This window comes from Xiphophorus hellerii, chromosome 12 (assembly GCF_003331165.1).
Source record: "Xiphophorus hellerii strain 12219 chromosome 12, Xiphophorus_hellerii-4.1, whole genome shotgun sequence".
Lineage (NCBI taxonomy): Eukaryota > Metazoa > Chordata > Actinopteri > Cyprinodontiformes > Poeciliidae > Xiphophorus > Xiphophorus hellerii.
Window position 1 is genome coordinate 24523926 of NC_045683.1, and position 125303 is coordinate 24649228.

Here is a 125303-nt window from a genome sequence, read left to right on the forward strand (position 1 = left end):
AAACGAACCACAAAATGGGAATTGCTTTTCCACTGCATGAGATAATGCGCTGTGTGCCGCTTCGGCTGCCAAGCTCGTCACGGCTCGCTTTGAAACGCAGATAAGAGAGCGTCGTCTCAACGAGAAGATTACGGATGTAGAACAATTATACTAATTTGCTATAGTTTATTGTATTAAGCAGCTTTCAATGATGTAATGAGGTTCCAGCCTTCTTGGTTAATGAGTAGACACGTCAGGAAGGATTTTTTATTTTTTATTTTTATGGGGACCGTATACCATGAGCTTCCCCTGTGTGGAGAAATGTGGCTACAAAATGTTTACTGCCGCAACCTAAACATGGCTTAGGAAGCGCGGTGAGGCATTTCTTGGACCACATCAGAAAACAAGAGGAGCTTAATAAGCCTACACTTCGGCACAAACACATGTGTGCACTTAGTGTCCTCTCTGCAGAGGCTGCTGCTTTCCGACAGTGCTGAGATCTGAGATCATAATTTGGCCCGGCTTCTGCAGCCGTTTTGTACTATACGCTGCCTGGGACCACATAACGACCAGGGTTGCACTCTTATATTTGAACATCAACAAAGGCATGTTTGAGTTTGGAAAATTGATCTCGGAAACACAAAGGCATGCGATTCGAAGCCTCCGGTTTCTATGTTTCAGCAAAAAAAGAGAAGGTTTTTTTTTTTTTGGTTTTTGAAAGAACTGACCCTGAGATTTTATGTCGGAGCACTTGAACCAAACCGGCTCGTACCGCAAAGGTACAAAAGAATATTCAGGTTCCCCTCGAATAAAGGCTTCTGTCAAACGTTTTGGACGGCAGCTCTTTAAAATGCGCTTCCACCGGATCCAAGCGAGGCTAGGGTATTTTCGATGCTCATTGCTGAAATGTCAAAGTCGTTGTCTGCAACCTCCCTCCTGGAATTTACTGCGAACCGTGCACGTGTTTTAATGTCATAATTAATCCTTTCCTCCCCCCCTTTTTTTTTTTACATAGGACAGATACCACATATCACCAAGGACTCGAAGTTGGGGGAATATCATTCTTGCCGAAGTTTGTCCAGCGAATGCACCCAAATCAAACATTCTCTTAACCCTTAGTGAGGACATGACATGCCTGTCATGTCCTCATGAAATAAGCTGTCTCATGAGGAGATGCTTAGTTAACATTAGCTGTTCCTCCGAAGTCAATCAGTAGATTTCTAATCCCAGATTTTCTTGCTGTTGCACCCTTGCCTGGATGATGCTAAGGAGAGCAGTTTGCTGCATGCCATCCCAGAAACTGCTTCGGGTTTGGAGCTACGCTCCAACCAGACTCGTAATCAGACCCGAGCTCTTGCTCGGACAGCTGTTTTCGCTCCATAATTTGTGGAAAAGGGGACTACAGTAAGTTGGTTACCGGCAGGATGAGTTGCGGGCCAAACAACAGTTTATTACTTGTTACCTAACAGACAAATTTAAACTCTTCACGTTGTGTTTATCGTACAGTCCGTGTGTCACCACTCGGTCGGCAGTGAGAGAGTCGAACAGTTACCTAATGTTTTAGTCAGAACTTCCATGGACTTATTTAGTCTCAACAGGTTTGCCAGCATTTGGTCAGTTATTTCCACTGGCCTGGCAGAGCGCGCCATCCGAAGGTCAAAACCCCAGACAGACACCATTAGAGCAGTCTGTCGCGGACGGTTTAAACGCTGCCAGGCCTTGTGATAGAGATTATTGCAGTTGGGATTTATTAGCAGGGTGATTAGACTTGAGGCTGTTTATTCTTCTAATAACCAACTCGAGATGAACTTCAAAGTACGGCTTTTGTCTTGTCTGCAAATACCAAACCGGTGACCAAAGTTCTTTTCTGTAAATGAATTATAGCTGATGTATAAATCCGCCATCTATGTTTTTACATTCTCTTACATTTACTAAATATAGCTTGTTTTTTGCCATACGTCTGCAGCTGTCTGATTTATTGCATGATCCAAAGCCGAGTTTCTATCCTCCTCCTGTAGGTATGTAGGTACTCAGAGCTTGTTTTTCCAATCCTGGCACAACAGGTCAGCAATGCCCATCTTGCGATAATGTTTCGTTACTTTATTCTCCTACCAAATCTTTTCTTTACACTTTTTCGTTTTTCTTCCTGCCTGCCGGAAAACGGAGAACTCCTCCCTCCACAGCAGGTATTCAGATAAAATTGAAATCTGGAATCCTTGCTTCCCTCGTGGCTGAAGAAAGTACTTCATGCTGCTCTTTTGTGGTCATCGTCGTGCTGCAGAAACACTTCTGGACCAATCACACGCCTCGCTGACAGCATTGCTTGAACAAAAAGGCCTCCATCTTAATATACCAAAGATTTTGCACAGCTGTGTTACTTATTTTGTGTTTTGGGAATAAGCAGCACTATTTCATAAGTTAACTTGTATTGTATTTTCATTTTATTTTTGTGCATATTATTGATAGAGAACTGCACTTAATGGTAAATGTGATTTAGCTTCAGTTATGGCGCTGGCTTCTGGTGCCTTTGCAGCAGCCGCAGTGCAAAGACAGACCTTGGCTCTAAATACCTTCTTGCTTTAGTTTATGCGTTTTTTGGTTTATTCTGCCATAAAGATAACATACTGGTATGCTTATGCTAAAAATATCAGACAGTGCATTGTAAGTCCTGATAACCATCAATCTTTTAAAATGTTCTCAGGTTATAACCCTGGACTTCAATCAATCATTTGACAATGGACACAGAACTGCAGGTCTGCCAATACAAGCAAGCAATGCCAAGCAATGACGGTATCGATCAGAGAAGCAGCTACGAGGTCTGTGGCAACTCTGACGGAGCTGCAGACATCCACAGCTCACGTTGGAAATCCACATGACAGGGCAGCTGTTAGTCACACAAACCACAAAGCTGGCTTTTAAGGAAGATTAAAGATAAAAGCTATTGTGGAAAGAAAGCCATAAGAGGTTCTGGCAGTTTGTTGCAGTTTTTCGGCAACCCACATAAGGGACACAGGAAACGTGTGAATAAAGGTGCTCTGATCATGTGGGGAAATTTGTCCCACATGCAAACAGTTGTGTGATTAAAAACCACTACTGGCGGTGGCACCATCATGCTGTGGGGGTTCCTTTTTTTCAGCTGGGAAAGGGAAGCTGGTTTGTGTTGGTGGTAAGATGGATGGAGGGGGATTATGGATGATCAGATTGACAATCCTAAACCTACAGCAACATCCGCAATGGCTACTAAACAAGTCATCAAACATATTTGTTTGTGTTAGAAAGGTCCAGTCAAAGTCCAGATCTAAATCTAATTAGAAATCTCTGGCAGAGATGGTTTTCCACAGACACTCTCCATCTGAGCCTGAGCTTTTCTCATGCACTAAGTGCTGGCACCAGATTTGTTGTTTTTTTTTAACCACTTTCAAGTTATGCTCTACTTCAAGTTGGACGATATGTAAAAAAATTAAAAAGAAATTATTGAAGGGGTGTATCAAGGTTAGTGTGGTTTACTGAAATGAACAAAATAACAAAAACTGAAATCGAGAAAACATTTTTGTTAGCTGAAATAAATAAAAATGGTAATTCATAGAACAAATCTATAACAAGCCTGAACTATATTGTGCGTTTTTAAAACTAAAACGCCCTGAAACCGTTGACATAATATATCCTTCGTTCTTTGTGTTTATGAATCTGTTCATTAGCTTTCTGAACTGATGTGAAGTAGATTTGTTTTCTCCCCAAAATGAGCAGTTTACATCAGCTGTAGGCTCCATAATCGTCCTGGCGGCTATGCTAGCCCACAAAATGGCGATGGTAAAAGTTGGGAGAAAACGCCGGAGTCAGTAGATTGTTCAACAATAAATGAATACATTTTTTATCTTGTGTATTCACTACCCAATATATGTACACATAATCACAACACAATACTTTGACTTTTTTTAAAACTCTGCACCTAAAAGAGTATGAAAAAACTAAAACTACTACTATAACTAATTAAAACTAAATGATATTTAACCGATAAAAACTAGCCAACACACTCTAAAAACTGATTAAAACAAACTGATTTGGACAAACAAAAAGGGACAATGAAGCAAAACTGAACTATAACGAAGAGCCCAAACTTTTAGAACCCTGCTTCTTCAAGGCATTGTACGTGCATGGCGCAGCTCCATCCTGCAGTTTGGTACATAATGAAACACATCATGTGGATGACACTCATGTTGACGTTCAGACATGTTGCTTCTCTCTCACACATGTTGATTAGACTCCATAACGTCGCCTGTAAACAGGCTGAGATGGACATTAAGGCCTCCCCCACCCCATTCTTCTTCTCCAGCTTACAAACAGAGCAGACGAGGAAGAGGAGCAGATGTGTAAAAGGGACACAGTTTAGATTATGAGTGTTTTTTTTGTGTGTGTGTGTTTCCATTCTGACTTTTCCTTCACCAGACAATTTTATTTCCCGATGTGACCCTGGACAGAGTGATTCCATGATGAAACATGTGGGAGTAAATCCCAGAGCAGAATAAATTGCTACAATTTGCGTCTGCTGTGTAGTTAGCTGTTACTTCGTGTCCCACACTGCAGGTTTGACCTTTCCCCCCCACCCACCTCCTGAACAACAGAGCTGACGGAAAACCCATCTCTGCTGAGATAGATTTTACTGCTATCCAGGCTTGCTGGTCCGGCATGATGTCATTTTGACGGAATATCCAAGAAAGTGAACTAAGAGTTAAGTAAGAGTTCCTTCCTTTTTTGTGTGTGTTTTACCCCTGAAAGCTGGCGTGTCTTTAAGCAGGAAGGAAAGCGGGCTCTTTCTTTTCTTTTTTTTTTTTTCTTGTGTCAGCTATATCTGAGCATTAACTACCATGAAGCTTGTTAAAGAACAGGGCTTGTTTCAGCACACATGGTCACAGCTGCAGTGATGCCTGCACTGTGAAAGTGAAAACCAATTAGGGTGGTTAAACTGAGTCACCGACTTTCAGGCCGTGGTTCCGCCGGGTTTTTGGCCAAACCGTTTCTGTATCAGATTTTACGCACCGGCCTGAGTCTGCCGAGTTTTTATGACACTTATAGATGAACCTCGGGAATGACGCTGCTGCGCTGGAGCTCCAGAACAGATAATGGGTCCGTTTATGGAACAGAAACGGATTAATAGTGGGAACAGGATGTCACTCAGATTTTAATGACGGCGTTAAAAAAAATTCATTTGTTCTTCGAAAGTGTGGGTTTAGACTGAGAGTTGTAAATTCCATGTGCTTCTAATTTTTAACGCTGATAAACAGGATGCAAGATAAACAATAAAAATAAAAAATGTTGAAGACAGAAAGACATCTGGGCACAGTAACAATAAGGATGATTCAGTTGTGGCACTGAAATTAAACAGTCAAGTTAAGTTTAACAGACTTAAGGAGTTTGGAGTCAATGGATCCAATCTGGGTAAATACTACTGTTTTTTAACATCTCCGTTTAGTTACTGTAATGAGGCCTTCACTCCCCCACTTACCTTTGGGCACGCTTGACAAATACATTGTGTCTTTCACAGAGCTCTGCTTAATGACAACTTCTGCTTTCATGGATTGCTTTTTATAATTTGGCTCCCACGAAAGGAAGAGTTTCTTTCAGAGCTTTTTGTTTTGTTTTTTTTTTATTACGGAGCAAGAAATATCCGTGAATTTTGAGCATTATATAATTCCCCTCAATAAATGAAACACAAGAAACCGGTCCAGGATGAATAAAAATGTGGAATAAACACGTGCTCTCTTAAGTGCTTTTTTTTTTGCAATTCAAGAATAATATACTTTTTATTTGCCTTTTATAGACTAAGTAACTAACCCCTATTAGTTTATAAATTATCAACTAATTTTTTATTATATAATATTATATTTGGTTTTCTTGTTTTGTTTGTATTTCCTTCTAATTTATGTAAAGCCTTGTTGCTGAAAGTGTGCTGTATGAATAAAATGACCTAATCTTACCTAACACAAGTATAGCAAGCTGACAGTAGCTGGTTTCTTAGTGGGGCTGTCTGCTGAGGTAGCTGCTTAGCGGATGTCGATCACACCTCGACTAGCTTTAAAACGGTGTTACTTTAGAAGGGTGGAGTTAGTTCATTTAGTTTCCATTCCATTTCTGGAATCATTCACATAAAAAAAATAAAAAATAAAATAGTTGGAGAACAGACTGGGCTTCATAGAGTTTGAATGACTACAGCATTTAATTTCCCTTTGGGATTAATAAGAAAAGTGTAGGAGCCTTCTCTCGGTCAGTTTACAGGCCGTGTGCTGAAGCATTGGGGGATGGAGCGGAACAGATTTAACCTAATGCTTCGAACAGCCAGAGAGAAGCACCGATCGCACCGGCACTTTCTTCGGATCCAAACTCAGTCAAAGGGGCTTTAACCCACAAACTGAACGACAGAAAACGTCAGCACTCTTTAAACTCGAGCTTTTCTTTTGTTTGTGAGTTTGTTTGAACCAGGAAGATAGAGCACATAACACCAGTTTTAAAGTCCCTCCACTGGCTCCCTGTAGCTCAAAGAATAGACTTTAAAATACTGTTGTTAGTTTATAAATCACTGAACGGCTTAGCACCACAATACATTAAAGATCTGCTTTTATTGTATCAACCTTCCAGACCTCTCAGGTCTTCCGGCTCTGGTCTGCTCTGCATCCCCAGAACCAGAACCAAACGAGGAGAAGCAGCTTTCAGCATCTATGCACCACAAATTTGGAACAAACTTCCAGAAAACTGTAAAACAGCTGAAACACTGACTTCTTTTAAATCTCAACTGAAAACCCACCTGTTTAGAATTGTATTTGAAATGTAATCAATTACAAATTTATTGATGTAACTTGACTTAATGATTGATTCTATATTGCATTGTGATTCTGTGTTTGTAATGATGTAAAGCACTTTGAAATGCCTTGCTGCTGAAATGTGCTATACAAATAAAATTTGATTTGATTTGATTTGAGCTCAGCCCGTGACTGCTCCATTCTGAAAACGCTGCGATTTAGAGCCTGACAATCGGTCCACTATTGCAAACGATTATAAGCCATCATTATGTCCAGGGAAAAGACAAATTGTCTCCCAGCGTTTAGTATTCGCTTAACTCCGATTAGCTGACTCCTGCGTTCAACATGTGCAGTTAAGTCTGTCGGTCTTTTGTTCCAGCTGTCCCTGGAAACGTTTTTTTTTTTTTTTTTTTGGGAGGGGGGAGTTTCATTCTTTGATGCCTCTAAGTGTTTCAATTCTGAAGTCAAATTGCCCAACAGTTTTTTCCATGTGAAGAATAGAACATAAAAATAAAAGACCATTTATTGTGCGCATTCTTTGTAATATTCTTAGCCACCCCTTGTGAGCGGCGTTTTCTGGATTGCTGGATTAAAGCGCATTACTGAGCGGAGGGAAAGAAACGAACTCCTGAGATCACGTCTAATCACTGTCAGATATTAGATTCAAGTGACGTTTCACACAAGAGCCTGAGTCGTCCTGACAGCGGGATGCTCACCTTGAAGACAGATGCAGATGGAAACCTGTCTGTCTGATGTGCAAGTTGTGTATCTTTTGCTTTATCTCTCCTTTTTTGAGACACACGCAGATGAAATCAGTTCTTTTTAACATATAACAGTTGTAGAAAAAAAAAGCAACTACTTTTTGTTTTTCTTCCTGGTACACTTAATCTAGCTTCTAGAAAGGGTTGTAAAACTTGGATTAAAGAGTTGTGATTCATGGGAACAAACAAATAATTAATGTTATTAATCTTGCTCTTATGCTGCAGACAGCTGCAGCTCAAGGTTGCAAGGCCACATTCGTGTCCACTCAGTTTTCGCCCTAACCTGAGATTCAAACATTAACGTATAGAAATGGTGTTTGAACTGTTTCTATGACGCAGATTTAAAGGAAATTAGTTTGGCTTCTTTCCCCTTAAGCAGTGATTTTGAACGCATGTACACATGGAGACAAAATATGTATTTCAGTATCCGAATATTTTCACTGGTGATGTGGGATAATTGTTTACTTATGTAACAAGCACAAACAAACATATATCCTAACAATCACTAAGCTTGATAGCTGTCTACATGACTTACATGAGCGTATTAATAATGCATCTGTTTACATACTAGTGGTATACCTTCCTCACTAGGATATATTCTCTTTGACAGCGGTATATTTCATATTTAATGCCGCTGTTTGTGGCTCGCATTAAGCAGCATGGGACAGATGAATGGGTAAGGATTCAACTTTGAACTTTTTTTCCCACATTTTTGGTACATTGAGGCATGCGTTAAAAGACTTGCAGCTGTATTTGGTTCTGCAAAGTGTTGCCACAGAGGGGCTGGATGCAAATACAAAACGCACGTCAGATTTTAATAGTAAAAATAAATGCTGAGATGCAAAGTATTATTTTCCTTCCACTTCAGCATTATGCACGACTTTGTGTTGGTCTATCACAAACCCCACTGCATAAATCAAAGGTTTGTGGTTGTTATTAAAGGTTTTAAAAAAGTTCCAGGGATATAGATACTTAGGAATGCACTGTCTGTAGTCCATATGTGCTGCGACCCCTGCAGGACACCTGTGGTTAGTTTGGGTATTTACTTTTTATTTGCAACACTGATTACTGATTTGGGACAACTGGGGATCTGGTAAGGTTCTCTGTTTTCCTCCAAAGGAATGCTGCCACTCTTGCTTTAGATATCTTGATTGCACGTTCGTGGGCCTAAATCCCCCTCAATCTTGGAAAACTCTAGAATTGTCCCCCCGCCCAAAAAAAAAATTGAAGAAACATTTGCATTTAAATAACATCAACATAAAATATTCATATTTCACTCTTTAACTTTTAGTTAATTGGAAGAATTTGAAACTGGAGGGAGGGGCTGAGCAAGTGGACCCAGCTTGAGAGTGTGGGAGCCCAGAACAGAAGAGAGAACAGATAGAAATTTACGAAACGTTATGCGTTGATTTCTCACTGTCTTCAACGTAGAGCCTTTAAACCCACAAAATAAAATCTGAATATTTTTCTATATAAGGCCCAGTGCTTTAAGTATTACGTTTAAGTTATGATACTCCGCAGATGATCATTTCTATCTACATGTTGGTTCTCAGCCATCTAGGACATGTCAAAACTAAAAAAAGGCTTAAAAATAAAGCAACTTAACAAGTTGTAATTTAAATAGCCCTTAACTTGTATTGGGAGCCATTTCAATAAATCAATGTTTATGAGGAATTTTATTAAGAGGAGTTATTCATTAAAGCCTTTTTTATTTAGAACCTTAAATTTTGTAAAGGTGTAGCAGAGATTAGATCAGTAGGACTGAACAAAACTCATATCAAAGCAACATTTGAATTTTAGTTTCACTTCTTGACAGGTTACTTACTTAGAAAAACATGTTTGATGTGCATTACTAGTCATTTTTGGTCTTGCAGCTTGAATGTGGTTTAAAAACCTTTTAAACTACATTTTACGTTACATTTCACTGTAACTTTGCCGACCCCCCCCCAAAAAATTGCTCTTAATAAATGTTCCTGTTTATGATCCCCCCCAATGATGAGATGGGATTTAAGCCCTTGTGCACATTATAACACTTTTACATACAGTACAGACCAAAAGTTTGGACACACAGTTGTGTCCAAACTTTTGGTCTGTACTGTACATCCTTCGCTCGGGCACACCATGCAGATTTCACTGACTTTGAACCTCAACTTTTATTTCAATTATGCAGAAATGGTGTGTCTCCCAATTTGTTGTGGACTTTGAGCCAGCATAATAACAGCTGCTTAGTTTTCAACAATCAATGCTACTTTTTTGGGGGGGGGATCATCTCGAATAGCCATGAAAACAATTAAATAAGCCTAATAAGTGATAATAACATCGTTTAGGATCAACAGAGAAATAGTTCACCGTTTCAGCGCTGGTCCACTTCCATGCGTCCTTAAGGGACAACGCAGTGTTTCCTTTTGGTTCCTACATAAGCTATGCCCAATAGAGGGCGCTCTCCTGTGAAGTTATTTCTTTAACCATGCATGTGGGCGTGGGTGGGTGTGTGTGTGCATGTGCAAACGGCTAAAATAGAGAGGAGAAACACAATCATTTATCAATAACAACTGAATTTAGCACCACTTCTGATCAGCAAAGTGTTTTCTGTGTCACCTCATCATAATGAAAGAACCTCATCTTTAGCTCCTGTCTCAATAATTGTCACCAGTGATAAAAAAAAAAAAAGGTGATAACACTTAAATCTATTTTCTAAGTAAGTAAAGTTTACTTTTGAAGTGCCTTTGCCAGACAGACTGAGGTAGTACATTACAACTCAAAAGAAAAGTCAAGACCTAAATTTCTGATTTAAAAAACGGTAAATAATATGTCAGCATTTTTTCAATTCATATTTGACTGTTTTTTTTTTTTTTCCAGATTAGAAACTATGGACTTCCTGTTTCCTTTGTGTACAAATATGATGAGATAAAGAGTCCCGTTTGTTTTAGCCACTCTTCATCAGAGGGCAGGCAAGCGTTCACGTCACTCAGTACAGACAATCGTGGGTTAATATTCACAGGTCAGGAAATTGTCACAATTATAAATCCAATTTACACTCACATGTAGAGCAACAATTAATAAATAGAAAACTGGAGCTGTGACAAATTGGATCAAACAAGAATACATGTTTGTCTTGCCTAAATATTCTTCAAGCAGGATGGTAATGATGGGGAGAAATGTTGATGAAAAGTTTTTTAACCTGCGATTGCCAACCTAATCAAATATTTTAAGGGCTTTTACACATTCCTAGCAGAAATGTCAACAGCTTGGTGATTGGGGGGAAGTTGCTGTACATCTTCATGAACTGGTTTATTTCAGATAATCTTCCACTGTTTCGATGACTACATGTTCTTCGCTAATGTTGCTCTTTGCTGGTAGAGATTTGTGCTTTACAGTAGCTGCCAGTAACGTGATGGATTGTGGTAGTTCTAACTCAGCAAAATACCTCATGGACGCCATAAAACTTGCCGACGCACATTGCTTAACAGAAGGCCTTTATTCCAGCTGACTCTTGATTGCCGTGCTGGGGAGTTGACTTTAAATTTGATGAAAGGTTTTAGGTAACGTGTTGTTCACAATAAAACAATCCAGCATCATTACTCGACTGTGCAGCATGATTATTCGGAGCCGACCTCTACTTCAGGTACTCATCATCCTAATCACTTGAGGCTGCAGTGCTTGCTTTTTTTTTTTTGTTTTTGCAACAAAGACACGGCAAGGTAGATTCATTTTGTTGCCATGAGTAATGGCTTCATACAACAGCAGCTAAATGTCATGTCTCGTAAGTCTTGCGTGTTTGTTGGCCCAGTCGGAGCTGTATAATACAGAGTGGACAAGCTAAATATAAGCAGGTATTGGATTTCAGGAAGCATGAAATGGCTCAGTGTTGAGAGGAAAAGCCTGAGAGCAGGTTGCATCTGTTCCCCCCAGCATGTTCCCTGGGCTCCAGGTTTGATGAATGACTGTCAAGGCCCGTAGTACCCCCCCCCCCCCCCACCCCCCCACCCCCCCCCCCTCCCACTTCCTGGGGTCGCTCTGCAAGAGGTCAAACCTTTGTGGAAGTGACTCACTAAGTCCTAGCCCGGCTCCAGGAGGAAAATCTCAGCTTAGTCCATCCTGAACTGCAAAACGGAGCCAAAGCACCAAATGTGATTACAGCACAGGAGATAGCTAAACGCAGAGGCCGCCAAGGCAAACAGAGTTTGCCGCGTGGGATGCCGTCTTTTGGTTGCTTCAGTCTTTTTGAAAAAATACACAGTGTTGACTGAGCGTTAGAAGTGGTAGGATGCGGCTTCACTCAACCCATGTTCGAGTCCATTCTTTTCTCCTGAGGTAATTCAGTGTTTGCAGCTACAGAGGGAGTGGATCCGCTGACATCACCCCCCTTGCCCCCCAATTTCAGGCTCTGTTTGCAGATTTCGTGATGATCTATGGAGTGTCTGACAGGAAATAAGTTTTTGGCAGTGAATGTTAGTGCCTAAGTCAAACATCCAGGACTTCTTTGTCAGAAGCGTCAGCTTTGAGCGTGATTACTCCTGCAATTGTCAAAATGAGACTTTTAGGATCTTGGCGTATATGCTCAGAGACAATATCATATTTATGCCAAAGTCATTATGTGGGCTGTTTTCATCCTTGCATCTGTGCTTTGAAGCTATTATAGCTCCATCAAATCCCACGCCTCCGAGTCAGGAGGGACAAGAGCCGCAGTCTGCAAGTGGCAACTTGATGCTGTTGATCACGTCGGAGATATTAGCATGTAGAAGCTTATCTCAAATCTGAGAAGGTTTGATGTCTGGAGATTGGAGAGCAACTGTGGAAATGTATCTTCTAATGAACAACTTGAGCTTTAAAAAGTCATTTTACAACTGTGTGATTACAGACGTGGACTGGTGGACATCTGGGTGGAAACAGGGGAGCGCAGTTCAAAGCCTCTGATTCAACCTCGGTCACTAGCAGCATCATTTCCACGCTGTCCATAAAGAACTCCTGTACAATGACTTTAAACTAATAGCATATTTTAAATTTGAAAGAGCAAAATAATGTAATGCAAATGCAAACTCTGTGTTTGTTTGTCTTGTTAACCTGGAGACAAAGAAAGGTTGCTAACTTTTGCAAATACTTTGATTTTTCCTTGTGATGAAGCGTCTAATGTGCAATTACAATGTTGTTGCTTTTTTTAAGGTGCTACCTCTCAGCCTCTAGCAGTGGCGTGGAAACTATTTTTTGTAGTTTCCACGCCAGAATATATTTGGGCTTTGTATTCACAGTTATAACTGAAGCAAGACAGACAATTACCTGTTCTGTCTGGGCCGTAAATCTCCGCCAGGTTATTAGCGAAGCAACTGTGCACCTGGCAAACGACGGCTTGGGCCTCACTGACAGAGCAGACGCCGAATACCCCGGGAATCCGAGGGAGCGGCAAACCTGAACTGTCTGCCAAATGTTTAGCTCAGCAGTGGAGGGGAGGGGGAAGACGTAGCACAGGTGCTCAGACAAAAGTCTTATTATCAGCAGCTCGTTGATTCACTGGGACATCTACAGAGCGCCGTTACCTTTTATTTGCTGCTGTGTTTTCTTCTGCTTTTGCTTTCTGCCAACGGTAACCACGGCCCTGAAACAAAACCCTTCCAGACTGTGTGTCACGTTACAAAAACGTCTTTGTGTTATATTTGGATCTACTTTTGAAGTGAAGGGGGGGATTCTTCATTTTTTTTATTCTTTAACAAATAAAAATGAGAAAAGTGTGGCGTGCATTTATGCTCTGAACTTTCACACAACCCCATTTAGGTCGGTGAACATTAATGTTAATGTTTCTCGATTTAAGTCAAGTCGATGCCATTCCAGTCTGATAAGTTCATATCCAATAAAGTAGATTATTGAAAATTTCATTAATTTCAGTTAACGAAATGAAACACGGTATGTAGATTAATTACACATTAACTGACCATTTCCTACCTACAGCTAAATAAACAGGACAGTTTAGATTAAAATATTACATAAGAACAATAAAAAAATATTTTAATAAGTAATGTGAGCTTGATGAAAGATATGCTTAACACCTGCCTAATGGTTATTACTTTAAAAAAAAATAATACACTCAATCAAACAAACAAGCCTGACCTGCAGAGTTTAGTGTGCTAAGGACAGAATTTAGCTGAAACACTTTCACCTTGCTCTCATTAAAACCAAAGATCCATGGTTACCAGTACTGGTTATCAGTACTGGTTACCAGTACTGGTTATCAGTACTGGGTTCCTGTTTGTTCACTACGTTTACCCAGCAAACCTCAGTGGCTTTAGCAGAGCTGCTGGATTTATGCTGAGATTAAATTAAATGCATTTAGACTCTTTACCGAAAGGACAACTTCTGAAAGTTACTGAGTGCACTGGATTTTGTTTTGGTGGAGTTTTAGGAGCATGAAATGCCCAGACTATAAATGCATTGCCACGCTTTTAAGAGAAAACAGTTTTGAAAACCGTCCACGCTTTTTCTTCCACTTCGGAAATATTCCTTCTTAACGCTGATCTATCCAATAAAATCTCATTTCAACACATTAATGCTGGAGGTTGTAATGTTTTTCAAAATGTGGGGGAAAAAAAAGGTTAAACTTTTACCTCTCTCTAGCTGAGAAATCCTCCTTTGGTTTGTTGAGCCTCTTAGCATTCTAACAGTGGAAGTAAAAATCCTATCGGTGCTTAAAAACACCGGAGAGCTTCATCTAGGGGTGAGCTGCGCCATACAAGCTGTGAAAATTAAAATACGAAAGGTAAAGTTAGTAAATCATGTTGCCACAACCTCTTGTACGTACTCGTCACTCTAGTTGAGTCTGGAAAGTCGTTTTCAGTGAAACACAATATGAGCGTAGAGCTCTGGAACAACCCAAAGAAATCTGACATCTGTGGTTCTGCTGTTTTCTGGGCCGATGTGGAAGAAATGAAATGTAAAACCAAACCCAGAACAGTAGCTTTGAGACTTCAGCTCCGAGGGCCGTGCATGTGGTTGCCATTCTACCTCTTTCCATTTGCAACAACCAAATGTTTGATTTGATACCATCCCCCCCCCCCTTTTCCATATGCTTGTCTCTGGGAGTAATGGTAGGAAACGGGACTTGGCTGGCAGACCGACTGGGAAGCAGGATGGATGGAACTACTGTGGTGAGCGTTGTGGGGATGAAGTCAGTTTCTGTCTCACGTAAAAACCCGAGCAGGCACAAAAGCTTCAGTCCGAGCAGCCCCGTTTATTTTACAGAGTTATTTTGACGCAGACAATCAGATGCTTTTCCTGTCGTCGTTTTGCCGCTGTTTGGAAAAGTGTGTGTGGCTCTGACAGAATATTATCCCAGTGACGATATCACTGACTGTAAACTCTCCAGACAGCCATGAGGAGTCTCACATGGGCCCTGTAAAAAGGTAAACGCTCGTTCAAAAACCTACTGATGTTCTTGGCGCGCCGGGCCCCTTGCGTGTGCAGGCAATATTGTGGAGTTGGCTAGAAACAAGTGATGTAAAGGAAATCTGCCACACAGCATGTTGGGGTGGGTTTTATTGCCACTCTGTGCAGGGAGACTTTCATGTCGGCGAGGGCCCTTTGTGAGCTCATGCACATTTCTGTTCCAAACATGAATCTACGTTCATGTTCAGCTCTTTAATTTTTCTAAGATTAAGCTCAATGTCACACATACATTATGTCGTTTACCATTTAAATTACTTGCAAATGAACTTTTCTGCATACTCTCTCTCTTTTTTGTGTGCGCATTTTGTACATCCCTGCTTCTATGGTAACAAGTAAATATTGACATCTTTTTCATTTGTCCACAGCTATTTGGCAGAAATTCAACACGCTTTGGGGTAAGAATATACTGGCCATGCGGATTGATTCTTAGCATCATTATGTGATCAAGAAACATCTGAGGCCAGAAATTCGATATATCATCCGGAAAATACGTCTGGGGTTGTAAAGTTGTCTTCAGACTTGAAAAAGTGCATGGCAGTAAAATCTATTAAAGGTTTTCAAACGTGTCGCCAACATCTTCATATTGAGTCGCCACGAAGGAGGCGTAGTGTTTCCCTCATATGCAGTCCATGGGATTACTGAGAGGATCGTGCTCAGAGATTATCTTTTACAGTTCACAGTTTTACTGATTCTGGCCAAAAATCTGCTGGAAACTTAAACGATTCAGATTATTGTGACATAGATGTAGACTCTGAAATGATCCAGCTTCATTTCTGATCTTGATTTCTTTTTTTTTTTCCCTGTCAGAAGCTACAGTGCCTTGCAAATGTAGATTTCATACTAAAACCTTTCTACAGATTTTGAACTAATGGGCTCTGTACTAAGCCTTTCCACTGGAAGTTCTGGTTGTTGTTCCTGTTGGGCGGTGAAGCTCTTAAAATTTTTTCTGCTTTTCTTCCATGTTTATCCTGTTTTTAACGCCATTCATCTTCCCAAGAACTCAGCAGTTTTCACAGTCCTTACTGAAAGAAAGCGTCCCACAAGATGTTGCCACAACCATGTTTCACCATGGCGGTGATGTTCAGACCGATCTGCTGTGTTAGTTTTTTCTCCATACATAACATTTGTATATAATTGAGCTCATCTGGGCAAAGCAGCTTCTTTCATTGTGTTTCTCTCCAAGATTTTCTTCTTTTTTTTTTACCAATGGCTTACTTCACTCACTAATTCCATCTCAGATTTAGGGAGTGGACATAATAGTTGTATAATATTGTTATAATATTGCTAGTTGTAGAATGATTGCTGTGGATCTGGGGAACCTCCTGGTCTTCACACAACAGCTGTATTTATTCTGACATTACACCCAAAATAGTAAGTTTTAGAAAATTCATTTTTAGGAGTATTAGAGTAAAGGGAGCCTCGCCCACGCAATTCTGCTTGATTCTCATCTCCTTCCACTGCTCCATCGAGGCTTCCTCCCACTGACGTGGATTCCTTCTGTAGATTTTCAATCTGGCCAGTCAGCGTACAGAGGGGGAAGTTGTCAACAGTAACAATTTTCAGCATTGTTTTAGAATTGTACTCTGTAGTTTTTAGCAATGCCAATGGAGAAAATGAACAAAGCCATTCAGTCCATGTTGGCCACGCATCCAAATATTGAATTAACATTAACAGCCGCCGCGTTTGGCACAGCACTTCTCTCTCTTCTTCTCTTCTCAGGAAATTCCCAGTAAGCTTCATACTGTTACTTACATCACGGACAAGTGTTAGCGACTGGGTAAAATTTAGACTTCAACAGAGTCACGTCTCCAGGAATCAATCGTTTTTCGATTACCAAACATCCAGACCTTCTGTACCAAGCAAAGCGTAGAACAAGTGGTTAACACAACAGGCTACGGTAAAGGCGAGTGAGTACAAATGTATGCCACACTTTTCAAATGTTTAATATGGGCGTGCCGTGGTGGCGTAGGGGTTAGCGCGACACATGTTTGGAGGTCTTGAGTCCTCGACGCGGCCGTCGCGGGTTCGACTCCCGGACCCAGTGATGTTTGCCGCATGTCTTCTCTCCTTCCCCCTTTCCTGTCAGCCCACTTTCATATAAGGGACACTAGAGCCCACAAAAGACCCCCTGGAGGGGTAAAAAAAAATAAAAATTAACATAAAAAAATTGAAAGCCATATATTCATTTCTTTATAAATTTATGTTGTTCCGTCACGTAAAACCAAATTAAAACACGTTTATGTCAGTGGTTGTAATGTCACAAAATGCAGAAAGGGTTCATCTGTAATCAGATGCCTTACGTTGCTGCCTCTGCTCAACGTCCTTCACCACACGTTTACCGTTAGCTCTGAGTCGCCACATCACAGTTTTACTCAGCTTCCCCCTTCATGGTTGGAGACACACAAGCTTAGACTGTCTGAAACCGAGGCATTACTCATGCTCCTTACTGGTTTGGATTCCAGTTTTAGAAAAGCACTTCTTGTCTTAGTTTAGTCACACTTTTGGGGGGGGGGGGTCAAGACTCAATTTTACTTTTTTTTAATTTATTATTTATTTTTACTGGAGCGTAATGTTCTAAAATGTAAATTTAGCTTTGAATCATTTTGTACTAGCTTGCAGAATGCAGAGCTGTATTCCAAACACCAATCACACATCAGTTTAAAAGACCGAAGTTTTACTCTTTGCAAATTCTATTTTGTTTATGGCCGCCTGCTAAACGTATTCCCTCCCTCTCTCTGTCTCTCTTTCTCAAACTGATGTACCTCTCACTTTCTCCAGAGGCACATATCTGTATTTTTAGCTGCTTGGATTATTTAAAACCTGTCAGATTGTTGAGATCGATTGATTCTTTTCCCTCCCGCCCCGTCTGAAAACAGCTGCCTGTATCTGGGAGCGATATCGAACGATGTGAAAACCTAGTGAAACAGCAGAGTGAAACACAAAGACAAATCATCAATCTATAGCCATTACTGTAACCTAAACTTTTCCAGTTGTTTGGCATAATTATTTGTATGAAAATAATGATGTATGGAGGTGGAGATTGTTTAGGCTTTGCGGTGTGAAATCAGGTCTTGATGTCTGTCCACGTGAGCCAGAATATTGGACAAAACCGAATGTTTACGTGACTTTGATATACAAAATTTGCAAGCAGATCTAGTTTGTTAATGATGCTCTTGAGCTCCGTTGCTTATATCTTCCAACAGGCAACAGCGTTGTGCTCATTGCTGAGCTAGTACTGGAGATGAGTGTGTAAAGCAGCAGGGGAGATGGCACGTGTGGCCATTCCTCGACTTTAGGCGTTCATTTTCACTAATAGTTGGTTTTATAGTAGAGGGGAAAGAGCACCCCGTCTGCCTTACAGTAGTTTACAGATGTTCAAGGGAATTTGTGAAGCTTCGTGAAAATTTAATGAATGAATCGCCTCCAGGTCTGAGTGTAGCCCTGCTGTTTTTCTAAGTTTATTTCTTTTTCCCTCTTACACAAACTGTGTTGCTCAACATATCGGCAGCCGCCGCGTTTTCCATTTCCATCAATCTTTTGAGTCCAGGTCTACTCTGCGCTACGGCGGTTAGCTGCGTTGGTCCGCAGCGACGGCGTTCTTGTGGCGCTCACATGTTCAACCTAAACGTGCATTTTCCTTGTCAAATATGCCTCTCTGGGTATCTGCGAGCAGGTGTGCTCCCTGTATGTGATGGTAGCCACTGTGATGAAGTGGCTGCCAGTCCGGGGGTGTGTATGTGAGTAAGCTTCTGCCAAACCTCTCTCTGGAAATCTGACTTTTTTTTCCACTGAATTGTCAAAGTTTATTTAAACTGGTTGGTTTCCTGGCTTTAATTATGGCCAGCAAATTTAAAGCATGGTTGAGGTTGGGCCCCATTACAGACAAGTTCATTATCCTACCGGAACACCCAACTCGTCCTAAATTTAACCGTCTAGCCGTTGCCCTCAAGTTGAGTTGAAGAATGAGAAGCAGCTGTTCCTTCTTCATCAGTTCTTTTTTTGCTATCTAAAACTACCACCAACAGCGAAAAACGTCTTTTAGCATGATGCTGCCGACACCATGCTTGAGAGTTGGGTAATTTTTGTATGCTTGAAGGTCTCCTATTGAGCATTCTTTGCAAATTCTATTTACTTCATGGCCACCCGATAAATGTCTTTTCATTGAACGAGGGCAGATTTCAGTTGCTGGTTCTGGAGGAGGTACTTCTTTCTCAGACAATACCCTCATAAAAAGTAAAGGTTGATACTTGAACCAATAGCAGTAATGATCCCATTCACATATCAAAACTGGTTTTGAAAGACATAAAGCAGGCTAGCATGAAGTATAGCCCTGAACTCAACCCAATGGAGAGTCGGTGCATTATCCCTGAATCCCATCTGAATGCCAAAGAAACCAACTAGTTTATTTAAACTCTACAAAAAACTGGTCAATACCCAGCCAAATTTCTGCTGGAAATGTGTTGATGGATGTGGTTTCTTTACATTTTGTTTAGGAACATTTATTTAAAGTGGTCAAGGATTTTGTATATATCTGAGCATGTGTAGGGGACCAGTTGCTGGGGACTTTAGATCAAGGACCCCCCTTCCATTAAAATGATTCTACTCTTGTTCATTCTTGTTCCTATGAATATTTTGCTTTGTTTTGTTATTTAAAAAGCACTGTGATTGATTGTCCATGTGAAGCTGTACATTCATATATTTGTTGATAACTATTCTGGCTGAGAGTGAAAGGAGTTTAGAAAAGCATCACTTTTGAGCAGGCGCGTAGGGCAGCCTTGGGTCCTAAGTGCATGCTGTGTTGAAGAAGCCGAGTAGGAGATAGCAGCCTGAGTGTGACGCACGTTGGACTATTCCACCCTGATAAACAGGTTGTCATATCTTGGTAAATATCTTGGTTGTCATATCTTGGTAATGAACGATGTTCCTGCTCATTATGAGTAAATGTAAACTTTTCATCACAGCTGTTTTCAGCTTTAGTCAGATTTGTGTTGAATTAAATTCAGAGCAGTTGTGACATGAAGCCGATTTTGCAGCTCTTAAGTTACGATAAGGCTTAAATACATCAGGCCTTATCTTAATTTAGACACACACACACACACACACACACACGCCGATATGTCAGCACTCTCCCAGTACAGACCTTTCTTTGACCTCCTCCCATTCTCATTTGGGAAATGAGCATGAGATGAGGTAAAACCATTCCTCTGTATAAAATATGCCAAGTTGCAGAAGCTCTCCCTCTTCAACAAGTACTTCTAAAAATACAAAGACACAGGCATGGGTTTCTTTTGATGTGGCTTGTTTTCTTTTTGTTGTTCTTCTGCAGTCAGTTATTACAGCCAGAAGTTTTAGGACTGGCAATGGATATGAAATTAGCGGCAGCTGAGATACCAGCAACACCCTGTCATGTAAGGCAAATGCTTCAGCATCTTGAGGATAAAAAAACAAACAAAAAAAAACTGAGTCCTGCTCCACCTACTGAGCAGCTGAGGTATTACCCAAGCCAATGATCTCACTGGAGACTTCCTGTCCGCAGAGTTCCCAAAAGGCAAAGAATGATCTAATTCCTGGGGCTTGAATTTCAATCAAAAAGATTCTTTGTTTGTAATTCTACGTAACGACGATTAAGTAACTTGTATCTGTTAGAGGGACTGGTCATTGTTGGGATGTGTATTATTACTTATTCAGAAGGAATATTAGATTGTTTCTGGGATATGAGACAATGAGTAATGTCTAATTTGCATAATTCTCCCAAGTATTTTCTAAATAGATCCCTCTTGTAAACATCTGTGTTACGAAAAAAAACCAAAAAACCCCAGAAAAAGTCAATGACATGAAGAAATAAATGCACAAAAGCTTTAAATATGACTTCTGTTTATTTAAAGAATTTCCAACGTTTTCATATTGTCGTAATTTATTTAAGTCCATCAGATTAAAAAAAGTCTGGGTCTTGCATCTTTAAATGAAATACGTACACGTTTCTCTTCATTATAACCTTTTTTAAATTAAAGTCTGGCAACTGTTTTGGATGTGAAAAAGTTGCAACTTATTATTGGTTCTGTTGCACCTCAGTTCTGTGAAAGGGCCCACAGAAATGTCACCAAAGAAGTTCTCTGTTTCCATTTAGTTGCTGCTCAACTCTTTCTACAAGCCGTTGATCAGACAACCTTTAGTGTATTTGTGTGCAAGTATCTCTACATGTTTACGGAAACCAAACCAAATCGTGGAAGGACTTCTACAGTAAGCAAGACCTGGGATTCTGTCTGACTAAGCAAGTCACTGAATCGTTAGCCACCAAAGCCTGCACAGATTCGGTCATTTTTCCAGCCTTGGAATTGGACTGCAAAGTTGACAGCACCTCGTTAAATCTGCTGAATAGCTAGACTGGACGCTTTCCATGAGTTTCCAGCCATTAGGTCATGTGGAATATGGCACATGTCTTCACCATGTAACCCAGAAGTGTTAAGAAAGCACCAGAACTACATAATGAGTTCTTCAGTTTTGGTAATTTACAGCAATTGAACGAAACATTACGACATAAGTGTAGCACTTTGCTGTTTTGCTGGGGCTGAAAAATCTCCAAAGCCCCAAAGATCTCTGGCTGCAATGTTGTGATTCTGTTTTGTATCGGATTTAATGCAGAGCTTCTCTCATGTTTCTCTAGGATTGACAAAAATCCACATCTGTTGTAATAAAACGGTGGTAAAAAAAAAAATAGGACAACCATTTGTTTTTAGCTTATCTTATTGTTTCAGCAGCTGCTCTGCCTTCTCTACTTCTGTTTTACACAGTCCACTGTTTTCAATGCTGAGGCAAAAATGGTTAACAGTGTAAAATATAGAGGCACAATCACCTACACTGTTTGTACTCAATTTTAAATATCTTTTTTTTCCGTTACACATCTGTTTTTCTGCACTGATATATTTTATTGTACTGTAAATAACCTTAATTTTCAATGCACATTTTGTGCATTTTTGAAAAAGTGATCCGACTCAGTTGCTCATCTTTTGGATTGTGAGTCTGACATTTTCTTCTAACTACACAGTTTTTCTTAATGTCCTGTACAGTATATTACAATCACTGTTATTATTACTGTTGTTAATTGTTTTTCTATATATTGTTTTTAGCACTTCAAGAACGTTTTTGTGTGCGAACCTGAATTTCCCCTACGGGAGGCCATGAAGTCTGTTTCTGTTTCTATTTTCCTACTCCATTACTGCACTATGTTGTCTCCATGTGTTTCAGCTCTTATCTTGCATTTTTGTTTATTTTTTTGTCTTCCCATTCAGTTCACTCCTCTTGTGTTGTTCATTATTGTAGTTTTGGTCTTGCCATTTTCATTTCTTTCCATTGTGTTTAGTTTCATAGTTTTCTTCCTCTGTGCCTTTTGGTTTATCTTCTTACATTAGTCTTAGTGTTTTCCTCTATTGATGTGTGTATTTTTGTGTTTTTAGATCCTTCTTGTTATGTGTTTATTTTTCTTTCTTCGGTCTCTCTGGCTGGACCACTCTCCTTCAGCTGTTCTGATTTTCTCACCTGGTTTCATTGCCACCCTCCACCCCTTATTAAGCTGTTAAGCTTCTTACTTTCCATCGTTCAGCTGTTCGTTGTAAAAATTTTTCATTCTGTCGTTGCGTCTGGCGCGCCTGCATTTTGGTCCAACCACAACGCCAACCATGGCGGATTCATGTCTCAGGTTTGATGCATCTTTGCACAAGAACAACGTTGTGGTCCTCACGAGGTTGTAAAATTTCAATGAGAACGTTCAATGACGCTTGCAGACGTTCGTGAATGATTCAGTTTGGGCTTTGACTGGGCCATTGGTTTTTATTTATTTCTGTTTGCTTCAGGCATTCTGCTGTAGATTTCCTGCTGCATTTAGACAAGTCTCATATTGGATGTACGTAGAATACCTCTGTTATGCGAAGGCGTTCATGGTCGACTCAGTGACTGGAAGACGCACGGTTTCTGTGGTTGACGCCACCGCATCATCATTACCGTGCTTGCCTGTTGGTTAGCCGTTGTTATTCTGCCGAAATGCTGTTTTTGGTCTTTCCCAAACATGACGCAATACATGTTGACTAAATGTGATCAAAATCTATTGTTCCAGAAATCTTGTGGTTCACCCAGATGCAACTTTAGGAGCCCAATATTCTTTCTACACAGAAGAGATGCTCTCCTGGGAACCCTTTCGAACAACATATTGCATCATTGCTTTTTCCTCCTTGTCAAGAACTGCAATATGAAACATGCCAACTGACCTCTGTAGGGGATAACATGCAGTTTTTGTTTGAATTTGCTGCAGCATCTGCCTAGCTGCTACTTTCCAACTTCAGTTTTAGGGAGGCAAGCGCGGATTCAGTTTCTCCCATCAGATTTTCCACTGCTGCTTCATTTCTTGCTAACTAGATGTAAAAGTATGTGTTTTTGTACACTTAAGGTTAGATTTATATGAGCGTTAAACCTGGTGAAGACTAGATAATTGCTCTTGCACCTTTGACTGGAGGAGAGTAAACTGACTTGGTCCCATGACTGCACTGAAGGTGAAAAACATTAATTTTTTTTGGAACAAAATTGAAAACACACTGTAGTTGTTAACGTTGCAGACTTTTCCAATATGCTTGTAAGTAAGAGTCAAGACGGAGATCCCCCATCCCTACAGTAAACCTCTGTGATTTGCAGCATCAATGTATCAGTGGAGCACTAAAGCTGTTCTGGGAGTGCACACTGGCTCTGCCTCGTACTAAAAACACCGTAAGACTATGTTTTTGTACTTTTTGAAAGGAAAGTATTAATGGGATGGAGGACAAGATGAAGGCTTCTTTTAGGAGAGATGCTCTGTCCCACATAGGGACTGTTTCACGGCACGATGTGGCAGAAATTCTGCGAACCGCAGGTTTTAGCCTCAAGCGAAGAGAGCAGATTGTGAAGCTTTGGGTTAGTCACTGGCCACTTTATTAGGTACGCCCATTAAATTGCTGCTTAGTGCAGACAGTGAGTTAGTAAATCACAAGGTGAAGTTCAGCGCATTTAGGCATCCAGACTTGGAGAAAGCAAGCTTTAGAATGGAGAGGAAAGGAGGCTTTAGCAACTTTGAAAAGTGTGTCGTCAATAGTCAGCCTGGTGTGAGTTTTTCAGAAACAGCTACTGAGATTTTTGTGCACATCTGGTTATCTGGTGTACGGAGCATGTTCTGAAAATGAGAAAATCTCCAGTGAGAAGCCGTTTGTGTGACTGAAAATACCTCATTGATGTCAGAAGACAACGGATCGGCTGGTTCAAGGCGACACTGGAATCTCAATGTGTTTCTTTCCTGTAAAGCAAAACAGTAGACAAAATAAAATTTCTAAAACTGTTGATGTGCTTTTAATCAAGTATTATTTACCTTGGTTTTAGTTGATGCCACTAATTGGCAGAACTTGCAGTGTAGAGAAAGCCCCTGGTTTGCGCAGTTAAGTTTCTGTTTCTGGTAATTACTCAGGGAATCGGCAGCGGTGATGCGATCATTTCAATTTGAACCCTGAATTCTGCAGGACTGTTTCTGACACTTTGGTGAATGTGTGCCGCAAAGGAATAATGCAGTCCTGAAGGAAAAAAAGTGTTTCAACGCCATACAACCAACATGAACCTAGTAAAAAGGGCAGTGGGTGACAATATCTGCAGCAGAAATGGTGAACAATAGAAATCAAGATCAACAGGGATAAACACGGTACAACACAGGAGAAGCAAAAGCATTTTATTCATACAAATATTTGACACAATTACAGCAAAGAGAGTTTTTTTGTTTCAATTCAAATATTAAACCATCTACAAATATTGTTGATAGTTCATTGCTTTTGGGTGACTTCTCTTTTTGTTTGTTTATGGTCCTGGTTTTCTTCCACATCAACTAGTGTGGATTAGGAAAGTATTAGTTTGCTGTATTCTAATGCAAATATAATAGTTTGCAAATTGCTTATTATCCTTTTTAATATTTTTTGTTGTTGTGAAATATCACTGGCCTTTTTATTATTAGCACTGGCACCAATCACACAAATACCACATTCAAAATAGCACCTTCTGACATGACAAATCTAACAAAAGAGGTACAAAAAAAATAATAATAATCACAGGACCTTTAACGATGCGCCAGTACACCAGTAGCTCAATTACAACGCAAACCTGATATTGGTAAGGTGTGCTTAAAGCAGTTTTTGTTTAAAATGACTTCAATAAATAATATAGGGCTTCCTGGGGACACTAAACAAATTCATAGCTGTGAAAAGATTTGCCATTTACTTCCAAGTGCAAGCTATAAAAATATCTCTGTACCAAACTGGAATATTCAACATGAGAATCAAACACTAAAACAATGGACTGCTGAACATTCTGGAAAAAGAAAAAAACATTTAGATTGAGACTAAATTATGTTACGTTCCCATTCTCCTCTTTAGCATTTTCCATCGGATTCGCTTGTGTGTATGAAAGTCTCACAACTTTCCCGTTAAGGGAAGCTACACTTCAGGACGATACGCTTTTTTTTTTCTTCTTACAGGGCTTTTACAAAAACTGAAATATCAGAGTTTCTTCATCTTCACATGGTCTGACTTTGAGTCATTAGCAGAGCAACGTGTGGGCTCAGTAGGGGTACACTGAGATGGAGATGTAGATGATGAAGATGCTCTGGTAAGTTATGCGACCGTGTTCTGAGATGGTGGTGGCCTGCACCTTGAGCCTCATGAGTCCAGGTCTATCCAGAACCCGCCGAGTGAAGATGATGCCCCTGCCGGCCTCGTCTCTGATGTCAAACACTCGGCCCGTCACACCGGTGACCGATTCCTGCTCGAGTATCGTGAAGGAGGTGCGCTCCTGCAGGACGCCCGACTCCGAGAACGCCGACAGCCGCACCACGTTGTGATTGGGCGGTATGCCGGAGGGAAGCGTGAGCAGCTTGTACTGCAGGAGCAGCGGCGAGCCGCCTGCGGCGCAGTCCAGAGAGCAGGGCCTGAAGCAGGTCCTGGAGAAGCCAGTGGGAAAGAGGAGATGTATTTATTACAAGAAAAACTAAACGTTTGTGTAGAGACGTGGCCAAAACGGATTACAGCCGAAGAAAATGATTTACACAAATTTTACTGCTTCAGTGTTAGATGCCTTTATCAGATGTTTCCAGGATATTTTTTTAAACACGTCAGAAAGGCTTTAATAGAGGAATGGATCAAATTTATGTAAACTGTCAATTTCTTCCCAATGGGATTAACATCCAAGGAGTTCCCCGGCTACGGTTCCAAATTTGAAAGTTTTCACCACTAAGCCACTTAAATCATCACTTTTGCTTTGTGACACAGAGCTCTCTACTGAGAAAAAGACAATGTTCATCAACAAATAACTGCAGTGTTGTGGAACAAAGCTGCTCATTGAGGACGTCTACATCCCATTCTTTCATAACAATGTTTTTAGACAAAACTGTGAATAATCCCATTCCTTCGGACTGAAGGCAACCCCATAAGAATGGTTTCACTGTTGCCAGGATACGGACGTCATGGTAGAGTTCATTCAAAATGCTCCACCTCATGTGTGTAGAAACATTGCTTTCTGCTATTAAAAGAGCAAACTCTGCATCAGTGGAACCCTAATTTCTCAGTTGGATTATTTTTCAGGAATTGGCTAAATCTTAAAGGACTTTTGCTGAACTGAAATTGTTGATAGTTTGATAATGCAGTATTCTACATGTCAGCTTTCTATGTCAGACTTATTTCCACCACAAAACGTTTTTTTAAAAAAAAAAAAAAACAAATCAAGATCTCTGTCTGTCTTCAAACCTTTGAGCTACTATCCATCTGGGAACTGATTTGCTTTGTAACAGGACAAAACGTTGACATCTTATTTACCCAGGACGTCCTCCACTTTGGTAGGAAGTAGGGCAGGGTGTATCCAGACACTGGTATCCCCCTCTGGTATTAAAGCACATCTGACTGAGTCCACACTGAATTCCTTGTTCCACGCACTCGTCAATATCTGTTAAAAGGAGGGAATCCGGACGTTTCTGTTATTTGCAGGATTGGTTTGAAGGTTGTGTTCAGTGTAGAGCGATTCAGGAAGTTCATACCTTTACAGCTTCTGCCATTGGGCAGAAGTTTGTATCCTGCAGGGCACAGACAATGAAAGCTGCCGACTGTGTTTCTGCATTCATGTTGGCATGGCTTCTTCAACAAACACTCATCCACGTCTGTGGAAAAACAATAAAACAAATAATAAACGGTTAAAAACACTAAGGCCACATTAAAAAGAAGCTGTTTTGACCTTATGTAATCCTGAAGTATTAATTCAAACCTACCCACACATGCACCATCTCTGCTGGTGTAGCCCACAGGACAGCTTTGCCTCGTAATGCGAGATGCTCCGTTAGAGCGGGAGATGATTGGCCGGCCGAGGGTCGACACCAGCTGTGGGCGGAGTCTCGCCCTCACTCTGGTGCCGTTGGTGAAGATCTGGCCTCGCTCCAGCCCCGCACAGGAGCGCCCGTCCCCCAGCAGCAGAGTCCCAGGAGGGCACAGGCACCTGAAGCTGCCGGGTACGTTACGGCACTGGTGCGCACAAGGATTTGGCGTTTGCGAGCATTCATCGATGTCTGGAAGGCGTAATAAAATTCATGTTGGAGTCAATGTGGGACCCTTTTAAAGAGGGGTTTCATCAATCGGACAATAGAAAAGTTCTACCCAGACATGGAAGGCCGACTCCCTGAGATCTGTAACCTCTGGGACAAGCACATCCGTACCCTCCGACTGTGTTCTGGCAGATCTGACTGTAGCGGCACATGTGACTTCCATCCTGGCACTCGTCAATATCTAGGAAAAAAACCGAGAGGCAGCTTGGTTCAAACATGTTATTCTTAAAACCAACTAAAAAAAAAAGAAGTAATAACTGTAAAACTGAAATCAAACAGACAAAATAAATGCACTTTTTTCACCCTAATTACTTTTCCACATTTCTGCTGTTGAAACTGTGAATTCCCTTTAGTAGATATTTTGGTATATTTGAGGAACAACTCTGCACAAATCATTCCAGCTCTCATCCTGAGGAACAGACTGAGTCCACAAAATTACCCTCAGACATTCCCATGAAATTCTGCTTATCGTCAAGTGTCTTGAAATGCTCTTAATTCCAAGTAATTTCAGCTCTGTCAGTAAGATTGTTGTGTGTAAAATAAAATGTAATATCCCTTCTGATCATTAACATGAGCCACAGCTGTTTATCTATATGCAGCACATAGATGCTCTAATGCTAAAGTTAGCACAGTTAAATTAATTAAAGTAAAGAAATATAAAGATTTCCCAACCAATCCCAGGGGCTGGATTCTAGACAAGGTTTATTTTTAAACATCGGTCTGTGAGAACAAAACTTAGCTTCTGATAGTTATTTTGTAAGCGGTACAGCCAGGTGTTGCAAAGCAAATTATTAATAATCATGACCTATTCTTGAGAGCAAGGCTTGCGGAATTCAAAATTTATGACATTATTTTGTTCTAACAAATCTACGATCTACTTTTTTTTTTTTTTTTTTGCATTTTACTCTGATATCACAGTGGAAGAGAGACTGGATTATCTGCTGCAACTCCCTGTCTGCCAGCGTCTTATCACTGCTCTCTGTTCAAATATTCCCAGAAAAGTCTCAGTGCAGAAGACAGAGAAATACAGAGAGGATCTGAAACACTCAGTGAATGTCATGACTTTCAAAGCAAAATCAAGAAATCTCTCGATTTACTTTTTCTGTAAATTTGGTTCACACACTCTCAGCGAATCATCAAACAGAGTAAACACAGTAAGAACTTAAGCTGACTATTCTGGATGAAAAAAATATATTCAACAGGAGCAAGATTTGAGTTCATCGAGGGTGTAAAAGTATATCTTGACTTAAATATATCTTTAAAATAAATGTTAAAACTATGCAGATTCTTGTTGCCTTGTTGTCAAAACGTACTATTTATTTTGTAGAACTTCCTTCGTGAAAAAAACGTACAAGTGTCAACACAAACAGATACTGTAGTGTCATTGTTAAGTTCGTACGTGTGATACAAGCAGTGTAATTTTACTGCATTTTAAAGGTATCGTGTTTCAAAGCGTGCATGTGCCATTGACTTTCTTCAAATCGATATCAAGGAGAAAATCCTGATGGGCACATGATCATCCCTTGAAACAACTAATGTGTGACAGTCACTCACCTACACAGGCTCCGTTTTCTGCTGTGGTCATTCCAGCCGGACAACTGTCAAAACACTGATATCCTCCATCAGTGTTGCGGCACTGCTGGTGCGCCGGGCACACCTTCCTCATGCACTCGTTGATGTCTGGAAAAGTCCAAACATTCACCACTCAACTGTGGAAATAATGTCATTACAGTATACCCGACATAGACACACCACAGATTTGATGAGGGTTGGATTTCACACTAACAGACTGACTTCAGCAGACTCATAGAGGAAACAAGGTAACCAAAACCCTGGCCAAATAAATAAATGGCCCCAGCTTAAGCTGTCCAGATCCCCATCTGATCTGAAGATGGGGAAAGAAAATGTGCTCATCTGGGTCTTAACCACTTTACAAAATGTCTGCCCCCAAAACACTATGAGTTGTTTTAATCACAAGAAGCAACTGACTGACCAATGCAGCGATGTCCTGACGACTGGTATCCAGGATGACAGATACAACGGTAGGAACCCAAAGTGTTGAGACACTTATGGTGGCACGGGGAGACAGCAGACTCCTGGCACTCATCCACATCTGAAACACAAATTAGCCATGAAAGAGTTCATCAGTACTTATAGAGTGCCTTCAAAAAGTGTTTAGACAGCTTAAAGCTGCAGTACGTAACTTTTATAAAAAATATTTTTCTACATATTTGTTGAAGCTGTCACTATTTCGTGAAAGTATGGTTATCAGAGGGATAATCTGTGAAAATTGTTTGTACTCTTCTGCCTTCTACCAGTGCTAACCAAAAATAACCAATCAGAGCCAGGAGGAGGGCCTTAGCGCTGTCAATCATGCCTACGTGAGATTACTTCATATTATACTGACACGACTTGGTGGCAGTTTCGACAAACGTGTAAACATATTTTTAATAAAACTTACATACAGCAGATTTCACATTTTTTCTTGGTAAAACTAAAAACATTGATGTATTTTACTTAGATTTTATGTGACAGACCAAAACAACGCAGTGCAAAACTGTGAAGTGGAAGGTAGACGATAAATGGTTTCCAATGTTTTCTACAATAATAATTTGGAAAGGTTGGCGTGCGCCAAATCGCTCAAACACACTTAAAACTGCAATTGAGATTTTTTAAATATTTTTTTGTGGAAGCACACACATTTGCTGGAGACTGTTTATATTTTAGTGTTTGTTGAACTTTTTATTTGTTGTTTAATACTCAAATTCGTAAAACACATAGTGGAAAGGCCCGTAAGCACTGTTAAGCTGGGAGGAAAGCCAGTCTCTCTTTGCTTGCCCAGCCCATTAATAATATTTAAATAAATATATTTTCTGGACATAGGATACTGCCTTACTGTTCTAAGTTTGAGTAAATAAATTGTCGCTGCACTTAGATGCACTCTGGAGAAAACAAAAGCTTTGCTAACAGCTGGAAGGAGTTTGTGTGCGTCATGAAAAGTGACATTTTTTCCGTAGGCTCTGTCTTTTGGCTTCTATCAAGCATTGTTGTTGCCATAATTAAGAGAGAAACTCATAAACCAAATTAAATAAATAAATAAAACAAATGCTCTTTAAAAATAATCAATAAAACGGTGAATGGCTTAGCCTATCATCAATGGTAAATAAATTCGTCCAGTCACCCGACCTTATTATGTTCGTCACCAAACCTCTGAGGCCTTTAGAGTACGGCAGTATTTTTACTGACATTAAATTATACACATACAATCCTAATGTAAGACATTGACATTTGTAGTTGCAAAATTGGAAAAAATGAGAAACATCGGTTTTAAAGCAATACCAAATGTTGTACAGCGTGCTTCAATTGGCGATAAATGGCCGTAGGACAGCATATGTCAGACTGACCTTCACAGCTGGTTCCTGTGACGCTGGGTTTGAATCCTGGTCCACACTTGGCCTGGCAGCGGTATGTACCCACTGTGTTGACACACTGCTGGTTGTAGTGGCACATGTGGGAACCTTGGGAGCACTCGTCAATGTCTGAGTGGGATGCATACAATTAAACACAGTGTTGACATAACAATATCTAAGTAAACGCCTTTAACAGATACCATTTATTATTATTATTTACATATTGGCATTCAGCAGGTTATATCTAGTGTCTCACCATGGCATGTGTTGGTCTCTGTAGAGATAGTGAAGCCAGAAGGACAGGCACAGGTGAACCCTCCCAGGATGTTGTTGCATGAATGGGAGCAGGGAGACTGCAGGGCACACTCGTCTTCATCTAGCAACAAGACATTTTGTTACATTCACAAAACCGAAGAACTGAGAGAAAAATGCCAACAAATGTTGCCAGCAACCAGATGAGGCAAATAAGAAAAAACGTCACACCAGCACAGTAAGAGGCCGTGTCGAGACTGAAGCCTTTTGGGCATGCGTCTTCAAAACCATCTGCAAAAAAAAAAAAGCATTATTTCAGGTTCAACAATTCATGTGTAGGAGGAATGTCAAAGGATAACTTATTCTATGTATCCCCAGACCTGGTACGAGGAGGCTGGTAGTGATGTGGAAGTCCAAAGTTAGGGTGAACATGTTGTAGACGCTGTTTATTCCAGAAACCTTGAGCAGCTGAAGTACAGGGCCTTGGCGTTCGTCCTGCCCCTCGTAAACGATGGTGTGATTACATCGCAGCACCATGGGACTGCCTGCTCTCTGGTGGGTCTGCGATGACCATGAGTACAGCTGTCCTTGGCCCGTCTGCACGTATGACTCATCAAAGTCCTGTGGGAGGAAGGTCAAATCAGGTCACACAAATCGAAGGGATCCATTTCTGCAGATTGACGTAAAAGAAACTCCAGATACAATTGAGGCCCCTTGGACACACATAATCACTTCCACAAACACACCTGAAGGCCCAGATGAGATGATGATAATGACGGCGGAACGAAGCCGTTGATTACGATGTCAATCAGCAGAACTCCCTCCGAGTCCAATCCCCTGGCCACGTGGGTCAGACGGAGGATTTCTCCTGTGAGAATTCAATAAAACATTGTTTCTTGGACAAACTCGAGCTTGCTCAAGGTAGCGCGTGCTGCCATCTGCTGGCAAACGAGTGCTCAGTTCTGACATAATAAGAAATACTGTCCTCTAATTTTTTTTTTGTAATTTTTGTTTATTTTTCAATTTAGATGTAATTTTTACCTGTTGTCATTTTTTTACGTTTTAACGTACTTGCTGCACTACATTACAGATTAGCAAAGCCGAGGACCAGTAAGGTCCTGTATCCATCACATGTGAAATATGTTAAACTAACCTGGTATTATGTTCTGATTTCATTCTACCGGATGAATAAATCAATAAGGGAAAAAAAAGTTAAGCATGTGAAAATTTGATGAGCTCACCGGTCTCAAACTCCAGCTGAGACTCCTGTCTGAACTGGCCCTGTGTGAAGGAGAACCCGTTTCTGGTGGCTCCGTTTTGAAGCACAGTGGTCCAATAGATGGGGGTGAAAACAGACACCAGAACCTGCAGCAAGGGACCTGCGACAAAGCATTAGTTCTTTACCTGCTACAGGTATTTCAAGATATTTTAAAAATTTTCCATTTCTGAATTATCACTTATTCATGCAAGTGTCTAATAAAAAGTTAATGAATAAAAACAAACTTATAAAACAAAACAGCTCATTTATTTAACCCACTTTATATCCAGAGCATTTTTTTATTACAAAGGGTTTTAAGCCTCTTTACAGACACATAAAAAGGTGAGTGAACTTGCTGAAACAACTGCTTTGATGCTGCAGTACAGTATGCACAGTAACTCACCGACTGCAGGAGGGATGTTGTCCAGACGTGCCTCCAGAGTGCTGCTGCCTTGTTCCTTGTCGTCTGTGATGTTGGCCTCCAGGAAGGACACACCAAACTCTCTGTCATTCACCATCCCTATGAGACTGCCTCTAGTCTTACGTGGAACCTCACCTGTCAGCAGAAACCCAGACAGACTGATATATAGGAGTTTTGCAGGTGGTCTGTGTATGCTAGCTTGTTGTCGAAAGTAAAAACTTGGACAAATGAAAAAGTCTGGCAACGCTACCTGGACACAAACCAGTCTGACATTTCCTTGAGTCAGTGCTCAGGCCGCTGCACGTGCGACCGCCGTTTGCTGGGGCTGGATTGTTGCACAATCTGTTTCGTTCCTGAAAACCTTGGCCACATGTACTGCTGCACGGACCCCATTCTCCCCAGCTGGAGTAACCTCCATGAACTATGTTAGAGCCGTCAGAGAGAAAGTCAGCATGGATGAGTTGGTTTTTACTGCCAAGCATGTGGAAATCAGCTCTTACATCACACAAAAGCAAAGCGAGTTATTAAAGCTGCAGTATGCAAGTTTAATTTAAAAAAATCTATGTTTTTTACATATGTATTAAATTTGAGAGATAATCTGTGAAAAAAGTCAAGGTCCTCCAACCCCTCCCAGTGCTACTATGGCAATCTGTAAAAATGCACCACTATTGGTCAAAAACAACCAATAAGAGTCAGGAGGAAGGTCTTAATTATGTCAATCATTCTTGTGAACGCGTTGCTCAATGTACTAATAACGGGGAAAAGGAAAACTGTTTATCCACTGACATTGGTGAGTAAGGGTGAGTCTGTGTGAGGATGACTAACAGCGCTAACATCCAAGTGTGACATCCCCTCTGCTCCTAATACAAACAATTAATGACTGCACATGGTAGTATTTCAGAAAGAAAAATACTTAAAGTCAGATCTGCTTTGGTTAAAATCCATATTGGCAGAATCTGAAGATCGGAAATTTGGATCAGTGCATCTCTAGTTACTGGTTTTGTTATTCAATGCATAATCTGTGAAATTATGTTAGCCAAACTCACTCTGAACCTTGAGGGTTATGGTCCTCTCGGCTGATCCGGCCTCACTCTCAGCCACACACTGATACTCTCCTTCATCTGCAGCCTGTGGATCCAATAGGTAGATAAGGCAACTCTAAGTTGGTTAGTGTCCTACCATCTGATTGTGACATCACAATCCTTCAAAATAAAATCACTTACTTTTACAAGGACAGAAAACCAAGATTTAAAAAAAATAAAGTTGACATGTTCAGTGGAACACCTGATCATATTCTACCAGGTGTCACGACAACGACGAACAGTTGTCACGACAACTATTAAGTTGTCATGACAGACAGGATTTGTTCAGAGAGGGAGAAATTTAACATTAGAGTCCTCGGTGGGAAGGACACTCATCCGTCTGTTAGAGTCTCAGCTGCAGGCGTTTCGATTACGGCTGCAGTTACAAACCATAACAAGGTTACAGACGAACGAAGGAGGGGCGAGTCTTGGAACATGCAGCGCCCTCTCCGTCACTTTGCCCCGTGGCTAATGCTGTTAGCTGCTGTGGCTGAACTGAATCTGATTTGGATGGAAGCGGGGACACTGTAGGACAGTCGCACACGCTCCCTACACTTAAGGAGACTGCAAATCAAAGCTTAATTTGGATAAATGATGTACAACTTTTTTTTTCTTTTTTTTCTTTTGAGATTCTTTAGGAAGGCCTAATTATTCAAACTTAAGCTGCAATGGTTAAGAAAATGGATTTAGTGAGACGTAAAAGGCAGAATAACAAAAATAAAACACAATTACAGTTATGCTGTAAATGACCAGAGATCCATTGTGGAGTGTTTGCATTCGGAGGAGGCGGTGTAAGGGCTTCCCATTTCGTAGCCAGCGGAGGACGGGGCTGGGGTCTCCGTGAACTGGACAGTCAAGCATTGCGGTGCCACCCTGGACAACCGTCTGAGACGTGTGGGCTTCACCCTTTAACACCGGAGGCTCTGAAGGTGCACAGAATAAATATTTAACACAGGAGGCGAATAAATTATGACTTACTCACATGTAAAGCTTAAAGTAGAGATAATCCTTCAATACAATCTCACCTCTGATACGGACGAATGATAGCGCTCGGATGGAGCCCACACTGTTCTCTGCCAAGCATACGTAGGTCCCAGCATCATTCAGAGTCACATTCTCAGAGAGGACTGAGCTCCTGCCTGCCTCGTCTGTAGTGGCTCCTAAAACAGGTTGGTCGTGGTTAGAACCCAAAATACTCTCCTGAACCAAGACAACTACCACATGGCTGCACCTGAACGGAGTACCTCTGTAGGGCTTGTTGTTGATAGTCCAGGAGATGGAGGGAGGAGGTGTCCCCTGAGCATGACAGGACAAGGCCAGACTCTGCCCCTTGTTCAGGGTTACATCACCTGGCAGCTCTTTGAAAACCGGCCTGGTGTTGATTGACAAGTGGACGTCTCGTCTCGCTGAGCCCGCGGGGTTGGTGGCCACACACGTGAATATCCCGGCGTCTCCCAGCTGTGTGGGGGAAAAAAAGCTGTCAAAATGAATTCCTCTGAGAACAGCTGGAGGCAGATGTTATTAAGCAGTTAACAGTAGAGATGCACCGATACCCATTTAAAGCACTTGGGAAAGCTTTCACCCTGAGATGCCTGCTTTAGCCAATTCTGAAACATTTAGAACTTTATAGACTCCATCACAAGTTGATGCTGCCTTGCACTAGAAACCTCACCCTGAGTTGCCTGACCATCTGTATAGAGGTATATGCATGTTATGAGTACAGAAGGGTCTTGTTGTGTGAAGGTGCTCTAGGGTAGTTGACATAATATACAGCAGTTTCTGTTCCTTAGACACCTTTCTGTTACCGAAAAAGCTAACTTTTGTACTTCACTCAGTTACAGCATCCACACTGATGTGTCTTCAAGCACAGTTTTGATAGGAAAGATCCGATTGATCAGGTTTGAGCTGAAAATGGGTAAATCCCACTCATCAGCTGATGTTTCGGTGCATGTCTCGTGCACTTACATATAAACTACATATAAAGTCTGACCTCCACTCTCTCGATAATCAGCTCTCCAGATCGCAGGATGGTGAATTTGCCAAGAAGGTTTGGGACAACAACGCCATCCTTCTCCCACAACACTCTGGGCTCTGGTAAACCCTGAGCCGCACACGGCAGCAGAGCCTGGAACCCCTGAATCACCGACAGCTCTGTCTGTGCTGGTGGAATCATGGGTGGAACTGAAATGCAACAGTTTGAGTTGTGTCAATGTGTTATGCTTCTTACACAACGTGAGGAGGAGTTAAGCAAAGTCTCTTTCTCACCCTGAACAACTAGCCTCATATCATGGCTAGCTCTGCCGGCCAGGTTTTTAGCTGTACATGTGTAGATCCCTGCATCGCTCCGCTGCGTGGAAGCAATTGCCAGAGTTCCATTGGCAAAGATACGCATATGAGCACCGTCAACCACAGGCCTCCTCTCTTTATGCCAAGTAACTTCAGGTTGTGGCTGACCATCAGCCGCACACTCCAGACTGACTGGCTGCCCTAAGACAGCAGTGTAGTCAATTCGAGGCACACTCAGCACCGGCGGAACTGGAAAAAAACAAAGGAAAGTAAATGCATTCATAAATGTCTCATAAATAAATGCTTAATATAGCCTTTTAAGAATAAGAAGTAACATTTGCCATGCAAAGAAGTAAGTAGAAGTCCTTTTTATATACATTGTGACAACAATGTATATAAAAAGCAAAAACTGAAGTCTATTTTACCTTGAAGGACCAATTTGGTTCTCGCTACAGCTACACCAGCCTCATTCTTTGCTAGGCACTGATAGGTCCCAGCATCTCCAAGAGTCACACGAGAGAACTTCAGTGCTCCATTTGAGAGTACAGCCAGCCTGTGACCTGTGGCAGTCATATCGGCACAATTATTCAAATCTGATGAGATTATAATCCTGTGAGCATTGTGTGTGGAAATGCTATTGTCCCAGCGGTAAATATGGCAAATTAATTTGTAAAGACTCTGAAAGACAACACAGAGTGCATGACAGCTGACTTTCTTTTAAAAACAAGATCACGTGTTCTTGTTACCAGCTGCTATAGAAACTCCTTCTCTCTGCCAGATGATTGTTGGTCTGGGGAATCCTTGAACTTCACAGGGAAGAACAGTTCCATGATTTAACAATACTTGCACCTCCTCTGCCATCGGCCTGATCTCTGGTGGGTCTAGGAACGTGGAACAGGACAGAGTTAGCCATTTCACAGTTGACATATAACATCATTCACATTTTTTTCCCCCAGTGACTGGCCTAAGGTGCTTTAGGACCTACCTTGTACGGTCAGGGAGATGTGCTTGTGAGCCACTCCGGCTGGGTTTCGGGCTGAGCATGTGTATCTGCCAGCGTGACTCGGCAAAGTTGCAAGTATCTCCAACACCCCTGCATGAACATGACATTTAAAACCATTTATCATATATTTTTGCTAATGTTTATATTAGAATCTAAATAATAAGTTAGTTACAGGTCACATTATTACACACAGCAAAAAAATGAACTCACAAGTAACTTTTCAGCAAGATATAGGAGATTGTTTAAGGCAATAATTCCTTAAGATTGAGGAAAAAGTTCCAGTTCCACTGGAAGATTATTTCACTTATAGCACGGGAAAAATGTCTAGCTATGAATGGAATATTCTGCCAGTGGAACTAGCACTTATTTCAAGCATACTAAGACATTTCCACTAAAAACAAGACAAAAATACTTGGTAAGTCTTTGTGTTTTCAATAATAATATCAATAATAATATCATCCATAACATTTAGTCATAGATAGCATTACAGTTATATCAACATTATTATAACCATATTAGGAAATATTAAGACTGATGTATCAGCAGAGTGAATACTTTGTTTCCTTGCGCTAAATAAAAGCAATTATATCATTTTATCCAGTTTTCTAAGATTAACCAAGAGTAGTTCTTGGTTTGAGAAGAACTACTTAAACCAGTTGTCTTACCAGTGGGAAGAACGCGGTAACTTCCTCCCCTGGTCCCCAGTTTGGCTCCTCCCTTCGTCCAGGTCACAGTGGGCGGAGGCTGTCCTTGAACATGACAAGGCAACGCCACAGGAGACATTTTCACAGCCTTCACTGCTGTGACGTCATCCTCAATAGAAGGTGGGACTACAGAAGAATAAACATGTCAAGCATTCAGTGGAAATTCATAATAACCTTCAGAATGTGGCACAAAACTCCAAATCCCTGCCTTGGAGGATGACCTCAATGACCCTGCGCTCCTCTCCAACCTCGTTGACCGCCGTGCACTCGAAGTAACCTTCATCCTCATCAGATGGAGACAAAAGAACGAGAGACCCAGAAGACAGTAACCTGGATGGAGAGGGTGCAGAGGCAGAGCAACCTTCTGTATTTTCAGTTCTGTGAGTTAGGTTGTGTTATTATAGCATTTTAAAAAGTGGGTGCCGAGGTTATCATTAGCGAAGACTAATGACTAACAGTAACTAGAAGTAAAAAAGACACATTTTGGTTAATTGGAATAAAAATAAATACTTTGCAAAACAAGAAAAACTCATTCAAACTGTAATGGCCGCCGCTCACAGAACTAACTAAAATTAACTTAATTTAAAAAGAAAATGTAATTAGCTTCCATTTGAGTCTCATTAGTATGAAGTCTAGTTTACGTTTGTTGTTTTTTTTCCCTTGCTGTACTACGTCATGTTTGTTGATGTTGGTCCGTCCTAACCTAGCGTCATTTTAGCAGAAGTTGAAATAAAGCGCCAGACTGCAGTTCGGGTTTACATTGAATATAACTGCATTTTAGAAAAACAACAAGTGTCTTGGAGGGGAACAAGATAAAAAAACATGTGGTTATTAAAGAGGAAAAATCCCACTAACCTTAACATTTACTTGAAAAGCTTGGACAAGATCTGGCTTGCAGGCGCTGTTGTTGCGCTTGCTATTATTCTGTCATATATCTTTTGTACTGTACTTGGCTGGTATGCACGATCATTCATTTTTAGTAATTTACCACATTTTTGGGATTTTGTTTCACAAAAACTATTTCTAAAAATTATTTTCTGTCTCTCCTAGTAAGCAACTCGTATTACAAAAAAGACTTAACACTTTGACTGAAACTAACAAAACCTAAACTTAAAATAAGCATTTTAAAAAAATAGAAACTAAACTAACCTCGAAAACAATTAGATAAAACTAATGAAAACTAAAATCGAAGTGAAAATCTGAAGTCGATAAAAACTAATCAATAACTGAAAAGCAAATAAAACTTTGGTGAGTACATCCACAACTTTGTGCTCACCTGTATGCACCAGGCTGCTGGTTAATATCAAGTGGTGTACCATTCCTCTTCCAGGATATTTTAGGTGGTGGTATACCTGTGGTCTCACAGTTAAGCACACCTCTAGTTCCAGTGGTCACTGTTACGTTGAATGGACCTGGACTGATAGAAGGACCCACTAAGGACAAACAGAAAAGCTTAGATAAGGGAGGCTCTTCCATTTCTTTTAATTGATGGACTATAAATTACAGAAGGAACACTGACAGATTGATAAAGAAACAACATGAGGTATTATTTACCAAACACACGTAGATCCATTGCGCGGTGATCTGAGCCAGCCGGGTTGGACACTGTGCAGTAGTAGCGACCAGCGTCATTTAGCTGAGCCCCACGTATACGCAAGGAGCCTTCAGATAACAGTGTGAACCTGAAACAAACACACAAGTGAACAGTCACTATGCTGTACTCATTTAGATTGTCTATTTGACAGCAAGTGTGAAGAGACAGATGCCTTGCCCAGTAATCTTAGGACATACTTATTATTATCCTGAGGCACAGGGAAGCCATCTTTCCTCCAGATGACCGCAGGTAAGGAGTCACCTTCAACTTCACAGGGTAAAACCACATCCTGGCCGAGATGAACCGTTACCAAGGAGCTGCTTTCCTTTATCACTGGTGGTACTGCAAATAGATGAGCAAGTGCAGCTGAATATATTTAGATTACCATTATTGCACAAAGCATTATTTTTTAAAAATTCATTAGAGGGTGATTGTTTGTATACAGAGTTTCGTAATGTGGAAGAAATGAAAATTCAGATTTTGGCAGATTGAAAAGACTCTCATAAATCACTTTACAAAACAAAGTAGTTTAGAATAACAAATAAAGAGCTATTCATTTTAAACGAGTTTGAAAGCTTGAAACATAATTTGTCACAATTTCCCTAAGAGCTGCCCTGATTTAATAAACATTAGTCCAGCTAGACGGAAAACACAAAAAAGTCAAGACCATTAACAGGATAATAGTCACATTTTTATGAATAATCAAAACAAAATATAATATTGGGTTTTGGATTGCATATAAGCCTTTACAACAAATATTCACACATTTTGTCTCTTTACAACAACACACTTAAGGATTTTAAATGGATCTTGTTTGAGGAGCCCTATGGTGCATAAGACCAGTGAAGCACAAGACCAAAGGAGCACAGCAGACAGGCAGGGATAAAGTAGTATAGAAGTCTGAAGCAGAATCTGACAAGGGATAACTCATTAAGACAACCACACTAAGGCATGGCCGCCCACAGACTGACAGACGAGGCTTGGAGAGCATTAATCAGAGAAGAAACCAAGGGGATCATGATAACAGAAGAATTATAAAAGCTGAATGACAACTACACAAATCTGGCCTTCGTGGAAAAGTGATAAGAAGAAAGCGACTAAAGAACAAAATGTCATGCAAAACATAATTGTGGCATTATCATATTATGAAGATGCTAAGAAATGGTTTAAGCTGGCCAAGCTCCAAGAATGGAGAGAAGAATAACAACCCTACACATACAGCCAGATCTATACTGAAGTATTGATGTGAAAAAGTAGGCCCCTTAAAGTCTAGGCTTAAGTCAAATTGAATGTAGCAAGACTTATAATCCAACTGAACTATGTTATTTTGCAAAAATCAATTGTCAAAAACGTTAACATTTTAACATTTTTCTAGTTATACTTACACATAATCTCCACAGTGAAGAAGAGACTGGTGCTTCCAGCCATGTTTGTGACAACACAACTGTACTGGCCACCGTCCTCAGGCTTGACCTGCTGAATCTCCAGGTACTGACCTCCCGCCAGCCGCTGGATGCGACCACCAAGCTGACGGAACAGGAAGAGACAAGGAAAAGGTGAAATGAGAGTCAGAGGAGTTCAGTGTTATCTATTTAATTTTTCAACTCTGTACCTGCAGCTTGGCATCATCCTTGTACCACTCTATATCTGGAGGGGGGTCGCTGTCCGCCAGGCACTCTAAGGTCAGGTGTCCGTTAAATGGCACGGTCACCGACTTTACATCACTAGACCCGAGGAGCGTAGGCGGGACTGAAAAACAAATGGGTTTTACTGAAATAAATCACTCAAAGCATAAATCCCTTGGTGATTGATGAGCTCATTTTTAAGCCCTAGAGGTTTTGATCCAAGAGTGGAAGAAAAGAACAAACATGTCAGGACATATTTACAACTCAAGTGTTCAGACTATAACAATATGTGCCTGAATGTTCATTCAATACAAAAAAATGATGAATGATAAAAAACGTCACCATGCATGCAGTTCAGTCACAGATGAAGGTTGACGATTCATCCTTTGGAAGTTTTACTTACAGATTAATCTTCATTTTGCAGGCCCCAACAGCCCTGTTACATTTCCATTCACCGAACCCCAATTTGTTACAGCATAAATGAAGTATGCTTAGAGTTTTACAAAACAATCCTGGGTCATCAATCCAAAAAAAAAGGTCAAATCCCCCACGTTTTGTGCAAAGTGTAGCAGGAGTTAATGTTCAGCAAGTCTGTTTTAGCAGGTTATTTTCTTCTGAGTTTTATTCATCACTTCCTGAGCGTAGTTAGGAAAGGAAGCGGGGATGCAATGTATTTCTCTAATGTCAATAACTTTGAGAGAGCAGCTTGTGTCACCTTGCACTCGGACCCAGTGGCTTTTTCCATCCTCTCCGGCTAGGCTGCTGGCCAAGCAGGCGTAGAGACCTGCATCCTCGACCTTTAAAACAGAGCGCATTCATCAACCTGAGTGCTTCTGGCAGAGCGGTCTGGTTTTCACCTACACTGATGCTGTCTAAATTATGGCCTCCATTTGTCAATACTATTGTCTGTATTTAGGGGAGCACACTGGCTCTTTTTATTTTAAAATTGTTCTAGGTGTGACAATGGGAAAAATATTTTTTTTTTATATAGAACAATTGCATGCTTTCTATCAGAAATCTATAATAAATAAGATTTACTAAAATTCCTTCTAAACTCGCTCATTTCTTCTGTCACAGCAACAACGCAAAATTCTATTGAGTTTGTTGGACAACATATTTAAAATTTGTAATGACAAGGACACACAGGTTTCAAAAATGTTTACAAATAAAAATCTAAAAAGTGTGACATGTGTTTATATTCAGCTGCCTTTACCCTGATACCCTCAAATAAATCCAATAAAGAATCCAGTGTAACCAAATGTAATCTAAGAAGTCATATTCTGGGAGGTCCACAGAGGTTTGTTAGAGAAAATTGAGAAAACAGCAAAGAGGTCAGGGAAAAAAATGTGAACAGCTCAGGTGGAAGAATCTGCTGACTGGACATAACAACTACTAGTTATGACGTTCAGAAATCTGGTCTATGTGAGAGTGGGAAGAAGAAAACTATTGTTGGAAAAGAGTCGCAAGAAGTCCAGCTTGAAGTTTTCAGCGAGCCACAAAGGGCACACCATAAACATGTGGTCAGACGCGACCAAAATGAAACGTTCTGGCCTGCCAGAACAAACACGACACACCATCCCACATCCCAGCACCCAACTGTGGTGTTGGGATGTGTTCCTTCAGTAGGGACAGGGAAGCTGTTAACAGTTCATGGGACAGTAGGAACGTTTGAGACAGGGCGGAGGCTCAACTTCCCAGCAAAATACAACAACCCAAAACATATAGCTAAAGCTACTATACTGAAAAAAGAAAACAGAGCTCCTACTTAAAAATAAATTGTTTATTTGTTACATGTAATCAAGTTAAGTTTGTCAAACTTACTTTATTTATATTTGTTTAAAACGACAACTTAATAAACTTAATATATGGCCTTGGATAAACTTAATTTCATTACTTGTAACAAATTAACTACATTTTTAAGTTGGTCACCTGTCAATAGATTTAAAGTATTGCTATTCGAAGGAACAAACTGTTCAATCTGAACATTAGTCACTAATTTGGCAAAGGAAATAAACAAAACAAAAAAAACTGTCTGTAAATGCACTCTAAAAGATTCACAGTTTTAAATGAATTAAGGGCCGTCAGAATATTTTAGACCTCGGTTGTAAAACATTTGAAAAAAACATGTATCTTTTACCTTCCATTTCACTATCATACACTACTTTATCCATATGTTTTAAAATCACAATAAAATTTGTGGGTGTGACAAAATGAGAAAATGTAAAAACATTCAACAGGTACCAGAAACTTCTCCAGCTACCGCACACCTGAACTTTGCTGATCCGGACAGCGTGTCCGTCCTGCTGAACGATGCCGGCTCCCTCCAGGGGGCGGCCGTCCTTCAGCCAGCTGATGGTGGGAGGTGGGACGCCCGAAGCGGAGCACTCCAGTTCAAGTGGACTGTTTACTGGTATGGTCAGCTCTTCTGGAGAGCTGGAGCGGGAAATCTTTGGAGGCTCTGGACGAGAAAAGGAGAATAGTTTGCCTCATTGTTTATTGGACTTTACAACATGAGAAGATAAGTGCAGTGATTGTTCTACCGAGCACGGTGAGGTTAAAGCTTTTGGTGCTGCTTCCCGCCTGGTTACTGGCCACACAGCTGTACAGGCCTTCATCTGAATGAGCCACATCAGGCAGCTGGAGCCGCGTCTCCTGTCCGTCCAGCAGCAGGTTCCTGTGTAAAGATAGCGGCTGTCCATCCTTCATCCAGGTCAGTGTGGGAAGCGGAAACCCGCGTGCCTCGCAGGTTAAGGTCACCAAGGATCCCTGGACTACTGTTACTGGCTCCACTGGTTCCACGCGATCAACACCAGGGGGCACTGCATACCAGGAACACGTACCAAATAAACCCTTTCAGATCCGCATTTGCTTTGTATTGTCTCTAGAGAAAAGCTGCAGATGAAATGTTTGGATTTTTACCTTGGACTTGCACATCGTAGCTCAGCTCAGCGAGGCCGGCTTGACTCCGCGCCACACATGTGTAAACCCCGGAGTCCGATTGTTGCACAGGAGCAATCCTTCATTTCAAAAACGGGTGAACATTAGGAGTGATCTCACCGCCAATAATCTAATTATTTACAAGATATCAACTATGATCTAAACAGACCTCAGTAAGGAGTCACCAAAGAGGAGGCGCGTGCGGGGAGAGAGGAGCAGCGGACGGCCGTTCTTCAGCCAGCTGATCTGAGGCGGAGGGTTTCCGGCTGCGTGACACTCCAGAGTCACAACGCTGTCCTGAGTCACCTGCACCTCTCTGGGGACTGTCGTCTCACCAGAAATAGATGGTGGGACTATGATAAACCAAAGCAAGTTTGAATTAGTATTGCAACTAGATGTGGACAAACACAGTTGAAACCAGAGGTTTGCATACAGCGAATAAAATGACACACACATTTTTTTTCACCTTGTCTGTAGCTGAATCAAACTAAATTTCTCTCATTTTAGCAATTTTACAAAATTATTTCCATTTGCTAAATGCCTCAATAATGAAAAATTATATCACAGATTTATTTAGGAATATCTTCACTGTGATTTTTTTAAAACCAGTGAATAAATGCACATAAATTATCGGTTGGACTTTTTAAACTTTTCAACTTGAAATTAACAGCTTAAAAAAAATGCCCATATCAGCACTTTTAATCTTTAACAAAGACAAATAATTAATCAAAACCAACCTAAAACAACGAGCGTGTAGATTTTACTTTCCTGGCCGGCAGCGCTGACAGCCAAGCACGTGTACGTCCCAGAATCCTCAGGGCTCAGCCTCCTTACAGTTAATGTGCTGCCATCAGGGGTCAAACTGCAGGGTTTTACACACACACACACGTTTTCACATGCATTTCCCTGTACAAACTACTCCACCTCCGACTCTCAGCGTTATTTTCTCATCATCATTAACAGCATCTTCCCATGGCTTTCACAAGAACACAGATTTGCTCGCTCTGGCTGATGCAGTAGCGATGATCAAGAGGAGAGCAGCTGTGACACAGCTGCTCGTAGTACGCGTCATGGTGGAATTAAAACCATTTGTCTGTGCTTCCCTTGGTCATGCTTGTTATAGTGTATTATGATTCATACGGCAATACTCGGAAATCTTCACGGAGCAGTTTTAATGACTCCTGACATTTTAAGTGCTAATCTCTTAATCACACACAGTTAGAGCAGTGAGAGTCTTACGCGATGTGATGCGTGTCTGATCCCTCCAAAGGCTCTCCGTCTTTCAGCCAGCTGAGGCGGGGCGTGGGGATCCCATTTGCTCTGCAGTCCAGGGTCAGCTCCTCTCCAGTGGGTGCACTCACATCGGATGCTTGGTCGGAGTTCAGGATGGTGGGTGAGACTGGGAGCCACACAGATTACATGTAAGGGCTGCTCATAAATCCTCGCTTTCGCACAAAGTCAAAATAGAGTAAAAGGATGTAAGGAGAAACTTGCTTACCAAGCACTGTGAGTGTGTAGTCTTTCTTTGTTTGTCCTTCGCTGTTCTTTACCAGACACGTGTAGGTCCCAGCATGAGACAGAGTGAGAGGGCCCAGCTCTAGCCTGTTACCTCGAATGGACCACTGCCACTGCAGACTGCTCTCTGGATAGCAAAAGCACCCACTTAATTTAGCCGTCACATATGAGAAGTTTGTACTTTTCCCATTTCTCCCGTCACTGCCTTGCTCTGACCTATAGGAGTTCCATCTTTCAGCCAAGTGATGCTGGGGACAGGCACTCCTGTGGCCTCACACAGCAGGGCCACATGGGAGTCCAGGGTATAACTGACAGACTCCCGCTGAGGCCCATCAAGCACCGGTGGAACTAAGGGAATAAACAAGTGTAGCATTTAATCATACATCACCCGCAAACTTTAATAGGTAGATGTTTAAAGTGTTAATGTGCAGCTCAGGGACATTCTTACCATGGACTGTCAGACGAAATGTCCTGTCCACCTGTCCAGCAACATTGGACACTTTGCATGTATATATTCCACCATCTGTAGTCTGTGGCAGAAATGCATGTGTTTTTAACAGGGTTCCATCCATCCATCGCACAATCTATGATTCATCTGTTTTCCCATGATCCCTCTATCCTTCCCTCCATCCATCCATCCACCTCTCATTCAACCATCCATGATTCATCTGTTCTTCCATGATCTGTTTATCCATCAATTTCTAATTCCATCTATCCATCCGTCCAAACACCCATCTATATACATGTTTTATTTATCTGTATTTTTGTAGACTGAAACCTGTTATAGCTGTATCAATGTGTATATTGTCATGACGTTTTGTATTTTTTAGGGATGACTGTAGGCAAACAGATGATCCAATCATTTGCTGGCTCATATCTGCGCTCATCAGATAACAAACATCAACAATCCGGCGAACAAGTAATGCTGACAGCCACTTAATGTCCTTATAAGGATTTTGTTTTGCTTCCAGCCTGACACACCTATGACGTAACGCATTTCTCCCAACCTGAACGCCTATGACCTCCAGCTGGTGGCCGTTTATCTTCAGCCCGTTCCCTTCGGCCAGTTGCCGCCCATTCTTGTACCATGTGACCTCTGGCTCGGGAACACCGTGAGCGTCACACCGCAGGACGACCGAAGAGCCCACTTGGGGGGTCACGCTGTCCGTCTCAGCGTCAAGCCGAGGTTTCAGCGAGGGCGCGACTGTTTATTTGGAGACATTGTGGAAAGTTTGATCTATTTAGGCTCTGCATGATTCACGGCTGACATGTCGTCAGTCACAGCTGGTTAAAGATAAACATGTTTTATTGCATGGACAAAGCGTTAAGATTTGATCATCTGTATATGAATCTGAAATGTGCAGATGGATCATTGTGTGTTTGCTCACCATAAACGCTGAGGAGAAAGCTCTTCTGGTCCTGCCCTGCCGAGTTGCTAGCGGTGCACACATATTGACCTCCGTCTTCCAGTCTCGCCCGAGGCAACTGTAACATCTGGCCACCTTTAATGCATGTTCAGATTTATATATAAAAACGTTATCTCAGTGTGAGAATTGGATGAGAGGATCAGAAGGGCAGCTGATGTAGAAACGATTTGAGCAGCTGACCCCTGACTAACCTGGCAGAATGTGAACCGTGGTGCTAAAATGGAGGACTTGCCCATCCCTGGTCCAGGTGATCTCTGGGGGAGGGTACGCTTGGACATCACACAGCAGTGACACCATGAGCCCCTCGATCACACTCACCTCCTCTTCTTTGGGACCAGTTATTCTAGGAGGCACTGAGAATGACATTTGTTATCTGCATTCAGAAATAAGTTGAAGTATTTATACCCGAGAACCTTGTTTACATTTTGTCACAGTATCACCACAAACATTCTAGTATTTTCTAATGATTTCAAATGAAGAATGCGGAACGAAACCAAGATGTTTTAGTGAGTTCCTCCAAATGAAAATCTGGAAAATACTGCCTGTTTGTAGTTTGACTCCATTCTTGGAGTCATCTTTCATACAAATTGCAGGTCCAACTTTTTTGGGGGTATGTCTCTGCTTTTCATATCTACTGACTGAAAACCTCTCATGTGGTTGTAACATGAGAAAATGTAAAAACGTGTATTGGGTATGAATACTTTTTAATGTCCTACCTTGGACTGCCAGATTGAAATGCTTCTCAACTGTTCCGACCTTATTCTCAGCCATACACAGATAGTCAGCCATGTCTGAAACCTGCACACTGAGAAGCTAAAGGGTTAAAAAAAAACAAAAAACACAGTGTTACGTCTCCGAACAAAATCCCCCGCCGGATCGGTCTACGGACTGGTAAAAGTGAAACACGTCTCACCTGAAGCTGTGTTCCGTCCTTGCTGATGTGGTGCTGCAAGTCTGTGCTCACCGGCTGCCCGTCTCTCAGCCAGGAGACCACCGGAGTGGGACGTCCCGTTGCGTCACAGTGTAGAACCACGGTGCTATTCACCACTGCTCCTATTTCCTCCATAAACTCCTCTGATGCTCCCATAATAATAGGTGGAACTACGAATAAATAGAAAAATAAATCCTCATGTTTGAATTTTATTGCAAATATCAAAGCAAATAATAATAATAATAATGTGTGTTTGTTTGCTTACTGAGGACCTCCAGTTCAAAATGCATGTGATCCTCTCCTGCTTCATTTACAGCTTGGCATGTGTACTTTCCACCATCCTCCTGTTGCACTCGAGGGATCTGTAGCACCTGTCCTCCTGGCCGGAAAAAGAAAGAATTCACAGATACGATGTCTTGGTCATACAGAAAAGGTTAGAGGTCACAGTTAAAAGGAGCTTCCACTGACCTGGATGAAGCATCACTCCGTCGGCAGAGGTGAGTTTTCTCCCATCCTTGTACCAGCTGAGTTTTGGAGGAGGGATGGCATTGCTCTCACAGGACAGGCTGACTGAGTTACCCAAGACAACATCCCGCTTTTGCACCCTGTCCTCGTTGTCCCCTTCATGTCCCAAACCCCAGGCTGCTTCCGTGTTGGTCACCCGCTGGAAGATCGGTGGAACTGGCAGGAAGACAGAAACCGATCCTGATCACTTTCTACTAATGCTTAAAAAAGATTTTCAATCTCAACAGAGAGATGTTGTCTTGACATAAGGTTTAACCCAAAGCAACTGTATGCACACCTTGAACAGTGAGGTGAAAGTCTCTCTTATCCTCTCCAGCAGAGTTGGACACCACACAAGTGTACTGTCCTTCATGGGAAAACACGGCATTCTCTATGTGGAGGAGGTGACCACTCTCCTGAATGCCAGCCTGGTGGCTCCCAGTCAGCAACTAGACACAAATATATATATATACACATCAAATTTGAAAATCTTAATGTATAATTCTGTGAGTCAATGGGTATGAAGAAGAATGATGAGATTAAAAGCAATTAATTAATTATTAAACATATATTACTGATAATGGAACTGACTTTTTGCTAGTATTACTTATTTGCAAGGTAAAAACTAATGTATTCACTGTTATGTAGTGGATAATATGGCTGTTTATTGTCCACAATTGAAAGAAGGGTTTGATAGCTGTAATGCTTAGAAACATAAATTTTTAACTGAGAAAGACATAAATAATTAAATGTTATTTTTAGGTAAAATGTAAACAGAAGCAAATAAATAATTTCTTATTTATTGACATTGCTCTAAGATTGTTTTATTTTGTTAGGAAGTACTCAACGTATTAATCCTATCAGCAACAGAGTTTTTTGCTTTATTGAATAATTTTACATTTAAATCCAGCATTAGTATAAATAATTTTAGGTTTAGGCTTTTAATGTCTAAACTTAATTAGAAAATGACATCAATGATTGTGAACCTAAATTGTATTCCGGTTCAAATGTCAAAAGCTAGTGGGATTTGCTAATTCGTTTGCTTGTCAGCCAGGCTAACTGCAAAAGCAATACCAGATTACAATGCATTTAGTGACTTCAAACACTGTAGGACCATGTCCACTAAAGGATGTCTGTGTGTATGTATGATTTAAAGAGGTACAAATAGGAAGAAGCACAAAAATTAGTACAAATAATGAACTTTTTACTGCGCCTGTTACTACATTTTATATTAAGACAGCCATGTTGGATTTTGAGATTTGATTCCACTCTTAGGAATATTCTTCTTTGTTAATTTCCTTAAACTTCAAAATTTCTACTTTTAATTGAAAATGAAACACATTATTAAACCGCAGCCTTCAAGCAACTGTCGAGGTAGATGGCTATAAGTGAAGTATGAATGCTTTGCTGCGTGCCAGTTCAAGGTGATCGGAGTGTGAAAGAAATCAGCTGTGACCCAGCGCCTTTCATATTTGCAGCCAGCTGGGTCAAACTTGGCAGGAAGAGCATTCAGCTGATCAGACACTGGCAGGATTATCTGAACACACTTACACTTAAAGAACAAAAGAGTATGAAGAATACATTGATCGGAAGAATCTCTGAACAACCACAACTGGTAATGTAATGGGTCAAAAGGGTATCTATTCAGGACAGGAACCAGTGATGTCATCTAATGGACTAATCAACCAGTGTGTTCCTGTTGAGATGTCATTGTATTGTAAAATCATCATCATGTTCCCACTTTTCTTTACTGAACAGAACCTTTGAGCGACCTTTCTTCATTAATCTTCATTGTTTTAATAAATTGCGTTCGGAGGTCAGCTGGCTCGCATCCTCTTTATTTAGACAAATAAGAAAAGTTTTTCTAACTTAGCACAAGCATGCCAGTATCTGCACTTTTTGTTTCTTTTCTTTTTCTTTTCTTTTATGACATTAAACACACAACTGAAAAACTCGTAGCTCCGTTATGCCAGCGTTATAAAATGTCTGTAAAGATAATTCTTGGAAAAACATGTTCCGCAGCCACCTTGTTCAGGTGAGAAAAACATCTCCATCAGACTCAGAAGAATTACATTTCTGCTAAAGAATCTCTACAAACTGTATAATGTTGAGTATCACATTTACAGAAGCAATTTAAAATTGCCGATTCGAAGAGAAATAAAAACAGCAACAGTATTTTACTGTCAACGTCGTGACATTTAATTACTGGATTCTTTATGCTTTTGCTATAATTAACATGCTTGCTCATCACACAAAACCTGGAGAGGGGGTGGTTTATGTAAAGGGATCTGTTGAGGCTCTTGCAATTCATACTGACCACCAGCAGAGGCCGATAGAAGTCAGACCGTACTGCATGAAAATCACAGAGCTTATAGCTTTGGATGCACGTCTAGAGCACCACACCAACCTGTCCATCTTTAAACCAGTGAACTTTGGGCTCGGGGAAACCTTTGGCCAAGCAGGACAGAGTTAAACTTCCGTTTATCCTCACTTTCTCTTCATGACCAGAAAACGTCAAGGATGAAGATTCTCCTTCTATCTGCGGTGGGACTGATGAGATGGAGAAAATTGTTAATCATCCACAAGTAACTGCTCCAGTTGTTTTCCCTTTCACTCCTTACCCAAAACACTGAGAGAGTAATGCTTGGTTGCTGTGCCTGCTGGATTTGTGGCCCTGCATGTGTAAAGGCCGCTGCTGTCTCCCTGTGCTGAGCCCAGGCGCAGAGCCTGCCCACCAAGGGTGTACGTCAGCTGAGGGGTGGACACGATGGGCTGATTATCCTTCAGCCATGTGATGCTGGGTGTAGGCGAGCCCGCAGTATTGCAGGAGAGGACTGTGGGAAAACCCAGCACCACTGACACCTCTGAAGTCTCATTTGTACCCTTGATGACGGGTGGAGCTAGAGAAAAACAAACAGAGAGCAAATTTTAAGCAAGGGATGTTGATTCAAGATTCAAGATGGGGAAAGTTTTCACCTTTATGTCTGTGGTGTAATCCTGACTGTTTAAAACGCTTTTAATTCTGTTTGCAGTGTGTCTTAGAACAAAAAGGAGAACACACCTTGAACTGTAAGTCTGAACTGGCGCATCTGGGTTCCTGCGCTGTTCCTGGCCAGGCAATGGTAAAGGCCCTGGTCCCTCAGTCTGACCGACTTCACCTTTAGGACCTGGCCGTCTTCCAGAAACTCCACGTGAGGGTCTCCGTCGGGGGACAGAACCCTGAACGCAGGCGAAGGAATCAATAATCAAATCAATGTAACTGGTCCATCCTTAGTGTGCGGCTGAATGCCACCATTCAATTGTTAGTGATCACGTACTCTCCATCATGGCTCCATTCCACTCTGGGTGCTGGTCGCCCACTGACTCGACACTGGAACTCCACCTCCAGACCCTGCACCACAGTGAGCTCCTGCAGGCGGGATGTTCCCGAGATCACTGGAGGAGCTGGAATAAAATTATATACAGAAAACATCTGAATAAATTAAAACATTATGAGAACTTGTGTGGTGTCTAACTCTGTTATCAGATAAATTAAAGGAGTAGTATTATGTGTTTTCTAGTCATATAACAGTATTTTACTGCACAATAAAGCAACTATGCTGCCTTGAATAGCTAGGAAAATGTTAGATATATAAAACATAACTTAAAAAAAATTTGACTTTGAAATTTAACGCCTTGAAATTGGGCCTCTGTCTCTTTAAGAAGCACCTGCTCTTCAGTACGTCATCACAACAACAACATTCCTCTGTTAAGCCGTTCATAAATGTTCTTGGGAGCTCTGGACTGAGAAATAGTTCATATGATAAGCTCAGTTCCACCAGTGTTTGCTCAGTGTTTGCTAATTGGTGCTGACTAGTCTGGAGGAGCTGAGCGAGAGAGACGCTCTGGAATGCAGAAGCTGGGCTTGGAAACATTATAACATGATATAAAGCTAAAAAAGTCAATTATCACAGCTATGGGTTCCTGACCTCACCTTGTACCACTATGTTGTATTGTCTCTTTGCCTCTCCAGCTGAGTTTTGAGCTGTGCAGGCAAACTGGCCTGCGTGTTCATGTTGAACTCTGTAGATTCTGAGCAGTCGGTTCCCGTTCTGCAGATACACACCGGGGTTGTCCACCTGGACACAGCAATCAGCTCTGTAAACCATCTGCCTCTTTACTGATAGACACACCAGCCACTTGGTGGCATTGTACAGCTAGAGATGGAAATGATACAGTATCCAAGTGACACACTCACAGCATGACCATCTTTAGTCCAGGTTATTAGTGGGGAGGGAATGCCGAACGCATCGCAGCCCAAAGTGAGTGGCTGCCTCAAGGTGACAGTGAGGTTCAGTGGTTGGCCATCGTCTTGGATCTCCGGAGGAACTAAAAATACACAATAAAGGGATTAGTGTGTCTGTTGTTAGTGGGAGAGAAAGCAGGTATGCAGCTATAAATAAATCCTCACCGTTTACTTTTAGCCTGGTTTTCCTCTCTACTGAGCCTGCCTCGTTGGTTGCCACACACTTGAAGTCTCCACTGTGGCTGGCAGATGCTGCGCTAATTACAAGAGCGCCATCCCTCGCCACAGAGTACTCTGATTGTTCTGGATGGATCTCCAGGCCATTCTTAAACCAGCGTACCCTGGGATGCGGTGAACCTGCAGGTGGAAGAGAGGGAAATCATTTGGATTCGAAGTGAGCACAAAACGAGCTTTATATTGACCGTGCCGGAGGAAAAAAAGATAAAGAAAAGAAAAGTAACTCCCATCTCTCTGATTCTCGACAGAACTTATCGGGCGCGCGGCCCAGAATGGAAAATGCCAGCTCTCCATTTATCTGCAGGACAGCAGGCAAGACGCTGCCAAAACGGTTAGAGTCCTTGCAGCCCCCAAGGCATGCTATAGCCAAGGTCAGACTCACATAAAACAGAAAACAAAGTATACTAGAGGGATGTGAGATGTAATATTTAAGCCTATGGTCTCCAGATTTATTACCTAACACTGAAATGACAGCTTTGAGCCGTAAAAAAAATAAAATAAAACAAAGGGATTGACGATTCAACTGAGGAGCCTGAAACAGATGTGTTTTGTGGATTACCGAGTGAAGGAGAGGTGAAAATGGTCCACTGGAGAAAGCTAGAATGTGAGGGGAAAAAAAGGATTTTCTACAGAGCGACAGAGCGGCAGTCCTGGAGGAAACACCACTTGGTCTATTTCCAGAAGTGTTATATACAAACACCAGCCGTGAGGTAAGAAAAAAAACACTTTTTTCAATCTGTAAGCTGTTCACCATAGGCAATGTTATCATGTGTTGCTTCTTTTAACACGTGTACAGTACAGCTTAAAGAGCTTTAATGCAGATTCATTATGTCATTGCTGGGAGGAAATGCATACAGATGTCCCGCTTTAGATGCTAACAGATCTCATTAGTAGGCCCATTTTTTCCCTTAGAGTCATTAGTGAAAGAGGATATCCTACATGTGTTTCTTAAATATTTACCCCCTTTGTTCGCAATACACTTGTTGTATTAATAATGTCCTCCTGGCAAAGATTTGCATTAGCATTATTAGGCCTGCTTAGACAGATTGATCTCAAGAGAACAATGCAGGGATGCGTGTTTCCTGCTGCTGACTTCCTCTCTTGAACATCAACTACTTGAACAGCCCCATAAAGTAGTACATTGTGGTATCTGCCTTCCTGTATAGCAAAGATGTAAAGAGGGCTATTTTGGCTTTATCTGCCTCTTCCCCTGCTTCACGGTGCACCTCAGACATCTCTGTCCTTTATCTGCCAGCAGCAGCCTGTAATTAGGATTCCTCTCCCAGCAGGCCGCGACACACAGGAAAGCAGATGTGGCTCACTGAGGCAGCCGGCAGACCGATGTTCCAGCTGTTGCTCCACATTATAGACACAGTCCTCACCTTCTCTCGTTGAGCTGGTTACCATGGCAGAGCTCCACATAAACAATGGTTGTCTGCAGGAGCTGTCTGGTGAGGATCACAGAGTGATTCCAGGGACAGGTGCCTACACCTGCATGCTTTGATAAAACTGTAAGTTCTCTTGGAAATGCTAGCTTGTGGAGCGGACAGGTTTCTGAATGGGACGACGGCATAGGGGGATGCTGTCATCATGCAAGTTCACTGAGACACCCAGAACATCACTCTGAAGAGGCATAGCTATTTCATATTTTCAGAGTATTGCGAAAATATTCCCACCCTGTGACCTTTGTCACATTTTGTCATGTTACAAAACAGAAACTTCAATGCATTTTCTTGGGATAGTGGAAGAACAATAATTTCTACAAATACAAATCTAAAAAGAGTGATGCTTGTAATTATCCCCCTTTACACTGATATCTCTAAAAAACGGTGCAACTAATTGTCTTTTAAATAGTAGCCACACAGCCCACCTGAATAAGCATAAGTACAGCTGTTCTTTGAAGGCCTTCAAGGAGTCATGAAAACCTTAGCGAACGAACAACATCATGAAGCCTAAGGAACACTGTAGATGTCAAGAGAAGGTTTTAGAAAACTTCAAAGCAGAATTAAGCAGTAAAAACAATATTCCAAACTGCGAACAATTCATGGAAAGCTGTTAATTCCATAAGTCAACTATAGAAAGAGAATAGCCAGACAGCAAACATACCAAAACATCCACATAATTTGATACAACAGGAAAGGAAGGTATAAACCAAGAGACTCGAGGTAATTGTAGAAGCTACTAAAATCCACAATCCAGGTGGAGAAATCTGTCAACAGAACAGCTATTAGTTATGACCTTCATAGAACAGTGGCTACAGGAAAAGTCACAATATCCCTGTTTAGAGTTTGCTACAAGCTATTTAGGGATCACAGCAAACAGGTAGAAGATAACACACTGGACTGAAAAGACAATAACAAAACTTTGTGATCAGCATGCAAAGTGATGTTAAAACTCATACTGCACATCACCCTGAACGCAGCTTTAAGCAGATATTGAAAAGAAATCAGTGGATAGCTGGTGAGACATGATGTGATGATGCACAGAGTGAAATCTAGGGTAACACTGGAAGAAAACCTGTTAGAAAACAAGTCCAGAGCTAAGTCTACATGAGATTCTGTGGCAAGACTTGGAGAAAAACGTTTACTGATGCTCAAGCCTGAGGTATGTTACAAAGAATAATGGAAACGTTTTTAGTCTCTGTACAGATAATTAACGCAACAGGGACGGTTTTACAAAGTAAAACACCAGGATTGCAAAATATATATACAGTATATATACAGGCAGTTAATTATATTAGTGCCATTCATTTACATTCTGCATGCCATTAATATAATTAGTGATGCTTATTGTTTAGAGATATAGAACATCTTTGTAAAGTCTCTTGCATTAGAATATTTTTTACTCATTAGAAAGTGTATTGCCAAGCAACTAAGCTGTTTAATTTCCAACAGAAGCAACTGCAAGCCTTTCAAAAGATCTCAAATAATTAGGTGACAATAATGTACTTAAATCTTTTATGGTATCTGCATAGACTATTCACTGTCTGGGATCTTAGTTTGTAGTGAACCCAGTATCAATGCTGGATACTTAAGTATGTGTTTGGTCTGACACTCATTGTTGTCGCACATCATTTGTTTTTCAGGCACTGTGCTTAATTGAGCCCTCACTGACAAAAGGGGACAGAATACAAGTCCATAATAGACCATTTAAAGTGCTTCAACTTCATTATTAGATGACATTTTATGTCAGTCTGTCACATAAAATCCCATTAAAACAATGAGGTCTGCAGTTGTGAAGTGATAAACTTTGACTAAATTTGAGAATTATACGTTTATATTCATTGTAATATGAATTTTCATTTTTCTTCTCACCATGTTGTAGAAGCAACCACAATAAATATACAGTGGGAAAGCAATGTCATCAATGCAATGCCAGCAAAAATGCAGCTTTTCAGTATGTGTGGAGCAGACTCGTCTATGAATCCTTTCATACCTTTAGCACGACAGGAGATGACGACTTTGCTGTTCACTACTTTCTCCAAGATGGCATCTCCAGGTTCTGCAAAGGACGGGGCCTCTGGGGGGGAAATGGAGTGGTGATAGGTTTTTCACTTTGAACTAACAATCTATTGATAAGTTAAAAGTGCATGAGGAGAATTAATCAGACATTCCTTGTGTGGAGATAAGAAGGAATCAGGGAGCCTTTGGGCATACAGGTAATTTCTGTTGTGACATTTGAGAGAGCACACAAGTACTTTAAAGTCATCAACAAACATTGTATAAAAGTCACTGGAAGTGAAAGTTAAGCACAAATGGGGGACTGTAATGGAATGATAATACAAAATCAAACAGATAATGGTGTTAGTACTATGGACATGCTGTTGGTGTGGTACACTCTTGGGCTTTCACACAACCTGTGATATATAAAACTTTGTGGTAGACCCACAAATAAATCCACAACTTTTACAACTGGCCATAAGATGTAGCAGATCAGCATAAGGTTAGAGTGAAGTCCAAATTGAAAGCCCTGTGAGTCATGTGTGGACGTGTATTGTCTTGTTAAAAGGCTATAACATTGTGCTGGCATGGTCAGAGTAGACCTCAAGTCACATCATTATGGCTCTGAACTTCCTGAGGCAAGACTTAAGTGTGTCTTTCCACAAATCCTGTCACAGGATTATGCACACACAGCTCTCTGTTGTGATACAGAACTGAAATTCATCACTGAAAATGATAGGATTCCACTGATCCTCCTGGTTATAGCGCCACTCCAAGCACAAAAATCACTGCTTTGGTATTAATGGCAGCCTATGCTTTGATGTTGTATATCTTGGACAAACAGAAACTCTGTAACCTGTAGGTTCTAACATTAGGCAATTGTGACATCTGTACAGCTCACAGGCTGGTTAATCTCACTATATAGCTACGTAGGCTGATGCCAACAGGTACCTGAAGCATGAATGTTTTTATAGCGAAAAAGTATGCTAGTATAAATCATTTTGTAATTTGATTTTAAAACGGATAACTTCATGTTTTGCAACCCTTAATTTTTGTTGTCTAAAGAAATTTAGGTAAATTACTAGAATTGTTTAATTCACTGGTGTATTACTTTTGGAACGCACTGTAAAATGTTCACACAGGCTCTGAGGTTGTAAAGCAGAGATATTCACCAAGAATTTCCAGCTTGATCTCTAATGTTTCCTGTCCAGCACCATTTTTGGCCACACACTGGTATGTGCCCTGATCTGCAAGGGCGACTGGATGGATCCTCAAGGGTGCAGAGTTCTTGTTGCCAACAGGACGTCCATTGTGGAACCAGCTGATCTCAGGCCGTGGTTCTCCTTGGACCACACAAGGGAGAGCCACTGTTTGGCCAAGCATGGCTTTCAGAATGGATGGTGCTGGCTGGATTCTGGGCTTGGCTGAGAATGGAAATTGGTAGCATCAACGGTAAAGTCTCCAGCATCTTTGTCAAAGATGCTGAAGACTGAATAATAAGCTCTGAGCATCAGATTAAGTTCAAGTTACAAATGAATCTCTTACCTTGAATGTGTAAATTGTAGCTCAGTGACACATTCCCTGCTGGATTTTCTGCAGTGCAGGTGTACAGTTTACTATCAATCAGACGCACATCAGTGATCCTCAGAGAGCCTGAAGGCAAAACAGTGAACCTGGGGAGGAATAGGGTGCAAAGGCAAAGCAATGGAGAAAACACTTCATGAGTTATTGCGGATCTGCAGCAACTCCTTAAAATAAAGAAGACAAAAAACTGTTTCCGTCGTTAGAAAAAAACTTTTATAATTATGGAAGAGTTAAACTGTACTGAATGCAGATATGTGGGCTCAGTGTATATTACTGACATTTTATAAGACAGACCATCGCAGAGTAGGGCATAATTCTGAGGTGAAAGTCTTTCTTCCAACAATGGCTTGCATCTTTACCACCTTGACCTTTTCTTTCCACCTCACAATTATTAATTACTTTAAGTTGGTTTATAATATGAAATCATAATAAAATACTTTGATGTTTTTGTAATGTGATGAAATGTGTAGAAGTCCAGGGTTGGTAATACTTTTGCAAAAGAGTGCAACTGTTGCTTAGTTTGTAATATTTTCTTAATTTTTAATGCTTTATTAAAGTGTTTGCTTAAATGCAAGGAAAACACAATGGCGCTTTATGCTACTTGGGCTCTTTTCTGATGTCATTGTTTTGGTGCACAGAACAAAAATGGACCTGTGACGACTGACAGGCATGACTAAGTGAAGTCTGGACCTCAGCTAGACCCGAGTTGTGCTCCCAGAGAACAATTAAATTCACATGTCCAATTGCGCAGAGCCATTACCGTATAAAATGGTAAAGGAAGCTTGACCTGGATGATATCACTGTGGGAAAGGTCGAACACTTGTTGGGAACAATGCAGCAGGTTATTTGAGGACATACAGAACATGTGAAAATCAGAAGTCTTGCTAAAGGATGAAATTAGAATGCGAGGTCATTCACGTCTCTGTAATCAAAGTTTTGTTTCTCAGAGAGCAACCATGTGCAATGCACAGTTTATGTTGAAACAGTCATTTGTTCTATGGATGTTTATCTGTGACAAACATCCATAGAGCATCCATAAGACTGTGGCAATCACTTACACTAAACTTTACGTCAAGAAGATGCTTTGTTACCCAAACAGCAGGAGGGGTCCAGCGTATGTTATAGAAGCTAAATGTAGGTCAGTCGTGTTTAATGATTTTGTGATAATATAAATTACATCAGAAGCTGTGCAGCTGTATAACTAAAAGTAAACACACCTCTGCAATTTATCTGAGATAACTCTGTCTGCCAAGCAACCGAATTCTAACAATAACATGTTCATGAAAGTGGAGACTCGTCTGTAAGCACAAAGAGCTCTCTATTATAGCAGCCATATGCTGTAATACCTCCACCACCACCACCACCACCACCCCATCCCTCCTCCCCAACCACTGTAAAAAAAAAAATTTAAAAACCCAGAATATCTACAATTAGAACCAACTGGCTGCCCGGTCAGTCCCTGCTCAGACTGCAGCGCACAGAGGAGTTGAACCATCTCTCTCACTCATTCATCACTCTCCACACTGCTGTCAAATCACCAGCGTCTGGTTTAGAAACTAACTGGGACAAATCCGTCTCATCAGCACTGGGTGGAAAATGAACAAGTAGTGGATTAGAAAAGTATTCGTACTCCTTTAATGTTTCTACATTGTGTCAAGTTCCAGCAACCACTCGCATCCATTATCTAAACCCACTTTTCCCTGCAGAGGGGGGCCTATCTCCAGCAGGCATTGCGCGAGAGGCAGGGTTCACTTTGGAAGAGTCGCCACTCCATCACAGAGTAACATAGAGAAACACAGGATCGTGCACACACAATCACACCAAATTCAGAGAAATAACCAAGCAGCCATGACTTTGGATTGTCTCAGGAAGTTGGAGTACCCAGAGAGAACCCAAGCATGAACATGCAAACGCCATGCAGAAAGCCTACCACCAGGATGGGATTTGAACCCAGGACCTTCTTGCTGTATGGCTACGGTATCTTATGGAGATTTTATGAGATTGAAATAAACCAAAACAAAGTTGTTTATAATTGTGAAGTGAACTGAAAAGTTTACATATTTCCATTTTTTTAAAAAAAACCCTGAAACATTTGGAATACATTTTTATCCTGCCCCTTTGAGTCAGTGCTTTGCAGAACAACCTCTCACTTCAGGTACAGCTGCAAGTCTTTTTGGGTATGTCTCTACCGGCTTTGCACACATAGAGACCACTTTTTTTTTTCTTTGTAAAATAGCACAAGCTCAATTTGATCAGATGAAAGGCTAATAAGTATATATGGGAGGAAATTCACCCCCACTCATTTACGCTACAATCAGCACCCTCTGGTCATTTCCCCTGAGTCGCAAAGTGTTGCTGCAAAGAACAAATCTTTACACGGCTCGCTTGTTTCCACAGGTCCCACATATGCAAACGGCAGGGTGTGGGGGTTGTTCTCACAGATGTGTTATTCTCATCAGACAGAACTTGTAAAGAGTCAGCATGTTGTTTTACAGCTCAAACACTTCTGGGAATCCAAGGATCAGGCAGACGGTATGCTTGAATCTCTTTTTCTGTCAGTTCATATCCCCCCCCAGCTTCCTGGCATTCCACCCCCACTATTTCCTTCACATCCAGCTCGCACAAGTCTTATAGTAATTGAGTCACCACGAGTCTCCGCCCCGGAGCCCCTGTCGTTCTCCTATCTATCCTACCCAACCCGTATCTCATAACCAGACGACATGCGCCGCAGGCTGTCTGATTATGAGATTTTGTCTATGATGTATCCAATATGTTGCTCCGATCTGTCAGCCCGTCGGCACCTAGGGGTGACCACATATAATAATAAGGTACCAGGCCAGATTCCACCAGATGTTCCTCTTCAGCTTGGACTGTGGGTGAGGCCTATGCACACGCACAGCTTTCAGTGGGCTGTCACTATCTCAGCCTTACTCCACTTTCAAGGCATCATCAAGAGAAAATAATAAAAATAAATAAATCAGCAGTACTTTCAAATGAATGCTTCCCGTCAGCAAAATGCCCTTGTATTACTAACTGTCTGACATGTTGGTAAGGCTGTTAGAAATACAAAGGTGGGAAGCATGTGTCACTTTCCCGTTAAGTGTAATATGACTGCATATTGATGACCACAGAAACCATGTTCTTACCCAGCTGTGACGGGGGGGATGGGATGCCCGTTGCGGCTCCATTTGACTAATGGGGAAGGACTTCCCTGGGCCTCACAGGGGAGAACCACCTCAGTCCCCACCTCCGCCGCCATCCTAACGATGTTGTCATGGCCGCTCACGCCCATAATCTTTGGCAGACCTTAAAAAAAATAATGGAAGAACGAGTTATGGCAAAGTCATTCTAGGTCTTTTGTCTTATAAAAGGCCGAATGCACCTAAAATACTCCAGCAGCTGACTGTTTCACGTTATGTTAGGCTACAACCACAAACTCAGTGTATTTTTATTGAAATTATGTGATAAACTCAAAGTAGAACATAATTACTGTGGTGTGTGTATCTGTATTCACAGTGGCGCAAAAGGTGGCTATGCAGTGTATGCAATGCATAGGGGCGCTGCACTAGAGGGGGCGCAAAAACGATGTGGGGAATTTATTTTTTATATAGTCAGCATTTTATGTACTTAACAGCTGTTTGTGTATGAAATGATCAATAACAGAGGAACAGCACTGATTAGGCGCCCCCCTCCCATACAGGCAGCTTGGGCAGCAGCTGAGGCGTGTTTTGTTTTCTTTTAAATTTGTAGTAATGCCTCAACAACAGGGAGCTAAAGATGGGGCGCAGAAAAAACTCCGGGGCCCAAAACAGAAAACGGAAGAGGGGGAAGGATAAAGATGTTGGAGAGACGAAGAAAAGCTTTTCAAAGTGGTTGAAAGACAGAAGGTAAGAAATGTCCGTGTATCAGCAAGAGAGTTGTAAATATTCAGGTTAGCTTAAGCTAGCCTACAATGATGATGTTCGCATCCACCTCAAAAATATGTAGTTGCGGCCCTGGCTGCAGCAAACACAGTTTGACTCTGATAATGTGTCGGATGAATGAACACGTGACGTCAGCGCAGCAGGTGCAAAGAGCCCATTGGTACATTGATCTTGTAGCCAGAGAAACTGTAATCTGTTTTGGATTCTTTAAAGTGGACTGCAAACATTTGTTTTTGTTTTATATTGGCAATAAAAATAAAGGTTTCAAGAGCAGAGCTAATGGTGCATTTGAAATCCATGAAGGCTATGTGTTCCTCTGTTTGATCAATGACTATTTACCAAGAGAGTTAGTTTTAGTTTCACTGAATCAATTAAAAGTAAGTCCTGTAGATTTAATATTTCTCTATCTTAATAAAGTTTTGTTCATTATTAAAAGAATGTTAAGATGTCCAGAATCAGCTGCAGCTTGTTTTTTTTTAATCTGCGCAAAGAAAAATTTACATTCTTATCTAATATTTTAATTCTTATAATTCTACATAATTATTACTCAGATTTTTATAAACATCCTTTGGACCATGCAAAGCATTTTAGCTGTTTCTCTATAAGATCTATTTTCTATTTCCAGTTATTAAGTTCTTCCAAACTGCTATGAGAGCAACTTGAACACAACAATCATTTTATTTTGATATTTTTTCAAATCATCTTTCCATTCTCTTACTTTGACTCACTTGCTCCTTGCCTTTCTCCTTATTTCTAAATCACCACATGTGCCTACTTACCAAACTACTCAGTTTATTAATTCCTGCAAACCATGAGCTGGTAGTTTTCATCATTATTTTTCTTTCTATGAAACTTTAACTGTTTAAAGTTTCCTCATCCTTTTCCTTCTTAAAAACACTTTCATATTCCCCTTTCTTGTGTTTCACATTCCTGTCTGTTACTTGTTTTCCTTTATGACTTTTGTTCCAGTTTTCAGATATTTTTTTATTTATTATATTCATCTACTTATTCCTGTATTTATTTAGTTAGTTTTTCATTTAGTCATCTATTTATTTGCCAACACACTGTTATCACAATCTTCTGTTTCCTTAATTTCTTGGCTCTTTCTTTAGTTTTTTATTTTATCCTATAGTTCTAGTTCTATTTTAGTATTTAATTAACCTTTTAACCTGTACTTTACTATCCATTTATTCAGATATTTTGTATTTTATCAGGGTCCTGCCCTTCAACACACTCCCAATATTTTCACTGCTGTTAATCTTTTGATTTACATTTACTGTTGAAATATAAAGCAGTAATTCGTTCAATGGTTGCTATGCCGCTATCTGCTGTGTATTCTCCAGTACTGCAGTTATTTTTCTACCATTCCGGACAATTTAAATGAATTCATTTATAAAAGAAATTAAACGAACACATATTGAAACACTTCTCTCCACTTCCTGCTATTTTTACCCATTTTAAACAATTTAGACCAGTTTGTCAACACCTAGGCTGTTCTAAAAACTGGTTTCTTTTTTATAGTGGGTAACAATTAAAAATACCAATTGTGGTAATCCTTTCTTGGACTCTTACGAGTGGAGGATTCTTGCCTCTGCATCCACAATTGGTTTGCTCCTTCCAAACCCGCTACTTTAAATGAGATAAAATACCTAAAGGTGTTTATACCTCCAATCACACTTCAGTTCCGGAGCTGAAGCGTCTTCACGCAGGACTCCGCCGCCCTGTTTTTTACGGAATGAAACTTTTAAGACGGATTTAAGCGGCTGCTCGCTGGACTCCGCCATCCAATTATCACCACAACAGCATAAAGTTAAAGCCGTTTAGTTTCAGCTGTTAGAGCCCAGGATTCACAGCGTTTCTTACACAGGATTTCTTTTAACGCGAACGCCATCAACTCATTCACGCTTTTCTTTTAAAAGAGAATTTACTCTCAGTAAACGGAGTCCCGTCAAGCGTCAGATTCCAGCTGGTAAACCAAATACCAGTCCCGGATCTCTAAACTCATTCTGAAGAGTTTAGCCGTGCGCACGGTCCTTCTGGATTCGGTCTCACCCGCTGGAATCCTTCAGGATCTTGGGATCCGGCTTCGAAGGACCAAATTAATGTCAGGTTCATCTACCTAAGCATTCTCAAACTGAAAAAGAAGAGAGAGACAAGTGAGTTTTAGATTTACTAGCAAGGAGAACGGACAGCAGCGTGCTTTAGTTACAATCTACCCGCTCTAAAACAGCTCCTCCCAGAGACTTTCTTTTTATTTCCTTAGGGCGGTCCTAGTTACAGAGCCTATTCAGGGGTCTCAAACTCCAGTTCTCGAGGGCCGCAGTCCTGCAACTTTTAGATGTGCCTCTGCTGCACCACACCTGAACAGAATAATTAGGTCATTAAGGCTCTGGAAAACTGATCTACACAAGGAGGAGGTAATTAAGCCATTTCAATCCAGTGTTTTGTACCTGTGGCACATCTAAAAACTGCAGGACTGCGGCCCTCGAGGCCTGGAGTTTGAGACCCCTGGATTTGGTTATCTTGAGTTAATCACATAGCAGCTGCTTCTTCTGTTCTCTTGAGTCACAGGTGTGTTGCACCTGCAAGCTGCCGTAATGTAGAATGCAAAATTCAGAGTTCTTGTTTATTTCCTTCTGTAGAAACAATGCAGGAACTGATGAACCCACAGAACAATGAGGTGTCTTGTGCATCCCTGTCTCATGTACAGTTCCTCTGTTTCTGGTTCATAAACTTCGACCCTTAATCATCCGTCAGTCATCACTCTTGCTGCAGACCATCTGGTGTCAGCTTCCAGTTTGACCCGTTTAGATGTCTTCCTGCAAGCATCTCTCACTAGGCACAAATTCCAAAAGCAAACAAGAGTATTTATATTTGTAATTAATTTAAACGCATCACTATCCCACAAACATCCTGTTTCCAGCAACCCAAAATATCATTTTCTGTTTAAAAAAAAACCCAGGGTGGCACCCAATACGCCAACGTACTTGAACCGTACATATGCATGAAAATTCTCCCTACTTTCTGACATACTGAAAGTTCCTCTTCCTGTATATGTACCCTAACTGGTTCTTCCCTTTGCTGGACATCTTTGCTTTTTTCCGCCAGCCTGGATTTGATCCTATCATTTTTAATCTTTAGAGATACAATCTCTTTATTTAACTCCTCATTTTCTCTCTCTAGCCACTCGAGTTTTTCTGTTGTTTCTCTTAATTTGTCCGCTGCAGTGTTTCTCTGTTTTTTCCGGTCCTCTTCCAGTTTAAGTGTTATTCTTAATTTGGCTTCATTATCACATCTTAGTTGGCATATAGTTGCATTTTCTTCCTCCAGGTCCAGATTAATTTTTCTGATTTGTTTTTTGTAAAATGCATTTGATTTTAGAAGTAAGCTATTTTCCTCATGCCAGTCGTGTGTCTTGTCCGTTCTGTTTAATCTCTCTAGTTTGATCTTCAGACTTTCTACGGTTTTCTGTAGCTCTTGGTTCTCCTCCTGCAGCTTGCTGCGGTTCTTCTGTAAATTGTTTATTTTTGTCAACAAAAAATTATCCTCTTCCATCTTTGCTCTCTGGTTCAAACTGCAAATGAATTTCTCTGTGGAATCTGGCAATACAAAGGCAGCCGCCAGTGATGTCATAGACAGGATGAGTGACATCACTATGACATCAAAGCCACAAGAAGTCTGTTGGGTGTGGGGGAGGGGGGGATGTTTTTTTTAAAAACTTTATTCACAGACACACTGTACAACGACAGAGTGAAACATTTGTTCTGCCTCCAGAACAAAAACAAATACAGATAAATATATTCAAGATGAAGAAAAAGCTACGGGGCTTCGGTTCCCAACTGTTCATTCAAAGCAGTACAGAGTTCAATTGTTTTAATAGCTATTTTCTGTCTTTGATAGTCTGGATATAAAAGTTAAGTTCATTGTAAAATGCAGCAAAGCATGGCTTCCCCTACCTGGAACAATGAATATGATATTTAAATAGTGACAATAGAGGATTTATGAGAAACTCTGAACTGTTGGGCTCTTTGCACCTCAGCTTCCGCGTTCGGGGCAAAGCGGCTCAATCTTTTCCGATCTATTGAAAAAGGCTCTTTACACTGGGCGTCTGCAGGGCTTGTCCAAGGTAACAATTAATGATGTACATCGATCCGAAGCCCCGACAATAAGCTGGAGAAAGGTTTCAACATGTTCGCCTCGTTATACACAGATACGAAGGTGAGTTTTACTTCCTTTAAACTTTGTGGCTAACATTAGCTTTAGCTTATGCTAGACATTTTTCTTGTAAAAATGTGCTATTTAAGTATCTAAACATTTTTCATCCATTCTAACGGACAATGTTTTTACCTTGTTTTCAAGTATATTACCTGCGTTTATTGTTGTTAATGTTAGAGACCAAGTAACGGTCTAGGGTACTATAATGTCCCCTCCAGTTCTCCCCGGTTCCTACGCCTACGGCTCTGACTGTAATCCTGGACCTGTGCTTCTGTCTGCTCAGTCCTCTCAACCCTCAGCCGATCACAGTACAGTCACAACGCTCATACTGCTGTTCCTTCCTGTTGAAAGGGAGTTGTTCTCCACCACAGTCGCCCCGTGCTTTAGATGTAGAAATTGTTGGTAAATCAATAATCAGATGGGCTTAATTTATATCCACTAATCAGTTTGTAACAGTGATGAACTAAAATTGTGACTGGATCTGAATCTACGTATTTTTTGTTCAAATGAATTGAATTGATTTAAACTGAATTTAGACCAAACCAGACAAAAACTGGTTTGGATGAATTTGACCTGGTTGAATTATAAAGTGGACTAAGCTGACAGCAGTGCAGTAAATTCCCTGGTAGATGGCTTTGCTGACTTTATATTTGATAAAAACAAAGTGGACATGAACAGCGGATGGCGTTGCTGTCCAAATCCTCTCTGACTGTGGAATAAACTTCACACTGGATTTCAAGCACGGTCGATTCTGTGCCTCTACACTTTTCCTTTAGGTTCTGGGACCTTAATTCCCAAATTAAAGTCAAAATGTATTTTCATCTATAAAGGCAACTGGGCAACTTTATATCCCAAGTATGACGCTCATGATGTTGTCAGATTACTTTACGACTAAGAGTCTTCAGTCAGAAGCTTCATCAAGTTTGCTGTAATGCAGACTGCTACAAGAGATCCTTCCTAACAACCATTTGAAGAACCTTGAATAACATGATATTTAACCATATTTTACTTAATTTTAGGATCAATAATGTATTCTTGAATTCATATTGAATTTAACTTTGTATGTCTCTTGAGACTCCAGTGGTTGTCTACACCTTCTGAATCTCTCCCAAATTCTTTACTGGGCTTCGTTTCACAATCCTGACAAAACTGTGATTGTCCTAGACAGATGTGCACATTGTCCTACCACACTTTCTTTCTTCCACTCAACTTTCCATTAACACGCTTGCATATAGAGCTTTGTGGCGAACCCTTCAACATTTTGTCAAGATAATAAAAATAACGTATCACATAAATCAAATATATAAATGAGTTTACTTTTTCTAACTCAAGTATTAAAATAAAACTTTTAGACAATCTTCTAATTTATTTAAACCCCTCCACATGCTGGCTTGCACGCCGAACCTCCCGACAACTTGCAGGTGGCTATTATTAAGTCTAACCCTTTCATGCATAAATTATGATCCTTTGTCTCAGAATTTTTTTTCCATTTTTTAAAATTTTTTTCTTAAGGCATTTAAAAGGTAGGAATTGTTTTTGTTAAAATATATATATTTTTTTTATGTGATCAATTGTAATTTTGTCCAAATACACAGTTATTTGAAAAATACATCAGTAGTATTGTTCCTTAGGGGTTATCTGATGTAACAATATTTTTTTTACTTGCAAGACTCGTCTACAGTAGAAGGAGGGACCGGGTCGGTTCTCATGCTTTTTTGTCTGTCGGCCATATTGTATTTAACAAAAATAATTTCTTGCATTTGCAGCTGATGGCCAGTAGTTGATGGTATATTTTATGATGCATTAGTGTCCACTTCAGTGGTCTGTGTGCATTTATAACATAAAAATCCACAGGAAGCACAAGAAAATGGCTTTTAGATAGCTGTCCACTGTAGTGACCACTATGCATGAAAGGGCTAATAATAGCCACGACTCTTAGTCGTAAAGTAATCCTGACAACATCATGAGCGTCATACTTGGGATATAAAGTTGCCCAGTTGCCTTTAAAGATGAAAATACATTTTGACTTTAATTTGGGAATTAAGGTCCCAGAACCTAAAGGAAAAGTGTAGAGGCACAGAATCGACCGTGCTTGAAGTCCAGTGTGAAGTTTATTCCACAGTCAGTGGTGCAAAAGGTGGCTATGCAGTGTATGCAACGCATAGGGGCGCTGCACTAGAGGGGGCGCAAAAACGATGTGGGGAATTTATTTTTTATATAGTCAGCATTTTATGTACTTAACAGCTGTTTGTGTATGAAATGATCAATAACAGAGGAACAGCACTGATTAGGCGCCCCCCTCCCATACAGGCAGCTTGGGCAGCGGCTGAGGCGCGTTTTGTTTTCTTTTAAATTTGTAGTAATGCCTCAACAACAGGGAGCTAAAGATGGGGCGCAGAAAAAACTCCGGGGCCCAAAACAGAAAACGGAAGACGGGGGAAGGATAAAGATGTTGGAGAGACGAAGAAAAGCTTTTCAAAGTGGTTGAAAGACAGAAGGTAAGAAATGTCCGTGTATCAGCAAGAGAGTTGTAAATATTCAGGTTAGCTTAAGCTAGCCTACAATGATGACGTTCGCATCCACCTCAAAAATATGTAGTTGCGGCCCTGTGTATTCAGCCCCCTTTACTCTGATACATCTAAATACAACCAGGCAACCAGGTGCCTCCAAAAGAAAGTCCATGTGTGTGTATTTTAATCTAAGCATAAATTCAGATGTTCTGTGAGGGCCTCACATGTGTGTAAGAGAAGTTTAAACCAGAGGTAGGATATAAATCAGTATCCCATCTCATAAAGGACACAGAACACAAAGTACAGCCGTGATCCTACCAAGACATTACTGTCTTCCTAAGCGGCCTGGCCAGGCAAAGAAAGCATTCAACAGAAAAAGATGCCAAGAGGCCAACTGTGGAGGAGCAATGGAAGAAACATATTTACGAAAAAGTCACACGAAGATAAGAAATCTTGCTTCGACTTTGCCGCAAGTCAGGTAGGCAACAACACAATACACATTTGGAAGAAGATGCTTCCAAATGTGAGGGTCAGATGAATTCAAAGTCGACCTCATTAGTCTATATGTAAAAAAAAAAACAAAAAAACATTAAGGGTGGCACCATCATGCTGTGGGAATACATTTTTTTCCATATTCAAAGGGAAGCTAGCCTAAGCTGATGAAGAGGTAGGTAAAGCTAAATACAATAACAGTCCAATTTTGAGATTGCGAAACAATCCTAAACATATAACCAGAGATGTAATGGAATGATTTAACATATTCATGTTTTAAAATGGCGTAGGTCAATATCAGGTCAATATCTAATTCAGAATCTGTGGACACAAAAAGACTGGCAGCTATTACAGTAAATAGTTGGTCTTAATTAAAAGGAGATCAAATTTTGCAGGCAGTTTTTATCCCTGTCTTTCACAATTTGCACAAAATAAGTTTGTGACAACCTGTGAAACATTTCAAGGTATGTGAATGCTTGCAAGTGAATGTTTGCCTAGCACTTTGCTGTCATGTTATTTTCTCTTACTGTTGATACTGAGCTGGATCTCCCGGCTAGCATAGCCCACTGGACTGGTGGCAGTGCAGATGTAGATGCCTGCATCATCGGACGCTGGGTGGGGTATGTGGAGGTATCCGTCAGAGTCAGGCTGTAGAGAGGGGCCGTCTCTGGGTAGAGGCCGCCTTCCCTAGAAGAAAGGCAGGTGCAACACCAGGACACAGTTCACGGTAAAAGTTAGAGCCACACCAGCGCAGAGACACTGTGCTCGGTTCAAGGCTTGCACGACAGCCTTTGATGTCAAACATAATTACAGACCACCCGTTGAAATGCTCTCTATTTGCAAAATGCACAGAGAGGAAAGTAGGCAACTGTGAAAGTGCTTGCTTTGAACATTAAAAAAAACAACCTTTTGCTGATTTGCTTTTATCTAAAGAGAAGTTATTTATGTAAGAGCTGAAGTCTGAAAACAAAACAGGAGATTCAGTTAAGTATGTAGAAAAAGAAGATTGCTGACCTTACCTCAGTAGTTAAGAAGATATAATATGAGCTGACAAGTCTTCTAGAAATAATAATCTCAGTTTTTTTTCTGTCTTGAATTGCTAAGTCATTGTGTAAATTAAAATGTGTCACCATGTGGGTCAACCTACACTTGTAGAGAAATTATTCACTGATTAATCAAACACATCACTGGTAAAGCAGGCAGAGAAGTTGGGCAGTACTGGCTACTTTAATGTTCATGTTTTGCATCCTAAGTGAAAAAAAGCTATCTGCTTCTGCCTGGATGCACAAAACGTTTTGGGTTTTCCTCTCAAGATGTGAAGAACCTACACACGAGAGGTTTTAAATAGATTTCTAAGGTACTATAAAATCCTGAGTTATTTTCCATAGCCCAGTAGCAACAGGGCATAGTTGCCATGGTTACAGCCTCTCTTTTCAGAAGGATAATCAAGGCTTGATTGCAGCACAAACTATTGTTGTTGGTGTTAAGAATATTCTGACAGACAAAAGGAAGCACTAGATCAAAAAAAGGAAAGTGTAAAAAGCAGGGTTTATGTTAATGTAATCACAATAAATTACAGTAGTTGTGTAAATTATAATGGCCACTCGACAATCTACTTGCACTTCAGAAGCCTCCGTATTTATTTATTTGTGCATTATTAAGGATGTTGGAGTTAAACAGAATAAATATTCCATTAGTTCTTTAATAATAAGAGAAGAACAGGAATGCATGAATATATAATCAGTCGGTGAAGTGGATTTGGACTGCGTGTGGGTTAACGTACCTTGGACCAGACAACAACTGGTTTGGGAACTCCGCTGGCCTCACATGCCAGTGTTATGGCTACACCCTCATTGGCTATGTACTGGTATGGACCGGCTCTGATCTCAGGGGGCACTGTGGAGGAAGAGGATGGTAAAACAAAGCTGTCTGACCGTGAAGAACCTGTCCATAGCACTACCACTGCACCGAGTCTGCCGGTGTGGGTAGCATTTGAGGTATGCCTTAATTACAAACTGATGACAAATTATAATCTGCCCTGTCTGTCAATACAGGCCTACGAACAAAATGGTCTGCTCATCAAAGCACGCAGTAAATGAATCCCCTCTCTGTGATTAGAGCAGGTGGTTGAATCATCAACATATTTCGTGCTCAGCGCTGAGTCGGCACATTTTCGAACCCGGCAGTGTCCGGCGGATAGAAACTGTAAACGGAAAACCAAGCAAAGAAGCTTTGCAGGGCATAATTAGATGGTAAATTAAACCAGTCTTACTGCGATCCATCAAACATTAACATGAAACTAGAAGATTTTACCCTGTTAGCTAAGCAGGAAGTGTGAACATGAGGGCGAGGCAGATTGAAAACTTTCAGTTGTTGACCTCAAACTTTGGCTAACTCAATTAACTACCTGTAGTAACTGTGGCAACTGAGTTATTTCTCTCATCTCTCCCAGTTAAAGCTTGTTGACAGTCAAAGGTTTCTGGGACTTTTAAGCTTTGAAACAAGATTATTTGGTATTTGTGTTTGCGAAGACTTTAAACCAATTCACTCATTTTAAATTTTATAGTGTAAAAAAGTGTAATATATTCAGGTTATTGTCTAATACTTTACATGAAGGAGCGACACTGATGTGGATGCTTCTGTTGTTTATTGGTAACCAAGACGTAATGTAGCAACTTTACATGAGCTGGTGGGTATTAGTAAAACCACTAACTACAACCAGCATCAATACCTAATAAATATCAATATATTACAAAAAGTGCTTACTCTTATATACATTATTAAAGTCTGTTTGTCCAGGTGACAATAATACATAAAGCAATTACTTCTGATTTCAGCTCTCTGATAGGAGCATTCCTCCTTTACCCTTCACAGTCTGAATTATTTATATATTTTACTGTTTATTTTCCAATATGCAACTTAAAGTTGTGGCAGAATGACAGTTTTTACTTTATTATTTTAACTCCCTTTTAGAGCATAACCACAGTGAAATAATCACATGTTACAGCTGTGGACCACTGGGTTGTAATCCTGACTAGAGCTCTCCTCATTTTGTTTTTTGTTTTATTTTTTATTTTTTGCTCTGATCATCTAAACACTGTGAAAGTGATTTAAAGTTTGTTCTAATAAAGTTAAGAGTGACTCTATATGAGTTATAATATCCATAAAGTGTCAGTGGCAGAATCCTTTGTTATACTTTTTCTACTGAAAATCACAGTTTTTACAACTAGAATGCATTTCCTCTCTGATGCAAACTCCTGGAGCATTTGATGTAGAGTTCAATCCATCTACACATTCTAACTTTCTTCAGCTGTTACACCATGACCACTAACAAAAAAAAATCCTTCCTGCAGAAGGAAGATTTGAAGGTCAAAGAAAAAAACACATGGATTTGGATAAAGTGGACACACACACAGATAATTGACAAAGTTCCAGGAAATTAAGTTCTGGGGTTTAAGGGTACAGAGTGTTGTAGTTGAAACACGCCTACATGGTAAAAATTCCTCCTTTGCCTAATTCTACTAGAGTGACTAAGCTTTCTAAGCTGCTCCCTCTTTCATTAGATTCCTACCTTGCACCTCCAAGCTGACTGTAATGTTCGTGGAGCCCGCTACATTCACTGCAGTGCAAACGTAAGTCGCACCGTCTTCTGGGAGGGTTCTGTCAATGTACAAACTGCCATCACTCCTTACGAACATTCTCCCATTCGCTTGGACCTGTTTAAGCAAAAACAAAAAGAAAGCAAAACAAACACGCGCTTAAAAAAAATTAAGAGAAATATTGGAACAAATATATTTAATTCCAGTTAGGCATACAGGTTTTCCATTACTGGACCAATGTCTTTCTGGAAGCGGTATTCCATCCAGCAACATGCAAGGAATACTAAGGGACTGGCCAGCGCCTATGGTGATGACTGGTGGAGCTTGGGCTAAGACAGGAGGCTCTGAAGGAAAAGAAAGTTAAAAAAACAACGATAAATAGAGCCAGAAAGTGTGAAAATGAGGCTTGTTGGATTGGTGTTATTGTTGCCGAAAGCCTACCCAGTCCAGTGACACTAACTCTGGCCTCAGCTTTAATGGTCCCGAACTGGTTCTTGGCTTCACATATGTATACGCCTCCGTCATGCAGCCACACACCTACAGTCAAACACACGCCTTTAGAAACAGATCACAGGTGGCACGGGAACATCTTGACTCTGAATATTCTCTTTATGTAGAACATCAAGTCTTAGGAGCTACAGCTCGTAAGACCTCTCCTCAATAACCAGTGTTATTATTGTCCTGTAATTACTGGTTTAAAAATAGAAAAAAGGGGGGATTAATGGTTTTAGCTCAGCTGCCAGCCAGCTGACACACACTTCCCCTCCTTGGTGAATTCCCTGGACATTACAAGTGGTAAAATTGACCTATAATTAAACTCTTGTGTTAGCTAGCCAGCTGATGGTTACAGCAGGTAATGACAAGCATTAGTGACACTGAAAGTCAGGACATAGAGCATGAAAGTAAAAACAAAAGGTGGATGTTGGGGATTGAAGAAGGTGGATTATTTGCTGTTTTAAACCAAACAGGTAAAAATTTTAACAGACTGAATAAATTAGGTCAGACAGGAGCTTCTGCAGTGACAGGAGCAGTCCATACAAATGTAACCATTTCTCTTTAGCAATATTATATTATATTACAATATTAAGGACAATAGTAATCAACAGTGAATACAAGGCCAAAAATTCAGGAAACAAAATAACTGCATACACAATATAAATACATCCTTCTTTTATTGTCTGACATTAAATCAAATAAACAATTTTGGTATTAAGTCAGTTAGAATTACCATAACGATCTCTTTAAATTTACAAGTTCACACACTGTATTAATATGTGATATAAAATGTGTGAAAGCCCAGATAAATAAGCTGTGGTTTAGCAAACGTTTGATAATAATTCAGAATGTTTTCTGAGGAAAAGAGGGAAGGGGGAAGATTGAAAGAGCCAGCTGTGATGGTGGGAACATCAAACTATGTGGATGTTTTGCTGCGGGAGGAACCGCTTCTCTCCTCAAAAGAAAAAAAGAAAAAAAGACAGTATTGTGAAGAGAAAGTATGACGTGAAACACAACAGCTAAAGAGATTACTCAGGATGTTAAAGCTTGGGTGTAAATGGGACTCCAAAACGGTGGTTTAATCTGATTTAATATCAAGCAGTAAGGAAAAAAAATATATATACAGTATATACAATATATACAGTATATATATACAGTATATTTCTTTTTTTTAAGTATGATGTAAGTATTTGTTTTCAACTGTGTGTTTATTTAATCTTAACAAGGTGTTACACAACATAAAAAATTAAGTCAAGAAGAGTGACTGAAAATATGGAGCTTTTATCCAGATGGATGCTTGGGAGCCATTTTTATGTGGTTCTGGCACCTTCTCCATGGTAACTCATTTGGGTCAGTGCAAGTAAACTAGTATTAGCCCCTGCGGAACCGAAGCTCACTCACTTTGAATTGAAAGATGGCCACTCTCAGTCTGCATTGTCCTGCTGCCGCTGCCTGTTCTTGCGAGAATCTGTTTGCCGTCCTTCCTGCGCCAGCTCACTGTCGGCTGTGGGAAACCTCGGGCGATGCAGGGAAGGGTGATGTTCTCCCCCACGTTAGCGCTCATGTCGGCCGGTGCCTCGGAAAACAATGGGCCCACTGTGGAGGTGGACGTGGCACAAGATGACTTTCCCTTTGTTTGGGCTCGAGAGCAACACAATCTTTAAGCAAAGCAGTAAATTGCGGTCTTACCTCCAACCTCTAGACTAACAGTGCCAGTGGAGGTTCCAGCAGAGCTGCTGGCCACACAGTTATAACGACCAGCATCGACTTCCTGCACGCCTCGAATCTGCAAGGTCCCGCTGTGCACATCCTGCTCTACGAAAGGAGCAGGTCCCACCTCGAGCTCACCTGGCAACACAAACAAAATAGCTGCTTTTTCAACCAAAATATTCCTACACCCGTGGTAAAGAACAAACCGTTTGTCTTCAACTTACCTTTGAACCAGCGGACGAGGGGAGGAGGGACGCCTGTGGCTTGGCACTCCAAAGTTGCATCACTGCCGACAGATACTAGCACGACTTGCTGAGTAACTGTTAATCTTGGCACCTCTGGGGGGAAATATATCAAAAAATTGTAATATTACAGCAAAAATACAAAGATAGATACAACACCTTGCAAAAGTATTTCACACTGCTTAAGCTTTTTTCTCATCTCCTCCCAAAAAAAATCAATTGTATTATGTTTTATTGGAGTTCCTTTGAAATAGAAGAAATGAAATGGACAACTTTCAATTTTTATTTTGCTAACATAAATCTGCATGGTTTGGCTTTCAGTAACATATTAGAAGGATTTATGACCAAAGTGCATTCATGTGTTGAAATATCCTATCCAAAGTCAAGACCTGAGTCCACCAGAAAATGTGGGAAAACTTGAAAACAAAAGAGGCTCCAGAAGAATAAATACTTTTGCAAGGCACTGTACAAATCTTACATGCAAACGTCTGATTTGACAGATCAGTGTTGTTAAACGTGACATTCAGACTCGGCGGGTTTATAACACCGGGGTTGCCTTAGGGAGGAGGCTGCCACTCTCGATCATTGTTAGCGTTTTCGTCAAGGACGGGCTGACAGCTCCAACTGACACTACGGCTCCACCACTGTCAGGACTCACAGAACAAGGCGAGAAATATCTGACGGTGTGTGGCAGAGACAGGATGTGGCCACACTCGCAACAGTTTTTACAGCACAACGGTAACCTGCAGCAGACATCTGCGAAGATTACCTGCATACGTTAGTGACGCAGACTGAGAGACGCTTCCAGCCTCGTTGGTCGCCTGACATGTGTAGTCCCCGGCGTCCTCTGGAAGGGTTCCCCGAATGGTCAGAACTCCATCTTTCTTTAGACTGAACCTGTGTTACACAAATGACACAAAATTATATTATTTGACATATTCCAATGTAGTCCTCTTTCTAAAGGGGATTTTTTTTGTATACATGGAAAGTTCAGATATATACTAACAGTTTTAAAAAAAAACTTTCACACAAGTTGGTTTAATATTTTGAACCCAGTGCTACTGTACAGTGATTTTCATTGGTATTCGTAACCCTTGAACTTTTTCACACTTAGTCATACTAAGATCACAAATCTCAATTTTTTCATTGGATTTCTATGTGCCAGACTAACATTGAGTAGCACATAGTTTTGAATTGGGAGGAAAATGATACACAACCCCTTTTTGCTGATACAGTGGCAAATCTTTAGGGAATGTCTTAGCCTTCTTTAAGGATTTTTTGACTGGACCGTTCTAATGCACAATTCTGCTTTGAGCCAAACTATTTTACATAACTCTGGCTGTTTGTTTAGGGTTGCTGCCCTGCTACGCTAGCACTATTTAAACCAGGATTTTCCTGTGTTCAGCTCCATCCTGCTTCCCACCAACTCTGACCTGCTCACTTGTCCTTGCTAAGGAAAAGCAACGACACATAATAATGCCGCCGCCACCATGTGTAACAGTGGGAAGTAATACCCAGTGTTAGATTTGGCCAAACGTAGAGTTTTGCATGTTGGTCAAAACTTTGGCCTCATCTGACCAGAGCGCCTTCTTAAATGTTGCTGAGCCGTCAAAGTGGCTTGTGGTAAACTGCTAATGACAATTATTATTGCTTCCCTTCGATAAGGACTTTCTTCTCCCCACTCTGACATAACTGCCGACTCTAGAGTTGTCCTGTCTGAACACTGTCCCACTTGAGGTGTTGATCTTTGCCTTTTGAGTTACCAGGGGCCTCTTGCCTTAGTTTCTAATTAATGCTCTCCATGTCCAGCTTGTCAGATTTAGGTGGATAGCCACGTAGGTTTACTGCTGTGTCATACTCTTTCAATAAACAATGGACTGAAAGGTGCTTAGGATATTGTTTTATGATTTAACCCTGCTTTAAACTTCTAAACAACTTCCTGTTCCTTTGTCTTCGTGATGCTGTTTGTTCCCTAATGTTCCCTAGTAAACCTCTGGGGCCTTCTTCTTGTAGTTAGGTGACTTCAAAAGACAACTGATAGCAGTCGATTTCATTTAGGGGTATCAGAGTACAGGAGGGCCAGAAACATGCTCACGCCACCCTTTTCAGAGGAGAGATATTTATAAATATAAAAAAGGGAAGAGCAAACATTAATTTTTTGTTCCAAATGAATGAAATCCAAATTAAGTACAATGAACTTTGTATTTGTAAAGTGACAAAACTCAAAAAAGATTGGAAAAATTTAAACCACATTTTTTGGGAAGGCATTGTAAAAGTCGATGATGTTTACACTCCACAGTTCTGTTGGCTTAGCGTTCCCTTACCTCGGCTGATTAGCTAGGGGCATGTTTCCATGGCTCCAGGAGATCTGAGGAGGGGGGGAGCCGGACGCCGAGCAGACGAAGCGGATCTCATCCCCTCGGGAGAACGTTTGGGTCTGGGGGCGAACTTCCACAGAAGGAGCCTCTGCAATCAAAGTCAAACACAAGCAAACAGAGAAACAGCGATGAGTCAGTGCATTGTCGAGGAAGCATGATGTCATTTATTACTTCCGATCAGAAGATTAACAGCCGTAAACTCAAAGTGAATAAACGTCTGACATCATGACCATGAACAAGTTTCACATTTATTTGTCTGTTTTCGATGCTTACTGAGGGGCATGTCCGCAATGAAAAACACATTTTTCTCTTAACATCAAGTTTGGCTGATGAGCTCTATTTTTGTGTGTGTGGGTGTGTGTGTGTGTGTGTGTGTGTGTTAAGGAAGTAGTTCACTCTGACTGCGAGGAGGTTAGGGGAGTAATGGAAACCAGATGACGGGAGCCTGAGAGGAGCCATGAGGCCCCGGCATGTTAAGTGCTTAAGCAGATGATCCACAGGGTATCTTCCTTCCGTACCTGGAACAAGAAGCCACACTCTGATCTCGCTGTACCCGTGGGCGTTGGTGGCCTCGCACCGGTACGCCCCAGCATCCTGCGGCCGAACTCCACTGATTTGCAGCGAAGAGTCGGCCAGCAGCTTCACCCGGCCCCCTCGGGCGTGGATGGCGCGGCCAGCTCGATGCCACGTCAGGTTGTGACGCATGCGGCCGTCCACCTGACAAGACAGCACGGCCACGCCTCCCACAGAGGAAGTCACGTTCACTGCGGGCCTCAAGAACGGAGGAGGCTCTGTGTTTGTGGGAATGCAACCAAGACATAAAAGCAGAATTATCAGCGGTGGACAAACGGAGCAGAAATAGTTTACCTTTTAGAGCAAATGTTTGTGCTGGCATGCTCAGCATCTGGGAGCTGTTTTAGACATAAAGCAAGGATTTCATAAAAAAATAAAAAATTAATCTTGGATCTTTTTTCAAAGCTTAGTAAAGAAAGACAGTGATGCATGCTAAACTCCAGAACTTAAACTCATTTGTGTGTCACATACCTTGAATGGTGAGCTGCGTTAAAGCCCGTCCTTGTCCTGCGCTGCTCTGTGCTACACACTCGTACGTGCCTTCATCCTCACCGGATGCATGTCCAATCTCCCAAGATGCTACAGCAGAATTCCTAATATAAAAACGCAGGTGCTAGGTTAACAAGTCATTACTTTTTTCCAAGTCAAGGCTCAAGTTTCCAGTGATTTAGCTTAAGATTTATCACATCGGAAGAGAATTCTAGCCATTAAGATTATGCACATTTTAAGACATTAATATATTTGTTTTTTACTTTTTCAAAACATTCAGTTCAACATACAAACATATTGCTGTGAATTATTCAGGAAATTAATTTGAAACTATTTAAGGTTGACAAAAAAAAAACCCCAGCAAAAACAGAGGTGAGTTGTAAGGAGCAAATACTTTTTCAGGACAATATAGGTTAAAAATAAGTTAAGATCTGTTGATGTTGAGTTTCTGAATAAATCAAAGAGGAAGTGCTTTATTTAAAGAAGTATAAGTACCTTTGTATTGACATCGTTACTGCCTATAAATTGCCTCACTTCTTCACTATGTAGCAAATATGAATAAATATGTCTTAGAGGACAGACTCTACCAGTGGCATTAATGGGCCTATTTGTTCGTCCATTCGTCCAAAAACGAATTAAGTTTTAAGATTTCCATGGTGTTTACAGACCATGAGAGCAATTTTGTTTTGATAAATTGGAAGCATCCTGCCGTTTCTGTCGGCGCCCTTGGCAGTAAGGAAGAAAAGCATGCGAGCTGCCACGGATCAGGCAACATGTGGCACACAGGTTAGATTTTTGTTTACTTCCCACTAGCTTCGTTTAAAAAATGGTTTCGAACCACCCAAAAAAACAAAAAAAAAAACCCAGAAAACTTGGAAACTGCGGTTTATTATTTCACAAAGATATCACATAGAACTACATATGTACTATGGCATTAGATTTTTCTACAACTCCGTAACTTAGCTGAAAGCATGAACCATGTACTCACATGATTTACGCTTACTGGCTTATGTTTGATTGCATGAGATAAAAATTGACCATGAAGGTGAAGTCTGAGTCTACGTCAAGTGAAACTACATTTTAAGCCGCAGGCTTTAAGCCAACTGTGGATAATCCAGATATATTTCACCAAAATACTCAAATGTAATAAATGTACAAATACTTTATAAATGTAATTTAAAGCCGATTATCAACAGACAGAAAAAAAATAGAAGCTTTCATTTTTTTATGATGACACAATCGAATATGTAATGTTCTCCAAAACACAAAAAAGGGGCTGTGTAGGCTTGATTCTTGACAGATGAGCCAATAAAATGCAAGAGTCAGGCAATACTAATGCCTTGCAGCCGTGCTCACCGGGGATAGTAGGGAGCAACTTAATTAGTGACGAAAGGGGTCATGCGTGCTTGAAGGCGCCGCGTCTGAAGGAACCTGACTGAACGTTAGACCAAACTCTGCAAAAAAGCATCAGAAAAACAAGGTGGAAGGGGTCAGGGGGACTCACTGAAAATGCTTCTCCTCTCCCAGTGTGATCCCACTTCTGGTGAATCTCAGCCTGTAGGGAATGTCACTCTGCACTGAGCAGCCAATGGTGGCAGGCTGCATGTAAACGCCCCTTACCACATCAGGCATTCTCACAGCTGGGGGATCTACAGGAAGGAGGAAACAAAAGGTTAAAAGGTCACAGGACAGATGGATGAAGTGTTGACTTTGGTGAAAGATTACTGATTGTGGCCTTGCCTGGAATGATGTTGGTGTAGGAAACACTTGACAGTCTCTGGAAGCGGAAGCCTGATTCGTCATTGCCCGTTGCCTTGATGAAGAAGCTCTGCGGTGGGGTGCGGAAATCCGGGAGAGTCCATAACCCTTGTTGGCCGAGGTCAGAGGGCAGAGATACGGGGATGGTGCGTAAGGAGCGTCCCGAGGCAGACATGAGCTCCACTTGGCTCAGGTAACCCGGCGGCTTCAGGCCAGTACATTTTAGCATGACATGAGCTGGAAGTCCTGGGGGGGGAGAAGGAAATATCAGGCGGCAATTATCTTCAACACACTTTCTCCTTTAGATAAAAATGTAAACGCTAATAGAAGTCTGTCAGCACCTTTGATTGGTCTCTCTCTGGTGTGGTTGAACTCTGAGACAGGCAAAGTCGAAAAGCCAGCCCGGAAATCTAGACTGCTGACCCCTGTGACCCTCAGAGTATGGCGTCCACTGCAGCTCACCTTTAAAAAGTAATATGGCAGAGTTTAGTTAGCTAACTCTCGAAGAAACCAAAGAATAAATTTTGTATCCACTTTTCTCAAGACAAAGTACCTTGAGTTTCCAGAATCCGGGTTTGGGAAACTTCAGGTTGATGACACGAGCCGAGTTGGGAATATTCAACAGTTCCTTAAGTCCCTGCTCAACACCAACAACTCGCCCTTGGGGAAAGAAGCAAAAACAGAGATTATTCTGTTAAAAGTGCCTTGTGAAAGACTTTTAAAAGGCACATTACAAAATATACATTTTACCATTTTACATGTTTTTTCAATCAGAAAAATATGGCATGCATTGTATTCACCTCTCTTTAGTCAGTAGTTTGAAGGACCCAACTTTTTCTCTACCATCTTTGTCCATCTAGAGATTTTTTTCCCCAGTCTTCGTACCAAATTATCTCCAGCTCTGCCAAATTGGACGGAGACCATTGCTGAACAGCAATATTCAGGCTCCAGAGGTCTAATCATCAACTCTGTTCAGCTTCCCTGACATGCAGAACAATAGCCTCCCGACCACATGATGCTGCCCCCACCGTGTGTCATCATGAAGATGGACAGGGTTAGCTTCCTGCCAAACGTAGCGTCTGAATGCAGGCCAAAAAGTTATTTAAGCTCATCTGACAAGAGGATCTTCTTCCAAAAGTATGCTGTGTCCCCTACATGGCTAAAGGCAAACTACAAACTGGGCTTCTTCTGGCTTACTTCAACAATGGTGTCCTCTTCCCACTCTTTAATAAAACCCATTTTTGTGGAATGCACATCTAATATTTTCCTCTCTCAGCTTTAGTTGTGGATCTTTGGAGCTCCTCTAAAGAGTGACCATTGTTTTTTTGGCTGGTTTCTGATTATTGATCACCTTTCCTGGCATGTAGGTGAAGGAATGAACATGTGTTGATAGGATTGTTTCATTTTTGGAAGATGGATTGAACAGTACTCTGTGAGACACTGAGATTAAGACATTCAAAATAAACAATCAATTGATAACATATCAAATTAACTCAGTAATTTTCATTCTGAGTATTAATTTTTTTTGAAAGGCGATCTTGTTTACAGAGACTTCGTAATCCACGTAATTCATGGTTTTGCTTGTGGGCGGTTGTTATTTCTTTTTTATTTATTATTTTTCTTCCAGTTAAGTGTTCTTTAAAAAATAAATGTTTCAAGTTTGTCTTAGAATGCAAACTTGCATTTATATGCCATTGTCAATATTAAGCCACAGGAAAATGTGTACTGAAATTTTAAGAGTCACTCATGATTCTGTGAACGCACAAGAAAAGATGGGAGGAAGCAAACTGTGTAACAACCATAGGGGTCGCTGAGCTCGATTTGTGGCGCCGGTCCGCTGAGTGAGACGGTGACCTCCCTGAGACTGGGGTCAAAGGGCACTTCCCACTTGTTTTCCTGGGCACTGTCGTGGTTAGAGGACAGCAGGTGGACTTTCATGGCCTGAACCGTCTCTTCTACCCACTTTAAAACCTGACAGGAGAGAAAAAAACAGAATATTACGACCAAAAACAACAACAGAAAAAACCCTTAAGTGCAAAGAGAGATGCTCATCATCCGGCTAACCAAAGGTCTCCCTTCTTAACTTAGAATACACAGCGCAGGAACCGGAAGGACTTTTCCTGGCACGCCTTCCCTTCCCTGCTCTTTGTCTTTAGACTTTGCTTTCATCGCTAAAGTATTCCAGAGAGAGGTTTTTGCCTAAACAAACGACAAGTGAAACGTCTCAGCTGTCAAACTGATAACATACAGTTTTCTGCACTCTCAAGCATATATTCCCAGAAGAGCGTCTCTCACAGTGGAAGTTTTTCAGACAGTAGTCTTTCTCCGGCTTCAATGAATCACAGCTTCCTGCTCGGAACAGAAAAGCATAGCTGGATCTGGGGGTGGCAGTGCTGGCTGTGTTTTAGAACCAAACTTGCATATTGAAATTATTTTTTTAAATTGTTTTTCCTTGGAACAATCTGACTAAAGATAACAGAAACAGAGGTGACTGTAACCCACTTTTTCCCCCACTTTTCCAGGGAATCCATTAAATTTAGAGGGAAAGATTCGGTCAGGTGGTGACACACTCGGCTCACTTAGTCATCCCAACGCGCAGAGCGAAAATTATCCAAAAACTGAAATGACCACGGACAGGTTGATTGTACCTAATGGTAAAAGCAGTAATTACTCAGAATATCAAGTCACTCAGCAGCTCTCAGGAGACACATCTGACATTATAGACTTTCAATTTTGACAGCTGTTTTACTCTCTGTGTGTAGTAATTGTGATGGTATTGCTTCCCAAATTTTCCCAGTTTTCTTCTTGTTTTCCCCAGAAATGAAAACAGAAGCCAGAGACATTTCCCAGTGTCTCCTTTCATTGGCCACAACAGACCAAAAGTCTTCCATCTTCTGAAAGCTTAACAAGCAACTGATGTCTGGTGTTTATTTTAACCTCACAGGCATGTTTTTATGTCGAAAGCCACGTTATTTCCAGAAATATCTTTTAGGAAGTTTAAAACCAACAGAAGATTAGAACAAATTTTTAAATGCAATCATCAAATCTCTACTTTATTATTTTTTTCTCTTCTATGTCGTTTCAATTGACTGCTGACAGCAGCTGGTCTCTCTTTGAAAACGGGAAACAGCTGTAATGACTGCCACATGTGCAGTCATCGCCAGCAGAGCAGGAAACTGCAAACCCAGAGTCCTACATCTGCCTCAGGACGGACGGCTCCTGGTTCAAGTCAAGACCGTAGGGAGGAATCGGTTTTAATCTGCTCAGGGCTCGGATAAAAGGAAGAGAAGCCCAGAGATGGGACGACTCGCTGTCCAGGCCACGGTGGGGCTCCGCGGCCTCTCCCCGTCTCAAACGCCGGGAAGGCAAAAGATCACACGTCCTGCGTAACCTCATCCCGCGAGTCTCAGATGAGCGGGCCTACAGGAAGGACTCCCCTCTGTTAGTCAAAGCAGCTCAACAGATGAGTCAGGGAAGGAGAGGTAAGCACATGCTGCAGTTCTGCTGGGTTGCCCCCACCGCCCTGACTCATCCACATATGAGAAAAAAATATGTATCCACGCTGCGGTTAGGAAGCCTGACTCCAGACGTCCCGGTGGGCAGGGGTCAGTTTAGTCTTTACCCAGGTTTAAACACCGCAACCGCAGACATTTGCTGTGAAATGTCCCGCTACAAATAAGAGTGGGCCGCACCAGATGGAGCCCCTGCTCCTTTCCCGGTGGGGGCCTCGATACGCAGAGACTGCTAGAAAGAGACAGCTCAGACTTAAGAGTGGATGTTACCTACATTTCATTTTATGCATGAGAACCATTACCACCCCTTTGACTCACTACTGAATCCACATGATGAGGAAACCAGAAGGGCAACAGTACACGCAAATATGCGCACCTTTCTCCTTGGAAAAACACAAATCCATCAACCAAATCTTGTTAAAGAAATCAAATCCGACCACTTGATTGCTGATTTGATGGCAAATCATTGGCTATTTTAATGCCAATCATTATTTTCTTGTGTTTAAATATGTATTTGTAGTTTCCTTCCATTCAGTCAAGATTTGAAAAGTCTACATCTTTTTTTTTTTTTTTTTTGTGGTACTATTAACAGATTATTCTATCCTAGCTGTGGATCTCTGCAGCTCCTCCAGAGTTACCATGCGTCTAGGAGTTTGAGTGGTTTCCTATGTCTTAATAAGTTACTCCATGACAAATTTTGGATTTTTTAGAATCATCTAACCCTGCTTTCAGCTTCTCCAGAACATTCTCTGACATGTCTGCTGTATTCTTTGGTTTTCTTAATTAAATTATCTGGATTCTTTACTTAGCTAAGGTTCCGTTTAGTGGCTTCAGAGTGAAGGAGATTGAATATACTATATGGATAACACACTTTGCAGAGATTTATTTGTAAAGACACATGAAAACTATGTAATGCTTTTCTTTTCCTTATAATTATGCACTAGTTTCTGTTGACTATTACATAAAATCTAAATAAAATGTATTGAAGTGTTCAGTTTTAGTTACCTGGAAGCCCGGAAATAATCAATTAAAAGTCAAAGCCTTTGTGTATAAACAGAATTTTAAAGAGTATTATAAATATTCTCCCCGTATGTACATTCTCTCTCAGATCCCAACCAATCAAACGTAAAGGCTGTGTTATATCGAGAGTAGAGGGAGCTGTAGTGTGAGGACACTGAGTCAATGCCACTAAGCAGCTGCGTTGGAACGAGCAAAACCATTACAGAGCGTATCCTGGGATTAGAGAGTAACATAAGTGCTCTGTATTAACTTCCTCTCTGCACACAGAAAAAAAAGGACTCTATATCTGTCATTTGTGTGCACATTATTAAAATGTTATTAAGGGAGAATGTTTTGGTCAGGATGGTAGCACTTTTGAGGTTTTTAGGGATTAAAAGATTTGCAACATTTTCTAAAAATGCGTGCCACACAAGAAGTGTAATCAAAACGGATTCAAGAAAATAAAACAAGTACACGCAAGCGTGTAACCATACACCGAAGATCTGCTTGAATACTTGCAACAGTCAAAAGTTAGCCGTCTGGAGGCGGGGTGTTAGAATGAGATTGGACCCACCCTCCTAATACTCCCATCACAAAAAACTCACATTCAGGCTCTCTTTAAACAGCTGGCAGGATTATGGTGTGATAATGAAACGAGCTGCCCCACACGCAGGCGAATGTATGCTATACATACAAGCAGGAGCTGACAGGAAGCAGACCCACACACACACACCCACACACACACACAAACACTGGAGAGTTCACAGGTTCAGTGGGCCACCAGTATCCAGAACCTCTGGCTCCAGCACAGCGCTACCCAGCCATCTCCTGTGTTGACATCCAGGATACCAGTGTCTCTTCCAGAGGAAACTCTGGCTTCTTTTACGTCTGACTGGGAAGTGAGCCCCAGTTGTTTTTGGCCCCAGAGAACAGGGAGGGTCAGGGGGTTGGGGGGTGGCTTCTGTTACAAGCTCCTTCCAATATAAAAGAATCCCTTTTATATTGTATGAACTGGAAGTTTTAATATCGTTTGATTAGACTGAATGAAATTGCTGTTGTAGCAGTCTGATAGGCTCTGTGCCTGTTCTGCTGCTGCTGCTCTTCTCCAGACCGGGAAGTAAATAAAACAGCATGGAAAGTTTGGACAACCCTGGTGAAAATTGATGCAGCTATGAATAGCCGTGTAACTACCAGACGGCAAGATTGCATTACTTTTAAGCTGACACATTTTGTTCAACAAAAAGAAAATGCAGGCAAAAATATTAGGTTTCCATTTTTTATGGGTTCACAATAAAGCTAACAAAAACGAACTAGTTTTATTGCTTCTTTTTTTTCATATTAAAACCAAAATGGGCTACAGGAAATGTTCCTAAGCAGCTTGAGGCTATACTGGCTTCACTTCTGAACATTCCTCTGTTAGTTTTATTCCCAAAATATAATTAAAGTGGATATGTACACATTTGCCTGACACAAAAAAAAGAGAATTTGGAGCCACGCGTCCCTAAAACAGAATAAGACAACCGTAAATGGATGACAACATGTCACCTGGAACTGAGGAGCACCACTGTCTGCTGCAAACAGAAGAGAGGCTGTTTTCTTGGCAAAACAAGTCATTCTAATTGGTGTGTTGTGTTGAATGTGTTGAATGGACGTGTGATCTCATATGGACAACACCGAGATGATGGCGGAAGCAGCGTTACCTTTTCCAAAAATGTAGCTATGATTAACAGCATGATCTCTCCAAACCTCCCCCCAGCATGTTTTCCCTCAATAATTAGCTGCAGCAAAAGCTTCTTTTTTTTTTCTCAGTGTCTGAGCTAATTAAATAGAAATTATCAGTATTCTGACTTTCCCTACAAACACCACACAGCTTGAAGAGACTTTATAAAACCAAACAACTAAGTGACAGAGAATGAATGGGGTGACCGACAGTGTCCTCTGATTAACATTTTACACCTACATTACTGCACTAAACTCAAACTCTGAGGAGAAAAGAAGACTGACTTTCTCTTTCAGCTACTTCCATTCACTTCCACTGTGTTTCACATAACCACTGGACAGCTCTCTACTGCAATATATCCCCATTAAATCAGCGCACCAATACTCTTAAAAGTCTTTCTAATCTAAAATGGACAGCAAGACCTCAGCCTGACCCTACCTTTCACGGTAACTGTCACTTTATGATTACATAAAGCATGAAGGGCACAGCTACCTGAAAGTGTTTGGTAACCTTCTACTCTTCATTTCCTTTGTGGAGAACAAATCTATAGCTACACAGTTCTACAGACAGAGACAAAGAGAGTTTATTGCTGCTGAATATTGAGATACCAGTTAAACATAAATGAGAAACTGATAGCGATTTCTGTTTATGAAGTCCTTATTTTAATGAGCTGAGCAGGGAATGTAATGCTAAATCATTGCACGCGACAACATGTTTCCACGAATAGAATAAAGATGAACAAAATGTTGCAGAATGCGTGATCTTCAATGTTGCTCCAACTCATTCATTTACAGAAAAAATTAGATGCTTGAGTCCATTCTGTCATGGTCTTACCTCGTTCACCTGCTGCTTGTCCAAGTGAAAGATTTGTCCTGAGGAGGTGGCGGCGATCTCCTCGTACGCCCTGTAACCGGGCTGAGAGCGGTCCCCACAATCTCCGGTCAACACAAATACAACCTGATGATAGAGAGTTAGGAGGTTTTTTTTTTTTTTAAAGTGGCAGATCAAAAAAGATAAAGTAACATATAACTGAAATCCCTGGAAAAAAACACATAAGCCTTTAAAATGTAAGCAAATGAAACCTTTACTTAGGTGTGATTTGATTTCTGATGAGTTTCTTCTCCAGGGAAAATGAAGCTTGTTGAAATTAATGAAAAAAATTAATTCAGCCAAAAGTGAATGATTTAGATAAATTTGAGGTTAGAATGACTGAGTCAAAGTCCAGGCTGAAGTCCAATAGAGAATCTGTGGCAGAACTTATTGAACACAAGACATTTCTTTGTCCGATCTCAATGAGGTTGAGCTATTTTGCAAAGAAGAATGGGCTAAAGTTTCTGTCTCTAGAGATATGAAAAGCTGGTAGAAACAGTCATCCAAGGAACGTTTTGACTCACTTTTCAGGTTTTCATTTGAAAGAAAAAGAAAACCACATATCTCTCATTATCCAGATCTTTATTTTTTTAAGATACACACATATCTTTTCTAAATCTGCACATTGCAGAACAAATTTTCAGTCTTAGTACCTGTGATTGACGGAGCTGCACCAGCCGCAGAACGTCTCTTTTCAGGCGGAAGTCTTTGGCCCGGGCATCAGTGAAAACATAGATGAAGGATCCTGGCAGCGAAACCTCCAAAGCCTTCTTTATAGCCCCTATGCTCATCTCAGGGCAGTCGCCCCCACCCTGTTTGACAGAAGCACATTTACTCATGTTGCATGAAGAATAATGTCAGAATCCGACTTTTGTTGCCGACTTTCAGGATGAACGTGTCAGATCTTGGAACACGTACACATTATAATCGTTATACCAATGAACATAGCAGCACTTCCTCTTGGAATAAATTAATACTGTTGATCTTATCTCCACTTTTTGCTGATATTACTCTTTGCCATAATCACCTGATTGTTTTGTTTGGTTGGTGTAGAGGAGCTAAATGAATGCAACTGCTTTGTCTGTTTTCTTTCCCACCTGGACAAACAACTCTTGCAGATCCTGCTGGAACTTCTTCGGGTCGGTGGTGATGGACACAGGGCCGATATCTGCAAAGGTGAAAAAGGTCATCGAGAGGAGATTTACCTTTATCTTTGACAATATGGAACACTCGAGATAAAGACAAAGTCATCTCAATATCAATTAATAGAAGAAAATATTTAGTTGTCCCCTCTCAGCAGATTCCAGTTTTGCCTCTTTGCATGTTCATATTGCAGTGATAATAAAGATTAACTCCGCTTTATTTAGCTCAGCTGCTAAGATCATTGACAAAATCAGATAACCAGCAGCCTAATTAATAAGGACCCAAATGATGTCCTAAAGCCTGTTGTGCTCAGCATGGATCTAATTTGTACACTGGGCACAGGAGAGGATTGATGTACTAACAGAATTAATATGTTTATTCATTTTTTCCCCCTTAAACAAATCACTGAAATCTGACCAAAGCCTCATGGACAAAGACGGAGCAGTCACTTTCTGCCGCCGTCAGCATTTTCATCCGAGCGACTTCCCAAAGGTCTGGAGGAGCGGCAGACACAAGATGATGGATAAAAGCCAGTTACAGCCTGATGCTCACTTTGACAATCTCTGCAGTCAGTCAGTGAAGCAATAAACATCAGCAGTGACACAATGAACGCATTGTTCTCCCTATTGAACACCGCTGCTGCCGCTCTGACAAAGAAGACCCCCATCAGGTAGGGTGGAGCCTCGCGAGTTCTGCCTTGCGATTGTTATTCCAACTATCAAAAAGAATCACTCTGACATGAAAACCAGAGCTTGCAGACGTGTGTCAGGCTGATGATATTTCATACTCGATCATAATCTTTTTTTTTTTTTTTTCCAGTATTGCTGCCTTTCATGTTGCCTTACTCTTCCTCCTCCTCCTCCTCCCCTTCCTTGTTGGTGCCTGTAAAACACTGACAGCACTGTCACAACTCTTTGTTTGTCAGCCGCTGCCGCTTCTTTGCAATCTTGGAGGTTTACAAGGTCCCCGAGGGCAGGGCACATTAAACACAGACAGCATGTGTGGTGTTAGCCCCCATCACCCCCATGTGCTCTCCCCAAGGCTGGCTAAACTGGGGGCAGGGGGAGTGAGAGGGGGGCAGGAGCTGAGAGGGTTTTCCGGAGACTGGTGTGTGGAGGGGGGTAACTGAGGGTTAGCAAGTGTGTGTATGTATGTTTGTGTGCTTAGAAGAAGGGGGGTGCGGGGGGCGACTGGGGTAATTACACACAAGCAGTCGGCATATGCTTCTCATCAGAGCACAAACACCACTGGAGGACTCTTATTTTCAAGCTGAAGCTTTTCCAAAAAGAGGACAGATGCTGGTAGGGGAAGACGCTTACCTGTTACTCTACAGAACTCCGGCTTTCCTGCTCCACGCCTTGCTTGTTGGGGTTTTAATGTGCTCCCTACTTCTGAATATATAGGCTGCTCTACAAAGTTCACACTTTTCATGTCTGAAGCTTTAAATATGCTGCAACAACTAGATAACAGGAAATTTAAGGTATACTACTATGTTAAGTTGGCTGACATTGTGGTAGAAGAATTTGAGCCAAAACTGACTATATTGTGTCTTTCAAAGTATTTGTGACTGTTAAACTTTTCTACATTTTGACCTATTGTAGCCATAAACTTCAATGTATTTTATGGGGATTTTATGAGATAGAACGCATGTGTCAAACTCAACGCCCGCGGGCCAAATCTGGTCCGCCATTGCTATTCGCTTGGCCCTCAAGGCTCTAGAGAGCCACATAGACAAAACTTCAAGGTAACAGCTCTGTGCCTCAATATTGCTTTATCTGTCAAGTGAGTCTTCTTATTTGTAAAGTGCCAAACTACATCAATTCGGAACTATACAATTGAACATTAAAGATGTCCAATATTATTTAAATTTAAAAAATACTCAATGACAAAGTTAATATTTTAACCATTTAATAGATAGTTTCATTAATACATTCAACCACAACCGGCCCTTTAAGGACATTCATAAACTTGATGTGGCTTAAAATGTAAATGACTTTGACATACTAGCACAAAGTGTTGCAAACATGTAAAGTTCTTTGCAAATAAATATCTGAAAAGTGTTGCATGTATTTAGATTTGGCCTCCTTTAACTAATACAATCGACTAACCAGCTGGCTTCAGGATGCTTAGTAAATAGAGCAACCATCAGACAGGTCAGCGATAAAAAGATATGTTCAATTCACCTAATTAATTTTATGGAAATAAAAAGAATCAACCAATACAAACAGCTGAGAGGTGCAAGGTGAGCCTGGAGGAGCAGCAGAGAACTTTGGCTCAGGTGTGAGAGTCTGTCGATACAATAACCGCTAGCTGTTCATCCGCTAGTTGTCCCCCAAGAAGAGACGCATAAAACCGAATGTATGAACTTTGCCACAAGCCATGTAGGGTACACAACAAAAATGCAGGAAAAGGAGAACAAAATTCTACTTTTTTGGCCTCCGTTCACACATAGTGTGGCTACATGGACGCAATCGCCTTCATGGGGCAGAGCGGTGGCAGCATCATCCTATGGGGAAGCCAAAACTCTTTGGAGCTGATGAGAAGATGCAGCTACATGTAGAAAAATCTCTCAGATGCTGCAAAAGATTTACAACAGAGGCAGGAGTTCACGTTCTAAGACGACAACTCTAAACACGCAGCCGGAGCTACAATGAAACGGCTTAGATCAAACCATATTTATGTGTTGGAATTACCCAGTGAAGGTCCAGACGTCTAGTTAAGAATCTGTGGGATTGGAAATTCCTGTTCACATATGCTTTCCATCTAATCTGTCTGAGCTTAAGTTGTTAAGCAGAAGTTTCACTTTCTAGATGTGCAAAGCAGAGACAACAAGTAAATCTGCAAAAATGTGGCTCAACAAAATGTTTTCTGAGGATGCTGAATTTGAATAGGAGACGTTACAGGTTGTGATGTAAAGGTTCAGGTGAAAGAAGACATAACTGCGCTTTAAATTCAAATTATCTGTCACATAAAATCTAAACAAAATACATTGAAGTTCTTGGCTGTAGCAGAACCTTAAAAGGTTGAATGGGTTTTAATACTTTTGCAAGGCTTGTTAGTTGGGACATTGTAGGAAATAAACATGTGAAGTCTTTGCAGCTTTCTGGAACCGATTTGTGTCTGATTAGACCGTACCTGGGTCGTGGAAGGGGACCAGGACAAAATTTTTGATTGGTCTGGTCCTGCGGCTGAGCGTCTTTTCCAGGATCCGTGAGGCCCCTTCAATCACCTGCTTCAGATCGTCGTACATCGAGCCGGTAACATCGAACACAAAGGCCAGCGTCGAGGCGCTGTCACTGGGCTCATCTACCTCCTCAAACCGGGGGAGTACCAAGGAGTCTGCCAAGAGTCTGTGCACGCTGACAAGGAGCGCCAAGACAAGGCACTTCAATAAGAAACCGAACATTTCTAAAAAATATATATTATTATTCCTCCAAAATTTACAGCATTTGTCCACCAGAATAAAAATAATAAATAAAGCGAAGAAAGCACATGAAGGGGGGGAAAACTACTTAAATGGCCGTGGGACGGCTCCAGGTAGATAGAAAAGTTCTCTGGAACACCACGGCTCCGCTGAAACGCATCGAAATCGGGTTTGAACAACTTCCACAGCAGAACATCCGTGCGTAAAGTTTGGAGGAGCGCGAGGACTGGCTGTGCGCTGGAGAACCCTAGGAGAGCTGGTGCTCTGACGCTCCAAACCGGGGGCGGAGATGGCATTAAAAAGTTCGCAAGACCCAACCTGCTTTTTTTTTTTTTTTCCTCCGCTTGTGTGTAACACGACCCCACTGGCTTAAACAATCCAACATTCAGCTTGATTTGCTCCATGAATCGCGTGGGGGCCCCTTGTGACACGGTTTTAAACAGATTTCCGGGCATTGCGAGTGGGTCTGCAGTCTGTGTATTGAACTCGTTGACAACATTGTCTTAGTAACAGCCGCCTTTTTAAAAATAACCGGGGTTTATATTCAGCTTGACACCGGTCTAATTTTATATGTAGTCCCCGCTGAGAAGTAGCCTCTTGGCGAGTGGAATATCAGGGTCCTCCCATCTCCATCTAGGTAGAAATATTAGATTATTAATCACGACAGTGTTTTTATATATAAATAAAAGTTTAATTAGTAAGAAAAATAGACAGGACTTACCAAGTTAATCAGTGGTGGTTCTAATAGAAATTAGCAAAACAATCTGTTCAATAGTCTTGTGCTTCACATAATGAATGAATGGATATTTATATAAGTACATTTAAAATGTAAATATAAAGAAGTGGAAATAATTAGAAGAACTTTCTGCAGGCTGGACATATATTGCCAAATATTAAGAAATTCCAGCAAAAACTAAAGAAAATGCCTGTTATATTCATCAGTAAAATGCCAATTTTGGACACCTCCACATTTATTTGCACGTAAAATGGCTAAGAATCACACACAGACATTTTGAAGGAGGGTCTGAAAGTCAGACATTTACGTTGGTGTTCTTCAGACTGGCAGCCAGTGAGATTGAAAGAGCTTGTCTGACGACTTTAGAAATAAAATTGAAGCATGACAAGGGATTTAAAAGTTGAAGTACTCCACAAGAGCATCCCAGTAAGTTCCCTCCAATGAGCAGACTGAGAGATGTTAACAGAAGTGTCCAAAACGACAACTGCCACTTTTGCACAATAAGAAAGAGAGGTAGGTGGAGTCTAACATTTCCTTTAGAGAATGTGGATAAGACCAGGACTGCTAAAACAAAAATGTTCTTCAGACCTAGAGGAGTCTAAAACTGTATATTTGGACACCAGAAAAAATACAACATTGCAGGAAAATAACCTATAATACCAACTGTGAGGCTGGAAGTGTTATGATTTGGGTATGATTTGCTGCAGCAGGACTGGCCCAGCTCACCCTCATAGAATCCACCTTGAATTCTGACATGTAAATGTATGCTAGAGGACATACAGTATGTGCCCATCTGTAATAAAACAAAAACTGAAGCAGGAATGAATCGCTTTAAACTGGACGAGACTAACTACTAGGGAGTAGGGCATCCTAACTTTTTTACTGTTAGAAAACATTTTTAGACATAGATAATCTTGTTCTTTGCATTTATTTAAAGCAACTTGTTTTCCGGGAAAAAAATAAGGAGCTGAATATTTAGCGGATTTGTTTTCACATGACTGTGTATATCCATCAGTAAATGTGCAACTATATATTTAGCTCTTGAAAATAAGATATTTTTATATATATATTTCCAGGAAAAAAGGAAGAATCTTTTTTTTTTTTTAACTTTTCGCAAAATGAAGTGGATCAAAATAAGCTATTTTTAGTGTACAATAACTCAGTTCAAAGCTTCTCACACTCACATCATTCACTGATGCTCACATCAGTGGATAGATAAACACCTTAGGTGGGTCTAAGTGTAAGGAAATAAGGGTGATTTGCTGGAACATCCAAGTCTTGTCACACATTTGATGCTTGTATGACACTTTTGATGCACTCCTGCTCTGAAATGCACAAAAACTAAACGCAAATGTACACATGTATCGAGATAAACTGCCTGGGATTCACAGATTCCAACTGCATCAGGACCGAGTCCGTTACTTTAGCCATGACATCACTGCCTCGTTTTTATTTCCACATTAGAAGACTGAAATGGCTCTACGAACATGCAATTTCAATGCTCCCAAGTGGTCTGATAATTATTAGAAAAATAGTTTAGGAAGTAAAATAAATTTTAGTTAAAGTTTCAAATATCCTTAGTTAAGAGAACAATCAGGATAGTGTAGTATAAGTAAGTGCTGTGACATTTGAGTTGCAGCAGCAATAATTTTGCAACAACAGAGCATATCTGTGGTATATTTGGTATATGGGATGGCTGCACCAATTAAAAATCAAAAAAATAAATCAATGGCAGGCTAGGCTAGCTGCCGATCACATTGTGCATGGACTTATTTTACTATACCATAATGTAAAATGTAACACTTTAGTTTAGCACAGAAATAAATAGTTGCTCGATAGTGACTGAATAATGCAAATAGGCAAAAGAAGACTTACTTGCAAATGTTCTTGCTGCCCCATTAGCTGTGGCGCCCTTGTTAGTGAGCCACAATGCACGTATCGAGAACAGCTCCAGCATTACATGAATGTAAGCAGGTGATTGTTTTCCTGCAAAGCATGTGGTGGAGAGCCAGTTCATTTTCCAAACACGAGGCTGGTGCTTCACTTTCAAACACACTCGTGTTTTACTGCACTTTTTAGTATCACATGCTACAAATACAAAAGGCTCGGACTTTAAATGACAGAACAGTCATAAATCTGGACATTTCTTCCTTTTGGTATGTCATGCACCGGTCTTTGATGAGAAAAAATAACAGAAAGTGACTCAATCCCAGCGAGGCCGAGAGGCTCAAAAGCCGCCAGGTGGCATTAATTCATCCATCACTGCCACATGCCAGTTTTATGTACTTCATTGTTCATTAGTCGTATAGTACAGGTTTAGTAAGCTGGCACATCAGATTCTGTGTTGCAAAGCAATAACAGGCACTAAAGCTTAACATGACACTTCTTATTATGTGATGTTACACAGTGGAATACTGAACCCAGAACATGTCCCATATTTTTTGCCTTAACGCAATCTGTGCAAACTTGCGTGATATTCTCCAAATAGGAATATAATCAAGGTAATTTGAAATTCTACATTTGAACAAAACTTAATCTACAAAGCTGTCCCTTAAATGCATCCTAAATGCTTCTCAATAAAAAATTGTAACACTTTTCTACTCATTCCAAACTAAAATACAGAAATATAAATATTAGCCACTTAAATGCATTTTATTCCGTGCTCTTACACTGATTAACAGATAAATGACAATCATAATCTAGTAAATTATAATCTGCATAAGGCAAACAACTATTAGTGAAGCAGATAAAACACCAAAAATGTTCTAAAATAGATAATCTAAATATAAAAAGAAGGAAGAATCGCATGCTCTGGCCTCACACGTTGCAAATATCATGTAGACACTTGCAACCAAGGCGATCTCCAAAGCTTTACAACCAAAACTGACGTCTTGTTTGCGCCTCTCAGAGACCCGGGCTTTGTGTTGCCAAGGGTGGAGTGCAGCGCTCTCAAAAAAAAAACAAAAAAAACGCTCGGCCTCAATTCTGATGTAAAGCTGCGGGAATGCTCTCCGTTGTTCAAGCCGAGTCATTCAGGATGCAGTTGTGCAACAGGGTCAATAGGACACAATCATGCTAATGGGGGGGAATTAAAACACAACGGGGTGCACGGACAGCAAACGCAATAAAAATTATCCATAGAAAACTCTGTGCTACTTAAACATTCCTCTTCTCTCAGGAGAACTAACCTGGGAATGAGAGAAAAAAGAACGCTCCAACAATGGTAAGGAAAAATACAGTGCAATACATTTCGACACCTTTGATTAAAAAAAAAAAAAATCATTCTATATTTATGAGAAAAGTCTCATAAATGCAGCAAAGCAGAAAATAAATTACCATTGTATTTACATTATAATATATACATTATAACTGCTTTGTAGCTTTTAAGTTAGTGTTCGTAACACATTATTTCCAGAGATTTAAAGTATCTCAATGTGGAGGTGAAGCAGCCGCGGCAGAAGCACAATCCCTCTGGTGATTTACGCCGTTTAGACGAGAAGAACGCAAGCATCGTTGAGGGATCCTGTTCCTCGGATTGTCTGACACTTCGCTCCCAGAACACAGAAACATTCGAACACAGTCCACAACGCCGCTGCGCTACACGGCCGCAGGAGCACTGAGCAATGACTGAGGGAGAGGGCAGGCATTCCTCGTTACATCAGAAGAATTTTGCGTTTGATCTCCTTTTTTTGCGAATGAACGCAAACAATTGGACAATGAAAGTTTGTAATCCTCCCTTTTGGGTTGATCAGGAGGTGACGGAACGGCGTTGGCGTGCAAAAAGCAGAAGGACGCTGTCGGACCCCTCTGAAAAAGTTGCGAAAGGGATAATCACTACGCTGAAGATGGAGAGCGGCGTCGTAATACCTGGATGCGATCGGAGCTAGCTAGAAAACAAGCAAACAGAGCATTTACACAGAATGCATATGTCTTCATAAGCTCGCTTCACAGTTGACAAAACACCGAGCAGGATGTCAGCCACAATTGGCAGCAGCCAGTGCATTACATTAGGCAGTGAGATGTTTCCATCTTTATTCAGAGCTGCGACAATATTACACTGCCAGTAAACAAGTGGGCCATTTGAATAATTCATGAGAACAAACTGAGAGCAGACAGTGGCTTTCCTCCGTTTTTTTTGTCTTCCACAGTCGGCTCTGATGGAATAGGAACTCTACTGTTTTAACAGAGATTTTGACGTAACAGATCAGAGAGGAGCTGAGGAATGGTCCAGCTCGTTTTTTTTTTTTTTTTGTTTTGTTTTCCCTCCACTCACCTTACATTTCTACACAAGTCCGTCATAGAGTGACAGTGCCTGAACAATGGAAGGGTCTGCCTTTGACCCTTCCTGAAACTCCTGCAGAGTCAGCTTCCCATCTGCATTCTGCAACAGGAAACACAATGAGACTGAAGCTTTGAAACGATCAACAAACAAAAAAAATCAGGCAATGCTACTGTACTGTTTCGCCATGTTATGCAGTCAGTCACATTTTGTGACGTTATTGCTACTGACTTCTTCTTGCGACTATTTGATAAAAGGTCCAATTTTCTGTTTTATTGTTTAAAATTTAGTTGTTTTACTTTTATCGAATTCATAGCCACTCATTACTTTATTCTGGCTTAGGGATGCAGGATATATCAGCGGTACTAGCATTGGTATCAGCCGATATTAGTCATTTTTGATCAATATCTTGTCCATCTTGTTGCCATCTGTTTTGGTCATGTGGTATTTGTTTGGTAATGTGACGGTAATAGCGATGCAGCAAGGGATTGCAGGGAGTTTAAATGAACCAGAGAAGCAGTGGTAAAGTCAGCGTTGCAATGGTAATATTTTTCAAGGTGTTATATATACATAATATACTGTATATAATATCAGTAGATATTGCCTATAGGCCATAAAACCAATACTAAAAATTGGATATTGATATAGGCACAAATTTTCATACTGGTGCATCCCTATGCTGGTTTATCCCAAAGAAATCTCAATGAAAAACATTTAATACATTGAAATTGTCATAGTTCATTTTATAAACTCTTGTAAAGTGGTAAAATGAGAACAGGTTCAGAGCTAGTTTATTATTTAGCAGCAACTGTATTGCTCCTGCTTTATGCTGATTAACTGATGTTAAGTTCAGTGAGCCTAGTTGTTGGTAGACTGGTAGTCCTGTTGGCTACAGCTGGCAGTGGTGAGCTGCATCTCACCTTTCACTACAGCTGAGTGGATTCCTAGGCCTGAGAGTGTGGGCACTGAGGGCCAGTGCTGAAGGTGACTATAAATGACGTTTATAGACTGTAGTGTTAGTGATACTGCTCTGGCTACAACTACCAGCTCCAAGCTTCAGTCCCTGTGGCTCTTAGGGTAGCAACAAAGGCAAAATTAGCCAAGGTAATGCTAAATTAATAATTATTGCTGGACTTATCTGTGTCAACTAAAGTTTGATGCTAGGAGATCAAGTAAAGGGCTACAGCATAAAGTGTTATAACGCTACACTGACCTTGTCCATCATTGCAAAAATACGGTCCACTCTCTTTTCTGGTGTGTTTTCTTCCTCTGGTAGCTCCACAGTGTTTCCCTGAGATAGACGTCGCATAATTATCACTCTAGCAAATCAGGAAGAGGAAAAAAGATGTGGGCCCCATACTTACCACCATTTGATATATAGCATCTACAATGTTTAACATTTCATCACGAGTTATGTAGCCGTCGTTGTCGAGATCATACAGTTTAAAGGCCCCTGCACAGAGGAAAAAAAAGTAAAAATAAAAGTTTAAAAAGGTGATTTTTATATTTTGTCATAATTTAATGACAAGTTTTGAATGTTTTCAGATTTTATGCGATAGATCGGCACAAAGTGGTGCATTTGGAAAGCAAAATTATTTGTCTGCAAAGAAAAATCTGAACTGTTGTGCGCATTTGTATTCAGCTCTTTTTTACTCTGACACCCCTAAATAAAATCTTGAGTAAGCACGGGAACGCGACAGAAAGTTAAATGTAATGTTGAGGCAGCATTAAAAGCATGTTTTCTTTTTTTTCTAAAATATTTTCAAATAAATATATGAAAAGTGTGACAGGTCCTGTTTTACTCAGGTACCCCAAAATGAAATCCAGAGCAATTATTTTCCAGAAGTCATAAATTAAAACTTGAATGCACATTTGTGTGACTTAATTTTAGTAAAAGTAAAGCTGTTTTGTTAGAAAACATTAAAGAACAAAGAGCGTCATGAACATCAAGGAACAAAGCTGTGAAGAAGTGTAAAACAGGGTCGGGATACAAAAAAAAGATAATATCTGAAGCTTATGACATCTCATGGAGCATTGTTCAATCCCTCATCTTAAAATGGAAAGAATATAGGACAGTGCAAAACTATTAAGAGATGAGCAACAGCTCAAGTGAGACAATCTGTAGACAGGACAACTATTAGCTGTGTACTCTAAAAATAAAAAATGCTAAGCGTTTTGAAAAACTAACTGCACGTCGATATGAAATGCCTTGATCATAGGAATGATTGTGATATTGACAAAAAAGAATTATTACGGTACTTTATAGCATTTACTGTATTGCAATAATGATACAAAGAACTTAAATTGAAACAAGTACAATAAACTGATCAAATCATATTTTCAAGCATAATGATGTTAAGCAGTGGTCTCAAGGGTCGGTATTCTGTGACTTTTAGACGTCTCTCTATTTCAGCACACCTGGCTCCAATATTAGCGCATTAGCCGAGCTCTGCAGGGCCTGACTGCATGCCAGGGAGGCAATTCAGCCTCAATTTGTATAGAATTGAATAATCACAGCGTCATGCTGGAGTGATGCTCCCTTCAGCAGCGATAGCAAAGCCGGTCAGGTTTGATGATGAAAGGCAAGGAGCTAAATGCAGTTTAGTGGAATCTGGGAAAGAAGCCTGCAGGAAGCTGCAGAAGAATTTAGACTGGGCATGGATTGACTTTCCAGCAGGATGGCAAAATATACAGCCAGAGCAAAAATAGAATGGTTTAGATCGAGCATAGTCATAGTGTGTTAGAATGGCCCAGTCAAAGTTCAGACCTAAATGAGAGTCCAATCAGTATTAAATAAGTCTGAATTTCTCTAATCAATTGTTATTTTGCAAACTTCAGAAGGTGGTTCTACAAAATATGGACTCGGGGCAGCTGAATACTAATACATGACACAATTTACTGACTTTTACTGGTAAAAATTTTCCATAACCATATAGAATTTTTCATTCACTTCCTAATTATACACTTCTTTGTGCTGGTTTTTAATGTGAAGTCCTAATAAAACACACTGCTCTTAGAGGTTATAACATGAAAGAAGGGAGTGAATACTTTGCAAGCTGCTATCAAATATTTAGATCATGTTAGTTTTAATGAAACAGACCTGGTTAGAATTTGACCAATATGTTGTTGTTGTTTTTTTTCAAGATGCTCTAGTTTACTGAAGACGGATACGGTAATCTTTTACAGTTGGTGCTCCTTTGAACCCATCTGTCCTTTGTGATATGTAAGCAGCCCAATTAAAGCTAAATCCTTTCATTTCAAGGCAGAAAACAGAGAACAGTTCCTTCTTACATCTGAGCTTCTCATCCAGAGTCCCCCTGGAGGTCACCGACAGGGCCTGGATGAACTCGGAGAACTCAATTCGTCCGTCCTAGCGAGCGACAGAAACAGACGCAGAATGTAATCAGCTCTAGACAAGAAGACCATCCCACATCACATTTTGTGTAACGCTAACTTTAATGAACTCTCCCCCCCCCCCCCGCCCCACCATTCTCCGCCTCCCCGTTCTTTCATGGTGTCCTTCCTGCATTGTGCTGAAAACTGGGCCAGACGTTTGCTCCAACTGAGCTGCTATTTTTCGCCCTGCACCTGGCTCTCTCCTGAGGCTGAGACATGTCACCTCTGGTCATTAGTGAGACGGATGCTACTGGTTCATCTTCTTAAGACTCCCGCCTAACGAACACAATCACCGGGTTTTGGTGGCCAAGATGTTACAGATTTTTCCCAAACATTCCTCATCTTGATTGATCGTGGAGGATAATTTTGTTGAACAAGGGAGAAACTCCACTCCCGATTTGGATGTTTCAGCTTTCGTAGTCTTAAATGACTGCATTCAATTTTGGAATTAGGGTCTTAATATTGTTTTTTTTTTTCCCTGTGTGGCTGCACTTGAAGCAGAAAATAGAATGGAAGACAGTCAAAGTTGACACAAGAGATGAAAGTAGCTCAAATGCTACATAGTCTTGAAACATAAAATTGTCTCCTTTTAAAAAAAATGTATAAAAGAAAAATTCCACACACCCAAAGCTACATAGGAACTCTTTATATAGTGGAAATTTCAGGATTTAGCTTCATAATGTGGCTAGAAATACTAAAGGCCACCGCTGCATGACAAAAGCTTTCCCACATTCCTTGACAACAGACGTCAACCTGTATCCCTCCACCCCCACATCAGAAAACAGTCAGGCGCTCTTGATGGTCTCTGAGGTCAGCTAATTTTATCTCTACTAGACATCTGCCTAACTAAGAAAAATGCTGAAGTCATGCGCTGCCAGTGACATAAGCCATAAAACCAGAGATCAATGCATTCTCTGACTATGGGCTGCCTAACACTAATGAGAGTCAAAGATAATCGTCAGACATGCCGGAGTTTGTCTGATCCCTCCAAAACAAAGACATTTATCTGCAAGTCAATAAACCTCCAGGGGGCACACTAGCACCCCGGGGAGCTGCTTGCTTATTGTTCCTCTGCTTAAACGTAATTTGAATAATTATTTGCAGCTGTCACATTGGGTTGGGGGTTCAAATATACACACAACATTTTGGCCTTGCTCAAACTTGCATGAATAAACAAGCAACTGTTTGATTCTAACAGAAATAATGAGAAAATTGTAAAATACCAAAAACATTTGTTTTAAAAACAATATGTCACAGAGAGTTCATTAACTGGTCTTAAACACAAGTCATAGTATCTCGTCATATAGGGTGATCTATAGAGATGTCCCAATCCTTTTCCTAAGGTCCTGATTGGAGGACATCGTCCATTCATTTGTAAACGATCAGTGTCTTTGTTCCTGACTCATCATCACCTGTTGGTGCTCTGCTGTGTGTAATCCAGCTGAGCCCCAAATCAACAATGTCTCATTTTGCTCAGCCAGGTTCTAAAAAACACACCCTGTTTTTTGTATGCATAGCTTGTAAAAGTGCATTGTAGGCCACATGGGTATTTTGTTGAAGTAACAAATCTAAATTGCCCCTAACAACCCATGTCTTTTTAAACCGCTGTAATGACATTTACAGGGAAATAGAGACTATAATGGCTGATTTAGTATCCTGACGACTTGCTGTGTGGTATGCTGTTGATGTAGGGAGGTTTGTGGAGAGAGCGGATCCGCAAGAAGGTTTGTTTCTAATAGGAAATGAGACAGGGCATCTCTCAACAGGTAAAACACAGTAAAAGAAGAATCAATTTTGAAAATAAAAATGAAAAGTTTCTGTAACATTTTATTATAAAATGGGGTTTTTTTTATAGACATTTAAAAAATTGTAAATACTTTATTGGCATTACAATTAAACCATTATTAAAATATAGAAAAACTTCTTAAAATATAGTGCATGCAGATGTAATGTTTTACTAAGAGAAAGTCCAGAACAACTGTAAAAAGTCAGCTTTTATGAGAATGTTTTCAGGATTTTGTCGGAAACGAATAATCAAGGCTTGGTAGCCATTTTTTCTAAGTTATGTAAGGCAACTGCAATAATAATGTGGGTGCTTTAAACGCCAATACTTATGAGTTAAAATCTATAACAGCCTTGCACAGTACACTTTGATCATATTTTGTTAAAGGACTCCACTCCCTTTAAATGCGTTCGACAGTTCAGTTGAAAGGAGTCTGAATGAAGAGCATTCTGCAAAAAAAAAAAAAGAAAAAACACATGCCCTGTGCTTCTAAGAAAAAGGACAAAACATGTTCCAGGAACAACAGCATGCTTAAAAAAACAATCAGATTTTATAAATGCCATTTATTAAGTTTAACAGCAGAGAAAAGGAGCCCAGAAAACCAGAAACCGGTGCTTTTAATTTAATTTCAATTTCTTATTAGTGTCTTAAATTCTACACAATATGAAGTACAAACCTTATTTTCATCAAATACATTAAAGACGAATGAAGCAAACTTGGTGGGGTCTCCGAAAGGAAAAAACTGCTTGTATATCTTCTGAAAGCCCAAAGCATCCAGCTGGCCGCTGGGACAATCCTTGATGAAGCCTTTGTACCTGAAAAACAAAATCAAAATATATATATAAAAAAAAAAAGTATCAAAACATCCATCCTGCAATCAGATAATCAGGCTCCAACTGGACAGCGGACTGAAGTCACCTCGTCACCTCGACGGCACGCGAGCGTGACTGATTCAGCTTGAAAGAATGTGCCAGACCAAAAAGGTAAAGTGCAAAGCTATTTGTCTCACTCATAGATAAGATGATCACTCTAATCCAATAGCGAGCCCAAGGTGGTTAACGCTAATCAAATTCCTTTCTGCTTCTCTTTGATAATATGTGGAGCTGATAGATAAGTCGGAGAGCTTCCTCTTGCTCCTGGAAATGACATATCTGGAGAGCGACTTAACATCTCTATTAGCCTAAAAATAGAAGCATCTCATAAGCAATTAGAGGCGCAGTCACTCAGAGGTAGGCTGTCTGCGGGACTGCTTTTGTAACGGAGAAAACAAGCCATCGCGTAATCAAACCAACAGCTCAAGGAACAAAATAGAGAGTGTTTGTTTCTATAAAAATAAATGTTAGATGAGTAGCAGGAGGAGGAAGTAGAGGAGGATTACCCCTCTAGTTATATAAAACATTGCAAAACTGATGAAGTACACACAGGAGAGCACTGCATGTGCTTCTCAAAATAAGGCCGGTCTATAATTAAAGCACAGTAGAGCTTTGAAGAAGACCGAAGGCCAGCACGGAGCTTCTCCGTGCACACACTGAGTCCTTCCTCTTCTTACACGCTTTACTTTTAATCTGCCTGGGAGATAACAAAGCCAGCTTCGTGTAAGTCCAAAAGATGGGAAGCTGCTTTGAGAAGCAGCTGGAGAAAAAAGTTTAGCAAGAAGAGGAGCGAGATGACAGCAGAACGATGTAATATGAATTATCTGGAGATGATATGCAGTGAAATGAGCGCCAAGCTCACTATAATGAAGTATAACCTCATTGGTATTCAAAGTGCAGGAGACACAAAGCATGTCCTAATCCAAAGCCAACCCTTTTCATGGGAATCCATCATTTTTCTATCTTCTACACCTTTTTTCTAGCCTTTCTATAACTTCTATCTTATATTGCCGATAATGACGTACATATTGTTGAGGCATTAAACATTTTTTCTCTTTTTGCACTGTTACAAACACAAGCTTTAGTGCATTTTACATAATGGACTAACACAAACTTTGTATATTTGTTAAGTAGAAGAAAAATGGCACCTTTCCAATGTTTTTACATCTCTAAAGTATTTATACTCAGCTCAATAGATTGTAGAACCTTTGTAAAAGATTTTCCGTCTTCGTTCAGCTCAGGTATGGCCAGATATGATGGAGTACGTCTGAACTTTGACTGCGATAGCAGATGTAGACACATGCCATATTGGCTCTGGGTAATTGTTTGGATTCTTGTGCTGTTGGAAGGTGAACCACTACGTCAGTCTCAAGTCTCCTGCAACCTCTTAACAGATCTTCTTCCAGGATTGTCCTATATTTACCTTACTGAATCATCTAATAAACTCTGACAAGCTTTCCTATCCCTTATACCGACAGCCTGATGCTGCCACCACCAAGATTTCTAATAGCTTCCTTTCGATAACGACTTTCTTCTCCTCAGTCTTCCATGAAATCTAGACGCGTGGTAGTAAGAGATGTCCTGACAATGGTTTAGGTGGAACTGTAACTTTGTATGCTTTCAGTTGTGCAATACTTTTCCATATTCGGGTGATGAATTGGTTTGTGCTCTGTAAAATCCAAAACCTTTGTCTTATGACTAGGAAGAGAGCACCGATTGCAGTATTCTGGCAGATCTACGGTTTTTAAAATGCTTGACCTGCCGATTCTGATTTTGGAAAATATGGATTTTTTAAAAATCAGTTTAATATTTATGTGTGGGGCGGTAGCTAATCTCCCAAAACTAAGGAAATCGTGGTGGAATTATCAGTCTGCCAATTTATTGGTGCACTCCTATTTATAACCCGACCCTGATTTAAACTTCTCCTCAGATTTATTTCTACCATGTTCCTTTGTCCTGATGATGCCGCTGTTCTCTAATGTTCTCTAACAAACCTCTGAAGCCTTCACAGAGCAGCTGGATTTATTCTGACATGAAATATACTCAAGCAGACTATTAATTATTTTGAAGGCAGTTAGTTGAACTGCACCTGTTAGGGGTATCACATTATACGGGTTTGAATACAAAATGATACAACTCAATTCAGTCATATCTAAGCACTACATACGCTGTTCTGGTCTATCATGTCTAAATAAAGCACATGGATGTTTTGTGGTTGTAACATGAAATAATATGGAAAATAGCAACGGACAGGAATACTTTTGCAAGCCATTAAATCACAGCTGCTGTTACAAAATAAAAAATAAAATGTACTTTAAATAAATAAAAAAACGGATAACCAGGTATAGCTTCTTTTGTGATTAATCTTAGTAAATTTATTATTGAAGAGCCAACACAAAAACTATTTATCTGGCTATTGCTTACTAGAGAGAAAAACAGCTTTCTGTTTAGTAGCAACAAAATATGCAACAAATACAGACGTAGTAATGATTGAAAAAATGCTTCCTGTGTGTTTCATTGGGATTACAAAATACTATATAAATTGACAAACCCTCTCATTACAGAGCAAATAAAAACAGATCCAAATGTGGTATTTAGACTTAAATTGTTCTACAATAAAATCATGGCTTTTAGCAAGTGAATTCTGCTCATTTTCTCTATGAATTTAATTTATCAGAAGTGATAGTTATTAGTCTATGAAAACAAATCATACAATCGATTCCCAAGGTCTGCAAAAAACTGTATTGTTGTTTATATTATTATAAATTCTAAAAAAAGAAATGAAATAATTATGCACAAGTATTCCCATCTGATAATGTGTTTTGTGCCCTCTTGTGGACTAATAGACAAAAGCAGGTACACAGTAGATTCAAACTTTTTCTTCCTTTTATAATTAAAAAGAACAACTTTTCATCATTTTTGACCAGACAGAGGAATTCCACTTAGTAAATTGCAGGAAGTAAGAGCATACTAATGAAAAATATTCTTCTGGAAAACTCTTCACAAAAAGAGTTAAATTTAAGAACTTTTACAATCTGCTATGTAAAAGCTTTTATACACAAAGTTTTTTTTTATTTCTAATAAGTTATATCTAAAAGGGGAACTGAATCTCTTAAGTACTCCTTTGTTATTTGCCTTAAGAGTGCCAGAAGCATGGCTTACTTTCAACATCTTTAGAGCACCTTAATGACTAGTCTAAATATGTAGTCACTGAAAAAAAAATCTTACCGCACTTTTACAGCAGTGACAGATCTGCAAAATAAAATGATCAAACTAGTGCTGCAGAACCAGACAATTTCAAGAACAAAAATAAAAAGATACATTTCTCTCCAGTGGCTCACAAACAAGCCTCAAATTATTCATACACTCAGGCAAATTTAAATTTGTAGTCATTAAAAAAAAAAAAGAAGTAATTTTCTTTCTGATAAAAACGAGACAGGCACCTTTCACGAGATAAAAAAAAATTAAGAAATTAAAATAGAATTTTATATTTTTTAAATAGAATTGGATGTTGAACATTATTTAAAACCTTCATACAATTGTTGGCATTATCCTTTTTACAATTGAGTTCCAGTTTTTAGCATGAATCCTCCTTGCCATCATCCTAATCTTTAGCTTCCTCCATAGATTCTGTAACAGTTTCAGCTCAAGACTCTGGCTGGCTCGAATTAAAATTATTTTACATGAAACATGATGGTAAAATTAAAAGATTACTTTAAAACTAAATTCAAACTAAAGTATGAATAACTTTGAGTGCAACTGTAGATGCCTCAAGCAACATTACCAGAACCACAAAATCTATGCAAAAATAAATTTAATACGATTAGAAGAAATAGGTTAAAACACAGAGAACCTGGCAAAAGTATTCAACTTTTTTCTATATGTTCTCACATTACAACCACAAAATTCCCTCCACTTTACTGGGATTTTTGTTTTTCGATTAGATTATAAAACAATATCCCAAGCTTTGAACATTTCATGAATGTTCAGTCTATCATCTAAAAATAGAAAGTATGGCATAACCACAAAGTTGCCTTACCAATACACAGCAGAAAAACTGTCAGAAGAGTTTTAAGCAGAGGAGCAGAAGAGAGGTTTACGCTAACTCTGCAGGACCTGGCCAGGTTTGATGGGAAGATGGAGGTAAATATAGGGCGATCCTGGAAAAAGACCTGACACTGGAGTGGCAGTTCAACAATCGCAACATCCATACAACAAAATGGTTTAGATAAGAGCTTTTTAATGGTGGGGGAGAGAAATGAATTTAAAAAAATAAAAAAGCCAACTTCACCAAGCATATGCCAGAAACAAAATGGGCAGATTTTTATTACCTAAACCTTTGGTGAGAGACAGAGTCTAGTCTAAGAAAAAATAATTAAAGAACAGCAGAAACCATGAGAATGGTTACCTAAAGTTGGATTTATCATCTAAAGATGCTGCACTGTCACACTGTTGTCTACCAAACCAAGTGAACTGTGGTCACAGAGGAAAGTAGTTCGTACTTTTATCAGTGTAAATGACAAGGCAAAGGAAGCAACGCATGTGGCGCTGCGCTTAGCAGTTAAAGCAGCTAAATCCTCACAACCTCAGAGAAACAAGCATGAATGGAACATCAAGTTATGCAACAGCAAAATGCTGAAAGATGATATAATAGCTATAATGTAGTTGGGGAAGGGCACAGTTGTTGCTTTGCACTATGACAGGGAGCTAACTCTACCACACTTTGAAAATCCCTGGTTTAGATCAAAGCTTGCTCGTCTATTAGAATGATCCATTTAAAGTCCATTTAAAAATATGCAGCAAAACTTAAAATTTGCAGTTCACAGGCACTCTCGACCCAATCTGACTGAGTTATTTTGTGAAGAGGAATGAGTCTAAATGTCAGTTTCTATATGTGCAGACCTGGTGCAAACTACAAACTCAAGGGGGATGAATATTATTCTTTTTTTATTTAAGAAATAAAAATTTCACTTTTACCTTTAAAGTTTGCAGTTGTACTGTTGGAAAAGTGTGAAAATGCTTAAGGGGCATGAATACTTAAGTGCCGTACATTTGTTTGCATTTTCAATGACATAAAACTTTTTATTTGAGTTGATTTGGCTTGTCACACAGTGATCACATGTATTCGTTTTACTGCTGACATCAGGGACTTAACCACATATGTAATTCCAGTTCTATAAAGCGAACATACACTCCAGTGTTGCTACAGTGGGTACAGTAAGCAGTGCACCAGGGAGTGCACTGCTCAAACATGTTTTCACTGTCAGCTATTTGCCAGGAACGCATCATGTCCGATAGATCTTTGTGGTGACACTAGTGCTAAGCCCCCCACAAAGTCAGACTGTACTTGATGCAGTGTGATGCTGCAACGTCTAGAAACATAGCAGATTTGACGTACAGTATCAGACCCCGCCGGCAGTGATAAAGCATTTATTATTGGCACCAGCAACCTCTCATTGGCATCTAGCATGGTGGCTTGCTAAAGAGCAGGATGTTTCCTTTGCTCCTGCCTCGCTGGCAAGCACCTCACTGAGCCATGGGATTTTGTTATTGATTTCAGGTAGGCCTCAGGCATACTAATGATGTTCCCCTTGGAGGAGAATTAAAACGGGAGCAAACTTAATGCACAACACAGGCATTTATCTAACCCTGCTAATTCTTCTGTGTCTGTGCCTGTGCTCTAATTACACGCCATCTGGCATTTCCCCTGGTAAAATTCCCTCTCATCCCTCACACTTGGCCGTGTTGATTGCTGCTGATCTAAGAGTGAGGATTCATGCAAAAAATCTCTGTAAATGACGGAGGGTGATGGTGAGCTAGCAGGCTGCGCAGCCGGCAGGGTGGAGGTTTGAGGGCTGCGGGGGTGGGGGGGTTTCCACCCATGTGCACTCGGGCAGCCCGAAGACTCTGGAACTTTCAGCAGCGATATCTACAGTGCAGTCGCTGCTGCGTGGCCTGGCTCCTTCCCTCCGTGCAGCTTCTAATGGGGGGGAGGGCATGAGGAACAACTAGCTCTCGAGTCACAGCTCCTTTCATGCATGCGCAAGTTGATGGTGAAATGCGAAACCGAGCCAGGAGAAGTGAAGTGTGAAGATGGAGGAGTGATCACTTCCGTACAGTGGTCTCTCCTATGATAATCCCTGTCCTTTGTTTTAACTGGAGGCAAACAACAAAAAAAGTGATGACTACTCATGCTTGAGTCATCTCTGTGATGAAGCTGCACTTTCTTATGCATGTTAGCAGTGTCAGTGACCCAAAACAACTTTAAATTCCAGTACTCTCTATCATCTTCTCAATAGTCTCTCTTATTCTGGTCCAAAGTAAACCAATAAGAAGTGTGGCAAAGAAACTGTACCAGGACGATGCTGGTAGAAGTCACACTGACTAATAGCTGCAAAAACTAACAGGAAGGCTTACTAATCTGAAGGTTTGTGAAGGCTTGATGTCAATGTACAACACTGTGTAGCAATATTCTTACATTTTACACTTCTATACATTTTTATTATGTAGTAACACCAACAGATTTTACTTGAAAAAAACAATGCATAAGTGAGAAGAGTGTAGAATAAATGTGTTTTTTCGTTATTTGTTTAATTAAAATTTGAAAAATGTGGCAAGCGTCTCTAATCTGCCTCCTTTAATTTGACACTCCTCCCACAGAACACCGTTCAGTTCATTTTACTGACTGAGGGTACAAGAAGAGAATTAATGAGAGAAGAAACAAAGACTCCAGAGGAGCTGAAGAATCCATAACTAAGGTGGCAAAATCTATCTACATGACAACCTTTATATATGCATTTGATAAATCTGAGGATAGCAACTGTTGGAAAAAAAAAACAAACAAAAAAAACATTTATGCATTGCAGTTTGCCACAAGCTTTATGGTCAACAGTCAGCTCTTTGGCCAACATCCAAAATGCTGCGTGTTGGAAAAATAACTAGAGATACACTGATTGCAGTTTTATGGCAGATCTTTAAAACGACTGACCTGCCAATTCCAATTTGGCCGGTACTAATTATTTTGTGTGAAAAGTTACAAAATATAGTGACAAAGTCATTAACTTGGGAAAAGTTGGGTGACTATAGTCAAACCGGGAACATGCAGACATGACCTGGAGGGCGTTTCTGTCAGTCTGCTCTCTCTCACAGCAGAGGAAAAGGGGACAGCGGCTGGTCTTCAGATCTTTGCAAAGGTAGATAATATCAGTGCATAAGATCACATATGTATCAGGAAGTCACCAAAAACCCAAAATAAAACAAAATTGGACCAATTTATTGGTCCACCCCTAAATATAACACTTCATAAAAAATTGTGAAACGACAGCAACATCATCCTGAAAGTGGACAAAGTGAACTTTCTGAATGGCTAGAACTAAATACAGGGTAATAGTGAAAGAAAACCAGCAAAACACATGAAACTGAGATGGAAGATTACCTTCTAGAATGACAAGATACTAAAAATTAAGGATGAACAAGTGCCAGACAAAACCCCAGCTGTAAATGCAAAAAAAAGGTAGTTCTTTAAGGTACTTAAAGGTGCTGAAAAAAATCAATCATTTAATAAATTGCTCTACTTTGTGTTCATCTATTATACTTTATAAAATTCCAATAGAATATGCTACAATCTCTGGTTGCAATGTGACAAAATATGAAAAAAAATCACAGGGTATAATTACTTTTGCTGTATTCATGAAAACCTTCAAAACGCAGCAACCTTACAACCTCTTTACCCCCGCACCATTCCTCTCTTATCATACATCCCGTTTGAAAGTAGAATGAAAAGGTTAGGGAGGAATGCATCATGGAAATGTTTGTATCTGTTTTATCAGCCTTCAAAGTCATTTAGCCACAGTGACGCTTCAGAGTTGTTCTATTTTCAGAACTCATCTGTCTTCAGGGAAGCGTGAGGGAGACAGCTTCAAATCTACTGTAAAAACACTTTTTATAGAATGACAAAAACCAACTCCTGGACAAAGCACACCAAAGTGAGATCCGCTGTCAACATTTTTTTAGATATTATCATTGTCAAGTAAAAACAGAAAAAGTCTCATTAAAAATAAATGTACACACTTACCACTGCTGTACTTCTTTCTCTGTGACTGTAAAAGAAAGAAAAAGAAAAGTGACATTAGAAAGAGGTTTTGTCCTAGAAAAAGTAGCCTAGTAGTTAATCATCTTGGCCTAAACCTTTCCAACACATATCCACAGAGCACAACAATAATCAGCCCACATGCAAATATTGGAAAGTAGCACTGTTTCACTCAAAGAGGAAGTAAATGATTGTAGTGCATCCAGAGACTAGTCGTCATATAGAAGTTGAAAAGCTGGAAAAAAAAAAAGTCAGTAAGAATGTGAGCGTGAGCCATAGATTTAGGAGTAAAATACATTTTAGCAGCAGGATATGTTTCTATGCCCACACAAGGAGCATGATGTACTAGGACCAATAGATCCCACGAGTTTTCCCCTCGACTTGTTACTTTCCCCGAACTAACCGAAGTAATTTTCAGCTCTCTGGCCCTTGGAGTTTTGTAATGAAAATGAGGGCTGAAAATCAATAACTTTATTCTAACCAAGCCATCCTTTGAGACTTCCTGCTAAAGTGCCACTGAACCACTTCTAGTGAGCCAGATGTGTGGGGGGGCCGAACAAGGAGCTTCTAACCACAACTGCCTGGCGTGTTAGTTAAACATTAATATCATCTAATGTAATGCTTAACCCAGAGGAACTCACTGTCATGGTTTCTACGTCTGTATAAAACATAGAAATGAAAGCAGCAAAGCAGATGTACACCTGCCACACATTTAAACTAATGCCATTTAAAAAGCCAGAACTGGCATTAGATTACACAATAGCCAGGAAAAGCAAAAACCTTTTCTGTGAAATGTTCACATTACTTTCCATAGTACAACAGAATCACATTAAATCTATTGATGAAAAGGCAGCTTTTGCTTGCATTTATGTCCATCTTCACTTATTCTACTCAGCTTTTAGCAAAGAAACCCCTCATGTGAACTCTTCCAGGAAAAGAAATATCAGGTCGAGCCCACAACTGACAGGTAAGTCAAGCTACTATTAAACTGACCTTTAAAATCAGTTCAGGCAAAAAAGAAAAAGAAAGAAAGAAACTGAGGTAATTTATAAAGGCTAGAATTATCACATAGAACATTTATTTTAGAATTGCAGAGGTGATGGGATTTAGGAAAACCTGATGGAAACCTGATGTTGTTCAAGTCTCAAAGGATGGCTTGGTTAGAATAAAGATGGAAAAATTTCCATCTTGCCCTTGACAGTCCTGTTGCTGTGGAAAGACGGAAAAATGGCCATCATTTAGGAGAGATAATTATTATCGTACTTGTACAACATTGTCTGGGAAGTCATTTTCATTTATCATCACATTGATGATGTTTTCTCATGGATAATTTTGCTGTTTGAACTGTTTTTTCCCCACAAGAAATTACTTCATAAACTTTAATGCATTTATAAATATGATTAAATAAAGTTATTCTGTTATGTTTATCAATATATTTGCTCTATTTATTGAAGCATGTAGGATGTATGGTAATGGGTAAGTTTTGAGTACTTCTGTGTTTGTGGAATTGTGACAAATTGCTAAAAAGTATTCATGGTCACTTTTTATTATCCCTATAAATATCACAAAACATTGTGAAAAAATGTTAAGTCATTACCAACTACTTCGAGCTCAATTTTACATTTGCAACTGCAGACTGGCTACCTGAGAAGATAGCCCCGCTAACTAATCAAGTAAGAGTTTATTATACGTCTGTTCCTTAAAAAACAAACAATACTCTACACAATAAGCAGTTGACTGCTAAATTAAACAAGTTTACTCTGTTTTCTCTTGAATCTACACTTACGGGTCACTTTATTAGATACATCTTGCAAGTATCACGTTGGACTTTCCTCTGCATTCAGAACTGCTCTATTTCCTTGTGACACAGATCTTACGAGGTGTTGGACATTCCCAAGGGATTTTGATGTAACAGAATCATGCAGATGCTGCAGATTTAGCCTCCTTGATACAAATCTCCCTTTCAATGTGCTGTACTGAGAACAGGTGACTGTAGAGTGCAATGGAGAACAGTTTGAACATGGTGACTTATCATAAGTAGACATCAGAAGACTGGCACACATAAAGGGATTGACACTGGCCGCAACGATGCTCAGACAGGTGATGATTTTCAAACCATGTAAAAAAAGGGGAAAAAACATGCAAAGAAAATTCATCCAAAACCACAATCACCAGCCAAGCATATATCCCTCCATGTCTTTTCTGCCAGATTCAGGTCCAGTTGCTGCTAAAAATCCAGACTCGTCAAACCAGGTGATGTGTTTCCAATGTGTTGTTGTTCAGGTTTGGTGAACTATTGTGAATTTTAGCCTCAGTTTCCTGTTCTTAGCTAACAGCATTTCAGCCTATCCATGAAAGGCTCAACATGTGAATTCAGAAATACTATTCTGTATTGCTTGTAACAAGTGGTTATTTAAGCTACTAAGGCATTTCTATCATTCCAAACCAGCTTCTCCTTTCTGACCTTTGACATCAACAAGGTATTTTCATCTACACAGGTCAGGAGTTTCTAAAACGCAAAGACCAACAATAATACCACAAGTAAAGTTACTGGACCTCTCTTCCTCACTCTAATGCTGTTGTTTGTATTCAAGTAAGTTGACTTCACCTCATCAAGAATCCATGTGGTTACCTCATTTGCGAGTTGTGTTAAAAAGCAATTAAAAATCAGCCCATTCATAATCTATACCCGCGTATCTGTGGTGCCTAAGTAAAAGCGATAAGATTTTGTTATATATTTTTGTTTTAGAAATTTGTGTGAATATCAAGAAATCATGTCCCCCTCCCCCACATTCACCAAGCTCAGGCTCTGTTCAGCCAGAGTCTGCTAGAACACATCCTGCTTGTTACTCTGTCAACTCATGAGAGCCATCAACTCTTTGAGGACTTACTCAACTGTCGTGCCATCACACGGCTCTGCCTTACATCCCGCAGAGATTTGAACAGGACTGCTGCTCTGTCCACGTGATGTCAGTGTGGTTATTAAGGCAAAAATGTAAAAAATAAAAAACTCTGTGTGGAATTAAGCTCTTTGAAAACACCAGACTTTTTTTTTTTTGTTGTTGCAAAAAACAGGAACATCAAAGACTTTTAGAAACAATCTGTACAGCTTAATGGTGCCTTTGACTACAACGTAAAAATAATTGCAATACTGCTAATGAAGCTTTAAAAATAATAGATACTCTCACAACAACACAGAGAAAAGACATGTACTGTGCATACATTTTTTAGAAATCAACTTGCTTTGCTTTTTTTTGTTGCCTGTTAAAACATGGGACATTACTTGCTTGGAAAATGTACAGCTTTTTATACCAGTCAACTAAAAAGAGACCTTAGCACAGAGAAATTTAAGTCCCCAATCTGTCAAGAACTAAAAGAAAGCACTGAATAAAATGGCAGACGAGGCTCCTCGTGGGAGGGCAAGAGAAAGATGCAATAGGATGAAAGAAAGCAGAAATGATAGAGTCTGAATTCAAGCAACAGAACGCGGGGTGGGGGGGTGGAGTGATCACAGTGGGAGAGAGAGCTTGGTACCCCTTTCAGCGATGCTAACAAGATAAGATCCTAATTACACTATTCCATTCCCCACTCAAAGAGGGCAATTAGGGGGTAAAGCGAAAGAGAGAGGCAGGGTGAAAGGGTAAGAGAGAAAGGGAAAGACAAGGAGCGCAGGACGGCAGCGAGCAGTCCAGCCCAGCATGATGCCTAATCTTTCTGCACAGCAATTTCCTGTGACAACAGTCCTCCTTGCTTCTGCTGCAGAGACACCGTCCACACAAATAACAGTATCATTAAGCAGCCAATGGAAGTCAACTCCCACCCACACCTGCATGCTTGTACCGCTCAAACAATAATAATCTTGTGCTCTGAAAATAACACCCAAACAATTCAAATATAGTCTCCGGAGAAAAACGCTCCTGCTGGTCATTATGAATCTCATTTCTGCTCGGGGTTTTGATTTAAAGACTATGAGAGGACACAAAAAAAATAAGAAAATAGATATCAACAAGTGGGCCGTGTCTATTTTTAGACATTTCCCGTATGTGAGCTCCCTGTTGAAGTGATGCTCTAGAACGTAAGAATGAAGTTCGGCCAGGAAAAAAAAATTGTACTAAATTATACATTTTTCTTTGATACCAATCACAAAACTTTTTGGATGCCTATATATCTCAACTATAATGCATTCAAACTCTGTATGCCAATAACACATTTGGCCAGATGGAGGGACTCTTAACTGCCCTTGATGCACCAGAGGTTAATTTCAGTAGCCGAGATGCTAAAGCTGGCAGAACTAATGGGGACAGTTTAATCTGAAAAGAAGTTAAAAAAAATACTGTAAATACATGATTTTCTGTTGGATTAGAAAGAGGTCTCATCGAAAACTCAAAGTTGGGTTTAAGTTAGTACATTATTGCTAATAAAATGTAATAAACAAAGTCTAAAATCTTTATATTTATATTTTTTTTAGCTGGGTTTCTTTTTAGGTGAACCCTGTTACATAAACTTTAGAGCAATACGGGCATTATCACCAGTTTTGATAATTATCATCATACTATTTCAAATTAAAAGTCTATCTTTAAGATAGTATCTGTTTCAGTACAACGTTTAAAAATGTATTCATAACAAGTAGAAAAATAGTCATATTTCTTTACGAGATTAATTCTAAACAATTATAATTAAATTTTGCTTATAATATTAATGGCACTTTCTTAACTAGAAATAAATTGTCTTATAAATCACATTTACAGGACTGTTTAAAAGTGTAGATAAGTTTGAGTAAAACTAGAAAATAATTCAAATCAAATCCAAATTACTGTTTGCAGTTTCTTCTCCATCTTGCAAAAAGGCTAAAAATGTATTCTCCAACTAAATTTCAAACTTTTATCATTATTGTTGACATTTAACGGGTTTATTTCCCACCATTATTCTCAATGTATTTTTAGATCCTTCAGTCGCACAGAGAGTGATTGCTCTATGACTTTGTTAGGTTTTGGACCAGTCTACTCAGAAAGCACACTAAAGCATTTTGTCATTACTTAAAAGTTACTAAAAGAAATTGGAATAAATAAAAAAAATCAGCATAGGCAGGTCAGAATTTCACAAAATAAGTAATCAGAATTTGGCCTCCAAATTAAGATAATAGTTCAGATCCTCCATGTTTTCTCCCCAATGTGATTCAAAGCTGCAGAATATTACTCGACTCAGCCTTTAACAAATTACAATTAAATGTAAATCAAATGGAGAGCTGACATTTAGACGCAGCTTTGGTTCATCAATAATCACTGTAAGAAGTGCTAAGTCAGGGCAGGGCTGGTCATTGTGCAGCCTGGGTGGCACACAGTGGGTGGAAAACATCGTTAGAAGACTGCAGCACTAAAATCAATAGTTTTTCTTTTTTATTGTGCATGTTTAGTCATTCCTTTTAATCTTTCTAAAGTTCAGAGAACTTCCTTCAGGCTGTTTGAAGTTAACGAAGAAGAAGCTGAGGGTACTCACAGTAGGTTTTTCTTGTCAACTCCTCCACCACTTCTGGCTTGAGCTTGCTGTTTGATTTCCCCATGATCTTCAGCTCTCTTCCACACCTCCAAATTCACCTTGGCACGCTGCACCTGTTACTACCTCCTCTCCAAGCGCGCTCGTCTGCCAATAACATACAACAAATTGTCGGTGCAATGACACCGACACGGGAAAAAAATTTAAAATAAACGAGAAACACTCTCTTCTTCTTTGGGTAGAAAAAAAAAAAGACAACATAAAAATATCAAAAGAATAGGATAAATTTCCATTCACAAGAGTGAATCCTTCACTCTAGCTGCTGTCATGATTTGCTCAGTCATCATCCCCGGCACATCAGACAGATGCATCAGACCCCAGGGAAGAGGAGGAGGAGAGAAGGGGGACTCTGTGAAGCAGGGCCAGGCAGGTTGTTGAGTCTACAAGAGCGCCACCGAGTCCCCGCTCGTCCGCCTCATTTCTTCACAGCAGTCCGTGGGCGAAGAGTGGCGTTCGGATGCGTTGCTACCTCCGTCCTTGGATACAAGAGTCACTCAAAGGCTGGGTTAAGCACGCTCGCTCCCTCACAGTCGTTCACTGTTCTTCTCACTCCACCCACCCCTCCTTTTTCCCACCACTATCTCTATTGCTCGGGGTAAGTTACTGTCGAACAGAATCCTCCCTCCTGACAGCCGAGATAAGGAGGTGTGTAAACTAAAGCACAATGAGCAGAGCCTTTGCTGGGATTCAACCCTCTTTTGCACTTCTGACACTCTCACAGTACTTTAACTCTAATCCTTGAAATTCATACAGACATAACGCTGTTTAATTAAAAGGTTTGGAGTATTTTAGTAATAATTGGCAGAGCACAAATTGGACTAAAAGGTCTGCTTTTAGTCCAATACTTTTGGAAGCCAATATGGCATCTGGTGCTGCTCTCAAAATAAGCACAAGAGTCCGCCCGTCTACGAAGTTTACAGGCGGATTTGAAGAGTGACAGTTTTTTTTCCCTCTCCTCCATTCTGACTCATAATTCTTCCTCCTTCCTGGCCTCACGACAGAATAGCCTGGTGATTTCCTTCTCCGTCACAGCAGCCGAGAGATAGGGATAATGGAATTTCTTTGTATCGCGGGCCCTGGCGTTGTCATGCACTGATGTCTTACGACAACATCAATCTGAGGCAAAGAGCACACAGCCTAACAACAACAACAAAAAGAAGAGGGTACGCACTCGGCACCTTCAATGCAAACATCTGCTCTCTGTGTCCACAGCCGGCGAAGTACTTCTGAGGGATGCTACGCTGGTAATCACCATCTTTGGCGTGCTTGAATCTTGAGATGTGGGGTTTTTACTTAGGCTCTAAGAAGATAAAAAAGAGAGCAGTTAGAGTCTGTATGGCAAGCATGAGCGCTACATGTTGACAGGGAAAACAGCTGCTTTTGTCCATATGTATATCTACTAACTGTAAGCTTGTAGATATTACTATACAACAAACCATACTCTTTCAACATTGTATTATATTTTTTCCATGTAAAAATGACCAACTTCAAAGTATAAATTAAGATTTTATGCAATCGGTCAACACAAAGTAGTGGATAATCACACTTAAGGCAGTCCAGTCAGATGAGAGACGCTTTGATAGATTTCTGGTCAACATGCAAAACCTTATGCATGATAGTCATCATTGCATATCACTTTTTATACAAAATCCTTATTGTGAGACAGTGGTGGCAGCATCATGCTGTGGGGATTATTTGTTTTTATTAGTTTAGCTAAATACAAGAAAATCTGCATTTTCTTTCCTTTGGGATATCAGAGTAAAGGGGGCTGAATAAAAATAATAGCACGCCACACTTCTCAGGTTTTAATTTGCAAAATAAGTTGAAAATCCTTGTCGCCACTTCGCAATTTTTGCTAGTTTATCATATAAAAGACCAACAAAATACATAAAAAGTGTTTCGTTCTAACGTGCCTCAAGGTGAGAAGTAAACAGTGTACAGATTCTCCTACCAAGCGCTGTAAACCCACCCAAATAACTTTTTCCAAGAAAAAATGTATACAGACCAAAAGCTGAAAGTGTTTAAGTAACAGAAACTTCAAGACTTGCGCACTCGCGTTTCCTTCACAGCAGCTTAATTAGGTGAAATGCGCTTTGTTTCAGATTAACACCTCTAGCAGAGGGGAGAAACGCTACGGTCGCGGCAGCAGCAGGTGGGATGTTGCCTTTAGGTACCATAGCAACGTAGTTTATGGCTATAGCACAACAGCGACAATGCGGGGAAAGCTTTGCTAGTCATTGTGTACTCGCCACGTTTGGTACCCACGCCACTCCATGTTGCCAGCCGACAAGAAGAAAAGCGGCAAACGCGCCCTGAAATGAATAAAAAGCATTTTCCAAGTGCAGAGAGAGAGGCTGTACCTGAGGCGAGCCGCCGTGCAGACAACGTGTCCACGCCGCTGTCTTCTTCCGCTAAGCTCGGCGCTGCTGCGCTGCTGCTGCTCTGGAAGCCGTCCGCGCTGCTCTGAAGCCGCTGACAGGCAGTGACGTTGCTGCTGGCCCCGACCAGCTCGGCTCAGAGACGGAGACACTGACGTCGCGGTACCGACGGGCATACAGGGACTCTTTGTGTGCCCAGTCTTCACACGTGTCAGGACTGCATGGATTACCTTTTAAAGTTATACTACACTCTTCGGCTGTATCATGAAGTTGCCAAAGATGATTTAGCTCGGATGAAAAATCCTTCTCCTCCAATTAGTTGACCACTAAGTGTTGGCATGGACGGATTTTAACTAGGGCCTGTGTCTGGGCACAACTATGTGAAAAGCCCCCATTCCTCCACCCCAACTCCTATAAAAGATGCTTCCACAACTAACATTGATGTAAAGTATTTAGATAGAATTTCTGTTTGCCTTTTCTTTTACGTCCTATAGCTGTATTTTGTCCCTTTTCCACTATTTCTGTCACACTTACATTCTTTGTCTGTTTTGCTTAACTTTTGTGACTGTGAGGAAGATCTAAAACACACTAATTAAAGCATTAAATGTAGAATTTAATTAATTCGTTTAATTCTTTAAAGATTGGGTGTTCTCATTAGAGACCAGAAATGTTCCAACAAACTCAAAAACAAGTGGTTATAAAATAGAAGCTATATTTCTTTCTCATAGTCAGAAGTGGATGAGGGGAAATTTGAATTTAGTTAGATTTTCTTTGTGTTTAAAATTATAAAAATGAAACCACCTGCAAAATGCCCATTTTGTCACATTCTGACTCTCTATACACCTTTCTTTGCCCTATGTTGCAAAGCTTCACTTTGTAACATCACTGCCAAAATGGTAGGGGCTAATATTGACATTGGCTCAAAATATTAAATTATAAATATTTATCCAAATTTGTTTTTATTATTTTAAATATTTTTCATTTATGGTTTCTTATGAGAAATTCATCTTGCCCAAACATGCATGGACCATATTGCAATGTAAAAGGGTTAAATGCATTGATGTCCATAGTTTCCTATGGCAGAATTTGAAAATGAGGTCTGATTTTAAAAGAAAGATCCTTACATTTAATTTTTGTTAACTTCATAGTCTTTACATCCATGTTTTCAAAACAGCTAAATTAACATGTTTATTGGACCCAGCAAAATTTAGTGTCCATGATCATAAGTACTGTAGCTACGCTAATTCTTTATCTAAATAAATTATCCTGGAATCATTGAGGCTGGGGTTAAACTTGTCATTTAATTTCTTCTCTTGAATGCATATAAAAATAAGAATATGCATTTGTGAGAAGGTGCAGCTAATTGTAGCAGTGGGAATGAAACAGTGGACCTTTGTTTTGTTGCCCCTATTTCACAAAAGTGGGAACATTGACTCCTTTTGACCAATTGTTTGGTTATTTTCTGTCAAAGTCAAACTCTAAAACTCCGGTTTACATAAACTATCATCTAAAATGTGAAGAAGACCAAACTTGAAACAGATCGAGATAACTGGGATTGTCCCAGTTATCCCATCGTATTAGATATTTGTGCAGATTTTGCTCATTTTTGATACTGGCATGCATCCACACAGAAAAAAAAAAATCAAACTTGGAAGTGAAATATCAATGATCTGTTGTTTTCATATCTTGGTCTGATTTCCTTCTGCACCACTGATGCAATGCCAAGTCCTTTTCCCACAAGTATTAATAATAATTTTTTGTTGCTCTGAAAGTCAACGCTTGACTTAAAAGATCATGTAAGGCATTTCCAAGCACAGCCGTTTTATTATTCTCCATGCATCCGCAGCATGTAAACAGATGTTTGTTTTAACAGATTTGTAAATTAACACTTTTGGGCCAGCGTTGCTCTTTGGCCTTTGTTGGAGGGTTGGATCAGATAGGCTGCTTGACATTGGCAGCTTTTCTTGCTTTGCTTTGCCCTGCCTGCCCTGTACTCACTTAATGCAGTCAGCTGAATCTTCAATTATCTCACAGGTAGAGAGGACCTGAGATTGTAGAAAAGAGGCCATTTGCAATGTGGAGTAATGGAAAAAGTGAACTTCAGATGCAGTTAAAACTTACAGGATTTTTTTTTTTTTTTTCAAATTTTGTGAGGTTAGACATAATTGAAATAGCTGCACTTGTATTGACAAACCCACATTGAAGGAATACAATTTTCATGAGCAGCCACATCCAGTACAGGGAAAAAACTGCAATTGCTTTCCTTCTAAGCTAAGGATGGAGGTGTTTTGTATTGGAAGCACACATATTGCTCTCCTACTGTTTTTAAGCTGGCATTACTTCAGGGCCCAATTTACATTCCGTTTTGTTTTGTGGCTGTGTCACTGATAGAGAGCTCAAGAGAACATGCAGCACATTTAGGTCATCCCACGCTCATTTCCGAATCGTTGCTTCTAGAGACCTACACTTGCGGACCGAAATATGTCAGCATTAGATGTCACTCCCACTCTTTGATTATTCATTTACATTTAAACAGAAGCACGATCTAATGCGAGCCTATCAAAGCAACAAATACCGTTAACTGTTGCCGCTTTTTTTTAGGTCCGAGCAGCTAAGAACTGCAAAGGCCAATTGTAATCGTACTGTTTCTCCTTCTATTATGTTTCCGTCAAATGAATTAGCTTTTTGGGGGCTTCATCATATTAAAAAACTCACCAAAGCTGGCAGACGTGTCTAATCTGCGTGAAAATGACGCATTTTAAGGTCGACGCAAAATACAGCTTTATTTTGCGATAAGGTCGCAAAATAAGCGCCACCTGGCAACTTTCAAAATACCCTCCGCATTGACCTTACTTCATCGTAGAGACACAAAATTTGGTACACTTGTACAGCTTCCCAAGACGCACAGAAAACTCTATTACTGTCATAGTGCAACTCAAACAGGAAGTCGGCCATTTTGGATTTAAGTTCCGATTTTGACCCCATTTTGGCCGTTTACAGCCTTCCCATTTGATCGAGCTCCTCCTAGGGATTTCGATTGATCGGCTTCAAACTTGGTCAGTTTGTTCATAAGGCATGGCCGATTAAAAATGATCAAAACGGTGAGCTTTCATGCATGATTTCTTATGATTTATGCAACGCAATTCTATTACTGACGATTAGACAGACATCTTCTGCCGCTCAAAGAAAACCACTGCGCATGTCTTGGAGGGCCGCGTGCGAGTGAAAGGGTGGGGGAGTAACAGAAACACGGAATTAGTAAGTCACGTTATTGCTTGGATTTTAATCGGTGCGTTTTGCATCCAGTGAAAACAAACATGTTAACAAATAAACTGGACAGTATGCTGTAAATTTAGTGATATTTCCACAGTTGCGGTCTTGACCGGCCTTGAAATAAAATCCTGGGTCCTCAGCGCCCGAGACCGAGACCAAATGCAGTCGAGGCCGAGACGAGACCGAGACCATCAAAAAATGGTCTCCAGACAGCTGTGTGAAGCTCGGTCTCGATTACTACAACACTGCTGAGCCATCACTTTGGCAGTCATGCACCTAACTTGGAAAAGAAAATGCAATGAGTCAGACATGAATGGAGTGTTAGATTTAGCCAAGGCCTTCTGGTTGTGGTAGCAATTTATAGCTTTACAAAATAATTTTTTTTAAAAAAAGCACAATCAAGCCAAGGCAATTCGTTTTTTGCACACATCCGGCTTTTAAATCACCAGCTAGATTTCCAGCTTCTATAATTAACTATTTTTTCTTTTATTTATTTATTTTTTACTTTTTATAAATAAATACAACCACAGTCTGTCATTTATTATTATTTAATCCTTGGGAAACCCACTGAGGGGAAGTCCTTATTTATATTGGTGCTGAGGTTCATTCATTACAGTAAAACTATTTGGCACTGTGAAACCTCCCCTCCCCCCACAGGAAATGCAATTAAAACGAAATAAAAAACAGAACAAGCTGAAGTCCATGAGAATAATCTAGTCATTGGGTTTTAAGCTTCAGCTTTTCATCAAACCAAATGTTTTTAGATTTCTTTTTTAGTTTCTCAATTTCAGCGTTGTGAACTGAAAAGGTTTCTTGGCTTTCATAATTAATGTTTTAAGAGTCTGCAAAGAACATAAATTTAACACATGGAAAGGTTAGAAGAGTTTAAACCTAGTTAAGAATTAAGTAGCTCTTTTAGAATGGGATTAAATAATAACCACAGATCTAGGACGGTGTAGTGAGAGAAATCTAAACATCAATAAGGAGTTTGGTTTTTTCCATCAACATAAAACTGGAAGCAAAAACTGGATACTGAAGATGTAATATGATTGATATAAATGATAAACATTAATGGTTTAAGGGCAGAACCCTGGAAACTCCCAGAGAAACTGGGTGAAAAGAAGATTATGACTCTGATAGAGTCTGATCAGAATCTATCAGCACTAGATGCTGTATTTGTCATACAAAATGAAATATTTTTATCTAATCCTGAAGGTGAGAACTCTAGTAAGAAATATGAGTGAACATCTGTGTAAAAAGTTCTATTTTTTTTCTGTAAGAGCTAATGGACCTTACCAGAGGGGCCGCTTTTCATTGGCTGATGCCCATTCTACGTGGTCACGTGCGTGGCCGTCTCACAAACACACTTAGCTTCCCGTTAGCTAAGTACAGCATAATGGCAGAACTGATACAACTTCTACACCTTGAAGCCTGTCTGCTACACAGTCTTACGTTAGCTAAACAGTTCAATATGCAATGTGTCTGTATCTGACATACACTAAAGATTTTATTTTAGCAGAAAAGGCTTTGGACTAAACTGTTACTCCTGTTAGCCAAGCTAGCACCAAGTACAGCTAGTCAATCAACCATCACTGTGTTCAGGGAAGCGCTGATTAATAATCAAGAAATAAATATCAAGCCTGGAAACTTGATATCGTAACGGACTGAATGTTATGTTTTTAACGTAATCTTTGCTCGTCTTGCGGGCGCAGGCGGTTGCCACGGTAACAGGTGTGCTTAAACTACAGAGAGTAAAAAGGTAAGAGTGGTTTTGAGTTGATCACCTGTTCCCGTTATTTTACCTTTGTTTACCTTTGCTGTGGCGCATTACAGCCGCTGTAGTTTCTAAACGTTGGACTAATTACCTCGTTCGTTTGTGAGTTTACATCATTCACAACAAACATCAAATAGAACAAATATATTTCATAAAATTTTAACAAACAAATGGCTTCTACTGTGGTAATTATGTGAAATTAAATTAATTATATCCCAACTTCAGAAGATTTGCCTTTACCTTTACAGAGCTCTGTGGTTCCTCCTATCAGTCTGTAGCTTCTCATATTGACGTCATCAAACCAAAGTTCAGATCTACCATAACTGACTGACACCTGCTGGCCTCAGGTTTGCAACCAGCTTGTGACTGAGAAACCAGTAACCTCCTCCCAGATGATGACATGAACTTGTTAGTTCCTCTGTCCATTGTAGTAGCTGATATATTGTGAAAATCCGGTAGAAATTATGCACTAATCCAGTCATGTTTACATAGAAACAACGCGCCGCGAGGCTTTGTTTGTGAGACTTGCGGTCACGTGGGTCGGTTGTGGGCGGAGCCTGGTAAGGTCCATACTTTTCTGTTTCTTATCTAAGTCGGCAGCCATTTCATATAAATCGTGGGTAGCAGCACCCAATAGTGCTATGTGCCTGTTTAAAGCTAGCCTGGTATGGTCTTAAAGTATGAATAAATTAAATTTTCAGTGCTGTGAAAACGTATTTGCCAAATAAATTTTTTGTTTGTTTTTGTGACATACTTTATGCTTCATTTCATCAAACAAATGTTAAAAATCAACACTTGATAATTATTTATTAAGGGTTAAAATTCTACTTATACCAACTTGATCCTAAAATCCTTAAGCTCTTTCTAGATAATATATATGAACTAACTGTGTTTGAATTTCTTTAGATATAGGCATGACGTGTTGCTTTAGGCATCGCCTAGCCCGTCTCCTGTTTTCAGAAAGATTCCATTGAAGTAATTTCTCAATGTTACCAGTTTGGAAGTAAACAGG

At 40.3% G+C, this 125303-nt stretch overlaps 2 protein-coding genes across 4 annotated transcripts; both read right to left on the reverse strand.

Moving 5' to 3' along the window:
* Positions 1–24687: 24687 nt before the first annotated feature.
* hmcn2 (hemicentin 2) lies at positions 24688–93939 on the reverse strand. Its single transcript, XM_032578448.1, has 81 exons — positions 91870–93939; positions 88689–88759; positions 88245–88403; positions 87556–87678; positions 82290–82461; positions 81044–81150; positions 80832–80952; positions 80473–80736; positions 80237–80381; positions 78715–78836; positions 78189–78461; positions 77617–77758; positions 76062–76189; positions 75275–75388; positions 75030–75188; positions 74742–74936; positions 73287–73382; positions 73062–73189; positions 72818–72962; positions 71030–71142; positions 69774–69933; positions 61253–61412; positions 58068–58195; positions 57695–57946; positions 56518–56601; positions 53011–53202; positions 52798–52928; positions 52534–52678; positions 51878–52004; positions 51622–51779; positions 51182–51460; positions 50968–51110; positions 48859–49009; positions 48525–48737; positions 48322–48435; positions 48039–48226; positions 47842–47938; positions 47317–47478; positions 47087–47200; positions 46706–46902; positions 46147–46228; positions 45915–46046; positions 45682–45825; positions 45423–45582; positions 44921–45045; positions 44353–44536; positions 44166–44263; positions 43787–44065; positions 43514–43704; positions 41962–42043; positions 41234–41370; positions 41007–41148; positions 39819–39963; positions 39582–39709; positions 39304–39460; positions 38236–38357; positions 37989–38153; positions 37306–37413; positions 37067–37201; positions 36746–36880; positions 36300–36569; positions 36025–36215; positions 35279–35492; positions 35060–35194; positions 34767–34957; positions 33999–34080; positions 33203–33373; positions 32935–33087; positions 32515–32652; positions 32020–32141; positions 31654–31894; positions 31505–31564; positions 31278–31397; positions 31016–31150; positions 29605–29724; positions 29166–29291; positions 27664–27792; positions 27282–27575; positions 27054–27173; positions 26836–26962; positions 24688–25964 (listed from the first exon to the last, which is right to left on the reverse strand). The coding sequence occupies exons 1-81, from the start codon at positions 92138–92140 to the stop codon at positions 25586–25588; spliced, it is 12612 nt and encodes a 4203-aa protein (XP_032434339.1). The 5' UTR covers positions 92141–93939; the 3' UTR covers positions 24688–25585.
* A 994-nt stretch (positions 93940–94933) lies between these two features.
* Positions 94934–119399, reverse strand: ncs1b (neuronal calcium sensor 1b). Of its 3 annotated transcripts, none has more exons than XM_032578452.1 (10): positions 119227–119399; positions 118045–118166; positions 116810–116953; positions 111299–111323; positions 103029–103167; positions 100465–100543; positions 98538–98626; positions 98387–98464; positions 97168–97275; positions 94934–96701 (listed from the first exon to the last, which is right to left on the reverse strand). In XM_032578452.1, the coding sequence occupies exons 3-9, from the start codon at positions 116871–116873 to the stop codon at positions 97177–97179; spliced, it is 573 nt and encodes a 190-aa protein (XP_032434343.1). In that variant the 5' UTR covers positions 116874–116953; positions 118045–118166; positions 119227–119399; the 3' UTR covers positions 94934–96701; positions 97168–97176. The 3 variants fall into 3 exon arrangements, with proteins under 3 accessions (XP_032434343.1, XP_032434341.1, XP_032434342.1); XM_032578450.1 differs by having other exon boundaries at positions 94934–96781; XM_032578451.1 differs by having other exon boundaries at positions 94934–96781; positions 118038–118166.
* Between the last annotated feature and the right edge of the window lie 5904 nt (positions 119400–125303).

What these genes read in the sequence shown, in the direction of transcription:
- hmcn2 (XM_032578448.1), bottom strand. Translation starts at nt 92,140, where the DNA reads ATGTTCGGTTTCTTATTGAAGTGCCTTGTCTTGGCGCTCCTTGTCAGC. An exon ending in TACCAGCCTCCTCGTACCAG is followed by an intron (nt 31,565 to 31,653) that starts GTCTGGGGATAC and finishes TTTTTTTTGCAG; the next exon opens with ATGGTTTTGAAGACGCATGC. An exon ending in AGTCGGCCTTCCATGTCTGG is followed by an intron (nt 27,576 to 27,663) that starts GTAGAACTTTTC and finishes TACGCCTTCCAG; the next exon opens with ACATCGATGAATGCTCGCAA.
- ncs1b (XM_032578452.1), bottom strand. Translation starts at nt 116,873, where the DNA reads ATGGGGAAATCAAACAGCAAGCTCAAGCCAGAAGTGGTGGAGGAGTTG. An exon ending in GTTGACAAGAAAAACCTACT is followed by an intron (nt 111,324 to 116,809) that starts GTGAGTACCCTC and finishes TTTCTTTTACAG; the next exon opens with TCACAGAGAAAGAAGTACAG. An exon ending in GAGAAAGAAGTACAGCAGTG is followed by an intron (nt 103,168 to 111,298) that starts GTAAGTGTGTAC and finishes TTTGTTTTTCAG; the next exon opens with GTACAAAGGCTTCATCAAGG.